Raw genomic sequence first — 143,590 nt, 5'->3', positions numbered from 1 at the left:
GTGGGATCTCACCAGAGCAGAGGGGCAGAATCACCTCCCTCGACCTTCTGGTCATGCTTCCTTTTATGTAGCCCAGGATAAAGTGGGCTTTCGGTGTCAGTTTACACATTTCCGGAAGTGCAAAAATTGCTGAATTTGTGAGGGCTGGAACGTGTAGAGCAGCCTGGAAAGACATGAAATCTCAGCAAACTTAAGCACAGGTCAACCCTCCAAACTCAGGTCTTGGACTTGCCTCTGGAGAACATCATGGGAGGGGTGGCAAGTCATTTGTTCTCTGTCATTTCCTCTGTCAACCAGGACTTCATAGCCCAGGAAAGACTGCTTGTTTTACAGACAGGAAAGGACAACACAGGGATCAGCACATGCTTGCGTCTCAGAGAGAAATTAGCTGGTGGTCTACAGGTATGCCAGGCATCTCCCTGTCCAATCCTCATCAAATTTCAACTGGAAATCAGGACAGATTTTCTCTATGTGTTGCCACAACTGGACGCTTTTCTAGTCTCCTTGTCTGCATGTGGCTAAGCTCAGACCGATAAAGTGGGCTCCCCCCGTCTCTTCTCACTGCTTTATAGGCTTTGCCTGGCCTTTGAAGCTGCTAAATCTAAGCACGAGCTGTTGTTTGCAAGCTCTCTTTCATATATTAGCTTTCTGTAGGTTTAGCTCACAGCTGCCAGACTCTCCTGAACCCTTGTTGCAGAAACAATTAACAGCCTCTGTGACTTTCATCCATGGCATGCTGCTAAGTAAAGAAAATGTATTGCACAAAACCAGACTTTTTGTCTCTGGAAACCTGAAAAGGAGAAAAATTGTCTAATTAAGAGTGAGGTGAAGCTACATTCATTCATTTTTTAAGCTAATAGAAGTCCATGGGAAAGAAGAACTACAGAAAGGCAAAGTGTTCCCATGACTAAATGGAAGACTACCAGGAAAGCAAACAAATGAGATGCAGGTTCGAGTTACTGCAGCTCCATAAGGTACAGGTCACTCACTGACAAAAAATGAAGGAATTTTTAGGTTGACACAATTCTTCTCTCACTGACAATAGACCAAAAGAAGGGCCCATGAGTGAAAATTGTGTTGCCAATGCAGGGTGACCTCACTTGGCCATGGTATCCTTCCTGATAGAGCCTCCAAGATGACCAGTTGACAAAATTATTCAAAATACTGAAACAATGAAAAGTGGTCCCATGTGACTTCCTTAAATTCACAGAAGACAGCAGCATCAGGAAGATAACCCAAGCCCACTTTCTTGCTTCTCCTAAAGACCAAGCTGGTACCCAATAGAAGGATTTTATATTAAAAGACCTGCCTAAATACTGCCTAAGTAGTACTTCAGATCCTATTGACCTAAGCTATTTTGTTTTCCTGAGAAACTCCAAATGCTTTCTGCCTTCCTCAGAGTCTTAATGCATTGCATATTTGTATTAACACAGTTTCTGTGGGGTAGGTCCCTTTGGTTTTTTGTACAGCTCAGACCAGAGATGGTTTTAGATGAATAGAGCCTGTCACTTTTAAACTAACGCTGTTACTCGCAAAATTGGACATTTTCCAGCTAACCACTGTTATGAACGGAAGAGTAAATAGAGTCCATTTAGCAGAGACAAGAAACTCAGTGCTTCCAGAAGAGCCATGACTGTCACAGGTGACAGCTGTCCTCTGAGCAGCAAGTAAGGTCAGGTAGCAGAAGTGTCCTTCCATCTGCTTCTTCTTCAAAAATAATTGTCGGCCTTATGCTTTACGTTGGTGATTGCCTCAGGTAAATCAAGCCTTGACATTTCTTGTCTGAAGCAAGCTCAATGAAATCAGAGAACAGATTTTTGCAAGCTGTTTATCCAAGCAGCCAGGAACCGGAGGAGCTCACCCGGGGAGAGGAGTAAAACCTCACTAGAAGAGCTTTCAAAAATAGGTTAAATGAACTATAAGGTGACAGCTCTGTTTGTTAACCTTCCCATGGAACAAGTAGGCAGCTTCAGTGCCCTCCTCTGTCCTGTGAACGTCAGCCGACATGCTGAACTATGTAGATATATTGAAATGGTTAATAAATCAATGGGTCAGTCTTTTCTCTAAGGAACTTATATTCAAAGGTCACATCTTAGCTGAGGTGCAGGGATTTGGTGTTGCATTAACTGTTGTAAATATAACTGTCAAATCTAAGTATCTATATTACAGATATCTGCACCTATGGTCGTCTTTCTGGGAAAGATTCATTTACCTATACTTATGCATCTTGTGCCACAAGAGACACAGTAAGTAGTCTACTGAGGCTGGCATATAGGATAAAGGACTTTGGGATGCCAGCATCGTTCTGGCAGGGTGAGTGCAGTTGGAGACTAGTCAAAATATCCTAGAGCATTTACAATCACAGGAGGTGTCCGTCATTCAGCACTGAGGATTATCCTAGAAGCAGCCCAAGCAGCACACTAAGCAGTACCAACAGACATTGAAGTGACGGACATGGACTACTACTTTAGCTTGACAAAATTGTGTTCATATTTTATCTACTAGCTAGCTCTCAATGACTGAAAAAACATCTAAGAGATATGCTTTTACATAGATGTCAAAATTTTAGAAGCCCGCATGCAGACTTATGAATGCACAACAGAGCAACACAATTTCCCTTGATCTAAACCAACACAAAGAGCCAGCAGTTCACCCTTGAAGAGATACACATTTATTTTGCTCTGGAAAGAGCCCTACACACCCTATGGTCCCCTCTCCAAGCTTGGCTGCTTCAGAGTTCTGACATTCCCTTGAGCTGTCTGCTGTGACCACTATGTAGAAGAGCTTTATCCTACATCCTATATTGCAAGATGTGATGAAGGACCCAGGAATGTCCTTCCCAAAATTTACTGTATTTATTTTCCCTGTGATTTTGTTCTTAGTGACCTTTACTAATAAATTTATGCTAAGACATAGCCAGGATGTGTGTTGAACTTAACAACTAGGAAGTTAACGAATGGAGTAAAGTGTGTGTGAGAGAGAGAAATCTTTTTTTGCCTCCTGGAGCATCTATCAGCATAGCATAGCATAGCATAGCATAGCATAGCATAGCGAAGAAAGGAGAGGAGGGGAGAGGAGGGGAGAGGAGAGGAGAAGGGAAGGGAAGGGAAGGGAAGGGAAGGGAAGGGAAGGGAAGGGGAAAAGAGAATATTTCAGTTCGAAGGGACCTACAACAATCATCTAGTCCAAGCTGGTTAATAACACTGGCTAAGCCAAAATTTTGCATCCGTTTCAGTCCAGCTGTCCCATATCCAGGATGAGAAACAAAGACTCACCAGTATGTCAAAAAGTGACATGACCAAAAACTGAAGAAGTCTCTAAGCCCTCCAGTCAATGTCTCAACTACAGAGACATCACTAAAGCAGGTCTAACAAAACTTTCTCACAACTGCCTCTTTTTTATTCTACATGGAGGTCTTACTATATCCCAAAATAGAATTGTTTACTACAGAGACCATTCTTGAGCAGAATCTTGTCCCATACTGGATTTCCAAAACTTCAAGTAACAATGTCCTGTTAAGGATTGAACATAAAAAGAAATATTCATGAGTTCCACTTTAAAAGGGTACACCCTTATCAAGTAATGTTCAGGTCCAGGTTTTGGTTTTAAAAGGACTGAATGAAGGCAATGCCACTGAGGAGGGGAGTGCTCATGCATTTCTTTGGATTTTTCTCTGTCAGTGCAGAGCCAAAAAAATCCTACTTATTCTCATACCTACCATATATACAAATCTAAGTTAATCAGATCCAGCAAATGGGTAAAATTTCATCATCTAATTGTTGGTATCTCTTCTGTTGAATAGTAACATATTACAGAAAGGTCTCAAAGATCAGATATTAACTTCAAAAATCTTGACATGGACAGAATTTTCTCACAGGCGTGCACTGAGATAGGCATCCCAGAAGGTTGCTTGTATCTGATATAAAAGGCAGTCCCTGGCAAACAACCCCTTTTTCTCCCATTGCATGGGAGTTTGTTTCACTGCTTCCCAGAAGAGGTCAGAACTGATGTGTGAAGGGTACACCCGCATCATATATCTATAGAGTGACATTCTTCAGCTCACTGTATGTGAGTGCCTGAGCACTGTTTCACTCACAGGGCAGATTCTTTTCTGCCATGAAGCAAAGCATTATTAGCTGAAACTCAGCCCTGTATGAAACACAATGAAATGGATTTTCCCAGGCCTCTTTTTCCTTCTCCTTTCTCAGCTAATTTAGAGGGAAAATGCATTGCAAAGGAAGGGAGAAAATCAAATTATTTTCCTTTCACTTCAGATCACTTCCAGTTTCTCGATTCAAACCACATCCAGGATGCTCAATAAGTTACAGTGTGAACTCACAGCCACATCTGCTGGGGAAGGCTATGAAAAGATGAACCCTCACCAACAGTCTCGCTCTATCACCATCACCTCCATAACATGGAACCACCTCATCGCTTGCTAAGAATGTGTTGGCTTTATGACTTTTCCAGTGACCCACCATACCCTTAAGAGGATTTCATATCAAGCTATAGGCAGTGTCCTATCAGGTATTATAAATGTGTGGGTGGCTGTAAGCACTCCAGAATCATAAGGAAAGCACCATAACAGATACTGCAGGTGGAAATTCCCGTTATATTACACATCCTAGTAAAGGGTTATCTCTGATGCACCATCTACAGAGCTATGAATTTTCCAAGATGACACACATTGGCCACTGCTTCTGCTGCCAGGTAAAGGAAAATGAGGCAATATCACTTTGGAAGTGGCCATGACAGCATTCTAACTGCTACAGAGCAAAGAGAGATAGCAAGGAGATTCCACCCCTCTATTCTGCTCTGGTGAGACCCCCTTGGAGTATCATGTCCAGCTCTGGAGGCCGCAGGATGGGAAAGACATGGACCTGCTGGAGAGGGGCCAGAGGAGCCACAGAAATGATCCGAGGCTGGAACAGCTCTGCTGGGAGGACAGGCTGAGAGAGTTGGCGTTGTTCAGCCTGGAGAAGAGAAGGCTCTGGAAAGATATTATTGTGGCCTTTCAGTGCTTCAAAGTGGCCTATAAGAAAGATGGGGGCAGTCTATTTACCAGGGCCTGTTGCAATAGGACAAGGGGTGATGGTTTTAAACTAAAGGAGGAGAGATTTAGACTAGATACAAGGAAGACATTTTTTACACTGAGGGTGGTAAAACACTGGTCCAGGTTGGCCAGAGAGGTGGTGGATGAACCATCCCTGGAGACATCCCAGGCCAGGCTGGACGGGGCTCTGAGCAACCTGAGCTGGTGCAGATGTCCCTGCTCATGGCAGGGGGGGCACTGGGGGAGCTTGGAAGGTCCCTCCAACCCAAACCATTCTATGATTCTGTGAAATCTGCCCTTCTTGCTGCCGTGGTCCTGCTGGTTCCTATGCTATAATGGTGAGAGACGACTTCACACTAGTGTCCACACAGTCACTCTGTTTCACTGTGTGATGATAAGCAGCTCCGTGGAAGAGTGAGAAAAGGGAGAAGTGTGAGCAGGAAATGAGGAAGGAGGATTTGGAGAGAGAATTAATGTTAATGTGCAGCTGGAGAGGGATGTGGTCAGAATAAAACAACGATGTGGAAAAAATACAAAGGATGGAAAAACCCAAAATGCATATGCTTTCATTATTTAACCAAACAAACCTGAAAACACTGATAGTAGTGTTGGTTATTCCTCGTTAGCTCAGTGTCCAGCTGGAACCTGACCTTTCATAAAGACCAACAGAAGTGTTGCCATCTGCCCTGTTTCCACTGAATGTGTCACCAGAAATATAAACCATTTAAAAATTGCAGCTTCTGGAGGGAGTTGTTATCTGCGGGCCTCACTGATGGATTGAGCACACAGGTGAGAGCTGTGAGGACAGAGAGGGCACTGGGCTTTCTCCATGCGTCCATACTTCCACACCTCCATCTTTCTGTCCCTCCTCCCTTCATTCTACCCCTTCATTCCTCCTGGCTTCCCCACGGTCACTAGAGAAGAAAGCAATAGTGACAAGGCTTGGCTGGGCATGCCCTTCTGTTGTGACTTGGTGGAGGAATACACACTTCCTTAGTCCCATCAGATTCTTCTCCCACTGTTGCGATTTATTCTCTAGTGGAGATGATGAGACAGAGAGAAAGAGTAAGAGTAGGATGTAGGCTTCATATCAACCCATGGAGCAAGTTCAAAACAAACCCAAAGAGGTTCATCATGAAACTGGGGAACTCTTCACCACAGGATGTTGTAGGTGTTGAAAAGTGGTGAGTATTCATGGGCAGATTCTTGCCAAGAGAGACACTGATTTTACAAAATATACAAAAACCTCCTTCAGGTCAGGAAATCTCTGAACACCAAGTGGTTGGATGCCAGAAGGGCAATTTAGGGAAACACATATTTACCTCATTCTTATACCTGGTATCACCCTGGACCACTGTCAGAAACAGGAGGCTAGGCTACGTAGCCAATACAGCCTTTCTTATGTCCTTCTGTTAGCCCAGGACCTGTTACATCCTTCAGGTAAGCAATGTCCCCTCCTCCCTTCACTGCACACACAAACATAAAACCCTTCACTCCAACAGGTCTTTCAGTACGTCCCACCCCTTCCCACCAACATCATCCCAACCCCCTACCTTTAACATCAGTGTCCTGCTAGTCCCTCAGACCCCTCATTCCAGTGTTGACCAAGTATTCAGCTTCCAGCATCATTTCGATCACTCAGAGGCTCCAGGGACTATGACACCAGATCCATGTTAGTCCCAATAATACCTTAGTCCCTTCTGCCTCAGGCCCCTCATCAAGAACCTCGGATTCCCAAAGTCAGGTCTAAGAGATGGCAGGAAAGTACGAAAGCAAGGAGAGATGATTTGGGAAGGGAAGAGAGGGCTAAATAAATCCGCAAAGCCAACAAGATGTCTTATCTTCTGCTACTTCAAAGTTGGGGTTGTTTTTTTTATTCCTAGCTTAGACTTCTTTCCTAGTTGCCAGTGCCCACACATACTCTCAAGAACGTGCTTTTAAAGCTTGCTTTGCTTCATAAAATGCTATTTTTGTTGTGAGGTGTAATGACTACCTAAGAAATCTCTTGTACCCCTGTCAAAGAGAGAAATCTATCGAAAAAAAAAAAAGTCTTTTCTTAGGAAACAGCATGAGCTCAGTTCAAAACAGGTCTATAATACAAAATGACTTCCAATAACTTGGACTATCTTTATCTCAGAAGCTGTTGGCCTAAGGCATCTTGTGTAACAGAGAACAAGTGCAACATTTACAGGTTAGCTTAGGGCATCTTCTTTAACAGCTTATGAACTATTCGGTCTTTGCTTGCCCACAGAATTTCTCCCCACTTCTTCCTCAAACAACCATGTCTTCCGGCAATATTTGTGCTAGGATTGACCAAATGCCATTGACACATTTCTTATGCTGTAAGGTACATGTAATACCCACTCAGCCACCCATCCGAGTACAGTGAGTTCATCATTACCACCCCAGTGTTAAAGCATGTTCCTGCAGGCTTGTAAGAAATTGTTTGCTCTGATGGCAAACATCACCACAGCAGCAAATATTCCCTTTCGTGCAGCACTGCTGGGCATGGCTCTTTTTCTTTTTTGTTTTCTAAAAATGGCCCTTTAATAAGTCTCTGAGATCCTGAAACCCAGTCAGGGATGTGCATGTTGGGAGCATGTGCGGGGCAAGCAGCCACCCTGATTAACAGGACAATGATGAATTATGTGCATGACCCAAGACGTTACTTATGCTTTTTCCAGCTCAAATCCAAGATGTGCTTCAACAGAGCAGCCATCCAGGCAGAGCACTGGCAAGTCACACAGCTCTGAAAGATGCACATTTATGTGCAGAAACAATGGTGATTTTTAATCTGCTTCACATTTCAGGGCTCTGTGCTGTTTTCTCTGCAGCAGGGGGAGGGAGGTGGGACCCCAGTGAGTATCTGCTGGCTGTAGTAACATCACGCATGCAGGTCCATGCTCAGAATGTTTATTAAAAAGGACAAGAGTGAGGAGAGACTGCACATGACACGCAGATCAAAATATCAGCCACAGGAGTTGCAGAGGTTGTCACAAGCTCGGCAACATGTTTAAAATCTTCCTGGCAAGCTCTGACTACAGATTCATTATTGTTCTGCATCCAGCTCTTTGGCCATACACTGGAAAGGCAAGAAGGACACAGGCTTGGGCACTGATTTACTGCTGGCTGGACCACTTCCATCTTAACTTGAAGCAATTGTGTCCCCTTTCAAATGTCTCTTTCCCAGACAAAGTCTAAATATCATTTGAGGAATGGCACAGGCCAAGGACTGCTCCTAAAAGGCAGAAAAAAATTGCCCATTTCAGGTAAGAGTTTTTAATCACATACGTCAACTTGCTGTGTCCTCCAGACCAAATAACGGACTTTGACCCTTAGTCACCCAAAAAACATTGCCATAGAAACTAGACTCTAGACCCAGCTGGATTTATTTTAGGATGACTATTATAGCCCAGTGGTATTTCATAGAGAAAACTGAGACAAAAAAAAAATCTTCTCCTTCCATAGACTTACACTATACCACTGAAGCCAAAGAGGAGCCAGCAGGAATGACGGATTTGGTTCCTTCCAGTGATGACTGTTGATGAAATGTCTCCAAACTCTATCAGCTTAGCTGGGTATTTCTAAGGTTTCTATGGTCCCACCAGCTTGCTATCTGCACACTTCTGTCCACACCCTCCTCTGCTGCCTCTGGAGTCGTACTCACCCAAGAAAATTGCACAGATCTGTGCTATTGGCAATAGGAGACCTAGGCAATGATTCCTAAAAAAATCACAGGTAGCATAAAACTAAAACTCCAAACACTTTGGTCCAGAGTTATACTTTTAGACTCTTTACCCTTTCTTTATCTAGATCCAGGTATTGTCCTCGCATACTGCTCTTTCAACTTTGCTCCCTGTTGGACTACTACAGCTCTTCAGTGGCCCGAATTCTTCTTTCTTCTTCTGGGCTGCTCAGATCCATTTGTAGCTCCTGCTCACAGCACCTTCAACTCATCCTGACCCTCTATGGGCCTGTGGGGCTGGCTCCTGCCTTGTCCTTCAGGCTGCTGCATCCCGTCACTTGGTCATGTCCTCACCTTGGCTTTGGTACCCCAGTCTTGCTTCTGCTGTAGCTCCAGGTGTGACTGCCCATGCCCTGATCAACAGCTCCCCCCACAGACACTCAATGTTTGCCTTCCACATACTTTGCACTATATAAGCAAGCAGACTAAAAACAATTTAAGATAAAGGCTGTTTGCAAACTACAGGCTTTGGATTTGGCTAGTTGCTAAAGCAAGATATCACTGCTTTCAAGGGAGGAACAAAATCTGATTTTTCTGTCTTTCCGTGTATATTTTCATCAAAATTTTAGTTTTCAAAATGAACTCCAGCCAGGCTGAGCTCATGGCTTCTACAGGGCTTTGAGCCCAGGAGGGAACATAGATTTCAGTACTGCCTTGCTGCACCGCAGTGGCTGGAATTAAATTATTGACTTCTTCACTTGGAAGGCTCTAGAATTTGCAAAGTATAACTTCTTCATCAAGAACAGTTGCTCAGATGAATTCGTCAGAGCTTTAGGACATGGAATTCCAACATGCAAACAAAAAAAATCCTGCTTGGGAAATGGTTAACGACTGACAAGGGCAGCCCTGAGCTCCAGACTTTGCCGAAGGACTGCAGTGTCTGAGGGTAGTACATGAAGAATACCAACCGAATGGGAATACTGACTTTGTTGACAAAAATCTTGACTCTTTATTTCATTTACCAAGGCAGAGCTTTCTTCTGAACTGATCGATATAGTCTTGCCCTGACCTTCGCTTATGTGTGAAGATGGGATTTGCACTACTGATGTAATCTTTATGAGAGAAGTTATCTCCCATAAAAGACAGAGAGACAAGTTATCTCTCATAAAAAAGAGTTATCATGAAGCCTTGTGAGTCAGGAAGAAGACCTGGCACTTGCCTTCTATCCAGCCAAGTGATTTTCAAGCCAGGAAGTAGGAGCAGTTTGCGGTAAAACAAACAAGTCCGTTGGCACTTTCTTAGCCAACTCTGTGTTTTGTTGGCTTCTTTACAAGCATTCAAACATATGCATCTGCCTATGCAGAGAATAGTGGCGCTAACTACAGTTCAGTAGGATGACTCACACACAAGTTTCTGCAAGACTAGGATGTGCATTAGTAAGAACTTTAGGGCTTTGGATGGCTATGTTCATCTAATAAATTAGACATAGTATACATTTCTCACCAGTGTTTAACTTTTGATCATGTTTCCTGAAGAGAAGCAAAATGTATATCAATAGAAGAGCCTGGAGCTCTACAAGACCTAAAGGGAAGCTTCAAAGACATGAAATCAAGTCCACAAACATGATTTCAAGAGAGAGAAGTAAATAATGAATACGTTTTCTCTCCATGACTAAGCAAACAGATGGGAAGCGATGCAGAAGCTTCAAAAGGGAAAATCACAAAACTCTCTTCCAAAGAAAAAAACTGCAAGATCCATTCAGATGTATCTCGCTGGCTCATCAAACAGAGGCTATCCAACAAGCTGGGTGAAATCCTGCCTTATTAGATGGAGCTTTGGTTTTTCTCCCTTGCTCTTTTATCCTCTAATGTTTCTTGTTTTCTTGCAGGAAGAGAAGGAGCCCAGGGTGACCTCTCCCCAGCTCTTTTCCATATCAAAAATGTAGAGCTGAACATGTTCTAAAATGAACAGGATTTGCCAAGCAGTATCCACCCTGATGCTCAGGACTCCTCTGAAGCTTGCCAGACACTGTGAGTGGCCATTGTTCCTCACACAACAGCCATAAAATGCCTATGAGCATAGCCTTCAACAGCATAAATCGCCGTTTTGCAGCATTTTGGAGCACAAGTCTTATGAATGGCAGCTGAGGTACCTGGGGGGTTCAGCCTGGAGAACAGGAGGCTGAGGGGAGACCTTCTCACTGTCTGCACCTGCCTGAAAGGAGGTTGTAGCATGGAGGGGGTTGGTCTCTTCTCCCGGGTAACAAGTGATGGGACAAGAGGAAATGGCCTCAAGTTTCACCAGAGGAGGTTCAGATTGGATATTAGAAAAAATTTCTTCCTGGAAAGGGCTGTCGGGCATTGGAACAGGCTGCCCAGGGCAGTGGTGGAGTCACCATCCCTGGAGGGGTTTAAAAGACATGTAGATGAGGTTCTTAGGGACATGGTTTAGTGACAGTGTTAGGTTAAAGGCTGGACTCGATGATCTTGAGGGTCTTTTCTAACCAAAATGATTCTATGACTCTATGATCCAAGGACCTGTCTCCTCCTTGGGCTTTCACAGCTCCTCTGCACTGGAAGACGGCACTTTAGTCCACCTCTGATGGACCGTGTCATTCTGGAAAGTGTGAGCAGCCACCTCCTTAGTGGTTCAACTGGCAGACTCTTCCATCTCCTCTGCCTGAAGTAGAAAGCAATGGGCATTCACCAGTTAAACAAATATATCAGTAATGTTGCCTTCAATGAAGGCAGTGCAAATGGGAAAGCATATGCTGTGGTAATTCTGGTTATTCACGTTGCACTTTTCTTGCTCTCTTCCATTAATTTCTTTTAGCATGTGTGTGCGCAGATACTCTTTCCCTCTGATCATGATTTAAAGGTGATCTTGCAGACTTCAATAGGTCCCTAGCCTGTGATGTGGAAACTTCAAAACAGAAACCATTCCCAAACATCTCAGACTTTCTCAGCTAAAAAGTAAATGGAGGTTATTCCAGAGCAAGCAGCATTCCAGCCCAGACATGATAATCTGAAATGCTGGTGAAATAGAAATGTGTAGCCTACCCTCTATGTGCTCAAGATCTTGCTCACACAACTCTAGTTTCAATGTTGATCAGGTACTAAACCAACGCTGCTCCATATTTCAGATTTCTTCACTCTTGGTAACTTGACTTGCACAGCAGTTGCCTGGAGAATGATGAATTTGACCTTCCAGGCATATTACATGTACAGAAAATCCCTCTTGACCCTCAGAACCATGTTCTGAGATGATCCAGTAGCAGCCAATTACTATTTCTGGTAGTTTTCGAAGCAATATTATGCACACAACTTTCACACATGCCAAAGGTTCAACATTTCTCATTTCCTTGCCCATGGTGAGATTCCTTGCAGTCTTCTCAAATTTCTAATTCTAAGAATGCATTTCTATAAAGGGCACATCTCAAAGCAAATTCTCAATAGAAAATGTCTTTTTAGGAGATGTACTCATTCCATATAATATCGAGTAGGGATAAGATTATTTCACACCTAAGAATGTTTCTGAAACATTTAAGGTACAATAACTATTGATTCTCATGCACAAACAGAAGCGTAAATATGTCAGAGATGATTTCACTGCTTTGAAAATTCCAGGAAGTAAGAAAAATAAATAAATACAAACCAACCTGTGTGGTTTGGTCAGATAAAATCAGTAAGGAACAATATTTTCTTACTGAGTATAAGAGCATATTAAATATAATGAAAAGGTTTGTTGGTTTGGTTTTTAAAAAGAAGGAAACAAAAAATGCACACTTGCACTGATAGTCACTCTCTGGGTAGATGTGAGTGGCAGCATTTTCCAGTTACAGGCAGCAGGTTGAAAGAAAATTTAGGGGAAGTATAACAGGCATTTCAAAAGAAAATAACCGGAGTAGCTTGAGAGCAGGAATGTTATCAAAATTTGTCTCTCTGAGTGGCAGATAATCATCAGAAGTTCAGTAACACCAGGAAGACAGTCACAGAAAGGGTAGTACGGCAGCCGTGCGCAACGCCTCTGCTTTTTTGCATTTCAGATTGTACTTGTCTGGTTTAAAAAAACCAAAACAAACAAACAAACAAAAAATCAAACCAAAACAACAAAAAAAACAAAAACAAAAAACCCCAAACAAACAAACAAACAAAAACGCAAACCCAAAACAGATGGCTAAAGAGGACTGGGATTTGAATGACAGAGTTCAGATTTGAATGAGATCTCCATACTAGACTATGGAAAATCTGCCTTGAGGTAGGAAACCCCAAGATACTCAACAAAAGAAAAAAGCAAAAAGGGCATGTCAGAAGAAAACTCATTAGATAACTTTAGAAAAACACCAGGTAGCTCATAAAAAAAAGAAAATATGAGCTCTGTCTCTTGTGATTTGTTCACCAACTATCCAGCCTGCTTCATCACAACCTCCAGCGAAAGCTTTGGGCCCAATGGTTGTGCCAGCCAGACACTGGGCCCATGATCCAGGCCTTCAATATATTAATACTTTCAACATTCATGCCCAAGAGGCAGATGAAAATAGGAATAATCATCACAAAAGCCTCGGCTCCAAATCTCAGGAACCAACAAGCTGCTTTCTCATTTTTGGAAAAGAAAAGCACAGAGCAAAATGAAAACTCCACTCAGTTCCTTGTCCCATGATACCCAGGGCCACAAAGTTTTGCTGTTCCTCCATCACTGCAAGCACCAATCTCTTTAGCTACATATTTAAAAATACACCTTGTGCTTCCCTAAAATTCAGAGCTCACTCAAGCATACAGCAGTAAGTGCCAGTTGTAGACGATTTTCCATGCCATAGGGTACAAAACGATTTGGCAGATTTTGTCCTGATAAATCGGAATATGCTTTGGGAAGGAAGCCAGAGAAGTCAAAATGTAGGGAGAGAGCGAGGAAGGTGAGAAGAAGCTACTAAGCAGACACTAGCAGTGCAGTCAAACAAATTGTTCGAGAAAAAACAAACGGTCCAGGCATTTTCTTCCTTGAATCATTCTTATACTAGGGTGACATCCTTCTGATTTTAGTGAGATCATAGAATCATAGAATAGTTTGGTTTGGAAGGGACCTTCAAAGCTCATCCAGTGCCACCCCTGCCATGTCCAGGGACATCTTCACCAGTTGCTCAGAGCCCCGTCCAGCCTGGCCTTGAATGTTTCTAGTGATTATATATCCACACATTTCCCATGGGCAATGCAAAAATATTAATCCACTGTGCCGCAGTCACAGTGGGGCTCAGACTTATCCTGGGCCACATTGTCTGCTGGTGTAACCTGGCATCAGAGTCAACAAACTCAACAACTCATACTCTTCAGGACGAGTTAGCTGAGAGATTGACACAGTCCTGCTTGAAAATGGGCCAAAAGTAAGCCCAGCAATGCTGATTTCGCACACATTTTCAGTACAAATGCAGTAACTACAAGTCCTGAGCCCACAGCAAAAGCTTCCTAGCCCTGAGTTTAATTATAGAGAAACTTCTTGAGTTGGACTTTGGTTTGGTGAGCAGGCGCAGCAGTCATCTTGCAGGAGATACGTTTACCTTCCAAGATGCACAATGAGTGTGAAATACCCAGTATAACTCTGCCGCAGCCACCCTCCTCCATCCGCAGCCACGAGGAGAGACAAAAGCCCTGCACATCACTGATGTACGTGTCTTTGCTGCCCAGGGTGTCCAGAAAGACCAAGCAATTGAACTGGCAAACCAATGCAAGATGTGCCCGTGCCCTATCACAGGAACACAGGCCTGGAGAAGGATGGCCACATCTAGTTGCTTTCTCCCTGGGGCAACTCTGCCGTGTACTCCCTATCACAGCCCTACCATATGCCTATTTAGGGCTGATAATCATATTCTTTCTCAGAAATACATTTCACTGCTTCCCCCCATCTGGCAGCTTCAGCAAAGCACTGAGGAAGCAGCCCGTATGAATGTAATTGCGCATCACATAAATTCTTGAAAGAAAAGGTTATGTAAATATTTCATTTCCACAGCAGCAGGCTTTGACCTCGGGGCAACCTCTGTGGCTGTGTTGTCTCCGCTAAAGGCTTTCAAGTACACTCAGATCTGGCATGTGAGATTAATCGCCATGTAAAGGGGTTAGGTGTTGTGCTGAAATATTGTTGAAAGGCATTACAGTGATTCCTCTGGCTCAACAGGAAAGGAGACTTGCTGCACAGCTCCGGTTTGCCTAGTGAGATTATTTCAGTCCAGCTCCTTTGGGATTAAAAATTCAGGCTCCTCCTGCAGTGGTCTAACGTCCAGCTCCTCAGAGGCATTGGCGTACCCCATTCCTAATACATAGATGTATAAGGGAAGCAACTATATTCATATAATCAGACACCTTTGCTCATCCTGGACGTAGCTCTTCATCTGGCAATTTCTACCAAAAATTCATTGCTTCTGCTGAACAAAAGCACTGTTGTCACCTCTCTGGGCTTTTCTGGGGAATTTTTCCAGAGTTGTGCTGGATGCAATGCGACTGCCAGAAAATTGTTTGATATGAGTAATGTCTTTCACAGCAAATCAGCTCTAGACACGTGTATTAAACCATATATTAAACACTAAGGGGAACAAAAGTGTTGAGCAAGACCTAGTATAATTTGAGAACTGTTATTTGGTTCAGGGCCAGCACACGGTGATAATTTTCTAGCATTAGGAACTTCCTCTGACAGAGACGTGATCTTTGCATTTAATGGCTTTTGATGGATTTTCTTCCCCTTTTAATTTAGCCACTGCTGTTTCACTCCATCCAGACTTCTGGCATTCTCACTGACCTGTGGTAAGAAACTCAAAATGTTCACAAAAAACCTATGTGAAGAAATAACAGAAAAATAATTTTTAATGTGCAAACTTTGAGATCTCTCCCTCTGTCCCTTTAGCTACCTGATTTACTGACTTGTCTGTTATTCAGCTTGACAAAGACTCTTTCCTTCTGTATCCCTCACTGTGGAAGATACACCCTTGTAGACCACTGTCCTCAGAGTCAGGATCTCCCAGCCCTTTGAACATATTTAGCTTTCCTCTGGTTTTGGTTTTCCTTTGGTTTATCTGTTTCCTATTCAGGTGACAGTCTTGCTATTTCTCTTAATTAAAACAAGAATTTAAAGAGGCAAATGCCTCTCTGCATTTGTTATCTCCAGCACTTGACTGACTAAATAACAACTTGTTGCCTCAGCAAAGGGCAACTTCATCTTTCACAACTGCATACATCTTCCAGTGAGAAGTGCATCTCCTACTGATCCTCATGTTTGATATATCCCTATATCTGCAGGTATCTGTACAAGCACAATAGATGCAAACAACTACATGGAAAAAGAGTATTGCTCATTATGATGTGCAAGGTTTGTGTTTAGGAATTGTTTCTGATCAACTCTGGGACAAGTATAGGTCACAGTTGACCTACAAAAGCTTTCTTCTATGAAGTAATACTTTCTGTTGTCCTTGCTGTCCTTCTCTGCACCTTCTGCAGTGCATCCTCTTTCAAGAACCATGCACACGGTTGCCAGAATCATAACAAAATCAAAGTCAGAAATGACCTCAAGAAATCCTCTTGTCCAAATCCCTGCTCAAAAAAGTGCTTTGAGATTAGATCTGATTGCTCAGGGCCTTGTTCCATCAAATTTTTTAATAACTCCAAGGATGGAAACTCTACAGCCTTTCTGGGCAATCTGTTTCAGTGTTTGGATTAGCATTGTTAGCAAAGAAATTTTGGCAACAGACATTCATCCCAGTCCTCTGTAACCACATGCTGGAACAAATTTTGGATGAGCACTTGCCAGCCTGGACAGAAGAGTGTTAGGTTAACGGCTGGACTCCATGCTCCTAAAGGTCTTTTCCAAGCAAAATGCTTCTGTGATTCTATTACTAGGATTGTATCTCTGTTATCTGTGTCTCATCATCAATATCTCAAACAAGTTCTTCTCAAAAGTTTTGGCTCCAGGGACTGTGACTCCTTTCAAACTGATCGTCCATGGTCATTCCTTCTTCAGATCCAATTTCATAACATTTACTGTGGCCTCATGGGCAACAATCTGGAAACCTCTTCCTTCAGCCCTTCTGCTCATTGATGCAAACTTTTTGTTGGTACTGTAAAAAAGAATAGTCAATGGATCAAACCAGCCATCTGAAGACACTTCCCACAGTTCTTTCTGTCTGAAATAACTGGGGAAAAGGGAGAATGTTTTGATACCTTCTGTCTTTTTTTTTTTAAATCCTTCTTTATCAAGACTTGAAAAATATCCTGTTTTCAGGTTTCCAGATGGCCCCAGCTCTGTGATTATTTATTGTGTGGACATGAGGAGGCTGGTTGGCAGTAAACAAAGGTCCACAAATTTTCAAAGGAACTCATACCACTTGTTGAAAAACTAATTAAGTATCATACAGACTAGATGCATGCTACAGTGATTGCAAATGCTTTGTGTCTCAAGTGCTATCTTAGCACAGACATCAACTTTATAATTTTAATTTCCTTACACTCACCCTCTCTTCATTTCCGCCCAAGTGGTTTATTTGGGCTTTTCAAGTGGTATAAATTAGCATAAATTGAAATGTCAATATCAGACAAGAGAAAAAAAAATCAAAAACTCAAAAACTAATGTTGCGAAAACTATATGTCTTTTTTCAGTTTCCCAAAGAGTCCTTGTTTTTAACCAAGGAAACACTACCACTTCAAAATGCTATGACCTCAAGTAGTTTAGTTAGTCTCATAAACCAGAAGGAAGTGCAGGTTATGGCTTAGAGGACTCTGACTGGTTTGTCATTCTCATTTCCCTATTCTTATAGTGTGGGAGTGGATAAATCCCATGATTTATACAACTAGGACAGATGACCACGCATGGTGCAGAGCCTCCTGGGTGATGAGTATCCTGAGTGTCAATGATGCTATGACCAACCAAGCAACCTCACATCAGCAGTTGAGGAACCACTTTGCAATATCTGTGTGACATATCTACCCATGTTTAAGACTTCGTGAATCACCGTATCAACTAAGAAACAGATATCATCCCAATTTAGTAGCACTGCAGCCTGCCTGCTATTATCCAAGTCTTATCCCAGGGGGAAGGGTGGAGAATATCTCTCTATTTGAGGCTTATGCAGAAGAAGTCCATACAGTCGTAAAGGATTGACTACTGCTTTTAATTCATACAGACGATATTCAGATGGTATCACATTGGGCAGAAGAATATAGGAAACTACCTTTCTTACGAGCAACTCACTCCTCTGAGTACAGACAAGGTGCCAGAGACTGGAGAAACCTGAGAGAAAAAGATGAACCCTGACACAGTTATCTTTCCAGTCAAGGTGGCAGGGATTAGACAAACAGACCACGATGATGTGCTAGATTACATTGTTTTACAGAGGGATTTTTAAAAGCCATGGGGCAGTAAGCCAGTGCCATTTGTACTTCATCGTGTCCCTTCTCTGATCTTTAGGAAACCCTCCATCTGTGACATGAAATCAAAGCTAGGAGCAACCATTTGAGAAGTCATAAGCACACAGCTGGCAAGCAAAGATGTTTTTTCTGTAACTGTATCTGTAATGGAGGAAGGATGACTGCCCTTCTTCACTGTTCATTAAATAGCCAAGCATCATTTATGTTAAAGAAGAGCCAAGTGTCACAATATATGGTGATGGCTATATTATATAAACACAGAAACAGAGAATCATTTTGGTTTGAAAAGACCTCTAAGATCATCTACTCCAAGCATTAACCTAACGCTGCCAAGTCTGTTATTGACCCCTCACTTTTTTGGGAGGAGAAGCCCCAGTTCCTATGTGACCATTCTCAGGTGCTTCCACAGTTTCTAACACATCAATAACCCTTGTGTCTTTGCTGCCGTGTGGAGCTCCATCCCCTGCCTCCACTGAGATGGCAGACTGAAGAACCTTGCTAGCACACTGTCCCTAGCACACTGTCCTTCAAATATTGGTGTTCCACCACCAGCTTTATCTCTAGCAAGCCTGGTTTTCTCCCTTTCCCCCTTCAAATCTAGTTTAAAGCTCTTTCAATGAGCCCTGCTAACTCCTGTGCAAAGATCCCTTCCCTCCCCTGATGAACCATGTAACTAGGAGCAGCCAGGAAACATATGAAATGCCTGAAATCAGTTTTTATTTCAAAGTGCAATCACTTCAAATCAGCTGCAGCACTTTGTACATGGCTTTTGCAGCCTGGATGCATTAGCCACGGATTCGTTACTCAACTCTAACTGCCTCACCCTGACCTCATGATCTTCCTCCCTGCCATTCATTGTGCCCAGCTCCTGTCCTTATCAAGTGCTTAGAACATGAACTCGCACGCCGTTGTACACAGGGGCTGTAAGTGCAAATCTTTTATTATATGCAGCCTAGCTTTTGTCTCTTGCTGTTACTCCATGCCAGAGGGAGGAGCAGATTTCCAGGGGTAGCAGGAATCTAACATTTCAGAGCTGGGAGCTCCATTATTTCAATACTGCAAGGTGTGTCATTGCTCCTTGAGGCTCATTACTTCCTTCGCCTTCAAGGAAATCGGAGACCTTGAAGGGATCAATAAGTACATTATTACCCTTGTTCAATTACATTCCTGCCTGATTCTGAGCAGTCTGAAGGAAGTCATTCATTGGATTTGGCTTTCACAGGCTGATTGTTACACAGCCAGGCAGCTTAGTTCTGAGGTGGTGCCAGCCATCCCCTCCTTGTACAAGGTACACTGCCTACAAGGGCAATCAGAGCACGTCACTATCTGAAAAGGCAGCAATGAATATATTAGGGATGAGGTGCCAAGGACGGTAAAACTGCTGAATATTCTTTTTGACAACCTATGAGCTCTCCAATTGCTCGACTGCAGAATTGCAGCAGCATTTAGGGAAAGAGAGATTTCACTGCTTGTTAGTTGCTTTGTTCAGTACAAAGTTCTCTCTCTCTAGGTCTTTTTAGAAAGGGAAGGATTCCCATTTCCTAAGGCACACTGTTAAACATCTTTGCATGTATGCCGTATTTTTATGCCATAACAGAGAAAATCTGGAGTTTGTTGTGTTAGATTCTTTGCCCATTTAAGTAAAACTTCTCAAAATGGGAAACCTCCTTATTTTCCAGACTTATTGCACAAAGAGGAAAGCCATCTCTCCAAACTGCTTGTCTGCATGCTGGTGACACTAAGCCCAAAGAACACATTCTCATCTCAGTTAAATTGGCATCACTCTGCTCATTTTCCATCACTGCCCAGCTAACTTCCAGTTTGCAGCTGAGATCCTGTAACCCTTTGCAATCCCTTCTGCCATTAGAGCAGCCACTTAAGCAAGACAGGTGAAAAGACTTAGTTTCATTTTTCTTTTGGAAAAAGAGACTTTATGATGACCTGCAACATCTTTCCCCACCAGAAGCTTTCTGCTGGAGGAATTTTCTTAAGAATAAACAGATCTAGGTATTATTTTCAATCTGAAAGTCCACAAAGTTTGAAACAGAAACAAGACACTTATTTCAACAGAGGACAATTAACTATTGGAGCTTATTATGATGGGGCGAAGGAAAAATCTCCATTGCTTGAGCCCCTTGATTGAAGTTTTACGTCTTTCTAAAAAGTGTGATAAATAATTAAGAAACAATCTGAATGAGATTGTAAAACCATGTGGAGCATCCACCTAAGACATCTTTCTCTGCACCTAAGCCTTTGTATCTGTTTATTTTATTCAGTAGATCTAATGTTCAGAGCACTAATCCATCACACACTGTCTGAGCTTTAAAAATAAGCAAATCCACACGAGCTTTTGCTTAAAACAAAAATCGTTATATCAGTGCCAATCTGGAGACTTTTAACACAGCTTCTACGGGCAGGTGTGTGTTTTTCCTTCAAAGAAAAATTCAGAAATGAGCAGGATATAGTCAAGATGCAGCACAGAAAGGGACGAATGCTGCCAGTGTCACGTTATCCCCTCCAAGTCATTCTTCTGTTGGTCTTTTCCCACTCTGGATTTTTTCACTGTCAGGAGACCAGTGCTTCATTTCAGCATCTCATGGAGAGACAGCCTTAGAGTCTGTTTGCTGGACAGACAAAGAGAGAAGACTCACTTCAAGCAAAGAAAGCTTTGGAGGGATTTTCTAAAGCACCCTTATGAATGGAGGTAAAACTGGTTTTGATATTCAAGGAATTACTTTCCATTTTTCTTCCTGTTCCAATATATTTACCCAAGATATGGCCTTCAGAACACCACAAGGAAATGGAATTGCTCTCCACCTCCTAGGATCAGACAGGGATTTACAGCCCAGGTACTCCAGGCTATGGCAAGGACCTCAGGCAATGGAAATGCCCTTGATCTCTCCTTCTTTCTTCCTGAAAAATGTCATCATTTCCTAGGGTTTTAGCACTAAAAGTATTAAATTTGTGAGAAGGTGTTGGGAAACATTTGGAACTGGAAGGATCTAGAATGAATACTCTTACTCCATTTCTGCACTGACTTTCTATTACATGGCCCGACCAACTGCTGGACCCAATGACTTTAGTGGACCATCCCTGGCCTATGTTGAACAAATATCTAAGATGGGCCAATGCAATGCCACAGGAGAGTCAAATATTCCAAAATGCAGACCAGTTGCAATTCATAATGAAACCTCAGTGTTTCTTTCTTCATCAGAGGAGGATGGAAACCTGGTTTTCTGGCTGCCACATTGCCCAGGCATTGGCACTGGAGCAGAGGACTCCAGAGGCTGCAAGATACGGAGAGATAGTCATGCATCCCACATGTCGCTCACAGGCTCCTGGCAAACAACCTGCAAGTAAAGCAGGTTCGTGAAAAATTTGCTGAATAGAAAAAAAAAAAAAAAAGAAAAGCACATCAAAACCTTCCTCAGGATGTTGCAAATGACACAGATCAGCAATTCCAGTAGCAGGTGTGTTTTTCTCAGCATTTTCTCCATCACTTCTCATTATGAGTTCAATATTTCCTCGGTTGTGCTGTATTTCTTGGTTCCCAGAGAGTCATTGCTGCCTGTCAGACACAGAGCAGTTCCAAGCTGTATCCTGCCCCACTGCAGCAAAAATCCTGACACTGGTCTCGGATAACTTAAATTTCCTTTGAGACATATCTTCCCCGGGTGTTCAGTTTAGTAACTGTGTGATTTTCTGGATGATCTTATGTTTTACAAATAGCAAAAAATGCCTTTTAGTAGAGGATGAACAAGGAGAAATCTACTCCTGACCATGTGAGAATTGCAGCCTTTAGCTAACGCAGTTAAAATTTACAGATGGTGCTTTGAAGGAATGACTTGGAACATAGCCTATCTTTGCTCTGCACAACAAAGACCTATGGCAGCGTAGGAGCAACACTCAATAAATGTGCTAATTAATCAATTTTCTTTGGGAAGATATCAGATAGAATGGCTCCCAGACAATTTGGCTGGACAACTGTTTCGAAGATATAAGAATCAGATGTGATCTACTGGGTTAAAGAAGCAAAGGGGCACAGACACATGTGACTACTGCAAACCACTGCCTAGATTTACCCTTCCCCTTTCAAAGCACTGCTCTAAAATGCCTCTCTGGGGCAGAATCCTTTGATAGCAAGAGATTTATGGTAGCACCTTCCCACAGCACATGCCCATTTCACTCTAAAGTAGCTCCAGTTCTGAGCAGTAATAAAAAGTAAATTACATTTATTAAATCCCTTGATCCCACCTTTAAGGACTGCCAGTAACAGCATTTTCATAAAAGGAAATGTCTCTCTCAGCTCCAAATCCTTCCATTTCTGTCGGAATTTAAAGTGGGAAACAATTTCTTAAGAAAAAATTTCTGCCAATGACTGCTGCTTGTGTTAGGTATGGTGAATATTTAATAAAATGTTGAACACACCATGCTATATTTCAAGCTCTTCAAAGACTACATACTAGATTAATATCATATGAGTGAGATTTCAGCTTACCGACTGTTCATTGCCACTACTCCAGAGACTATGAACTCTCAAATCACTTTGAGTTTTGGGGGGATTTTTAGAGAGATTCCTGTCAAAGGAGACATGATGTTGGAGGAGATATAGTCCCTCTTGGAAGAAGGAGGGGTCAAGATGCCAGTTACACACAACACAAACCTTGCACATTGGCTTCACGGTATTTCTTTGCCATTTGTTTACAGCCTTTGAAGGACTCAGGCACACCTTGCACAGGCCCAGATCAGAGCTCTTGGTGTCCTGTCCCAGGGTATCGCCACATGAACTACCAAATGCATGAAGTTCAACTAGGGCAAATGCCGGATTTTGCACCTGGAACACGGCAACCCCGGCTGTACACACAGACTGGGGGACGAGATGCTGGAAAGCAGCTCTGCGGAGAAGGATCTGGGTTTTCTGGTCAACGGCAAGTTGAACACGAGCCAACAGTGTCCCTGGCACCAAGAGGGCCCCGTGTCCTGGTGCATCCAGCCCAGCACGGCCAGCCGGGCAGGGAGGGGATTGTCCCGCTCTGCTCCGCGCTGGGGCGGCCTCACCTGGAGCGCTGTGTGCAGGGCTGGGGACACGGGATGAAAAAGATATTCAGCTGCTAGAGAGTGTCCAGAAGAGGCTACGAAGCTGGTGAAGGGTTTGGAGAGGAAGCTGTATAAGGAGCAGCTAAAGTCATTTGTTTTGTTGAGCCTGGAGATGAGGAGGCTGAGGGGAGAGCTCATGGTGGTTACAGCTTCCTCACAAGGGGAGGACGAGGGGCAGGCACCGAACTCTTCTCTTTAGTGACCAATGACAGAACCCAAGGGAATGGCAGGAAGATGTGCCAGGGGAGGTTCAGGCTGGACATGAGGAAAAGGTTCTTCACCCAGAGGGTGCTGGACACTGGAACAGGCTCCCCAGGGAGGTGTCACGGCCCCAACCTGACAGTGTTCAAGAAGAGACTGGACAACGTCCTCAGACACACGGTGTGACCTGTGGGGTTGTCCTGTGCAGGGACAGGAGTTGGACTCGATGACCTTTGTGGATCCCTTCCAACTCAGGACATCTTATGATTCTATGGTGAGTACAGAGTAATTCAAGAGGAGTATAAGGACAGCTCATAGAGAAAAATGGTGCTTTGGTGACTATGTCGATTTTAGGAACTTCCTTACTTGGATAGTACCGAAGTCACTGTTGACATGCCCCATATGCTTAGTAATAGAAAATCCAAGAAATTAATGTTCTTGCTGGGTGAGTGCCTCCAGCACACCAGTCCTATGGGAAGCAGTGGATGTCAGTTGAAGGATAAGACACAGGAAAGGTGTTTTACTCCTCATTGTTTTCTGTTCTGTGCCAAGACATCATTGGTCCCTCATTTCACTAGTTTGTCACTTTCCATGACAACTAGATCTCCTTTAGAATAGCCAGAAAATAAGCCCCAGTCAGATCACCGGTTTCCTCCTTGAGCAGCTTTAAACTGTTGCAGACCATTATTGCTCACAAGTGGGACCCTCAGCAACCACCCCACTGTAGCTTCTCTTCTCCAAGTGAAGGGAGGACTATAGGATTGCATTGTCATAGTGACATGTTCACCATCCAACAAAGGAGCTTCCAGGAGCTGTCCATGATATTAATTATAAAGTTCTAGCAGAATTTTGGCCAATTTGGAGTGATAGCATCCCACCTTCCCACTGAAAAAGTCTGATGAGACCATCTCCTACCATTGCTTTCAGCTCATTCCTGGTATCATAAACCAGGTTGTGCTTTTGGACTCTCATCATCACCTTTACAGTCCTCAGAAAAATGAGTTGGAACTCCTCAGCAAGCCCATTTTTCTACTGCAGAGCTGCACCAGCTGTAGTTAACAGAGATGTAAGGGCTGCGACTTTGCCAGGATGATGGATGGTTATTGACTCTAGAATTCCCTGAAAGTAGTTGTACGATGCAATTCACATCCAGCAATAGCAGTACATTAACCAACAGTGATGGAAAGAGACTTACACTCCAAATTTATCCAATAAAAAAGTACTGTCATCATGGATAAATTAATTCAGGATATCAAAAGAAGGCAAAGGAAGAGGAGTAGGCTGTGAACAACAGCCCTTCGTCTTCTCTGTGTTGCCACAACACAGTGATGATGAATGAAAGCATTATTGAAAACAGATATAGCAGCAGAAAACCTGTCTCCAGTTGTTAAATCTTACCTAATTTTAAATTAAATCACTCATTAAAATGCAATCACCTGCAAATAAAGAGCAGTGTTAGCTTTTTGGACATGGAATATGCATAGACACTAATATAAGAATATACATATATAGGCTTGAAGACAAGGAAGAAAGGATACCACCCAGCTGTGACATTTTTTTTGTTTATTTGCTTGTTTGGTTTTGGACAGAGAATTTGACAAGAAACCATTGTTGATATGACAGCATTTGCAAAATGACTTCAAAATCTTTTTCGAATCTCTTCTGAAATAAAGTCTGTCCTGTTAAGCAGTGCCCGGTGCTTACAGAAAGTGGTTCTGATTTAGCTGCAACTCCAATAGAAGAATGCTGCAGGGGCTGAGAGGTTGAGGCTGTCATGGATTTACTGAGGGAAAAGCCCTTAGATCATTTATCTTTGAAGATGAAGCACCTTGTTTTCACTGTACACAAGGGAATATAAGGAATATTGTTATATTACTATGGTCCTAATCCATTAAAACTCTGATTAAGGAAGAAAAAGAGAAAAAAGAAAGCTTTTAGACTTTAAGGAGTATTAGATGAAACCTTCATTTTAACAGTTTCCCTCTTCCCATTCACCTGCTTTAATCTTCAGATATAAAGAGTCTCTATTTTAAAATAATCTTGGATGTTTTTATGGGAAGATCACAGAACTGATGAGTTTGGCAGGGAAATCCCCTGCTCCAATCCCCTAATCAAAGCAGGGTCAGCTAGGGTAGCTTCTTTATCTGAGCTTTGGATATCTCCAAGGAGGGTGATATACAACCTCTCTGGGTGACCTGTTCCACTGTTTGACCACCCTCAAAATATATATATATATGTATTTTTTTAAGTATTTTCTTATGTTTAAATGGAATTTCCTGTATTGCAGTTTCTGCCTGCTGTGTCTTGTCTTGTCACTGGACATCACTGATAAGCATTTGGCTTTGTCTTCTTTACCTCCCCCATCAAGTATTTATACACATGGATAAGATCCCTCTGAGTTTTCTCTTCTCCAAGACAAACAGTCCCAGGTCTCTCAGCCTCTCCTCATGTGGCAGAAGGTCCCATCCTTTATTCTTCCCAAGTAGGACCAAAATTAGATAGTTGTGAGTTGCTACCACTGAATCCTGACCACACCTGCTTGAAGACAAGCCTAAAAGCCACCCAGGGAGAAAGAGAGGATAGAAAGGAAAGAGAATACGACTTCGATTTTTAAGTCTTTCTCCTTTGTAGCTTCACTCTTGGGAAACTGCAAGCACAACATAGGGTCTTTGAAGACTTCAAGAAAGTACACTACATACCAAAAAAAAGGGAAGGCACCTTAGATTGTAGAATCATAGAATATCTCAAGTTGGAAGGGACCAACAAGGATCATCGAGTTCAATGGCTAACCCAAGCTTGAAGAGGCTGTGGCCAGCATGGAAATGATGGAAAAGATGAGACTGAAGGAGAAGTAAGGCAGGAGTTCTGCACAGTGTCTCCAGGAATGGAGTGGCATAGCCGATAGGGTTCTGGAGAGCACCAGATGTTGAAAGCTTTGGTGAAGTACTGCTGGTGGTCAGTGTGACAGTAAGATAAATTTTAAAGTGCGTAAAGTAACACGGCTTATGCATTAAGGACTTCCTCCATAAGTAATGGCAGCAGACATGAACATAATAGCTTTACAACACAAAAGCTTGTTTCCCCCGGATGTCTGCTTTTTTCACAAAGCTAGACATGTTTTTACCTCTTGACCTGGCTCTCCTTCCTTCAGCCCTGAGAAAAAACAGTCCACAGGCCAATAAAGATCCAGCATCCCATCTGGAAAGCATGGAGATAAATTTGCAAAACAGTGTGGTGGTATCTCACACTATTGAATCATATGCCCCATCTCCAAGACTTGCAGATTAAATGGTTTCATAGCATTCAGTGGTTGAAAGCTGCTTTTTTTCCCTTTCTTTTTTTTTTTTTTAATAATAAATATCTATACTTCCCCTGGACTGCTAGATTATCAACAGATAGGTGCATATCATTGGTCTACACGTTTTCTCATCAGCAACTCAACACTCAGACTGATGTCTGGGGTCTCTGCTAAACTTCCCTCTAAATGGTCTCTGCCATTTAGATATGGAAAATTCATTGTTCTTTTTGGCATCTCTATGACTCTTTTTTCCCCACAAGTTCAAAATTCCTAAAAGAATTTGAAATAATCTGAAGTATAATATACGAAATCAGGTGGGCAAGGCACAACATCTCTTGCTGGGAATCTAAAATGAAGTTCTTGTGCCAGCGGGTTCTTGCACACAACCTATTGCTGGTGAAGAATCCTGCTCTTGGTGACTGTAGTTGCCATAGATTTGGGAAAAGCCCTGTGTTTGACATAGCTGAAAACAGGTTCTTAGAAGAAACTTGATTCTCAAGGCATCAGTGGCTGATTTTAACACCAAAATGCATTTTGCAATTTTTCTTTGTATGATAACTTTGCAGTTACTCCTTCAGAGAAATACTGAGTGAAAACCCTGGTTTTCTGTCCATTTTCTTGAAGATGAGTTGAGGGAAAAACAGAGCAAGTTTCTGGCCATTTCTTTTCTGACCATCTTCCTATTTGTACAGCCATCATCTGGTCTTTAATAATCACAAATAATTTTGAAGAGGTGGTCTGGTAGAAAAGCATCCTGCATCATTCCTATGGTTTTAATTAACAGATGGAGGTAAGATACTCCAAGATCATTTATGCTTGCTCTTCAGCTGAAGGAAAACATTGACTAACACAACAATATTTGTCTTCTTTTGGATCCCTGGTTCAAAATGATATCAAAATACATCAAAACACATTGTGAGGGTACGAGATATCTGTTACACATGGCAGCCACATTAATTAGTCATCTCAGCATAGACAGTGGAGAGGTGAGATGATAAATTTAAACTGCCTGGGTCACAACTGTAAAAAGCCAGAATATAAGCCAAAAAGACTTGTGGGAAAGAGATAATATTTTAACTATCTCTATTTTGGAAACATTCATCAATTGTGAAATGCCATAGGAGTTAAGAAAACATTTTATCTACTAAAACTGATTGAGTGTTGTTTCTCTGCAGAGAGGAAATTCTTGCCTGTTGCTATTTTTTGTTTCTTCAGAAAAATTTTGTCTCCAGGGAGTATACCAGGATTCAAGCCCTCTTGAACCATTGCTACTAGCCATAAGCTTGAATATTTTGGTTTGTTTGTTAAGGAATAAACTTGTTATTTTGTCCCAGTTAGTTAAATTAACTCTGTTTTCTGCACTGATCCCCCAAGCCCAGCAGAAAACAAAATATCAGCAATCATTTATTAGAGAAAAAAAAATCAGAATTGGAAGCTGGATTTTGCTGGTTTTTCAGCAAGACATTTTCTTGCTCTTGCAAAAATAAAAGGAAGCCAATTGACATACCTACACCCTGCCTTTTGGTTGCTTTGCAGAAACATAACTTTATGAACGGTTCAAGAACATTCACTTTCATCATTGTTCCAGTTTGATTCCATTTTCCTGTAAACATCCATCACCCCTTGACAGCTGAAAAGTTTTGAATTTTTAAAACTAAGGTTTTGGAAGATGTGAACAATTTGGTTTCATTTTCTGGGTACGCACCAAAGACATGGCTTTTGAGAGCTTATCAAACGAAAGAGTAATAGGGCTTATGGCAACTTTGTCCACCTCTGCCTCCCAAGACCCTGCTTTTCTTCTTCACCTTCTCTCCTTCACCATGGACAAATAAGGCTGCGTGTCCCCATATACAACCTGTGACATTGCCACAGCTCATGGCTCTTTTTGCTGTGGAAAATAGGGTATGTGCTACCATTGAGAGATGTCTCAGAGCTATGGCGATTCCCCAGAATAAATCCAAATCTCTCACTGCTGTGGTGGGGCAGCAGGTCCAGCTCTCCAGAGCTTTACATCACAAATCTCCATCCCACTTTGCAGTGCTCTTCCTGTTCCTCTATTTCCCACAGGAGCAGCAGCTCAGCTCCAGCTGCTGATCAGTTCTGCCTCTTGTTAAGAAGACTTGAGTAGTCTTTGATGCCAAAAATGGCAAAGAAATTAACACACTTTCAATGAACAACTCCCCATGCCCAGCCCTTATGGAAGACCACAGAGGGGATATAATTACCAGTGCTGCCACATGTTTGCAAACACTGGAGGTCACACAGGCACCCCAAAAGTCAATTTAGGCAAACAAGCTCCGAACACACTTTATTCAAACCAGAGCTGTTTAGCAGAAAACCAACTACAAATGGGGTTTATCCAAAATTATTCAGCACACCGACAACTTTATAAAACACAGGTTCAGTTACTGGTTGGGCATTCAATTACTACACAATCAATCCAAACTTGGAGCACAAGTCTTCTGAGGAGCGATTGTGGGAGCTGGGGCTGTTTAGCCTGCAGAAAAGAAGGCTGAGGGGAGACCTTATCGCTGTCTACAACTGCCTGAAAGGAGGTTGTAGCTTGGAAGGGGTTGGTCTCTTCTCCCAAGTAGCAAGTGATAGGACAAGAGGAAATGGCCTCAAGTTGCACCAGGGTAGGTTTAGATTGGATATTAGGAAAAAAGTTCTTCATGGAAAGTGTTGTCAGGCATTGGAACAGGCTGCCCAGGGCAGTGGTGGAGTCACCGTCCCTGGAGGGGTTTAAAAGGTGTATAGATGAGGTTCTTAGGGACATGGTTTAGTGCTGGAGTTAGGTTAGGTTATGGTTGGGCTTGATGATTCTGAGAGTCTCTTCCAACTGAAATACTTCTATGATTCTATGATTCTAAGGGGTTCAGATCCCAAAACTCTGGAGTGACGATTCAAAATTCACATCTTCGCACTCTGTGTCAAGGTGAGGACTCTCAAGCGTCCCCAGATCACTTGCCAGGTTGGCAAGGTGTCTCAGTCCCCAGGGAATGATCCTTAGATGGGCAGTCTAAGGAGGAGAGTCTCCCACTGCAGACCCACTTCTCCGAGGAAGACCAACTCAATGGGGGTCTCCAGTGGGCTCTATTTATACCCTAGTTGAATCTGAGTTGGGGTCACTTATGGTAATGGTTGAGAAACTTCTCTCAACGGAGGTGTCTCATTGGTCAAAGGCCCTGTCTGTCAACCAAGGGGCATGTCCATGACCATAGTGGTCCATCAGCCTAGAAGTTTCTGCTGGTTTTGCAGGCTGATGGGGAATAAGTGAATCTGCCACACTGGAAAGGAAGGAGCTGGCTGTCAAGGCACACTCAGAAAGTGAAATAAATGAAGCTAGAGGGTCATCCTTGAGCTGGGGGCAGGTCTTCAGCCTTCAAAAGCAGAAGGAGTCAGCCAAAGGGAAAGTGGATCTATGTAACACCACTTCAACAGGTGCAAACCCCATTTGCAGCAGCCAATCTCTGTGAACTCACCTCCATCTCCTGCATGTCTGGGGGCTCTGCTTGCCTTGAGCTTTAAACCTGAGATCTATTCGACCTTAACAGAGTGGAAAATAGTTAAGAATCAGCCATTTCGTTTTGCACTTCTTGCTGCTGGGGGTGCAAGGAGCTGGAAGGGAATTGGCTGGTGGTGATGTTATTTGGTGAAGATAAAACGTATTCCAAATATGAATATAGAAAAGAATTATAAAGTAACTGGTGCCTAGCTCTTCCTCCTTGCAGAGATGCTGGGACACTCTTTCTCCCTAAGTGGAGGGAAAGCTGCAGAGAGATGAATTTTCACAGGAAACACAACTTTAATGAATGCCACTAAAGACAGTCACAGACTCTCTCCTGCTGCCCATCCCTAAACATTTCACCTGTTCATCTAATGGCTTTTTGGAGCAACAGGGCTGATTTTTCCTTGTCACAGAGTGCACTGGCCCTTTACAAAGATTTATCCTGCCTTCACTCTTCAGGAGGCTCAGTTCTCCTTTCCAGATCAAGCGCTCATGTCACATAAAAAACAGACTTGCTGGGACACGAAGAGCAGAAGGCCATCAGGGAAAACTAGCAGTGTCCTCCAGGACCACAGCGGCTTGTACTTGCTTGATTTTTCTAGGAAACAGAACTCTCATTTTCTAGAGCAATGAAATCAAAATAGTACAAGTGCCAAGAAGCTTTATGGTAAGTGGACACTGGTGTGTGAAATTCCCCTGCCTCCAAAGGGCTTTATTTTAGGTCACTTCAAGTATCATGTGCAAAACCAGAAATGGGTAAGAGACAGGAATGCAATAAAGGATTTGATATAGACTTCCCAGGCACCAATGGACACAAATCTTGCTCCAGAAAGTGAATCTGTAAATTGAACCTTTCAATGCACACAGGGTCACAGCATGAGTTGAACAAGTGGGAATGTGCGAGTGGGTTTGGTTTGTTTTTGAGATGGTTTTTTTTGCAGTATATTGTGCTGCACGCACGAAACATGCCAAGACTCTGACTTTGCCACAGGCTGGATTTGCAAGCATTTAACTGATGGGACTATTCCTCACAGAAATTTCAAACAGTTCAGGCTATTCTGGGCTCATATTGGCTGTGGTTGGAGGAGAATGCACAGAAGTTATTCTGGAAAATTTTGCGCTAGGGTTAAAAAAAAAATACACTGAACACTTTGTTTGCTGTATCAATGATTTTTCATTTGCTATTCCATATAAGTAAGCAGACTTCTGTGATTCCACCTCAGAGGTATGGAGGGAATGATGTCCCAGAAATTGTCTCCTGGGACAACACCTAAACATTTCAGTAGGAAGTTCATATGAATTACATGTCTCAGTAAAAAGCTTGTTGTCTAGTTGGTTTCAGTGGTAAGGTTGGGGTGGGTTTGACAGTAACTTAAGGTAATATTCTTGAAATCCTCTGTGAAACAACAAACTCTCACAAGACAGCTGATCACCTTGGCTTGAAAGAGCCAAAATTTAATTGTCTCTTTTGGTTAGTTTTATTCATAATCATAACTAATGTAAATTGTTCCCCTTCTGTAAATTCAAAGTAATAAAAAATCCTCTCATTCTCCCTTATCTCATCTTGTTGGTCTAGATAAAGGCTACTTTACAAAACACTCTGTGCCTGTGTATTTATATATAGCTTAACATAATGAGCCACTAATCTTATTTGAGGCCTCCAAGCAGTACTGAAATATAGATTGTTATTAATAATGATAGCACTTACATATTACTGTTGCTGAAATGGCAGTCCTTCCCTGCCTGCTTGCAAATGCTGCAAAAAGAGTATGTTAGCTGAATTTCAAATGAGCATGTCAGGAAAACAATATCAACCACAGCAGAAACTCCCTAAACGTGTTCCTTCTTTAATATAATTCTGGCAGTACAGATTCCTAAACCACAAAAAAAAAAAAAAAAAGATTTTACATGTTGAAAATTTCAGACCAAAGATGCAGCTGAATTGATCTGACGTAAGTCAGGCAAGGTGAGACTCCACCAAGCCTGATAAATCAGAGAATACCTTTGGTATCTCATAATCTTTGATGCTAAGCAATGGAAAGTCTGTTCACGAAGGTCCTTGATCCCAAGAGGCAGGATATACATCATGAGCAGCTGAGCTGGGAAAGCTGCCATGACTCTCTTCCCAAAGTTTGTTGGCCACAAAGATGCCACTCTTCAGGTGTGCCATATTTAGACCAAGCTGGGAACATTCGTCACACAAAAGTTTTCCACTTGTAAATGACATTTGGTGAAAATTGAGACATTGTGCTCAAACAAGTTGGTTTCGGTGAAATATCTGATGGGAAAACTGGAGAAACGGATATTGTTTTGACTTTCTCATTTCACTCTGATGTTGAAATGTTTTGTTTCAGTAAAGCAGAGAGGTTTCATTTTGACTTTCTTACTCTCTTTTATTTCACCCCCTTCCAACCCAAACCATTCTGTGTTTCTGTGATTCTGTGTTCTTTTCAATACTGTGTTTATATATTTGCCTATTATTGCAACAGTTCCTTGAGCCACCTGAAAATAGGCTGAGATGAAAGAAAACGAGTATATTTCATATTTTCTCTGAATAGTATTGATTACTTCTCAACATAATGTTTGTACAATCACTGATGGTTTTGATGGCTTTTTTTTTTCATTTCACTAAAGTTTCATTCTGCCACAAAAGCAATTTTCAAAATGGCAGCTGTTGCGACAGGAGGGAGCATTTCTTTACCATCAAGATTAATGTACTATACTAATAATGTCTAATCACATTCAGCTGCCAGGACGATTAATTTGCCCACTACCTGGCTATGGTTGCCCTTTTTCCTGCTGATCTACGGGCCTCATTGCATTGCAATAAGTTGTCTAGCCTCTTGACTTGGAAAATCAGGTACTATTTTTCTACAGCATCCACGGAGAGCAGTTTTTGACTCCTAGTTCAATGCAATGGAAAACCATGGCAGTGATTGGGTTAATTTTCACATTAATCCTTGTGAGGATGTGAAGGCAATCTAGGAGCAATTTGATCTAGTTAAGATGTCCCTGCTCATGGCAGGAGGGGGGTTTGACTGGATGAACTTTGAAGGTTCCTTCCAACCCAAACTATTCTATGATTCTATGAATATCACCAGAAGGTTGACCAGCCTTGTTCTGAACAACCTCCTTGTGGTCCTAGTGGATGGTGGCAGTGCATTCCTCCAGTCTTAACTCCAGAGTTTTTATCTCATTTTACTTTTTAGTTCAAACAAATCCCAGTAATCAGATCTAGAGAAAATCTGTACGTTCAGTATAGTGGGAACATGGTTTTGCTGAATGTGTGCCATTGGTACCTGATTCCTGGAAGTCTGCAGAGTTTTCAGCTAAGTCTCCACCTGGGAGTCTAAAGACTAACATACTAAGCTCAAAGCCAGGTCTACGTACAACGCTGTGTCTCTTGCTATATCCCATGAGAACACAGCCCTGGGAATCAGTCTGTTAATTTTTACCACTGTCCCAGTGCAATAAATCCCCCTCCTGGCACTTTCCTGTACTCTGGGGTGTAACTTCAGGATGTTCTGGCGTCCACCTGTGTTTTCAGATTTATAACCATTTCTGCCTACTTAACTCTTAATATCCTTCATCCACACCATATATTAAAACTCCGCTGTTTTATTCAGGAGTGGTTGTCTCTGGCCATACTTCTGCCAAATAAAACACCAGCAGCATAACGATGTTGTTGCATAGCTTCAGATTTAATGCTCTGACGAGGTTTTTATTACTCCTGATTTTGATTAACATATTTGTATTTCTAAATTCTTTCCTTGTTCTTACTTTTATTTCCATCTCTGTACTACTGTTATCTATTATTACCAGGTTGCCACAGTAACTGCATTCCTCAACACTCTATATTTGTTCCACACCAATTGTTATATGGACTGTGTTTATTCCCACCGTTGCCAAGATCTTGGTCTTTTTTTTGTTGTTGAAACTTTCGCCCTTATCTCCTTTATCAGTGGTTTGGAAGCTTTTGGCTGCATGTCATGGGGTGAGAAAAAAAAGAGAGGTACCTCCTTCTCCCAGGCGCTGTATTCACATTTCTTACCAGAAATATTGCGGTTTTCTGAGGCGGTTGACTCGTAGGCATCGTTCTATACAGGTCATCATGGTTTCCACATCTCTGACCACCCTCTAAGGATCAAGGAGACTCCCACTTCAGCCCGGTACAGACCACCTCTCGTGGCAGGACTGCTCTGAGTGTGAGCTATAGCAAACTCCCCACCCCAGCGACTCTGTCCTGTCTGCAGTAACATCCCCACACACGGCACTGGACAACCCCGAATCCCATTCCACACAAGTGCACCCTTCCTGAAACAGTTAAATGAACTCCTGCAAGCTCTGCAAAAGGGATCTCCTTCTTGCTCTCTCGCAATCTCTATGTTTTGCTGCCCTCTCCTGCTCAGCTAGGAAACCTCTCAAACCTTTCAAATCAGGGACTGCAGAGCCCCCCTGGAAATTATAAGCTCCTTCGTATGTCTGACAGGTCTGAGCCTCCCTGATAGGAGCAAAACAGCAGGGGCAGCAGGCAGGTACAAGGTATTAGTGGAGACCAGGATTAACACTTCCCAAGTACCTGATCTGGGAAAAAAAATATACCTGAGGAGTGAACGCTTTGCATAAGATGCAGCAATTAAATGCTTCATCAGCTTAACTGGCTGGAACACCGATGGGGGTATTTTCCCATTCCCATGTTTACCCTCAGAGTAATGAAGATGTTTCTGTCCCCTTTTTGCCCATCTTGCTCTTTTCCCTTAATTTGCGGGAGTGTGGCGGTGGGGAGAAGGACAGAGACATGCCACCAGCATTGCAGACACCACTATGGTGATACCTTCAAGGTCACACTTTGGAGCTCCCAACTGGCCCCCCCAACGCGCTCCACTCCCTGAGCAACAGCAGCAGCGAGGTCGGTGACTGCAACCACCTAAAATGACAAAGGACAGTACTGCCACCCCTTGGCACGCACCCTGCGCCTGGGAAGCACTTTGCTGCCAATGTACTGGTCTCAGAAGTGTTATCGCCTACAAAGTGGGATTTAGTCTCCATTTCAGATGTGACTGGAGTGATTTCATGGTGCTTCTGCTGATTTGTTGATTAATGACCTTGCTGCGCTGCAGAACAAAAACCTGCTTAGGGCTGAAATAGAAACCCAGCACCAAGGGCATGAACTGCTGTGCCGCTGCCAAAGCATCAGGAATGGAGCCATTTCCTCCCATGAAAACTATCAGAGGTAAGAGGAGATTTTAAAGGAGGTTTTAGTGAATTTCTCATTTTGTCCCTCACGTGAAGGCAAACTGCTTCCTCTAACTCACTCCCTGTGATGGGGCACCAGGACTTCACATGGTAACGCAGGCAGCCAAGTTATCTTCTTCTCTTCCTTCAGTACTCTTGACTGACACTGCTGTTTTACACGTTACTGATCCCATGGCTTGTTTTAGACACCAAACTGTTTTCACCCTCTGCAAACAGATTGGCAAAAATGTACCCATTGCAATATGTGATTTATATTCACAATTTCCTTGTATGATTCGTAACTTCTCTCTCTATGGAGCCATGGTAAAAATGCCAAGCAAGATACCACTGGCAGCAAAACATGGAATCAAATTATTTTGTTAGATAATATTCTCCTTCAGCAGTATACCAAATTAGTTTAAAATTTTTGGAAAGGCTAACTTGACTAAACAGTCAATAAAAATATCTACATCTTCTCACTCTGAAAAAGGACCAACTAAACTAATAACTGGTAGTGCTGAAGGTGTATATCCAGCTTCCATTAAGAAGATTATACAAGGAGAGGTTGCTGTCCTACATGGAATATACGTCCTAGCTGTTTAACAGAGCCATCAGGTGATGCTTGTTCCACAAAAACAGAGAGGAGAGACTGAGGCTAGGGTGGTACTCTAGATGCTGCACAAACATGGACGTGGGCATGAATGTGAAGATAAAAAATGTCATTGAGAAAAAAAGCTGAAAGAAGATGACCTTGACAAGTGATCTAATGCAATACTTATTGGCTTTTGACAGAAGAGCTGATTGAGCAAGAAAGAATGACACCGCCCAATACGGGATGAAATAAAATCATGTAAGAGTAGGATGAAAGCTCTGTTAGAATCATAGAATGTCCTGAGTTGGAGGGGACCCACAAGGATCATCGAGTCCAACTCCTGTTCCTGCACAGGACAACCCCACAGTTCACACCGTGTGTCTGAGGGTGTTGTCTAATTGTTTCCTGAATACTGACAGACTTGGGGCCGTGACACCTCCCTGGGGAGCCTGTTCCAGTGTCCAGCACCCTCTGGGGGAAGAACCTTTTCCTCATGTCCAACCTGAACCTCCCCTGGCACATCTTCCTGCCATTCCCTCGGGTTCTGTCATTGGTCACCAGAGAGTAGCATAAGTGGAGAAATATGTAGCAGGAAGAGGGATATATCCAAGGCAGAGATGATGGACAAGTTACCCACATGCCCAGTGCCCAGGGATGTGCTGCAGCTGAGCTGGAGCAGTCAGTGTCCTGGAGAGGGCATTGTGGACCTTGCAACCAGGCTGCAACCAGGAAAGACTGACAGATCCGAATACCCAGATTACTCCAAATCTTTCTCAATAAATTATGACGTTAATATCTGGAGTTTCTAGTGTAAGGAAGTCCCTGGGGGAAAAAAAAAAATGAAAAAAAACCAAAAAAAACAAAACTGGCATCAGGCAGAAAGCACATAAATGGCTGGGAAAACTACTGACAAAAACCAGTATTGTTTTAAATTCAGATACTACCATTTACACTGAAATGTTGAGCCACAGGAGAATGGAATCAACTGAGCCTATAAAAGCAAAATAGGCCACCTTATTAGACAGCACTCTTAAAATAAGTTTTGATGTTCACTTAATTATATCCCCTTGGCTGAGTCAGGAAAACAGAAGCTTGTCTCATTATTATCATTTCACATTGTTATGAAGGTCTTTGGTTGAGTTGAGTAGATGGTCTTAATGGGATCTGTCAAACAATAGGATAATCCTAATTTAAATGAAAAAGCTATCTCTCCCAAAGGCACGTTTTTTGATAAATGGCTTTTTCATTTAGACACAAGCCTAGCAAGGCATTGAGTCATGTGTTCAAAATATAATGGCTTACGTGATTAACACAGAGTTAACATGGGAAAGGTATAATGTACTTAAGAAAAATCTCTGTATTCTCAAGAAGGAAAAGAAGGCTGGGATAGCAGGATTAATATTTACTGCCAGCTCTACAGCAACTGCATCCACAAGCATTATAAATTATTTAAATTCCACTGCACTTCAGCAAGGAGGGGATCCAGGGAAGTTAGAACAATAGATCATTTAGAGTTGCCTAAAAGTGTAACTATATTGGAAGAAAATTCCTTGATAAGCTTATCAAAATTATTACCAGAATGAGTAATTTCTTCCAACGCAGTTAAAACTTGAGCATAAAATCAATCAAATCAGTGAAAGCAGAAAGGCGCATTTGTCAAAGCACTATTACCAGCAAGGAGGCATATTATAGCAAAAGTGCAGAAAACTGCACTTTCTCTGCTCAGAAAAGCTATAATTTGGCAAAGAACTTCAGCATGTGCCTAAATTATAAAGCATATTACATATGATGGAAACCAAACAGTGAAGTTATTATTCTCTGGAATGATGTAACTTAATTTCCTCCATTTGGCGGTTAACAAAGCATGGGAAAAAATACCTTAGAAATCCAAGAATAGATATATCCAGAGAAGTGGTAATGTGAGTCTGATTAGTACAAGAATTTTGGCTACGATGTCCAAACCTCACGAAGCTTGTAGAACTATATCCATTACTGATTCACTTGCAATTGAACATGCTACAGATCTGCCAATATACCAGAGTGCCTCAGACCTTTTTGGAAACCCATTCTACATGAGAAACAAGAAAATCTAGACTTCTGTTATTTACTATTTAAAGCAGAGTCTCTAGAGTTTTGTCAATGCTGAGAAATGTTCATGGCTCAGAGCATGTGGTAACATTCAACTAACAGAGGCTGGAGGAACACCTCCTCACTGGCAGATTGTCCCATGACAGCAGGACTGTCTGTAGCATCTCAAAGGGTCCTTGATAGGACAACGGGTGATGGCTTTAAACTACAGGAGGGGAGATTCAGGCTGGACATGAGGGAGAAATTTTTTACCATCAGGGTGGTGAGACACCAACCCAGGTTTCCCAGAGAGGTGGTGGATGCCCCATCCCTGGAGACATCCCAGGCCAGGCTGGACGGGGCTCTGAGCAACCTGAGCTGGTGAAGATGTCCCTGCTCATGGCAGGAGGGGGATTGGACTGGATGAACTTTGAAGGTCCCTTCCAATACAAACTGTTCTATGATTCTATGATTCTAAGGTGTGTGCTAGGGGACACTGTCAAAGACAATTAGCTGACCTTGTCTGGTAATTCCTCTGTCCCTGATCACCAGGGGCATCTCCACAAGGACCTCAGAGGATACTGGTGTTGGAATATCAGCTCTTGGTAGGATCCCTGCCATGGTACTTGCTTCTTCCCCAAGCAAATGCAACCCATCCAGAGGCTTGAATGCTTCTGTGCAATGTATGTTGGTTTTCAGATTAAACCTGAAGGGTGACAGGCAATGTAGCTGTACACTGGGAGTTGCAAGTAGAACTGGAAGTGTCGGTAGAACACCATAATGGAGAGAGATACTCAATGAAAGCAATGGGCTTTCAGCCAGAAGAGAAGAAAGGAGATTTGCTTCGTATACAGTGTCTCTCTTTGTGTTTTCAAGTCAGTCCTGGAGCAACCTTATGACTGTCAAGAGTATTATGCAGAGACCTTTGGACTCAGGTCTCATGAGATATGTCTCTACCATCATATAATTTAGCTTTCCAGTCACCTCCAGGGCCTCAGTCCTTGATCTTCGACAGATGCATAAACATGAGTTCAAACTCAAGGTATTTTGCAATAAACCAGCCAGTCCTCTCCAAAACAACCCTTAGTTTGCCATGGGTAGTTTTTACTCCAAAACCTTTGCTCAGTGAGCAATGTAGATGAGATTTAGCCAGGTTCAGCTCTCCCTGCCCTACAGTGTGTTTTCAAACAAGGTCCCAGATGGCTTTGCATCCTCCGCAGCGCAGAGGCAAATGCATCGGGAAAGGAATCGCTGTGCTCTAGAGGAGACAAGTCTTGTACCATGGAAGAGTAGTGGACGTAAGCAATGAGGGGAACAGGGGAAGGGAGGAAAACGTGACAGTAAACAGTTGAGAAAACACACAAGATGATAGTATGATGAAATCCACAGACTTTGTAAGTCATTTATGTTGAGTGAATTATTCCCACTAAGAGGGTCCCCTGCAGAGCACAGTTAGCAGTTATAACCCGGCACTACAGCCCCTTTCCATACAGTGTTGCAGTCCCACCTCACCTGCAGCAGTGAGGGACAAACACAGCAAAGCTGAGACCTGCAGGGCCAAAATTTCTCCTGGAATATTTACAGCTATGTTATGCTCCAGCCTGTCCCAGTAGAGCTGTGTGGAGCTTTGGCAGGGAAAATCTGGGCCCAGTCCTCGGGAGTTTGTGAACCTTTCAGTAAAACTGTCTCCCGTTCCAAAAAATCCTGGGCTGACATCCAAGAAAAACTCCAGCTCCAAGAACATCCTGCCTTGCCATAGCTCTTCTGCACCCCTCCACCCAGCTCATGCCAAAAAATCCTAGATGCTCTTTTCATCTTTAATTGCACACACAGAAGCGGTAAGGGATCCTGCTACCAGGAAAACAAACCAAAACAGGCCAGGTGTCTGCTAAAACCAGCTAGAAAGATCCTTCCTCCCCTCTAGTAGCCTGGATAACAAGTGAATATTAATTCACGCAAAATTACAGCTGCGTTCCCATGGACTTATACACTATATCCACATCTGTTCTTGCACTGAATATCGAGGAAGAGGGAAGGAGAAGCTGTTACACTTTTCCTCCTCTCCTGCAAGCAGAACAGCATTTGACTTTTTGTATTTGTTAACCTACTCTGGGAAACTGACTTTGAAACACATGTTATGAACCCAGGGAACTGCAAATATAAAAAGAGATTTGCTGGTGTGTGCCCTTGCAGACAATAGCCATGCGCAGGCATTGTTAGAGCAGGCACAGCCAGCCCACGGCTGCCAGATTTTATTTGCTGCCCATGCGGCCCAGAAACGGCTCTGGTGTTACATCCCCGGACCTGCAGTGGTACCAAATATCCACATTTTCCAAGTGTGACGAGCAGGTCAAGGGAGGTTGTTCCTCCCCCTCTGCTCTGCCCTGGTGAGGCCACATCTGGAGTTCGGTGTCCAGTTCTGGGCTCCCCAGTTTAAGAAGGACAAGGAATTACTGGAGAGAGTCCAGCAGCTATGAACATGATGTGAGGTCTGGAGCATCGTTCTTATGAGGAGAGACAGAGAGAGCTGGGGCTGTTCAGCCTGGAGAAGAGAAGCTGAGAGGGGATCTCATCAATGTTTATAAATACCTCCAGGGTGGGTGTCAAGAGGATGGACCAGACTCCTTTCAGTGGTGCCAAACAATAGGATGAGGAGCAACGGGCACAGACTGAAGCACAGGAGGTTCCATCTGAACATGAGCAGAAACTTCTTTCCTTTGAGGTGCCAGAGCCCTGGAACAGGCTGCCCAGAGAGGTTGTGGAGTCTCCTTCTCTGGAGACATTCAAACCCACCTGGACACATTCCTGTGCGATCTGCTCTGGTGAACCTGCTTTAGCAGGTGGGTTGGACTGGATGATCTCCAGAGGTCCCTTCCAACCCCAACCATTCTGTGATTCTGTGATTCTGTAACTCACAGCCATACAGGGTGTCTGGTACGCTACTGTTAGGAGCAGGAAGGTTTCTACCCTTGAAAGACAGTGTGCGCCCAAAGTCTGGAGTCTCCTTCCAGCTGTGACTCTTTCAGACGGAGGTGAGGTGCACTCAGGGGACTTGGGCACCCACCATGCAACAGTAAATGGCAGAGTACTCTGAGCCAGGGTTTGAACCTCTTTCAACCACAGAGCACAGCAAGAAGCTCAGGGGTTTACAAAGCACCGATAGATCAAAAAAGCAACTGTATGGATTTTTTTCAGGCATAGTCAGATAGGGTTAGACAGGGCTAGACAAACATGCTGCTATCGTTTGCACTGCATTCCTGGCTATTATATGTTCAACGAACAGCAAAACTCTGCCCCGATATATGTACTAACTGGGTAGGAATGGAACAGCTTAGCACAACATCACTACATAGCCTATACCACTGACATTGATTTTCCTTTCGATCAGGAAGAAACAGGGAAAATCTCCATTTCTGCCACTGCCACCTCCAGGAATTTCCAACTGTCCATGCAGAGAAGCTTGTTATCATCGGTTTGCAAATTACAAAGGAAGGGAAAACCCTTCTGCTGGTTTGACACGCAACGCCAGCCCTCTGAGGAGCAGGTTCAGGTCTTTGTGCTGCTTCCCATTCCCTCTGCAGCTCTGAGAAAGTCACTTGATCTCTCCATGTCCTTCAGATCTGCCTCCGTAAAACAAGATTAATGCTGCTGACCCTGTAGGCTGTTGTAAGGAGAAAGGTCTTCACTTATCTCTGGTACCACACAGAAGGAACCAAGAGAGAGCTTAAGGAGAGGAGAAGGAGTTTATTTTCAGCTCTGATTCTTAATTGAATAAGCTGCTATTTGCAAGTAATTTGGGGGAAACACTCAAGTGTCTGTGAGTGGGGTGAAAGGGAATTCCTCTAATTTACATCTCATTGTCGCTGAGATAAATATGCTTTTCTTTTTCTTATCAAATTACTGTGAATGGTGGCCATACTGTGTCAGTCTGTTCTGGGTATGGATAGACAGCATATGTGCTTAGCACTGGCAAGACAAATGATTAATGAGACCTTCCTTAAAGGTGACGCATTTTAGATACAGTTATCACCTAATGCTTAAACTAATAAGTAGTTGAAGTCTGGAAGTTTCACCTGTTTGTTTCACAAAAAAAAGTTTTCTCCCTCCAGCCTCCCATCCAGTCCCACTTACAAACTCCAGTTCTGCTGCAGATTTACCCACTAACAGAACTGGGAGAGGTTTAAGCCTGTTTATAGCCCTGATACCAAGATCTAGAGGAGTCTATACAAACTGCAAGATGAAGAGCAGGTCTGATGATGAATGTGATCTGGCCAAGTCTACATTGGAGGTGGTTAAGACTGACTGTAGCCCAGACTAAAAGGAGACACATTGTGACCACAGAAAGCCAAGCTCAGATATCTTCCCATGGACTGTACTTTGCCTGTTCTTCATCTGCCCGTGCTGCATGAACAGGCACTTGGACCTTACGTACTCCTCAGTTCGTGTCAGATCATTTGTATTTCAGCATTCATGAAAGCAATGTAGACAGGGGCTGAAGTTGGACTCACAAGCATGCCGAACTGGTCATGTGAGCAGATTTTTGACGATTTCATATGGGTTTGGATCAGTCTCTATCAAAGAGAGATGTTGAGGTTCTGGGGTGAATTCAGAGAAGGGAACAGAGCTGGTGAAGGGTCTGGAGCACAAGTGTGATGGGGAGTGGCTGAAGGGGGTTCAGTCTGAAGAAAAGGAGGCTGAGGAGAGACCTTATCACTCTCTGCAGCTACCTGAAATGAGGCTGGAGCATGGAGGGGGTTGGTCTCTTCTCCCAAGTAACAAGTGACAGGATGAGAGGAAATGGCCTCAAGTTTCACCAGAGGAGGTTTAGATTGGAAATTAGGAAAAATGTCTTCCCAGAAAGGGTCGTCAGGCATTGGAACAGGCTGCCCAGGGAAGTGGTGGAGTCACCATCCCTGGAGGGGTTTAAAAGACGCATAGATGTGGTGCTCAGGGACATGGTTTAGTGCCAGAGTTAGGTTAATGGTTGGACTCGATGATCTTGAGAGTTTCTTCCAACCAAAATGATTCTATTATCCTATGATTCTATGTGCCATGTCAAATGGTATTAGGAGCCTATAACAACCAAGTCCTTCCACTGATGGACAATGTCAGCTGAGCCTGGAGAATGATTCACTCTCACACAAATGCCTTTGAGTTATTGATCCAGGAAGGGGTAGGTCACTCATAAGTCTTGTGTTATTTCTACCTGGTCCATAGAGATTTTTGCATATTGATGGGCATCTCAGATAGCACTGGGCATCTGTGTTTGGCAAATGAATCTTACCTTTGCACCATCAATTACACTAGTGAAAAAATAACATAAAATGCTCCAATAAGGAATCATACATAGTAACAATGTAAATGATCACATAAGGTATAACCCAACTGGTAAACAAAGCCATCCTTTTGGGTCAGTTATTGCTTCTTTTCTCTGAGCAAAATTCCTACCTGACATTTTAAGTTTGCAAGTCTGCATTAAATAATAGCATCTCACTTAACTCATTTTACATTTATATTGCCTCTCGCATGTGTTTGCTGCATAGGATGCTAACTGTGCTCCTTGCCAATAAGCTGTCCAGAGAAGCAGAACAACATTAATGATCAAGAAAAACAAAAGCTAGTCGATAATAACCTTAGTGGTAATTTCACGATGAGAAATTCACCCGCACCCTTATTTGTGCCTGGGAGCTCTCGTTTTTCTTATTATGAATCCTCAGGCATGAAAAGCGGATGTGATTTCTGATTTAAATAGAGTTTGTATCAACCTCCAAAAATGAATCTTCCTGAAATGATTAAGCAGGGGTTCCAACACTGCATTTCGAAGATAGCTGCATGTTCTGAATAATAATGTAGATGCAGAATTGAGTGATGGAGACAAGCACCACTGCCCTTCACGGGGCAGGAACAAGACCCCTTGATCATGCCCCATAGACTCCACATATCTATGTGCTAGCACATTGTGGATAGAGAATCCATGATTCTGGAATAAAAAGCATGGGGAGTTTTCCCTGAAGTGTCCCAAGAGGCCATTATGGCAGTGAGCTGCTGACCTACAAAGGATTGAAGGGATGCTGATGACATTGATGTTTGGTGGGAGAGGCTGTAGTGCAGATCATGCCTTGTCCTGAATGTCTAAACATCCAGAAAAGACACCCACAAACCTAGAAACTTTTGCCACACTGCTGGTATTGATGGTTAGACATGAGCCTCACTACTTCAATGAATAATGGAGTTTGCTTAACTGTTGCAAATTATCAACAGACATTTATTTCTCTGACATTACATATCAAACCCTGCTACAGAGCTCACGTGCACATGCATCTCAGTACCCTTTAGATATCAAAAAGCATTGTGGTATCTCTTTCATTTAGCAGAGAATCAATAAGGCACCAACTGTTCTGTTCAAAGGACTCACACATCTGTAGATACGGCATAAAATAGGAACTAGCTTGATCACTTGATAAGGTTAAAGCAGGAAAAAATATATTTATTTGAAGGCAGGCTTGCATCATGGGACTACAGTTACAGGAAGCTATGATGTCAGATTTTATTACAGTTTTGCAGAACAAAGGTCTTCCGTAGCTGTAGCAGTATCTCAGATCGTTTCTGTCTCTTCTTCTAAGTGAGGTGGAATCTCCATCCATGTACTCTCTGTTGCTTACACTGTCTAAAGCAATTTGAGTGTCAAATAGAAGTTTTGAAAGCGCCTTTTACGTCCCTCCTAGCCTCTGCCCTTTGGTGAGAAGAAAACAAGCATTTTATGAAGGCTTCTAGATCATTTCAAATTAGCATTGCCCACCCAGCCTTGCTCTCCTCCTCATGGTCATTTCCTTCCTGTTTCCCACCACCAGGGCTGCATTTGTACCTGACTTAGCACATGTCTGGCCTCAGGCTCCTTGTCTCTGCTACAGCTGCCTGAAGCACATTTGTAAAACTCCTCAATGTTACACGAAATATTAAACATAATTTCTCACTACACTCATAATTATCTTCTCTCCATGACAATACCACTAGGTAGTACCCATCAGGAGCAGGATGATTAGACCGTGTCACACTCCACACCTCACACACAGTGACTGGGAACTCCTCCTGCAATCGCCCCTTGAGTACAAAACAGTGATGCAGTGATGCTGTTCAAGCCAGTTTCTGCACGTCAGACACTCTGTGGCAACTCACTGATATTTCCGACAGTGAAGGTGGCATCAGCATGAAGGCAGACCTCAGTCAGCAAAATCCACCCTGATGAGCAATTCTGGAGACTGGAATCACTCAGTACTGGAGCGAGTTGAGAGAAGGGAACGGAGCTGGGGAAGGGGCTGGAGCACAAGTGTGATGGGAGCGGCTGAGGGAGCTGGGGGTTCAGCTGGAGAACAGGAGCTGAGGGGAGACCTTCTGATCTCTGACCTGCCTGAAAGGAGCCTGGAGCATGGAGGGGGTTGGTCTCTGCTCCCAGGTAACAAGTGACAGGATGGGAGGAAATGGCCTCAAGTTTCACCAGAGGAGGTTCAGATTGGATATCAGAAAAAATTTCTTCCTGGAAAGGGTTGTCGGGCATTGGAACAGGCTGCCCAGGGCAGTGGTGGAGTCACCATCCCTGGAGGGGTTTAAAAGATGCATAGATGAGGTTCTTAGGGACATGGTTTAGTGCCAGAGATACTTTAACACCTGGACTTGATGATCTTGAGTGTCTTTTCCAACCAAAATGATTCTATGATCCTATCACCATAATATTACTACAGTCCATTCTCTGCAATATTAATGCACTACACAGTCTAGGTGGAAATGTGGCACCATGGTAGAAACCACAAAAACATGCAGATAAGTAATGTCCTGTCTGCCATCTCCTACAAGCAGACTGGTGGCCCGTTTAAAAGAAGTTCAGGCTGAGGAGAGAGCTGGGAAGCTAAAAAAGTCACAATAGCCCTCACCCACTCAAATCCCTGCTCCTGTAGTGCCTGCAGTCCCTGGCGCTGTGGCTGACTGGTGACAAGCAGTGGGGTGGGGGTGATCCATCAGCCCCCTAGGGCTGACTGCCCACTGCTCCACACTTGGAGGACAGTCTGTATCTCCAGGGTCTAAGGTCCAGCTCCCACAGCTGGACATCTCCATCATTCCAGGCCAGTGCTGGGACTTGTCCAAGCTCTGTTGACTGCAACCACAAGAAAAACAACCCAACTGGAGACGTCTGCATTTTAGAGTCATATCAACCTCACACTTTGCCAGATTGATCTGGTTGTTTCCTCCTCTTCATCTCCAAAACAACATGCTAAACCTAAGCCATACCAAGTGCCTTCTTCATACTGTCTTCATTATACATTGCCTCAATAGACATGACTAGTACATTAGGCAGATGCATAAAGGAAAGATTCCTCCTTGAGTTATTCGAAGAAAAATCATTTGCCTTTCCCTTTCATATTGATTAAAGGTTTGTATATTTTATATTGAATCATAAATCAACTACTAGGGATGGAAATCTATATCAAAGATAGTCTATGTTTTCATTGCAAAGCTTTATTTGGCAAATAAAGCTAATTTGGCTAATCAAAGGAGGAAAAGGAGACCACGCTCCATTTTACTGGGTAATAAGCTGTGGGTAGTGAGTTAATAAAACAGAAAAATAGCTACCATGGGTGGAAAGAGATGCTTTTTGTCAGCTTCCCACCTTCATCTCAGAGAAAGGCAGGGCCCTGAATTGCTGAGTATCCAGAACTCACTCAGCGATGATGGATGTTTGCAAGCTTCCCATGCCACTCCTCTTGAATATGTTGCAACCACTGAGCATCCTCAGCAAGCATCTCCTGTTTACTACTCATCAAATCCATCTTGTAGCTGCTGTGCCTTTCTCCATCCCTTAAGCACTCTGAGCCATAACCAACACCCAGTAAAGGAGCAAAAGGAACCCGTTGTTTCTGGGTTAGCATTGAAACCTACTGGTTAAGAAAAGAGACTTTGGGAAGTAGGTGAAAACCAGGAATCAACCTGGCAGGCACTGATCCACATACACAGTGTTATGAAACTGGAAGGGCAGAGACCTTCCCAGGGAAGGAGAGGGATCATAGAATCATGGAATAGTTTGGGTTTGGCAGGGACGTTCCCAGCTCCCCCAGTGCCCCCCCTGCCATGACCAGGGACATCTGCACCAGCTCAGGTTGCTCAGAGCCCCGTCCAGCCTGGCCTGGGATGTCTCCAGGGATGGAGCATCCACCACCTCTCTGGCCAACCTGGGCCAGTGTTTTACCACCCTCATAGTAAAAAAATTCTTCCTTATGTCTAGCCTGAATCTCCCCTCCTTTAGTTTGAAACCATTACCCCTTATCCTATCATAAGAGGCCCTGCTAAAAAGTCTATGATGTGCAGGACCACCAAGAGAGCCCCTGCATACCAGAGAGGCAGGCATCAAAGGTTGTCCTGTAATAACAGGTCAGCCTGTACTCTGTGGAGGTCAGTGATCATGCACCCCATTAATCAGCAAGTCTTTCTTCAGGAGCAGGTTCCCAGCAGAGGATGCAAGTCCCAGGCACCCCGTGGGCAAATCTCAGCCCTTCGCTCCAGGTCTTTGGGTTCAGCCGCAAACAACAGCGAGCGCAAGGGTGGGCAGATCCAAGATGCAGTTTCACACGACCTTCCTCCCTGAACCAAAACTGCTGACGTCCACCCAGCCCCGTTTCTGGGCACAGATCCAGGACCTGCCTGTGAAAGTTTGTCCCCCTTCCAAAACATCTCAGCTGGAAATGCTGAATCCCTGAACCTGCTCCGAGAATAAGCCTGGACCGTGGTTCACCTACATGCAAACACAGCCTCGGTCTGCCTGCTGCACAGGTCTTCATCAACAACCTGAAAACACCTACAGCTACACCTCCAAAACATAAGCATGGAGACAGAAAGCAGCTTGCAAATTCACTGGGGCAATCCATAAATAAGCCTGGAAGTTCAGCACTGGCATCCTCAGTGTGTAGCCAAACCCCATCTGTCCTATACACGCTATCTGGCTTGCTACCCTGTGCCCACCACCACTTTGGTATCTCCATCCTTCTACGTCCTCCTTCACAGGTGCAGAAAATGCCAGACCTCAGTTGCACAGGTTACAATAGAAAAATTGGAGAAAGGAGCTGTTGGGGTTTTTTTCATTTATTTATTTTTTCTTATGTTAGTCTTATTCTCCACCTAAATAAATAAGGAAATTGTTCATTTGAGAGGTGTCCTTATCTTTAACAAGATGCTTGGATTTCCATATCAAGAGGCTGGCTCTTATTTCTTGAAGATAATAAAAACAATGCCCCAGGGAATTCTGATTTACATTTGGTGGCTGGTGAGAAACCTATTGATGAAAATTAGGAAATATTGGAGGAAGAATTGCACAGATTGTGTCTGAGGATTATCTCTACAGCCAAACAGGTATGAAAAAATAAACAAAGACAGTAAAGGCCATTCAGTCTAAACAAACTTATAGACTGGCTCCTTTTGCAGTGAAAAAGCAGTTACTGTAGTTCTTATTCTCCAAAAGAACAAAGAACAGCTCAAACCCATAAACTAGCAAGTCAACGTGATTAAAATAATCTATAAACATGAAGCAGTCAAAATAGGAATGTAATTAGGACAGTGAAGGAGAAAAAACATACTGAATTGCAGAATAACATCACAAAATAACATTTCAAATAGCAATTTAGACTCTTTCTACTTAGAGGCTGGAAGGAAATGAGCTTAAAGAAACTTGATAAGCACATATCTGCATTATATTGACTCATTCCTCCCTCCAACACAGCTCCTTTAATGGGAACTTTGTGCACTGGAGAGGGCTGTAGAACTGGCTGTCATGCCTTGGATAACAGTTCAAATCCTCTTCTCAATGAGAAGTTTAATCCCAGGTATGTCCAAAGGACCACAGGCCAAGAAATGGGGTGGAGTAACTCCTGAGCAGGATTGTGCCTCAACCCCACCATCACTGGTGGCCACCAACTGGCACGTGGTTGAACATCTCTGCAAGAAACAATGACACTTTCGGGTCCTGTCACTGGTAGATTCAGATGCTCTAAGTCATCTCGTGCTTCAAGCCAGGGATGTAGCAGAGTGTCCCCATCAAATCCACAGTCCTAACAGGTGGCATCAGCAACAAGCAAAAGGCATGAGTGTTCAAGAGGTGGTAGATGCAGCATTCACAATGTGTGACAAGGAGACCCAAGACAAGAGCTTCAGCTAATGGGTGGATAAGTGATTGTTCCTTAGTGTTTGGCACTGGTGAGACCACACCTTGAATACTGTGTTCAGTTTTTGGCCCCTGACTGCAAGAAATATATTGAGATATTCCAAAGAAGAGTAATGGAGCTGGTGAAGGGGCTGGAGCACAAGTCTGATGAAATGTGGCTGAGGGACCTTAGCAGTTCAGCCTGGAGAACAGGAGGCTGAGGGGAGACCTTCTCACTGTCTACAACTGCCTGAAAGAAGGTTGTAGCATGGAGGGGGTCGGTCTCTTCTCCCAAGTAGCAAGTGATAGGACAAGAGGAAACGGCCTCAAGTTGCACCAGGGGAGGTTTAGATTGGATATTAGGAAAAAAGTTCTTCATGGAAAGTGTTGTCAGGTGTTGGAAAAGGCTGCCCAGGGAAGTGGTGGAGTCACCATCCCTGGAGGGGTTGAACAGGCGTATAGATGAGGTTCTTAGGGACATGGTTAAATGGTGGCTTTGGCAGTGTTAGGTTTACAGTTGGACTTGATGATCTTAAATTTTTTTTCTAACCTAAATAACTCTGTGATTCTATAATAGGGGACAAAGAAGAGAAAAGATATCTTACATCTGCTCTGCAGCAAGTCTTGGACATATGGGAGGACACAGAGGAACGAGTGTCCAGGAAGGACTGCAGGTGGTCCAGAGAGGGAAGGCAGTGGCGTTGACTGAAGGCTGAGGATGGAGGCAGGTGGGAACTCTCACATCACAAGCACAAGCCATGACCTCTTCCCAGGAAAGCTCTGGATGTGCAGGCACCAAAGCACCTGGGATGGACAGGGAAAATGACCCCAAACTCCAGCCAGAACCTTCAACGAGGAGAGAGAGGAAAGGAGCAGAGACAGTAGGACATTTTCAAGATGGGAAAAGCACCATCACTTGAGATGCCAGGGGTGTGCCTGCTCCCCAGCAGCTGGGATCTGCATCCTCATCGTCTTCCCCCGGGGTCTCATCAGTGCTAACAGGAGCCTCCGAACCCCACCATGAGGCCAAAGCAAAGGATTCAGGACTTAGATCCTGATTTGGGCATATACCGTGAAGACCTTCAGGACTGAGGGATTTCTGCAGCACATCAAAAAGAGATGGGTTACTTGCAAAGAAAATAAAACAATCAGCTCCCCGCTTGGCCTTGATTTTTCTAGAGGAGGCAAATGTTTGATTCAAGGATTTTGGCAGACACTTATGCACCGGGGATATGAAGACCACAGAATGAGAGAGCAGGTAGACAGGTATCTATGCTGAATCCAAAGTATATTTGCCTGAGGAGGGTGCTGCATGTGAAATAAATTCAGCAAAATGCCGTAACCTGTTAATTAACTGAAAAACGAATTTTTTAGAAAATCTGTTACACTTTTGGAAATAAGCAGCAGCCCTACTTAGGGCTGCTTGTTGGTAAACAAGCTCAAGTCAGTGGAAATTTTGCAGCTGACTATATGAACCCTAGGATTTATATGTTTTATTAATGATATTATTAATGTCATATTCACCAGCCTATGGGCCGAGAGAGAAATGAACTGATGGAAACTAGAATCTCTGCTAGGCTGTGCTGCTTGCTCCCACCGTAGTGGCTGGCACTGAAAAATCCTGAGTCAGGCCTTAAAATTCACATGCCCTGCTTGACAACCCACAAGAGAATTTGACATTTATGAATAGTAATAACAGCAGCAGCGGCAACAACCTTGGCATCTTAACCTTGGCTTTCTGCTCTATTTCCAACTTGCATTTCTCAGCTAGAATTTACTTTTTGATCATGAAACCTGAGAACATTGTGTGTTAGAGGGTCCCAGGAGCTGGATGTATCAGAAAAACCTCGTATATTGCAAAACTAATAGTATAATTACACAACAGTGTTGTGCCTGGCATCTTTATGAAGCAGGCCTATATGTACTTTTTTCACTTACCTAGACACATCTACCAAACATCTCTCCTCTCAAGCAACTGAGGGTCTTCATGAGACAGTAAAATCCCAGCGAATAAACACAGAATAGGAACAATAAATGATTGGCCTCCAAAAAAAAAGAAAACAAACTTGTCATGCAAAATACTGGAGCCGCTTAAAAAAACAACAGGGAAAAATTAAGCAGCTTCACAGCTGATTTCAGTCTGCAGGTTTTGAGGGAAGAGGGGTTTGCGTCTCAATGGCCTTCTGTACATGAAGCATTTTTAGCCCCCCCCTTCTTTTGTGTGTGTGCATTTGGACTTTTTTAGTTCTATCCTTTTCTTGGTTTCTTCAGTTTTGCCTTGAAAAAGCGGAATAAGAGAGCAGCAACAGGAAAGCCAAAAATATCCTTCATTTTCATGTTCTGAAAATGGCCGGTTTGGAGGTAAAATAGAAAAAAAGAAAAAAAAAAGTTTTGTTTTGTGGGTTAAGGCAAATGCCCCATTTTGAAGAAAGAAAAAAAAAAAATAAAAGCACTTTTTCCAACCCAAACAAGCCTTCCAGTAGTAGGAAATACATGATTTGGTTGTGCAAGTTGAACGTGTTTCAATGGACTTGGGGCAAAGGGAGAAGCAGTGGACACGTCTGGGACTGCAGCCACCGCGCTGGCCTCTGTCCCATCTCCATCTCTTCTTCAACAACCTTACATCTGCTGCCTCAGTTTCCCTGTGTATAGAACACACTAAAAATAGCAACTTTCCTCCCAGAGGAAGCTCTGAGGAATAATTAACTAATTCTTGCAAAGTGCCAGCAACTGCTAATTACTGTCATTACGCAGGAGAGGAACAGTTGGGGTTTGCTTTGGTCCTAATGGTGCTTATTTTCCTGGGCTCGATAAGCCACCGCCTCAATGAGCCACTGATGGGGCTGTAAGTGGCTCCCCGAGGCGCTGCAGCAGTTTTTGAAAATATAAACACTAACAAATTAATTTAGCTCTCCAACCACCTCCGGGAAAGTGAAGGCTCCAGCCTCCACTCAGCATGGCACACCGGGGAAAATTTTTTAAAAATGTTATTCCCGTTATTCTGGGCTGATAAAGTGCCTTGGCTGAGCTGTACATCTCCATCTGTTCTTTGATTTGCCCTGCAAAGCTCATGTGGTGACACCAGCAGACGTAGGGCCATGGTGGTGGCACCTGGAGCCATGCTCTGGGACCAGGGAGCTGGGGATGGGTTCATCACTGGTCCAGGCTGGTGCAGGCAGGATGAGGGAAAACACCTGGTTTTGGAGGAAGAGAAGGAGAAGAAAGGACTTAGCCTAAGGAAAAAAAGCAGAGAGGTATCAGGTACCTTCTGGCCAAAAATCAGGCCCTGGATAGAAACCAGGAATGGTCTGGGTAAGGACCAGGGGTATGGACATCACCAGATCATCCATGGAGAAGGGACTTCTGGTGGCAGACAGGACTTTTGCTGAGCCCAGAGGTTTTACAAAATAGAGTATCCAAGATACAATGTGCGTAAGAGAGCATTTATCTACCTGGGAAAGTAGCAGTTTCACTGTCATCCTCATTTTTTCACACAAGAAAAGGCTGCCAGGTCAATAGATCTGTACGAGTTCAACCAGAAATTACAGTGGGGTCCAGGAACATGCTGTTGTTTGCCATCTGCAGAGGTCCATCCTCTGCAGGACTTTTCCTGGACGATGCGCCAGAGGCAGGCAGAAACAGCATCCTTCAGCAGCATCACATCGCCAGAGCCTGCAGGTCGATAAAAAGCTTTCTTCAGGTTTGGAAGAGAAATCACCAAGTCCAGGCTAAGTGCAGGCTGGGAATCACAGCTCAAATTTAATTGCATTCCCCAATTAGACAATTGGAGAGAAATGGTCTTGCTGATTAGTGTCTAATTGTGAAGACCTAATGAAGAAGGGAGATAGGAATAGTCCTTGGCCTGGACATCTTCCAAGGTGGTAACGGTAAAGACGAGGAGCTGATCCCACAGTCCCGGGAGGAGGCAGTGTGAAGGAGTCCTCTTTCACAGCTTTTTTCTGTCTTGCAAGAGGTTTTTTTACTTAAGTAGTTATATATTTATATTTGCATACACGTACATTCCCTCTCACAAAGCAAGGCAAAATGTCAATGCTAATGTTAGTGTTTGAAAAGTAGATCCAATCAAGCAAAATGTCTTTAACCTTGAAATTTCCCTTACAGTACTTAAAAAAAGCCTTCTTCCAAAATACAAACTGAGCTTTCCGAGTGCAAAGTCATTCATAGACCAAAATTTTAAGTAGAGCCTTTGCAGTCTCTTCTCACCTTCCCAAAATGTTTTGGAGATGAGTGAGCTGTTCAAATTCACCCTCCCTAGAAAACGAGATGGTGAGGTCTCTTCTCATCTGACCGTGAGAAATTAGCCCTGATGAGCTAATTACTGCTATGGATGTGGGGCAAGGGCTGGCTGGCATGAGGATGTGGAAGAGGTGAGAAGGAGGCGGCAGCCTCAGCATAACCATGGCGTTCAAATGCCACCAAGTCAGGGCGATGGTCCAGCAGCAGGAGAATCTGGGGCAGGTCCCACCAGAACAGCCTCAGTGCAGAGCAGGATGATGGGGTTGGAGCTCCGTGGCACAAAGCTGGGAGTGAAATGCTGTGAGTCACCTCCTGCTGCCTGGAAGCAACGGATCCTTCTTTTTTCCTGGGAAGAAGGTGGCCGTTTAGAGCCAGATGGGCCTGATCCTCCTGCTCACTCCAAAGCCCCTACAATTAATAGGATTAAGCTTGGGAAAACCAGCCTGTGTTACCCCAATATGACATTAGATGTCGCCCATGCACTGCATTTACTGTTGATCCCCCTCTCCTGGTCTCCACATGGGAATGTCATGTACAGCCCGTTCCCCTCCACACCTGGTGATTCAAATTAGGGGGAATCTCAGGAGGTCACATCGTCCGGGCACCTGGAGATCTCCCAGCACCAACAGAAATGCCTGCAGCCCGGGATCTGATACCTCAGTCTGGAAGGAGTGGAATAGGAGAACAGCATCCACAGCCCCCATTGCCTTGCAGGACAGAGATGGGTATTTGGGTATAACCCACCAGAGCCAGGACTCATGAGATGATCCAAGACCCACATGTTTAACTTTATGCACAGCCCATGACCCATGCTGGCCAGCACTGCTCATGCCTGGGAACCCTTTGGGATGGCTGAAAGGTTTGGAGATGGCTCCCCCCTGGGATGCACCCCTAGTTCAGAAAGAAGTGAGCACAGTGCTATGGATTTTAGATGTCCTGTGCCACACAACCATGGCCAAGGAAAGGGTCCTCAGAGGGGACTGCGGCCAGAGGTGACATAGAGGTGCCTGGAGCACCCCCACTATGTAAGGTGAACCCTCCCACCCATGCTCCCCTGGCTGAAAGCCTCCTTGGCACAAGCTCTCCTTGCAAAAGGAGGGGAGGAAAAGCTCTTGGAAGGTGGCCACCAGGCTGCAAAGCTGGGATGGAGCCAGTTGAGCAGCCCCATGCTGGGAATCACTCCTGGTGCCATTTGGGTGCTGTCCCAGCCCTACACCAAGTTGGGCAGGATCTCCCCAAGGCTGACCAGGGACAGCAGGAGGAATCCCAGCACCCTCCGTAACACCGTGGATGGGTGAAGGAAGACAACCCCATTAAAGCCTGTGGAAATCGCCGTCCACATTCCCAGCTGCAGTGGTGGCAGGTGGGGGGGGAGGCACTTTGGGGAATGTGTTTACAGAGCTCCTGCCAAACCACTGGAAGTCTCAGCTCCTGGGGATGAAGAACAGGAGGAGGAGGAAGAGGCAGATGCAGCCAAGGCTCTGTCAACTCCTCTTCACTGCCACCAACAAACAAAAGCCAGAGCACAGTATCGCTGTTATGCTGGGCCATGTGAGATGCAGGAGGGGCTGAAGTCATCTCCCCTGGCTGTTTCTTCTCAGAGTAGCTCAATGCATGAAGTCCACCAGCAAAGAGAGAGAAAAACACCTGGGAAATATGTTGCTCTTCTACAGATCTAGTGTTAAGGCACACCATGGTGGACACCAGAGCTTCTGGATCTGGTGGCTGGGGACAGATTCTTGCAAATATGACCTGACAGCTCACAGTCCAGAAAACTGACATCTATTTGTCTTAAAATTGTTTTGCGCTGATTTCTAAACACCATTCATTTGTTGCATTCCTATTTAACACATCTGAGGGCTGTCATCTTGTGCAGTTCTCCTAGGTGTTTGAAGGGCTGGCAGGAGAGCAGCCCAAGCATCTGAGGAATCTGCCACCATGGCCACCACTCCCAGCCCCAAGATGCCACTTGCCCAGTGAGGCCATCAAAGGCCTGGGCTACAGCTCAAAGATGCTCCTCCTCAATCAGAAAGCATTGAGTGCCCTTACAGCGTATCCTAGAATGTCAAAGAGCTCTTGAGGCCAGAAAATATGAGAGTCTCCTCTGCTGACACCACCTGAGCAGGTTTGGGCAACAAGTCCAAGGTGCAGTGAGCATTTCATATTCCTCTTCATTTCATTAGAAACAGCAGCCTTGCAGCAGCCAAGAATATTTCTTTATCTCAGGGTGCAAGGCCTCATGCTTGCAGCCCTGGGTGGCCTTGGTTGCATCCTTGGTGAAGACCATTCACTAGAGAAGTGCTCAATACAGCTGCTCCCTGTCTTCACCATTTCACTTGTTCCATGAGGACAGATACTCCACATCCTGATTTATCTGTTCACATCTGTAGGGGCACAGACAGGTAGAAAAACAACTCATCTACCAAAACATTGCCTCATGTAGGTCAAGCCATTTGGAACTGCGAATTAATTCATAACAGACTGAATGTAAGACTCAAAGAAAAATATAAGTTCATTTACTGGACAAGCTATTTGAGAATTAATAATAAAGCTCTGTTTTAATAGCCTTTAAAGAGACTGATTCAATAAAAGAGCAAAGTTCTCAAGAGGTTTCAGCTGACAATGAATATGGTATTGAACATAGACAGGAATAGAAGTTATTGTAGTCTCTATAATTAGTAGTTGTCTCCACTCCTGTTTGGCAAATACTTTACGAAATTGCAGATGTCCATAGTGAGTTAAGGGTTGCTAGAACACCTCGCAGTCAAAATCTTTGTGCAGGCTCTCATATCCCGTGGCATTCATCATTAATTAAGTGTATATGATTCCAGTTCCCAGCTCTTCTATTAACTGAGCTATGTTTAAACTCAGTGGAATTCAACATACATTTTTAACAGAAATTCAACAGACAGTATTGACATTTCCTTTTGGTTTACAGCCGCCTTTTACATCACAAAAACCATTGTGATGACCCAGGGAGATTACACTTCTCTTTAAGCTAAAAACCCCAGTTCTTTAAACTTTTCCTCCTAGGTCAGCTTTCCCAGGTTTTCCACCACACCTTTTTAGACTTAGATCCAGAACTACATTGCCTCACTTCCAAGTACTAAACTCTAAGTTTCAGGCTAGGCTATATGCTTGTTTACACCTCCCAGTACGCTCTTTACTTGCTGCAGAAAAGGGTGGATTTCCTGACTCACATTCGCTGGTAACCCATTGCCCAAACCGGTTGTTCCCCATTCTGTATTTGTGCAGCTGGATCTTCCTGCCTTATTCCACCCCACGCGTCTCCCAGCTGAATCTCATCCTACTTTTGAAAGGCTGTTCCTCTACCAAGTTGAGGCCATCCTTCATCCCAGTTTCATCCTCCAGTGCCATTCTCAGTCCTTCTGCATGTCCTGCAGATCGAATAATCCTCCTCTGTATTCATTCATCCACTCCACAGACCCGTGCTCACCATTGCCTTCCTGCCTTGGAAGCCACATTCACAAACATTTAAGTCATGCTTTAGCTGTTTTAGGAGAAGATCAGTGACAAGAGCCCTGCTGGATCCAAGGCACATGGCAGCTACTGCATCTCCCCTTTCCAGAAAGACTCTTGCAAAGAGAATTCGATTGATCTGAAAGGTTCTTCTTCTTCTAATGACTGCTACACATCTCCTTGGTATCTATCATGTGTTTGTCAAAAGGTTGTTTGATGGCCTATCCTTTGCTTGTTCTTTGTAAAACTAGATGTTTCCTATTATATTTTCCTCTGTTAATCCCATTTTACTGTACAGACACTGTGACTGTACAGCCTACCTTAATGGGACATTGCCTAATAATCCCTGATCCTCAGCATAAAATAGCCCTGTTACAGGTCAGTAGGGAAAAATAAAATCTATCCAAAACACATTTGATGAAAATTCCCACTGTCTTCTGTGAGCATGGGGAAGTCATTCCTAACCTTAGTCCATCAGACCCTAAGACAACACTTAATTTCAAGCACGCAAGTAACACATCACCAGTTTCACTACAGGTCTGCATAGCTTTGGCTCCGGTTCACAACACTGTCAAGCCTAAACGTCTCCATCCATGACTTAAAAATAGCTGGTGATGGTTATCTATTCCAGGGAGCACCTGTGAAATGGATTCACGTATGACTAAGGTCTTCCAAGTCTTGAAAACACAAGAGCCAAATCCTCCTCTCACGCTCAGACTGCGGGTGCTGCTGCCCAGGCAGGGTTGGGGCTCTCAGCTGTGATGGGTTGTTGATGTTCGACAGCAAAGCATCCTCCTGATTTGTTCCTTGCTAAGATTCTCTTGGAAACCCACCCTCCCCAACAACTAAAAAATTAAAGAAGAGTAAGGAATAAGGCCAAACTTAAGAGGATTACAGTGGACATTGTCTGCTCTCCCAGTGCCACTGGTCAGCACCTGACCAATCTGGAGGTGTGATGTACAAAAAGCAGTTCTTGAGGCGGTTAACGTAAACTGGGTGAGGACTGCCAGAAGTCTCCTTTCTAACCCAAAGAAACTTCCACCATTCCTTGTGTAGTCAGCTCCCAAGAGGAAAAAAGAAGTGGGACTAGGTTATGGTACTCTAACCATGTTTGAAACAACTTGTGTTCATCTCATTGGAGAAATGGGAACCCAGGATTTTTCCAGCGCTTCCTGGTCAAGCCCATGTCAAAGAATCACAAAATGACAGAATCATAGAGTCATAGAATCATAGAATACTTTGGGCTGGAAGGGACCTTCAAAGCTCAACTAGTCCAACTCTGCTGCCATGAGCAGGGACATCTTCACCAGCTCAGGTTGCTCAGAGCCCCGTCCAGCCTGGCCTGGGATGTCTCCAGGGATGGTTCATCCACCACCTCTCTGGGCAACCTGAGCCAGTGTTTTACCACCATCACTGCAAAAAATTTCTTCCTCGTGTCCAGCCTGAATCTCCCCTCCTTTAGTTTAAAACCGTCACCCCTTGTCCTATTGCAACAGGTCCTGCTAAAAAGTCTGTCCCCATCTTTCCTAAAGGCCACTTTTAGGTACTGAAAGGCTGCAATAAGGTCTCCCCGGAGCCTTCTCTTCTCCAGGCTGAACACCTACAACTCTCTCAGTCTTTCCCTGTCCTCCTGGGAGGGCAACCGTTCACATGAAGGGTGGGATGAGGAGCAAGGAGAAAATATGACTGCAATGAAGAATGAGCTGAGGATACTCCATCTTCCAGCAGCAACCCGCAGGGTCTATGTGTGCCAGCTGCCTTGTACCTGGGGATGTGACCAACAACTGTGCTAAGGTGGCCTCGTGGGAATGTCAAACACACTTGACTGAAGCACCTACATTAAAAGCCAGGTCCCTACGGTCTTTATACAATGGAAGAAAAGGCAGAGCATCACTCCTGGAACTTGTTTAGGGATCTGTAAGATAGCAAGCATAAATCCCAGCCCCTCCATTGTGTTTTTTTTATTTTTCTCTACCACTGTGGGCAAGTTGCTCACAGTTACAACAGGGACGAATCAGAACCCGTGTTTCTCCCACTGCTCAGCTGAGATCTGCTTCAGGCTGCTCAGCTCTCCTAAAGTGAGACATAATGAATCCCAAAACCAGTCCCTCGGTGCCAGAAAATGGAAGTGGCCCAATGCAAACAACAGGACAAACAAGCCAGCCATCACCATCCCCCTGTCAGTCTTCCTTCTGAAGCAAAAAGCAAAGCAACTCCCAGAGGTCTCTCCCACTCCAAGCATGGCTTTGTGATTATAAATTATCCCAAGATTCTCTCTGTCCCCAGCGCTGCTGTATTCACCTCCTCTGTGTTTGCCGGAGGATTAATTGCTGCTGCATTGGCTGCACTGCAGAATAAAAGCTGGGGATTCAGCGAACTCCTAATTACCACCATCATTCAGTGGCAGCAAGGGGTGATAAATTTAAAGCCAAATACATTAGGAAACACTTTTTTTTTTTTTAACAGAGTCTGCAATTAACCAGCACAGACTGCTGCTGGGAAAGGAATCGAGACAAACGAGACCAGGCATCCAGAAGACCTAAGGAAGAACAGAGATTAGGTTTGCACTAGGTGAGATAGCGATGCCCAGAACTGACCATCCTGGCATCACCAGGCACCGTCCAAGGACCAGCAGGTGCTTCTTAGTGTTTTAGTGCTAGAGGTCAGTTATGGTTGGACTTGATGATCTTGAGAGTCTCTTCCAACCAAAATGATTCTATGATTCTTGCTCTGACCACATCTCAGCATGATGTTTGACAGTGCCTGGGTGCAACATGCATCTTACCTCCTGACACCCTCCACTCCCACGAACTCAGGAGGACTCATCTGAGATGCACAGCTGATGGGGCATCAGCAAGACAGGAGAGGCTGCAGTGGTGCCAGCTTCTAGGACTCTGCTTTCAAAAAAGCTGCTCCAGGACAGTTCCCTCATCCAGCCTCTTTCCCTGATGGACCACATGTCTCACGTGGGGAAATGTGGAGATATCTGAGGTCTGGTGCCATTGCCTGTTCCAGTGCTGAGCACTGGACTTTGAGCTTGCTTTTCTGTTCAAAATCTCTGGCTGTCTCCTGTGAAGTGTGAAGGCAGTGCTGCCAGAAAGGAGGACCTTCATCTCCCTTTACAGCCAACAGGAACATCTTGGTCTTTAAGAAGTCACCCGAAGCCTCACCATCCTCATCCATGGTGAGCACATACAGCAGGAGTCACCATCCCTTGAGATGTTTAAAAGGCCAAGAGACAAGGTTCTTTAAAGGTTTAAAAGACAAGGTTCTTAGGGATATGGTTTAGTGCTAGAGTTAGGTTATGGTTGGACTCAAAGATCTTGAGGGTCTCTTCCAACTGAAATGATCCTATGACTCTCTGATTCTATTCTATGAAATCCACTGCTGCTCACTGAATCTGGGCTGGAGCAGAGTAAAGCCGAACAACATGGGTCTGCAAAAAGGTCCTGGACACCAGCATCGCTTCACTCCAGTGCTGTGGGACTTCCCGGTGCATGGAAATGTGGTGAGACCCCTGAACCCAGAGGCTCGGATGAGGCACCAGAAGCTCCATGGCCCTGAGTGGGACTGGGCTGGAAATCTGTCAGGCTTTCTCATGAGATTTCCTCTCTCCCTCCTGGTTCTGTTTGGGCTGGAAACACCATGAGAATAACTTTCCTCCTCGCATTTCAGCAGTTTTGCTTCCGGGCCTGGGCTAAACAAGGAAGTGCAGAGGCGTGGGAACCGGGGGGAGACACAAACACACGGTCTGAACTGCTCCAAATCTCTATGTGCGACTCACTGCCTCCGTCAAGGCGATTCTCCTGCCAGCTTAACTCCTCTGCCTGGGCTCACACCTTCAGGTGGAGGTGGTTTTCTCAGCCTTCCCTGTGGGCCAGATCCCGTTCTCCCTTAGCAAAGCAATCCCAGCAACGGCCACTCAAATTTTACCCGTGTGAGACAAGAACATTCGAACCAGGATCTTAATGCCTTTTAAAGACACATCACCCAGAGCAGAGCACTTGGGCACAGAGCCCAGACCTCCAGAGAGCCTTGGTCCTTTTGCTGCCCACCATGAGATGTGGTAAAAAGGCTTGACTTCTCGAACCACTCAGCGTCTCAGCACTGCCAGAACAGAGCACATTTCACGTGACTGAAGTTAAACTGAGAGTGTGGAGTACCACAAACCATCAGCACTTCAGGCGAGGTCAACCCATTCCTCCAGGATCCAAATTTCTTCACTGCTACGTGCCTTCAGCATCCACTGACAAAACAAGGTGTGCCCACACGAGCCGGTATGGCATGTATGGATGAATAATGTTCCTCTCGTCCCATATGTATTCCGGGATAAAGTTCAGGCATCACCACAGGCTAACGCACCACCAAACATATGTTTAGACCAAACATTCAGTATCTCAAAGCTACAAAGAATGAGGAAGTGGAAAGGAGTTTTCCTATCCCAACCAGCTTGCAATTTAAGGCCTTGCTCCTTCCCATAAGTCTCCACTGGACTGGCATGGAAATCTCTTTGGGATTATGAGGATCTGTTCAGTAGTTCAAAGGTTAATTCGAGCAACAACAGGGTAATGAGCAGAAAGGAGGGGACAATTTCTAGCATTAAGATTGTGGAGCTACTGAGCACATCCCTCTGGAGCGTTCATCATTATTTAATTATTGCTGTACTAATAGCTAGTATGATTTAAAGTATTCAAAGCCTCTTAGGCTTTATGACAGAAGCAAGCCTTTTCTGGTTTTTAAGGATGTCCTAATAGAAGATGGATGTAGCAGCCTCCTGGCCCAGCAGGCCTTGTCTCTCAGCGCTGAGCATATAAAGAACAAAAAGCAAATGACTGCACGTACTTGGCTCTATGACTTCTAGGGGGGAGCTGGCTTAGACCATGGGCAAAGGAGTTCAGGTGGACTTCAAGGACCACAGACAGTGATTGAACTAGCCAAGGAAGGACTCAGTGTCTTGTGAGGCCGCTTCCAATACCGTCTGAAAACTTGGTTGCCTCTGTATACTGCTCAGCACCAAGGGATTCCATCCTACCAGAGGCTTCTCACTGAGCATGTTTTATACACACTTTATATATATATATGTATATATATATAAAGACATGGACCTGCTGGAGTGGGGCCAGAGGAGGCCACAAAAATGATCCGAGAGCTGGAACAGCTCTGCTCTGAGGACAGGCAGAGAGAGTTGGGGTGTCCAGCCTGGAGAAGAGAAGGTTCTGGGGAGACCTTACTGCAGCCTTTCTCTACTTAAAATGGGCTGATAAGAAAGACGGGGTCAGACTTTTTAGCAGGACCTGTTGCGATAGGACAAGGGGTGATGGTTTTAAGCTAAAGGAGGGGAGATTCAAGCTAAACATGAAGAAGAAATGTTTTACACTGAGGGTGGTGAAACACTGGCCCAGGTTGGCCAGAGAGGTGGTGGATGCCCCATCCCTGGAGACATCCCAGGCCAGGCTGGACGGGGCTCTGAGCAACCTGAGCTGGTGACGATGTCCCTGCTCATGGCAGGGGTGGCACTGGATGAGCTTGGAAGGTCCCTTCCAACCCAAGCTATTCTATGATTTCATGATTCTATGATTCTATATCTGAATTTGGGCCTGTCAGTCAGGGTTGGTACCAGTTGCAAAGCCATCTTCCTTTCCCAGACAGTGGTACCTACCACTGCCATCACCTATCCAAATTCTATTGTCCTCTCCTTTACAGCAAGCACCATTGTGTGCCTGCTCTGTACACTGTCTGCATGGAAATAGTTGTCAGACATTGGAACAGGCTGCCCAGGGCAGTGGTAGAGTCACCATCCCTGGAGAGATTTAAAAGATGCAGAGATGAGATTTTCAGGGACACGGTTTAGAGTCAGGTCAACAGTTGGACTCGATGATCTTGAGAGTCTTTTCAATTCTATAATTCTATGATTCTAAGATGCACCCATGAGCCATCCTGTGACTCCAGTCCCTGTCAGCTCTCTCCAGTCTGCCCTGCCCAAGGCACTTTGCCCTGTCACAGTCTGGCACATCTATTTCAGATCTGAAAAGCAGAGCACTGCCACATATCACAGGGAATGAGAAACACATTCCCACTGGGGACACGGGGTCCTAGGGCAGTGTGGTGTCAATGACATGCCCTGGAGGTTCAGAGGAGGAGGACCCAAGTGCTTCTAACCCTGCTTCCCAGCTGGTGATTTCTAGGGATAACCTAGGCGGGGAAATCTAGGGAAAACTTCAGAAGAACTTCTAGTAATGCACTGTGAGAATAAAATCCTCAGCATCGCAGCTCTCAGGGAGACAACGCTGCTCATTGCACAATAAACCATGTGAACCACTGGACACAGACCAAAGCATCAGGAAACAAGCAGAAGTGTGTCTTTGCCATTCCAGCAAAATCACCCCTCTTCTTCATTGATTTGCATTAGAAATCTTGACTGTGTCCTCCTGTGCTGGGGTAGATTACATGATGCCTCCCAGCCCACTTTTCGGCCCCATTTTCCATGACTCTAGGGTTTTCTCATGTTACCTTGTGCTAGGTGTTTTCCATCTTTGAAATGACTCATTCACAGGCTCATCCCCACCATGTTCCACTCCTTGCCCTTCTCCCCGGCCCTCTTCCCCAGGTTCTCCACCTAGTATGAGTTCTCGACTTGCTCTTGACCTCTCACCATTGCAGTTGTGAGCTCTTTAGACTTTACCCATTAGCACTTTTATTAATTCTAAAATGCCTTATCTTGGAGGAGAGAAAATGCAGCAACCTGGAAACACAAGGTAAGACCACATGATGGTCTAGGCCAAGAGGAAAAGGCCTCAGGTTGTGCCAGTGGAGGTTTAGATTGGATATTAGGAAAAATTTCTTCATGGAAAGGGTTGTCAGGCATTGGAACAGGCTGCCCAGGGATGTGGTGGAGTCACTGTCCCTGAAGGTGTTTAAAATATGTATAGATGAGGTTCTTAGGGAAATGGGTTAGTGCTAGATTTAGGTTATGGTTGCACCCGATGATCTTAAGGGTCTCTTCCAGCCAGAATGATTCTATGATTCTATGGTTTAATGACAGCATCAGTTTAACAGTTGAACTCAACGACCTTTAGAGTGTCTTCTAACCAAAACAATTCTATGATTCTATTGCTCCCTCAGAAGACAAGCACATGCTCAGCGGCCAGCTAGATGCTACCTTGCATAGTCCTGCCACAGAGGGCTACAAAATGAATCAACAGGACAGTGTTGCACCTTTACACAGGCAGGAAAAAGAGGCAGGGGTGGAGGTAAGCCATGAAACCAGGGTGGTCATCTTGTTGTCGCATTTTGTGATCCACCACCTGAGTCACAGGAGTGGAATTCAACTCACTTAAATTTAGGCATCTACAACGTAGAATCTTATGCCTGGCCATGCAGCTTCAGCTTCTTTTACAGTCTATGATTCATTTGACCTCTCTCAGATACTATTGTAGATTGAATCACACTCTGGTTCTTCCTATTTCTCTGCATTGTCAATACAGGGAGCCGACAATGACTAGTTCATCTGAAGTCAGACATCTCGATTTTACATGCCAAAATAAGGGCAAAGGAATCCCACCCTGGGTATTGTAATTTCTCTCTAATTGAAGGGCTTAAAACTTTCAAAGCAGGCAGACAATGACAGTTGAATTTGTGGTGGAGCTTTTCATGCCAACATTCAGAGAGCGTTTCTCCCCTGCCAGCTTGCTCAGCTTAATTCATGGGAATGTCTAGAAACGAGAAGCCCTGGAGCACAGCAAAAATGAGCCGGGCTCTGGCATCTATGTGAGAAAGCAGTTCCTAATTATTTGACTAATGCTAGCATTGTGCAGCAACCATATATACCAAGGGGTCTGTAGAGGTTTTTTCACCACAAAGACCCACGTACAAACCTCCACATGGAAGGTGGGTCTAGTGTTTCTGCAGTGTTTCAGGTGCAAGAGCACAATGCCAAACTGCAGCTCTTTTCAGGGTGTTCGAGGGGTTTATAAGGTATAATGAATCCTCCCTTAGACGTCATTTGGGTCAGGAAGGATCGGAGAGCCAGGAAAGGTGGGCTAGTGCTGGTCAACTAGAGGTGTATCACAGGCATGGTGCAAACCCTGCCATGTTCTGGAGAGGACAGGGGCAAGCTGGCAGCAGGAGTAGCGGGGAGAACCACAGGAGCGGTGTTTTCTATAAGGAAAGGACACAATTACCCTGGGAGAAGGCTACATGGCCAGGCTGCAGAGAGGCTCTCTGAGACTTAGACGATAGAGGCAAAATTACTTCATCATCCCCTGGAGGTTGGACACCTGGAGAGATGGCGTTTGACACTTCATTAGGAGGTGGGTCAAAAATGACTAGAAATCAGAATTTTATCATTTCAGCTCCCCAATCCCAGAAATATTGCTAGCAGAGGGCTCTGAGGCAGATCCAGGAGGGAAGGAAATATCTTGGGCTGTGCCCATGGGCTGTAGTCAGACCCCATGGGCCTGCATCAGGGCTAGGAGGAGAGCGGTGGGGAAGGAAGTCTTACGGCAAGGTCGGACAGCAGCTGTCTCCAGGAACGAATCCAGGAGCAGCATCCTCCTGGGATGGGCCAGGAGGATCTTGTGTTGACTGACTGCCCTTCCTGAGTTCGGGAGGAAATTAATCTCCCACCGTGGGCTTCAGTTTATTTTTACATTGCAAGTTAGCCTGAAGGGAGGAAAAAAAAGAAAAAAAAAAATCATTAAAAAATTCTGTTCCCTAAAAGGAATCACAAATTTCACAGCGACCTAAGGAGATTAGTCAAATCTCTGTGACCGTCAGCAGTTTCACTTAGGTCATAGCCTGGCATAACTCAATCTCTGTGAGAAGAGAGGAGAGGAGATGCATGGACTGCCCAGTTCTGCAGGCAGGCCAGAGTCTCAGAAAGGACCGTTCTGCAATATCTGGAGGGAAATATCCCTTTTGCAGTCCCACAGAGCAGTCAGACTGGTCCGGAGTGCTGACAGCGAAAGGGAGCGTTATCTCTTGCAGATACCACAGTGAGACCTTCCAAGCTGGGAAGCAGGAGGAGGACCAATTTCCCAGGCTAGGAGACATCAAAGGCTGTGTGAAACCTTCCGAAAATGCTCACCCTGAGTTTCTCATGCATGGGTGGGCATATGGGATAACTCTCCATAGGGTCAGCGAAATGTAGAAAGTGGAAAAGTCCGTTTCTGATTCGCCTCTTGCTCTGGGGGATAAAATGAGGAGAATTCAACTCAAAAGTTAAAAATATGCCACACATAGGTTTGGTTTTGTACAAAAATTGGCCTCAGTTAGGTAACCTACAGCCTTTTTTGGATGAAATAATTTCCATCCCCTAGCAAAGATGTCTGTGCTAATGGGCTCATGGAGGCATCAGCCTTTCAAGCGGTGCATCAAATTTAATCTGGGGGTTTGGTAACATGGAGGAGCTGCGGTACTGCTGCTCCAATGCACTCATTGAGCGGAGAGGTGTTGGGGAAGAAAATAAAGGACTATCTTTTGGATAACTCTAAGGAGAAATAGGGCTTTCAGCTCACACTCCAGAGTTTTAAAAAGATCTGCCTCCCTCTCAGTGGGAGGAAAGAGCCTCTTGATAGAAACCCAACAGAAAGTCTCCTGCCGTGTTGTGTGAATACAGACAGTATTGCTTTGCATTGTATCATGAAGCAAATAGGAAAGTTCATGGTGTCTGCTCTCCACTGCAGAGAGGCAGGAGGATTTTGCAATTGCTTCCCTTTCCCTGATAAAGTTGCTAGTGCAGTTTCTAGAAGAAACTAACATTTTTTGCAATTCTTAGCTCTCCTCATAGGGAAGCTTGTTCTCTTTTTGGGGCTCCTCTGCTATTTGAACTCTTCCAGTAGTACCAGCTCTGAGATTTTCAAAATTATGAGGCAGGAACTGGGAAACCCTTACATTGATTTAGAAACTAAAAGATTAAAAACAAAACCGCAAAAGACAACCCAGCCCCAGGGACTAGCGAGTTGCTTCTAGTCTTTGAGCTTTTAAGGTCAAGAGTGGAACAGTCCCATTGCAGTTTTTCCGGGTACCACCACACCTGCTTTTCCATCTGCTGTTTCTTTTCTCGTGTTAAAGAGCTCTTTGGGGCAGAAATCATCTTTCTGTCCTGTGAATGTGCAGTATTTAGCATGAGGCGGTTTTCAGGAAGGATGCAGCCTCCTGGGCATGGGGAGAATTAATGCAAATAGTTGCCCGTGAAATACATAATCTGAGCAAAAACATTTGAGGCTAAAGCAAGATAGTATTTGCTCCTGACCTGGTGAGAGTTTTCCTGTAGGGGTAGAAGGAACAATAAAGATGATTCCCACATTGCTGATGCACACAGAAAAGGACATTCAGGTCCAGTTTTTAATGGCTGGCATTGTAGGAGCTCCTGAAAGCCCTGTCTTAATCAGGTTCCCACTTTGATTAGTGCCGTACCAACAAACGGGAAGATATCCCCGCTCCCAGACAGTTTACGGACTACACACCTCTGAAACACAGTCCTTGCCTCAACAGGTGGGAAACGCAGACCCAGTGGAGTGAGGTGACCTGAAGTTCCACAGCACGATACAATGGAAAGGTCAGAAACAGAGCTGGAGCTTCCAGCCCATGTGGCTGACTCAGACGCGGGCAAGCTCTGCCCAGACGGGCAGCAGGTCTTGCTCCCGGAGCCGTGCAGCCATTCTTGCGCAGAACCGCGTCCGACCACTAAAGCCAGTCAGACCTGCTCTGGGCAGCCCTCAGATGTCTCTGCTTTTGGCTTTCTGCAAGGTCAGGTCGCTCTGAGCTGGAGTTTGCAGCCCTGCTCCTCGCCCTGCACTTACACACGAAGAGGACATGAGCCCCGATCTCTTTGGCCAGTTGATCTCTTGGTCATTTCCAGGAACCCTGTGACATCGCCTTGCAAACTGCATGGCTTTGCCACTGTTTTTCTGCTGCAGATGATCTCTTCCAGCCCAAAATGTCCTTGATCCTATGATTAAAGCTTGCTTTGATCTTGCTGTGAGGAGCGGGAGCTTGGAGGAAGGAGTGAAGAAGCCTGGACGCTTCTGCCTGCTGCAACAACCTGACTTGGAGACAGAAATGCAAGAGCTACTTGGAGAAGTAAAGTCTTCAAAATATTTGATCCAGATGGAAGAGCAGGATCAAAATCACTGTAGTGCCTACTTCTCAGATGCACCCATGTCAAGGCTGAATTTGATTCTGGACCTACAGAAATAATAATTAAAAAGTATTCCTCCAACTTGAACACAAAGGAGCGTCCTCCCCTATTCCTCTAACGTCAAGATGACCAAAAAGCATGAGCTGGGCTTTGCACCAAGAGGGTTCAGGTTGGGCAGAGGTAACGTGGCCTTTTGCTCCTGATGATTTCACCAACCTGACGTTTGTTCTCATGTATCTCCCCGCCCTCCTCTCCCCAAAAAGCTGGAAACGCAGTTTCCCTAACTGGAAACACACATTTCGCAGCTAACATTTTCCAGACCACTTTGCAAGAGGTATGAATTCTTTCAGCACAGCTTTAGGAGAATCTCACTGCTCTTACCTGGCCCCTCCGTGTCCGTGTCCTGACAGATCCCTTCAGCAGCCTGCAACTCCTCCTGACTTCGCCTTTTTGTGGTGTTTGTTTCTTTGCCTTTCTTAAATAAACCATTGGCAGTTACTATGGTAACACGCCTCATTCTTTCTCTCTCCTCCCTGAAAGTCTATCTCTATTTAACGGGCTTTTAAAAAAAGACTCTATTTATATTTTCTTTTGTTATCCTGCCCCTGCTCCCTTGCAGTCAGACAAGGGCAGGCAGCAGTGCCGGCGTTACTAATAATGGCCATCCACACACACAAGAGCGAGCGGTGGGGATCAAAGCCGTGACCTTCGTCAGGAGATGCTCTGCTTCTTGGAGGAGCAAAAAAGAAATCTGAGACACGAAACACACAGTTCTCTGGTGGGAATCACTGCTGGCAGGGGCCATCCCCACCTCCCCACTCTCCAGCATTGTGCCAAGGGGCTGTGAGTCCCCAGAAACAGCCGTCATGTGAAAACCAGTCTTGCTATCACCGCAGGCAGCTTCCACCTTTCCTCCTTTCTCAGCATCAGACACTCGTCTGTGTTACTGGTAATTGGATAAAGAGAAAAATATGAGCTCTGCTGCTTTTTGCTTCCTATTCTGTGAAAAGAAAAACTCCCTCTCTATGCTTTTTCATTTTAAATCTCGGGGCTATTAGCGAGCGTCAAGGTTTATTTCCTTAAGGTTCATTATATGATTTAACATGCAGATTATAATTTATCTTAACCCTTAACTAAAGTAGTCGGTGTCTGAATTTTTACGATGGCAGCTTTTCTATTGTTTTTCAGGCATTTCTGCTAATAAAAAACAATGAGTCTGAAACAGTCCAAGCACAATTTTCTTCTTTTCTCCATTGAGAGGTTTCACTTGCACGGTCAGTCTGTTGCCAGAAACCACACGTTTTTTGGTCATCTTTAGGGTGTTCCAGGAAACATATTGTTGACAGATCTCAGTTTTTCAGTAGGAAAAGCAAGGAGAAGAAAGACTCCCCAGCCCTCCCCTTCTTCCGTCCACATAAAGACAGCTTTCAGGACTTCTTCATTGATGAAGAATGACCCCAACAGCTGCAAATCCATTTTTCTTCTCGCTTGTGATCTGTACAGGCAGAACAGCACAAGAAGATGTGATGCCCTCGGAGTGACACTCCAGAAAGGGTTAAGGTATCTAAACCTACAGCCTCAATAAGCAGCTCACAAAAGTGTCCTGTCCCCAGGGTAGGATCAGTGTATGAGAATTTGCTCAGATCATGTAATGTTTGTAACTCGATTTCCTGCCGGAAAGCTTCAGTGGGTGGAGTTTCTACTGAACCAGACAGAACTAGAACTATTTCCTTCTCCAGATTGCTTGTGCATGTCCAGTCAAGCTCAGCTGAATTAATAGCAACCGGCTTGTTTCCCCCACACACCCCTTCCCATTCACCTCTTGCAGCGGAGATACGGGAAGTATGTGATAATTTTGCTGCCAGGGTGAGTGCCTTAGCAGCTGGGATGATCCCACCACCTTGGGCAAGTCCCGTTCTTTCTCTGGTCCACCTCTTGTCATATTCTGGAGAAAGGATGTCCTAACAACCAGGCGCTTGCCCTACCAATTTCCTACATGACCCTGGGAAAGTCACTTAACCTTTGCCTGCGTCCGCTTTTCGTGAAATGGAGAGGAAACTTAGCAGAAGGTTTGCTTACCCTCCTGCCACCAGCAGTATTAAACCAGGGCCCATGAGGACAGAAAGCAAGAACCTCTCAAGTTTAAGCTTAAAGACCAGTTGCTATTATCTCCCGGAACAGTGCAGACCTGTGCTGGACCATCAGAAGTACTTCTGCAAGGGAAAAACAGCCCTGCTACCTCCCACACTCCCAACTGCAAATTGATTTATTAATTCCCTGCCTGCGAATCCCAGGAATCATGAGTTTCCTTCACACCCGTCGCTGAATGCAACCAAACCTCCTTGGAAAGGCCAGATCCTTCTCCAGGTACTTGTTTTTTGACCAAAGTTCTAGGCTTCACCAAAGTGGTCTAAGCTAAACCCCAGAAAGATGTTTTCATCTATACTAAGAGCATCCACATAGGGATGAATGTATGTCTAGCTAAGCGAGATCCTATGGATCTCATAAAGAACATCAGAGCTGGGGGCAGAGATCTACCCCACGTACGGCTTCTGGACTTTCTGGCTTTCAGTGGTGCCAGGTCAAGTTGTCTGAGGTTCAGCTGGTGATCCAGAGGCTTCATGGTCAAGGTTCAGATGAAGGTGGGCAAGCTGCCTTCCCTCAGTCGATTTTCAGCAGCACCTTTTGAAAATCCTTCCCAGGGTAAACAGCGAAGTCACTCCAGCCAAAAGAGTTGAAGAATTGGTGGGCAGTTGTTGGGTTGGTTTGTTTGTTTGTTTCTGGTTTGGTTTGGTTTGGTTGGTTTGGTTTTGGTTTTTGTTTGGTTGGTTTTCGGATGCTTGTTTGGTTGTTGCTGTTGTTGTCGTTTAGGGTTGTGTTGTTTTGTTTTGTTTTATTCTCATGGAACCATGGAGGAAACTCCTCTGAGGCACATGGACTCTTCTGGGTTTCGTGTTTCTCACCCTTTTCCAGTTGCTGTCTCCACATCAGCCTGTCAGTCGCAGTGCTTTGCTGGGTACCTGGGGCACACCCTCTCTCCCCCAACACCGATAGTATCATGTCCTCAGGATGTGTCTACGCTCCCAGGTAGAGCTGGTTAGGCAGAATAGTCCTTTCCTTAGGCCTGGCTAAGTCTGGAGGCCTGGGTGTGAGATAGAAAGTAGGCACTGCTTCTTATCATACAAGGAAGATTATGCAAGTATGTCCTTTAATGAGGCTCTTTGAACAGGTATGTGGGGTTGGCTGCAGGAAAATTCTGGCAAGGAGCAGGGTTCTTGCAGCATGTACCAGCCCAGGTTCCCAGTGCCAGATGAAATGGGGCGATGAGTTGCCCTCCACCAACCTCCTTCATCAAAAAGATCAAAACTTGAGGACCATAGCATCACCGAATGAACTATCAACAGAACATAAAACTCGAAATATATACCTATTGCTGTTACTTCACCTCCTTTCTGATTGCTGGCCTGCAGGTGTGGGAATGCACTGTGTGTAGTTTCGGGGTTTTTTCTTACAATTGCAATCATTTCGCAGACCACCTTCGGGCATGCTGGGGACCACCAGTGGTGCAGGGACTGCATGTGAAGAAGCCCTGCCCTAGGAGACCCATCCTGCCTTCCCTGATGTGGTTAAAATGCCATTCCACGTGGCGGTGCCTGCAAGGATTTAGCCACGTTCTCAGCCCAGAAGAAAGCCCAGGACTGTGCCATGTGCCTGAGAAAGCTTCAGCTGTGTAGGAGGGCAGCTGGAAGAAGTATCTACAGTATCTACAGCATTTGGTAGTGATCCTTTTATAGCCTCCCCCCTCTCTCTTATATGCAAATGCAACCTCTTAGTCTCCGGGCACAGTTCTTTCTGTTCTGAAGCCTCTTCGCTGGCTATTAATACCTGGGGAATCTGTGAAGTAGGCAAACAAGGTTTTGATGAGTGTGGGAAAAAGCAAGGCGTTACCACGTATGAGCGAACTTCAGTTTCGCTCATGTGCTGAATTAGTCAGTGCCTTCAAGTGAATTCCAAGTGCTGGTCCGGCTGCTAAATGACTCTTCTTGAAGAGGTAAGTGCTCCATTTTGAGCCTTTCCTGGAGGAAAAGCTAACTCGATACATAAAACCTGAATCAGAAGTATTGCATAGATTTTTTTTTTTTTTTTTTTTTTAAATTTTCTTATCTCTCCCAGAAAGAAAAAGTATCCACTAGTCAATGCACAGCAGCTTCTGAGGCTTTTGCAAGCTGGAGAAACCCAGGTCACTTGTAGTTCAGAAGAACACGATGCCTGTGTCAGGACTGGTGACTGGAAAACTCATCCAGCTGTTGAAGCCCCAGAGGAACATGTTGTGATGACTGCTTCACCAAAGGAAGATGCGTACAGAGTCAAGACACAAACTCCAGTGGCTGAGAATTTGGTGGAGTTGTTCAGTTTAAACAGTCAGTGGATGGGAAGGAGGCATCATTCTGCAACATTAACACTTGACGTATCAAGAATCCTTTTTTCACTTCCTACTCTGGAGGAATGATTCCTCCTGCAGCATTTCCAGCCCAGAATTATCACTTTTCTGCTGCTTTCCCCTCTAACAGAGCAGCCGTGAGAAGCGTTATCTGCAGGTGGCAAAAAAGGAGAGTAATTTTTTCCATCAGTTCGGTGTTAATGGTGTCCTGGCTTGAAGAAAGCTGCATTTGGCTGAAATAGAAATGACAGAGGGGGTAGGAAAGGATCACGAAAAAAAATTACAGAAATTCAGACAAAGCAGTTGCATGTGTTGCATTTTCATCCTTTCTGCAAACATGAAAGCTGCGTGGGCTTGATCCAGGAAAGCGTCCTAGCTGCAACACAAGCACTTTGACAAGCGCACATTAAAACACGGCAAGGCTTCCCACTAAAGCAAATACAGCCCTCTGGGATTAGTGTCTGCACAGAGGTTACCATCCTTCCACATTGCTTTTCAGTGCATTACGCTGAAAAACATGCTCGAGGATGCTAACATGCACAAGGGATTGCCAATATTTGTGCTGAAAACCCATTCAAATTTGTGAAATTACAGCTAACATGAAGCCTGTTTGAGCCTCTTAAGGCAGTGACCTGATTGTGGAAACATTCCTCTCCGCCTGTTCCTCTAAAATACAGAGAAGTGAGGTTAGGGCTTGACTTGAAGATGAATTCAGGCTTGCCAGGAGACCTGAAGGTGTTCCCCAGTTGCGTCGCGCATCATTTTTTAATGACTCCGTTTTCCCTCCCGCTTACAGCACAGAAGTTCCCCTCGCAAAGAGCAGCAGCAGAACTGGTACGAATTTACACCCTCGGCCGAGAAGCGACACCCTGAGGCACCGCAAGCCTTCGGCCTCACCCATGCGAGCAGGATCAAGCTGGGTTTCTCGGCACTTTGTCAGTGGAGCCTCACGCTGTTGCCCCTTTTTCTTTTGCCAGAGCCGTCAAGCTGAGATGGTGCTCCAGCGCTAGAATTCGCCGTGTGACATTTCGAATGGTAAGCAAAGAGCGGCTTGCCAGCCACCGCTCTCAGGTTCTCGGCTAAATAAATACAGATTACTGGCATTCGCTGCATCTGGGAGAAAGGCGGGTCTGTCATGTTCACAAACAGTGAAGGATGCAGAAAAACAAACGTCTTCCCTCAGAGCCAAATGCGGTTCCCCATCGTGCTTGGGAATCCCCGTGGAAGGAAAAGGGGTCATGCTGTTTTAACGAGAAAGGATTTGACCAAAAATACCCAACCAACTAGGGCAGCTGCAAAGTAGGTTTTTTTAATTTGTGCTGGGTTTTTTGTTTGTTTCAGTTTTCAATTTTTTTTGCTTTTAAAGACAGCATTCACAGGCGGGTTTCTCACTCGGTCCTACCATCACCAGCAATAGCAGGAGGACTTCTGCCCTTTGCCAGACTGATCCTAGCACCACCAAAAGTCACGCTCTGAGTATTTAATTAAAAACGTTGATGTGAGTAGCAGGTAATTTTCTCACTTACAAAAAGTGGCAGGGAGTCAAACGGCAAAACCTAAATGTCAATAGCAAGGGAAGTAAGAGTTTTCTTTCTGCTTTCAGCAGACATCTATTGCTAGGTGCAAATTTGCTGGTGTCTAATCAAGGTTAAACTTATGTTATGCCTCTGCCTTGAGAGGGGAAAGGGAAGGAGAAAGCTAAGTGTGCCAATGGATGTTCCTTTCGTCCTGCTGCCTGTTCTCAAACTTGCAGAAACTGAATGTCTCTAATATCCTTCAAAATTGGTCAACAGATTCAAAAGGTTTAGCAAAGGATCCACTTTATGTATTTACACATATACACTGTGGTTGCGTAATGTTCATCGCATTAAGAAATTTTGGTAGAATTGACTTATTTCCTTTACTAATTTATTTTCGCACGATGCATTAAGGAGTCCCAAACTTCTGTTTCCTTTTTTTTCCTCATCTTCTGTTTTCTCTTGGAAACACTCGCTATGCCAAATCGACCTTTCTAAACTTCTGCTGGAGGACTTGCTGTAGGTCATGACAGGTCAGCTCGTAACCAAAGAGGAGGCCCCATGGTCCTTTTAACAAAGTATGTTCTCAGAAACATAAAGCACTGTCAGATGGTTCTGGTTTAGAGGGCAATGTTTTAGTGCCTTTCAGAAAAGACGAAAAAAAATCCTTGAAATGCAAGCACATCCGAGGATTTCCCGATATTCGTCTGCCGTCCCTTCATTTCTACGTGTTTGTCCATGACTCCTGAGGAATCGCCTCATCCCTCTGTGCCTGTTTGTCACCCCCAACAGCTCTATCCTACTATTCCTTTAATGTCTGTGAAGCCCTTGGCTGCCTCCGCAGTGATTTCTGCTGAAAAAGTCCTCAATAAATCAGAAATAAATGAAAAGAGGCAGTTCGCGCTGACGTCAGGTGTTCTGTTCCTATTCCTTTGAATTTATGGCAGTTCTTTACGCCGCAGATCTAGACAGGGATTTATAGCCACAAAGGTCAACAACACACGGCGAGGCCCTTGGCCAAAAAGGCTGAGGAACAGCAGGTCCCGGATCGTGCCAACCCCTGGGGCAGTGACCTGCTGGGCGACACCGCTGCTCCTCACGCGTACCCAGCTCTGCTAACTGCAAAATGTTGTTAAATATATCCCTTATAGCGCTTCGGGAATGAGCGGCCTCTTCCCTGCACCCAGCAGGTTTGGGTTGAAGGGACCTTCCCAGCTCCCCCAGCGCCCCCCCTGCCATGAGCAGGGACATCTGCACCAGCTCAGGTTGCTCAGAGCCCCGTCCAGCCTGGCCTGGGATGTCTCCAGGGATGGTTCAGCCACCACCTCTCTGGCCAACCTGTGTCAGCGTTTCACCACCCTCAGTGTCAAAAATTTGTTCCTCATGTCCAGCCTGAATCTCCCCTCCTTTAGTTTAAAACCATCACCCTTGTCCTATCACAACAGTCCCTGCTAAAAAGTCTGTCCCCATCTTTCTTACAGGCCCCTTTTAAGCACTGCAAGGCCGCAATAAGGTCTCCCTGGAGCCTTCTCTTCTCCAGGCTGAACACCCCAGCTCTCTCAGCCTGTCCTCCCAGCAGAGCTGTTCCAGCCTCGAATCATTTCTGGGGCTCCTCTGGCCCCTCTCCAGCAGGTCCATGTGTGTCCTGTGCTGAGGACCCAGAGCTGGACCAGCACTGCAGGGGGGTCTCACCAGAGCGGAGCAGAGGGGCAGAATCACCTCCCTGACCTGCTGCCCACGCTCCCTGTGATGCAGCCCAGGACACAAAAGGCTTCTGGGCTGCAACCGCACATCACCAGCTCATGTCCAACCTTTCACCCACCAGTGTCCCCAAGTCCTTCTCCGCAGGGCTGCTCTCCAGCCCTTCGTCCCCAGCCTGGGTTGATACCGGGGGTGCCCCAACCCAAGTCGTCTTTGTCATCTTCTTATTTTTCTTTTTCCTTTTCCTTTTTCCTTTTTCTTTTTCTTTTCCTTTTTCTTTTCCTTTTTTCTTTCTCTCTTTTTCTCCTCATCTTCCTCCTCTTTCTTCCTCATCTTCTCCTTCTCCTTTTTCTTTTTCTTTTTCTTCTTTTTCTTTTTCTTTCTTTTTCTTTTTTCTTTTTCTTCTTTTTCTCCTCATCTTCATCCTCTTTCTTCTCCATCTTCTCCTTCTCCTTTATCTTTTTCTTCTTTTTCTTTTTCTTTCTTTTTCTTTTTTCTTTTTCTTCTTTTTCTTCTTCTTCTCCTCATCCTCCTCCTCTTTCTTCTTCTCCTTTCTTCTCCTACTTTTTCTTTCTTTTTCTTTTTCTTTTCTTCTTTTTCTTTTCTTCTTTTTCTTTTTTCTTCCTCTTTTTCTTTTTCTTTTCTTCTTTTTCTTTTTCTTTTTCTTTTTCTTCCTCTTTTTTCTTTTTCTTTTTCTTTTTCTTTTTCTTTTTCTTTTTTCCTTTTCCTTTTTCTCCTCTCTTTTTCTTCTCCTCCTCCTCCCACCACACCCACCTCATCCCCTACGCCCCCACCTCACACTCGCTCCTCACCGCGCCCCCTCCCCTGACCCCGCCCAATGCCCGTCTGGACACGCCCACCTCTAGCCCCGCCCACCGCACAGCTCCTCCCCTCTCTCCCTTAGCCCCGCCCCTTTCCCCGCCCCACGCGTCGCTCCGCATCGGGCAGGCTCCTCCTCATTGGCTCCCCGGCGCTACGTGCCGGAGCGCGGGGGGCGTGGCTCGGCGTGGGCGGGGCCGGGGCGGGCGGCGCGCGCGGGCGCGGACAGGCGGCGGCGGCGGCTGCATGTGCGGGGCGGGGAGCGGCGCGGAGCGGAGCGGGGCTGGGCGGGCGGCGCGGAGCGGAGCGGGGCGGCACGGCCGGAACCGGCGAGCAGGTCAGTGCACCGGACGGGCGCGGCGGGGGGAGTGAGGGGGAGGCGGCGGCACGTGGGGCCGCCCGCGCAACAATGCGGACGGGGTGGGGGAACCGTGTGCTGCTCATCCGCGGAGCGGGGTGATCCCCTTCCCCGGGATCGCGGCGGCGGGAGCCCGTGCGAGGAACGATCGCGGCGGCGTGCGGGGGAGGCCGCGCAGCTGCACGCTGCCGGCCCGGCGGGGGTGGGCGTCGTGCGCCGCCCTGCGCGGTGCGATGCCCCCGGAAACCGGGGGGGGCCGTGCGGGGAGCTGGACGGTGCGATTACCCCGGTAGCTGCATGGGGGGCCGTGCACGGGGTGCCCGGTGCAGTAACCCCCGTAGCTGCATGGGGAGGGGGCTGTGCGCGGGGTGCCCGGTGCAGGAGCCCCGGGAGCTGCAGGGGCGGCCGTGCCCGGTGCAGGAGCCCCGGGAGCTGCAGGGGCGGCTGTGCCCGGTGCAGGAGCCCCGGGAGCTGCAGGGGCGGCTGTACGCGGAGTGCACGGTGCAATAACTCCGGTAGCAGCACGGGAGGGTCATGCACAACCTTGCACGGCGCCCTTACCCCGGTAGCAGCAGTGGGGCTCAAGCAAGGCTTTGCACAGTAGCAGCGGAGGACGGGGTGGGGGTCATGCACGGTGCAATAACCCCGGTGGGGGAGCCGTGTGCGATGCTGCAGCCACCCACCCCATCACGGCCCTATGCACGCTGCTGCAGGGCAGCTCTGAGCAGCTGAGCACCCTGCCGGGCACACAACCCCTGCTCTGGGTGCGACACAGGGTGCAAATCAGCAGGTGTGAGCACTTGGAGGCTCGAAGGGGCCTCATCACCCTCCCCAGGCCGGACGTAGGGGCCCAGGGGGGAAGCACATACTCCGGTGCTGTCCGGTCTTGCCATCCCAATGGACGTTTCCCACCTCTTCGCAAGGAAATAATGTTGAATGCATGGGGCTGCGCTCACTGCATCAGCGGTTGCAGCGGTGACGGCCTGTCCTGTGCCATATTGGAGCGTGTTTCTGTTAAACTAACGAGCCTTTTGCTGGCCTGGCCGTGGCTTTGGGGTTGGGAGGCTGATGGGCACCAGTACGCAAGCAGGGGGGTCCCGTAGCAGGAGGGCACCCTATGTGATGCCTTCCTCTGCCATAGGTAAGGTGGATCTCGCACGCGACTGGAATTACTAATCCGAGCAATTAGCTGGAATCTGGCAAGTTTGCGCTGCTGCCAATTTCCAGTTAATTCACTTATGGCTTCGGCTTTCTGCTCAAAGGAGCTGAAACGTCAATGGGGTGACTGAGTGTCTGGAGCTGCTGGGTTGGTTTTAAGTGCATCCTTCTTGCTAAAGGAGGATCAGCAAGAAAACAGAGCTTTAATGAAGCCATGTATTTATTGATAGCAGTGGAAAAAGACTAACGTGGATTAATGGGGCTGGTGACTTTTTGTATACTAAGTATCATTAATCTCCCTATCTTGTTGTGAGCTGGATTTAAATTCCACTGTTATAATGATTTCTAATTTTTTGATCATTTTGTCGCTAATAGTGTATGTTGAAAATACTGCAGGTTGATTTAAAGCTGGGGGCTTGTACACGCACAAATATTCTGCACCTATATTTATATACATCCAGGAACTTAATAGCATGTTGTCACTAGGCTTCAGAGTTAACCAGGTGCCAGCTGGCCGGGGCTTTTCCAGCACAGTCCCTGACACAGCTGCTTTTTGGGGGGTGTCAGATGCTCGTAGCAGCCGCCGAATTTGACACATGGGCAAGCGGAGGAAGAGACTTTTAACCTTTGGTAAATGCTTCAACCTGAAATTCATTCCTTTGGGAAAGCGATACTTCTGGTAACTTTTCACAGGGCTGAAAATAGTCGAGTCACCGGAGCCCCACGAGTGGTTGCCCCGTTGGCTCTGCTTACAGGCTGGTTGCTTTGCAGAAGCAACAATCTTTTGTTGCAGCTATTTTCGTTTTATTTTCATGTGTGTCTTGATAGCTCAAAAAATCACTCGCCTCCTTCCAGTCAAGGCTGGTCCCTGATGAGAGGCATCCACTGGGATCGACCTCTTAAGTGCATTTCTTTGATTTGGCGGCAGAAGTGCTCACAGAAACGTCAAAAAAAAACTGGCGTTTTAGGCGCATTTCCAGCTTAATCATGCCCTGCAAGCAATGGAAATCAGCGGCTTGAAATCCAGCAGCACTTGATATTAAAATAGCAAACAGTAAACATTGGCTCCTATCAATAACTTTAATTATGGTTTGGGTTTTGTTTTAAATAGACACACGTCGTCGCCATAGGGAAATGGAAGTTTAGCATCCAGACGTGCTCAGTGGGGTGGTAGCGTCTTTGGACGTGGCGTAACATGCTTTTATAGCATAAATTAAAATAAACCAGGGTTTTAGCAGCGTAGCGTGCTGTTGTGTGAGGAAAACTGCGAATTTTTGGGGCTGAGACCGCGTGGTTTCTGGGCACCGTGTGCCGCAGCATGTTGGCGGACGCTGTTCTTCGGACAGGGAGAGCGAGTTTTACCGCTCCGGAGCTGAACCCCGCTGGGGTTTCCAACCATAAAACAAAGTGCAGAGGAGGCACTGTGTGTGCCAGTGATACCCAAACTGAAAGCAAAAATAAACACCCACGAAAGCTTTTTTTTTTTTTTTTTTGGATCGTTGACAGAAAAAGAAAGTGCTGATCTGCGGGTGTGAAGTCCCATGTTCGCTACGCACTGAACCTGGAAAATACAGATTATGGCATGTGATAAGAGCATGCACGGCTCCCCCACACATTTTGCATCTTTTCTTGTTCCCCTCTGTTTTTATTTTAAATTAAAGAGAGGGAAGCAGCACCCCTCACTCCATTAAATGTTCATTTTTTGCCTAGTTATGCCACTTTGTGAACACAAGACTGGACCAGATTCCTGTGGCCAGGAGCCCTTAAAATTTCAACAGCTCTACCTATAAATATAGTCGCTGTGAAAGGCAATCTGGCTTAAAAAAAAATAAAAAAAATAAAAAGCCACGCTCTTTTTTTAGCCCCACTGTATCTGCCTGACTTTAGTGCAATGCATCTTCGGCCAGGCAGTGAAGGCAAGGCAGCGTGGAGCATTGAGTATCTTGATTACTTTTTGTTAATTTATGCGAAGAATAGGTGCAAGCAGAGAAAAAAAAAAAAATCGTTTTTGTTTTCTCAAAGATCGTAGGGGGTGGGATGATGAGTCTGGCTCTGCACAGCTTTTTCAGAGGGACTTTTGCTTGGTCGCTCCACGGGGTGATGCGGGAATAAACCTGAAGCATCCCTTGGGTGCGAAGTGGTGTCCCGGGTGAAATATAAGCAAAAAAAAAAAAAAAAATTAAATTAAATGAAGAAAGAAAAAAAACCAGCTGCCACCTTGCCCTGGAGGTGTCTGGGCTCACCTGGCTGCTCTGATGCAACTGGGAAGCTCAGGGGCTGGTTTGGGACGTGCCCAGGGTTGCCCAGGGACAACCTGGCCCCGGGAACACGTACGGCGTGTTCTCCACGCCGATGGGAACCCCCCCACCAGCCCCACATGATAGTGGGGTGATGGCCACCGTGCACATCCCGCTGGAGAAGACACCTCTGCTCGCAGTGTCGGGATTTAGGTGGAAAACCTAAAACGAAGGGTGGTTTTGCAGCTTAGCGATGCTTCTCGGCGTGCCCCCGCGCTCGCATGGCAGAAAATCCGCCTTTGCGGCCGGAGCGGCTTTGACGTGAAGCCCTCGGTCACCTTGCAGTGCAAAAAGTAAAACCCGCTGGGGGGCTTTGGGGACGGGGCACGGGCTGGAAAACGGGCGAGGATGGGGCGGGAGGTCTTGACGCGAGGAATTGCTGCGTGTGCAGTTGGGCGAAGCGCTGAGCCGGGGCTGCAGACAGGATCCGCACGTGACCGTCTGAATTTCAGATCATTGCTGGACCACTTTGCCAACAGCCTTCTCGCGGCTCATCAGCTGCAATATCGCTTCTCTTTTTCCCCCATTTTTTTCTTTTTTTGTTGTTTTTCTCTTTCTTCCCCGCCCTGCCTGATCTCCGAGGGATGAATACGACACAGAGGGTGGCTGCAGCTGCTCAGGGTCTGTAACTAAATGAAAGGCAAGTTTTTTTGTCTTTTTTTTCTTTAATCTTAAAAACACTTTTACTGCGAGTCTCTCATATCTGAGCCGTTTGCATGTCAGGTTTATTTTCCCATGACATCGAGCGATTACAGGAGGGGGAAAAAGGAGGGGCTGGATGTTTTGTTGGTTTTTTTTTTTAAGTGCAGATCTCTGCAGAGGTATCGTAGCCGATCGATGGTAAATGTTGCTCCCTCTCATCTTTGTGATAGTTCTCGGCGATTTCCTCTTTTACGTCACTGCAGTTAATAAGATGTTTAACTGGAGAGCTGGGGGCGATGTGGCGCGCTCTCGTGTTGCAAGGAAGGGGGGGATGATGAGTTCCCGCACAGACTTGTGCTGGGGGAGATCTTATCGATGCAACCAGAACAGCTGGGTTTGGAGTTAAACGGTTGCCCTTCACCCTTAATGAACCTGACCTGGCTGCATCTGATTTTTTTTTTTTTTAAATTTTATTATTACTATGATTATTTTTCCTTATAACACCGGGAGCAGCAACTCAGTCCTCTGTATCAGCTGCATTGCCAGAGTCAAGGGTGCACCCCTTGACATTTTGAAGCAGGCTGTACATGCCTGGCTGGACTTTGACTTTGGTTTTTTCCCTTCTTTTTTTTTTTTTTTCTTTTTTTTCTTTTATCATAGAATAGTTTGGGTTGGCAGAGACCTTCCAAGCTCATCCCGTCCCACCCCTGCCACGAGGAGGGACATCTTCACCCAGATCAGGTTGCTCAGAGCCCCGTCCAACCTGGCCTGGGATGTCTCCAGGGATGGGGCATCCACCAGCTCTCTGGACAACCTGTTTTGATCACCTGAAGCGTTGCACAAGACCACTTGATGGCTTTTTTTGGTGGTGATGTTAGGGTGACAACGCAGGTGAGGTACCTGCAGAGCCAGGAGGGTCATTGGCTGCATGGTTTGAGTCCCGTGCGTGTCTCCAGTTGATTATAGAGTTAATAAAGCGTTGCCGTCGAATGTGCCTTGACCAGAAATAGCGTCCCTCCCCGCCGCGGTTTGCAAGGCCAGCTTGTTGAGAGCGGGTGAGTTGGTCAATAAATGCTCCGAGCTGGACCCTTGGGAATTTTGCACCAAAATGGAAATGCCCGTGTCCTTCAACCCTTCCCTCCTTGCCAAGTTGTTTTCTTCCCCTCTTCCTTCTCCAACCTGCCACTCAAGCTCTCTCCTTTCTGCTGTGTTTTTCCACAAGTGTCTTTCAAGCGTGACAGCAGGGAGAAGAAAGCCAAGCGCGGGGCCACAGGTGTCGCGACGTGGGGGTTGATGCCTATCAACCCAACCTTTGCTTGTGGCTTTTGGGGGCCCCCTTCGCTCCGGGTGACTTGGCTGACCGTGTGGCACAGGTGGGTTCTCATCCAGCAGCGGTTGGGCATGGGGCCACCTCTACCTGTCACCAGACCCGTTCCACCTGCCTGCACCTCTTCCAGGGCTACCAGCTCATCTCTAGGGTTTGAGTCCGCCTGGCCAGGGTGACCAAGATGTCCCCGTGTAGGTGTGGAGTGGAGAAGGGCTCCTTAACCCTTTCAGGGCAACAGGGTGGTCAGGGTGATGCGGAGGTTTTGCAAGAGAAACAACCACAAGCTCTGGTGGTGGCATCTTCCAATCTTCAAACAGGACCTATCACTCATAGTCATAGAGTCATAGAATCGTTTCGGTTGGAAGAGACCCTCAAGATCATCAGGTCCAACCATAACCTAGCTCTGGCACTAAACCATGTCCCTAAGAACCTCGTGTAAACATCTTTTAATCCCCTCCAGGGATGGTGATTCCATCACTCCCCTGGGCAGCCTGTTCGAACACCTGACAACCCTTTCCGTGAAGAATTTTTTCCTGATATCCAATCTAAACATAGTCCTGCCAGCACCGCAGGCTTCCATTGGTGATTTTGCTCTATAATCCTTTTTGTTGTTAAGAACAAAATACTTCTTAAAAAGCAACGTGCCACCACCACGTTGGGACATTGGCTTGTTTTTTTTGGAGGGTCGCAGCCTCCCAGCTCTGCTCTTGCTCCAGGGAAGAAGCAACACGTTTGGCTGCAGTTTTCAGCCCTCGTGGGAACAGGGTCTTAAATAACCCCACCGCATCCAAGCTGAGCAAGCTCATGCCCTCATTGCTGAATTATTAATTTTTCTTGCTTCCGCCATGCACAACAACCTTCTCCATGCTGCTCCTGCAACCTGGCCTGAGAGGAAATTTGGGTGCAAGGCTGGGCATTGCCAGCCCAACACATGTCCCCAAGCTGGGCGACCTCCTGGGGCCCCCTTCATGTGAACGGGGTCAGCAGCTGGGAGATCGCAAAGTGCCTCCCTGGTAATTCCCAGCTGCTGTTAAAGCGGCTTTAAAATAAATTCCCTCAAAGAGCAATTCCAAGTATTTGAGGGTTTGAACTTTTTCCGGAGAAGGGTTTTGGGAGCTGCCGGCTACCGCGCTGCACCCTGGCACGCCGGGGAAAGGCACCGAGGGAATTGCCCCGGTCATCCCAACCTCTAGAAAACACTTTTTTGATGTATACATTATATTTTTACTAGCTGCATGCGCAACACGGCGGTCAGAAATGGGGCGCTGCTGGAAGCAAAGCTCGCATTAAACTGGGAAAAGATGGGTTTGAGGAGCAGTGTCCTGGGTGCAGACAGTGCCAAGGCTCGGTGACCATCACCATGGTGTCGTACCTGGTCACCAGTGCTTAACCGGGGGTGCACCCCTTGCCAAACATTCCTCCTCCGGCTCTGCTTGGTGACACGGGCACAACAGAAAATAAACTTTGCAGCGAGCTTTGCCCTCCCAGAGCCCCTGACTTGCTTAAAAAAAAAAAACAAAAAACAACAAAACACTTTGGAGCAATGTGGTCTTTTTTTTTTTTCTCATGCTTATGAAAATTCTCATACCAAACTCACCCTCTCTGCCCCTGGTTCATTATTTTTTAAGGTGGCGTTAGGGGGCACTTAAGGGGAGGTTTGTCCGGCCCAGATTCTCAGCCTCTGCGTCCCCTCCTTTCCTGTACCCCATCAGTGCCAAATTACAGCTTATGTGGTGGGCGGAAAAACAGGAATTTTGGTCAACAAACAGGAAAATTTATGTCATCCCCACTGTTGCCCATAGAGGTGGTAGATGCCCCATCCCTGAAGACATCCCAGGCCAGGCTGGACGGGGCTCTGAGCAACCTGAGCTGGTGCAGATGTCCCTGCTCATGGCAGGGGTTGGACTGGATGACCTTTGGAAGTCCCTTCCAACCCATTCTATAATTCCCCATCCCAAAAGGCTCTGGATGTCCCTGTGCTGGTGCTCCCCAGGAGATGGGGTGATACATCCCAGGGGATGCAACCTGCTGGTTGTGGGGGTGTCCCCATGGTGCTGGGTACCCCGAGGTGGGGACAGCTATGTCTTTCCTTGCAGGGACAGTGCTGGGTTCCTGCCAAAGTCCCTTTTCCAGGACTTTGCCACCAGTGCAAGCGTAGCTGGGCTGGAGGCGGGTGGTTAAACCCATGGTCCGGGTCACCTCCTGCCCCTCTCAGTTCCCCAAATGATAGGGATGCTGATAACAGGACCATATCCAGGCGGGGAGCTTGCACCTCTGAGTGCGCATTCAACAGGTTTGGGGATGAGCTGAGCTGGTTCGGGGGTAAAACCAGCCTAGAAACCCCTTTTTGCAGCAGGGTTTCCTCCCTGTGCACCTTTTATTGCCATAGCACATCTGCTTCCAGCTTTAATTTTGTTCATGGGCCGTCCTTTACTCTGCCACCTTCTTAATTAACTTTCTGTCATAAGCGTCATTTTTTTTTTAAATATTTTTTTTTCTGTGTGGATGTGGCAGAGCTGTCTCCTGAGGTGGGAGAAAACACATCTTGCTTCTTAAGGATAAGTAGGGAAACCTGCAAACTCCAGAGGGAGGTTTGCCATGCACGGGACGCCAATGGGTGCAGTCCCAGCACAAAGTCGCATCCACTGGACCACACACTTAGTTCTCTCTCTTTTATTTATTTTTTTTTTTTCTCCAAAACTAATCCCTCCAGCCCCTCAGGCTTTTTTGTCGTGGTTGTTTTTGTTGTTGTTGCTCCTCTCTGAATTCCTTCTAATTTGCAGGCTCGCTGCCAGCATACAACACGCTATGAAAAGGGGACTTGTTCTTCAAGCTTCCCTTTGGTATAGAGCATTTGCACAAATAGCAACACGCTTGACAAGTAGGTCTGATTCCCCCTGCTATTACCAAAATGCTCGTTAGGGCGCTTGGGGAGTAGAGCTGCTGTCTTAAGACAAGCCAAGCTGCATTACACGGAGGGCCCCGAGCCCAAATCCCAGCCAGCGTTTAAGCTCCTGTCAGCTGGAAAAACAGAGCCGTGTCTTTTTATTTTTCTCCGTGTGTAGCTTCCCTGTCTCCAAGAGCAAGCTGATGCGATTTGCATCCCTCCATACCCTACCGATGCAGGTGCAGTGGGCAAGATGTAGCTATAGAAGAAGACCCACGTCTTGCTGAAGCCAACCCTGGGGTCACCACTGATTTTTTTGCTGATCTGGAGACCGGTCCCCCCACACTGTTACAGGCATCAGCGATGCAAACCCCCTGCCAGCTTCCTTCTTAAAACTAATGAGCCGTTTGACCCCGGTGAGTCCTCTGGGAAAGCCGCTGCTGGAGTCTTGCTGTTTGCACGGATACAAACTGCTCTCGTTTCCAGCTTATATTTATTTGTGGATGACTTGTACCCATTTGGCCTTGTTCTTCTTGTACCCACGCTGGCTTTTAGTTCAGATGGCTCTTTTCCCTGCTCTGGTATTTCTCCTCTGGCAGGCTGTACCGAGTGCTGTGGGTCTGCCAACCTAAATAAGCCCAGTGCTCCTGGTTGAGAAGGGATGGAGGTGGCATAAGGGCATTAATGTTTCCCCATCCTGGTGGTGGAGACAGCCCCAGGGACTTTAATTTGCAGCTCATCCTCCCATTAACAGAGGACAATCCACCGTGCCACCTCTCGACATCCTCACCGGGGATGGTCCCAACCTGCAGAAGGACACCCAGACCCTCCTCTCTCCGTGACAAAGGCTCTCGGATTCAAAGCCATCGCCTAATTAGCACGCTCCTCTTTTGCAATGCAAAAGTCATTTTGGCGGAGGATGAGGGTTTGTGTTTTTTTGGTAATACAGCCTTCAGTAACACACTTTTGGTTGGCAACCTTGGGTAGCGACACGACCGCTTGTACTCCCAGCCGTGCTAATCTCATGCTAATCTCAACCCTGCTCTTCTGAAGCAGAAGTTTCCCGTGCCAAGCGCTTTGCTCAAAGCCTGAAGTGGATTTACAACACTTAAGTTCATCAGAGCTAAATATGCAAGTGGCTCCTTACTGCTGGTCCCCTTGCAGATGCGTCGGACTGTCCGGGGTGCAATATATTTTAATTAAAACCGTACTGAGGGAGTTTGAGGCTTTGTGCATGAGACCTTGCAAAATTCTGCACTCAGGGTGATGGCTGAGAGCCTGCTCGGGTCTAGGAAGAGCTGCAAGGTGTTTACTTTCCCCACACCCCAGCTGTGATAATTTTAGAGTCACATTTCCCCCACCCGTTCTTTTCCCTGCCACATTCAACATCTTTGCTGTGGGTTTTCCTTGCATGTGGATTCTTTTTTTGCACCTTCTTTGGAATCTCTGCGCTTATTCCCGGTGATGCTGAGACTCTGGTTCGCCTGTCCCGATTTGGACCCCTGCCTTCTCCTGGTCAGGCGGAGCTTGGCTGGTACCATCATTGGAAAGAAAGATGCTCCGGATGTCTTCAGTCACCAGCTCCTTACTTCCTCCAAGTTTTCCTTTAGTTCGGAACCTATTTTTGTTTGTTTTTTTCATCCTACCTAATCTAACCTGCATGAGCGTGTGTCTGTTTGAGGCAGGATTTTATATTCCCCTGCAGAGTCCTTCCATCACGCCGCGCCCTCATTAAACCACCTGTAAACTGGCATCATCGCGGAGGAGCTGGGCTCTGTGGTTATTAGCAGGATTATTCTTGTCTCTCGCGGTTCTCAGCGAAGCTGCTCGGCTGGTATAACAAAATTCCCCCAAACATTCATCTCTGCTGTCGGGGAGGGCGATGCTAATCCGGCACTGAGCATCAGCAGCAGCTACTTAGAGGAAACCAGCCGCCCCCATCTCATCTTTCCACATGAAGTGATTTTTGAGCCTGAGCTCCTCTTCTTCAAGCCGTGGTTGTTTAGTACATCAGGCTGGGCATTAACTTTCCACCCTGAGTCTTTTCCGAGCAGCCCATGGGCTCCTTCGCATCCACAGCTCCCGCACGGGCGGGCATCGCATCCCACGCTCGTCTGCGCTACAGCTGGTTTTGTTTTCTCCATCGTGTTTTTCACCGCCTAAACCAGCATCCACAGCTTCCAGCACTCATGGTGGGTGCAGCTGGGCGTTTTCTCCCTGCAGCCGATCTTCCACGTCCCCCTGTCCCCGTTTATTTGATTTCTTGCTGTATTTAAAGCCGGTGGTGGTCAGTGTGTGTTTTGCACCCACCCGCTCCTGTTATTTATTTCTTAGAAATGAAGGGGAGGGAGCCACGAGCAATAAAGAGCCTGAGGTTTGTGGAGTGCCTGTTTATTTGCCAAAGTTAGAAATGCAGTGGCTGAAGAGGACGAGAGGAAATCCTCAGCGCAAATGTACCTCAATTAAATTCAGGCTTGCATAAGTCAAAACCCTGGCGGGGCCGTAGCCACAGCAGCTGAAGGGGGCATTTCCTCCTGCTGCAGTTTGAGATGGAAGTGTTACCACTGCCATTAATACAAGTAACATCTTAATTTCACCTTCTGCATCTCATTTTTGCACCCCCTGGGCTGGCACTGGGTCCATAGTGGTGCCCATCTCATTTTTCACACTGAGGGTGGTGAGAGCCTGGCCCAGGTTGCCCAGAGAGGTGGTGGATGAACCATCCCTGAGACATCCCAGGCCAGGCTGGACGGGGCTCTGAGCAACCTGAGCTGGTGCAGATGTCCCTGCTCATAGCACGGGTGGCACTGGATGAGCTTGGAAGGTCCCTTCCAGCCCAAACTGTTCTATGGTGAGGTGGCTCAGGTGCCAAAGCCAAAGATGTTTTGAAGCTCAGAAAGGACAAAAATAGGTGTCTGGATCATTCAAAAGGGTTTGAAAACCCCTTGAGATTTTCTCCCTTGTAAGGAGCAATTACCAGATGAAAGGGAATGTCTTCAACCAGGAGTTTTGGAACATCTGTTTCGAATTTCGCGCCTGCATTTGGGGAAGCGGGGAAGGCTGCTCGCGGGGTTGATGGTTGGGCAAGGCTGAGAGTGCCCCTCAGGGGATACGGCTGGTTGCTTACGAAATGCTTTTTGACACCAGGAGCAATTTCCACATCTCCTTTTCAGACTGCATTTTCAATAAGTTTTCTGAAGCCCCATCACTGGGCACGAGCTGGATTTCTGCTCACGAGAGAGCACAGGGCTGTCTCTGCACAAACCAGCAAGCTGGGGGATGCACATGCGGTTTTCTTTTTCCGTTTTGCCCTTCCTCGCTACAGAGGAGGCATTGGCATGTAATTACTGCCAGTTTTAACCCAGCCAGACCAAATGTCTTTCTGGCAAAGGCACATACAATAGGAGCCAAAGGTTATTGCATGCCCCAAATAAAACTATTGCAGCCCTGGGGCCTCACCCAAGCCCAGTCTGCAAAGCATCCAGGACCAGCTCAATTCAGTTTTCCTGAGCCAGGAAGACTTGGTTTGATGGCAGTGACCCATAACTTTATTTTTTTTTTTTTCATATCTTCCCCCTGCAAAGCCACCTGCACGCTTGTGGCCACTCTGGCACCTGCCAGCAGCAGCACATCTGGCCGGCGTTAGCAAGCCCGCCGTGGGATGCGCTTGGTTCAGGGTTTTCTTGCTAAAATTATTAGCAGCTTTAGTTGAAAGCAGAGGCGGGCGAAGGCACGTCACACGGACGCACGCCGCTGGCGGGCATGCAGGGCTTGGTCTGACGCGTGGCTGTCACCGGCGTCATCGCGAACGGCTGCCAGATGCAGCCGGGTGTCCTGCCCATCGGTGGGATGGGTGGAGATGTCAGGCACCACGCAAGGTCCCACTTGGCTCGGAGGAGCCACCTGGTAGCCAGTGCATCCCACCGGGCTTTTCTTCCAGCTACTGAACTGGGATTTACTCCGAAACACGGAGGATTTCACTTTCCGTCCGTGAGCAAATACAACCCAAAGTGATGCAAATGTATGACTTCACCCAAATCTCAAGAAGAGGTAAATATTGCATCACTGAGCTGGCTGTATCCTTTGCCCCAGTCCGAGAAGCTCTGCCCAAGTCCATCCTGCTGCAGGGACAGGCCAGGGAGGTGGTACATGATGGGGAAGGCTTTCTCCTTGCCACCCAATTTAATTATCGGTGTCTCGGCGTTTGCAATGTGACAGACTCTTGTCCATCCCGCATGCAAGGCTGCTCTGGCCGTTGGCGTCCCCGCAGAGCTGCCAGCAGGGAGGAACTGGGTTTCACAACCCATCTTTCCACACTCCCACAAGAGGGAGAGGAATGTGCCGGAGAAAATATCCCAACTGCTGTTAAAAGGCACAGCTTTCTCCATTCCTTTCTGGGACAGCCATTCCTAGCAGCGCCCGCTGGAGCCAGCCCCGTGTCACCTCCCCATGTCACCCTGGGGTGCCTTTGCCCTCCTGGCCCCCCCCTTCATGTGCAAATAATTACAATTGTGATAAGCAGGGGTTTTTTTACGAAGAAACTCTTTGCTTTTCCCTCCTGGTGTTCCCGAGACAGAGCTCAGTCACTTTATATCTGGACAATAAATCTCCAGGCTCTCCAGAACACACCCTCCACAGAAGGCAGTAATGTCTCTGAAATAATGGGCCTGCCAGATGCTTGTTCTGTCTGGGTGAAGAACACGCCAGCCAGTTGCAGCATCTGTAAATCATTTTCCAGGAGAGCCCAGGCAGTGCAGGAGTCTGGGTCAAATCGCTTTTTTTTCCCCAGCCCTTTTGAATCCCGGTGAAGGTTTCTGGGCTGCCCGGAGCAGAAACTTCTGTGAGCTGTGTCAGCCCGTGGTGAAAGATGCATCGTCTTGGGAGGAAGGTGGAGAAATCTCCTCCACAGTCTTTCGACTTCTGTAAGGCCTGGAATCCTCGCCAGCAAAGGTTAAGATAGTCCGTTTTTACTTGGCCTCACTCTGCGTCTGCTCTTGCTTCAAAATGCTGGGAGCGTCAGATGATGAGACGTGGTCCTGGTTGGTGGAGCTTGGACTGATTTGGTGTTGGGTCATCTCTTCTTGGGTGATCGGACAACAAAGCTGGTGAGGGGTCTGGAGCACAAGTTTTATGAGGAGCAGCTGAGGAAACTGGTGGTTTTTAGTTTGGAGAACAGGAGGCTGAGGAGAGACCTTATCGCTCTCTACAACTACCTGAAAGGAGGTTGGAGCATGGAGGGTGTTGGTCTCCTCTCCCAAGTAACAAGTTATAGGGTGAGATGAAATGACCTCAAGTTGCACCAGGGGAGGTTCAGATTAGATATTAGGAAAAATTTGTTCCAGGAGAGGGTCGTCAGGCATTGGAACAGGCTGCTCAGGGAAGTGGTGGAGTCACCATCCCTGGAGGGCTTTAAAAGACATTTAGATGTGGCGCTTAGGGACATGGTTTAGTGGTAGACTTGGCAGTGTTAGGTTAATGGTTGGACTGGATGATCTTAGAGGTCTTTTCCAGCCAAAACATTTCTGTGACATAGAAAGGGCAGAAAGTGGGGATGACTTTCTCCAATATGCCTTCTCTGTTGGGTCTTCTTCTGAGGCTTCACAACCCCAGTCCACATGTTTTGCTTCTAGCGAGAACACCTACAAGTTCTCTGGAGCAGATCTTGTTGCATCTGGGGGTGATGGCTGGACCATTGCACTCACCCTGGTTTCTCTCCCAGGCTAATTACAAACCTCTTGGATTCTCTTAGGCGGCTTTGGCAGGTGCTCTGCTTTTCCAATTCCGGTGCTGGGGAGCCCCAGCCACAGCCATAAAGTTTTCCCGGGCTATTAGAAAGCGGTTATGCTCCTTGCATGTCTTTTCATTACCGGAAGCTGGTAAGTGGACGCGTCCTACACAAATAAACTTCTCAAGGGCAGGGAGTAAAAATATCCCTGGGCTTGTTCGGTGGAAAAAGATTAACTAGCGTGAGGTCTATGAATTGCTGCTGACCCGACTTTGTTGACAAAATACGGTGTTATTAATTGGAGTTGCAGGCAAACTGCCTGGGGATGTTTAGAAGGAGCTCATCCATCACAAGGGCTGAGATCTCCCTGGGAGAAGATGTGGCCGGGATCTTTGGAGATACACCTGGGGTCTCAGCCATGGCTCGGGGTTGAGGTTTTGTTGGTGAGAACAAGGTGTGGAGGGGTCTCAGTCTCCTACAGTGGCCACAGGAGCGTGGGGATTCACCGATGGTGGAGCTGCGGCAGTCAGAGAAGGACAGGAGAAGCCCACTGAGAAACCAGGCCCTAGGTCACTGCTTTAGGGCAAGGTGAAATGGTCTCTGTTGACTATAATGAAAGTCCTGAGCCCCTAAATCCAGGTTTCTGCCCTTAAGCATCACTGCCTGGGCTTTGTGGTGAAGGTAAAGTTCAGGAGTGTGACCTGCGCTGCTCCCAGCGTGGTCCTAAACCTCAGCAGCTGCTGGGTGCCGCGTTGGTGTTGGAGATGCTTGGTGTCACCACAGCGTTTCTCTGGCCCAGTGGTTTATTTTGGACCACAACGGTTGGTACCTGGCCCTGGGTGCCATGGCAGCAGGAAACCATAGAATCATAGAATGTCCTGAGTTGGAAGGGACCCACAAGGATCATCGAGTCCAACTCCTGTCCCTGCACAGGACAACCCCACAGTTCATTCCATGTGTCTGAGGACGTATCTCCCTTATGAGGAAAGGCTGAGGGAGCTGGGGCTCTTGAGCTTGGAGGAGACTGAGGGGTGACCTCATTAATGGTTATAAATATGGAAAGGGTGAGTGTCAGGAGGATGGAGCCAGGCTCTTCTCCGTGACAACCAGTGATAGGACAAGGGGCAATGGGTACAAACTGGAACACAAGAGGTTCCTCTTAAATATGAGAAGAAACTTCTTCCCGGTGAGGGTGGCAGAGCCTGGCCCAGGCTGCCCAGGGAGGTTGTGGAGTCTCCTTCTCTGCAGACATTCCAACCCGCCTGGACACCTTCCTGTGTAACCTCATCTGGGTGTTCCTGCTCCGGCGGGGGGATTGGACTAAATGAGCTTTCGAGGTCCCTTCCAGTCCCCGACATTCTGTGTGTCATTCTGTGTGTGTGACGTTGTCCAGTCTCTTCTTGAACACTGTCAGGTTGGGGCCGTGACACCTCCCTGGGGAGCCTGTTCCAGTGTCCAGCACCCTCTGGGGGAAGAACCTTTTCCTCATGTCCAGCCTGAACCTCCCCTGGCACATCTTCCTGCCATTCCCTCGGGTCTTATCGTTGGCCACCAGAGAGAAGAGCTCAGCGCCTGCCCCTCCTGCTCCCCTTGTGAGGAAGCTGTAGCCGCCATGAGCTCTCCCCTCATCCACCATGGCGGCAGCCTCGCCTCACAAACTCCGGAGCCAGCCGCTCCTATCGCGGCCGGCGAGTCTGCTCGCAGCATCTGGCGGCAGCGCGTGACGAACAGCTTGCTTCCCTCGGCCTGGAAGCGAGCAGAAAACCCGTGCTGGCGCCGGCCCAAGACAGAAGCGATGGGAATCCTCCTCGACAGCGTGACAGCAAGCGCTCGTCTCGAGCGGGGCCGGCGCTGGGAGGCTCTCGCCCGACGATCCCGTGGCAAAGCTCGTTCTTGTTGCGGGAAGAACTCGCCTTGGGCTGCGAGGTTTCCTGCGTCTGCGTGACTAAGCGTGCTGGAAAGCACCTCTGGTGCGTGCCAGGGTGGTGGAAACGGGGCTGCCAGCAATAATAAACGTGTCAGCGCGTGTCCCGCCGTGCTCTGAGGTGGGTGGCACCTAGCGGAGGTGGGCAAAGGGGCTGTGCCCTCTCCTCAGTTTCCTTAGAGGGCTGAAGGTGAACCTGCTTTAGCAGGTGGGTTGGACTGGATGATCTCCAGAGGTCCCTTCCAACCCCAGCCGTTCTGTGATTCTGTGACAAACGCGTCCAAGGTATGATTGGACACGTTCAGGTGGAGCCTCATACAGGTGGAAAGTGCTCCTCAAGGGATGCCAGGTCCCTGTACCCCCTCTCCTGGGATGCTCAGCCTTGCCAAATTCAAGTTGTGCCAAGTGAACATGAGCTAGTAGAGCCAACAAGAGCAAAATCCATACAGCCGTTCTTCTTGCGCAGCCTCTCGGCTCGGTCTTGCCAGGGGTGAAGTGGCCGCAGGGGTGGAGAAGTCCATGGGGCAGGAATTCGGATCAGCTTGACCGTTCTCAGTAGAGGAACCGTGTGGCAAGCGGCCTGCATTTTGCAAGTGGGGTTTTCCCATCAGGCTCTCCAGCAGCTATAAATAACAGGAAACGTTTTGTCATTTTCTGCTCTGGAGAAGGTCAGGAGCTGGATTCTGTGGTCTTTGGAGCTTTAATGAGGTTGGAGATTTATGTGGTGTGCCCAGAAGTCCCCCAGGGCAGCCTGCCTGGGGCTGTCTGGTTCCTTGGGTGGAGAAGTCTTGAATGCCGGCCTTTGACAAAGTTACTTTAGCCACCCTTCATGAGATGTCAGGTCCTGCTAAATCTTTCATGTGCTCTTCATCTCCAAGGCCAGATGTTAACTCTTGGATTGCTGCAGAGCCTGAGCACGAGAGGTTTGAATCATCCTCCGTCCGCAGTAAGAAAAGCTTCTACCATGGATCCCAGGATGGACACAGGGACACCAGCCACTGGTCTTGTGGGCTCGCTGGGAGCTCATCTTGCAGCTTCCCTGGCTCGTCAGCACTTGGTATTTTACTCATTGTGGGCGAATTCCCAAAATTTTCACTTTGCCTCCTCCATCAAGGAAGCTGGTCCTTCCTGAATCTGCCCTGGGATTGATGGACCAGCTGTTTGACTCCTGGGTGGTTGGTCTCTGATGGCCAGACCATTGCATTTACCAGTATGTTCCTGCCACAGGGAAACGAAGAGTCCCCAACAAATGGCAGAAGACTCTTAAGCAGCCCTCAGTGCAAACTGATTTTCTAGCTTTTGTTCAAATTCGAGTATTTGCCTTACAGTATCCTCCCAAACCAGTACTCAGTCAAGCTCTACTCTAGGTGTACCCGCTTTAGCAAGTGGGTTGGACTGGATCATCTCCAGAGGTCCCTTCCAACCCCAGCCAGTTTGTGATTCTGTGAAACTATCCATGTAGTGCTCAACCATTATCGGGGTGTGCTCCTTGTTGTGCCTGTCTCCTTCAGCCTATAGGATCCTACAAAAGCTCTGGTTCTTCAAGGTTGCCGTCCTCCATCCTTGTAGCTAGGACTTTGGTTGGCACCATGGTGGAAAAGGATGGTTGGAAAGGTTCTAAGGTGTAAGAATGGTCTCATGAGAAACAGATCAAAATAACCGATTTCCAGTGCAATGGATGTATGCACACCAATGCTGGGGGTTATCCTACCACACCTCTTAAATTAGGGAGGTGACTGCACCATGAGGAATGGGGAGATACCTCCAGAAGTTGGTTTGCTCCACAGACATAGCAACTGCCCTTTCTCTATCTGTTAATTAAAGAGGGAATGAAGTGCAAAGCCTGAAGGGTACTTGTCTGGGTCTACCTGGCACGGAGGAAAGTCACACACGTCTTCTCTAGCTGGTGGCAGTGTTGGGTCTCCATTGGGGTCATATTTCCCATTGTGCATCCCTACCTCCTCTCCTCATGGTTTACCTGGCTTGTGTTCGTGGCAGGATGGAAACCCAAAAAGCAAGCAGGACAATCCAGCCCCAGGAGTTTGCTCAGGTATCTCAACAGCTTCCCTGGGTCATGGAGAGCCACAAGCATCAGGTCTACTTCTGCCTGTCGCCCCACGAGCCGGGCAGGGAGGAGGCGAAGCCACTTTCTGCCGTCTCTCCCATTTCCCCAGCAGATGCAGGAATGCTTTGATGTCCTCTCCCTCAGCCCCGAGCGCCCAGCACCGGGATTAACCACCAGTCAGACCCCTCCGCCACCTCCAAATAAATCTCCTAAACTCAGGCGAGCCCCGTGCAGCGGGATGCCGGCATCCCCCTCTTGCAGAATGAGAGTTAAAAATAGTTTCTCCCCGTGCACCTGCTCCGTCCAAAGCCAAGACTGTGTTTTATTTTTACAGCCTAGATTTCCTGATGGTCGGCTCCTCTCCTGGAGTGTAGAGGACAGGGACAAAAAGAAAAATTACCTGTCTCAGCAGTGCAAAGAAGGTGGGCAGCGTGGAAAGTGCTCGCGTACACATGGGTTGGAAGGAACCCTTCCCACCCTAACTTCTCCATCTGTAATCTCATGCTTTGAAACCAAGGCAAAAACGCAGCTCCAGAGATGGTCTTTAGGAAAAATACGATATTTTGATCCTTTTTGCATTTTTTTAGACACCCCTTCAAAGGACGGGAGGGCTGGGAAAATTGAAAACGGATTTGCCTGTTTGTGAGAGTGTTATATCTGTCTCTAAGGGTTTTTTTGGGACTAAGTTATCATCCTCTGCGCAGATCTCTGTCACAGCCCTGATTAAATGGTTTCAGCGAGGCTGAATTATTTTTTATGAAAGCCTGTGTGCTTACATTTCATAAGCTTATTTTAAAACACGTATATACAAGAGCAGGCTTATTTATAAGGCAGAATAGCCTGCTGTGTCCTTACCTGACTTAAGTGTCAAGGAAGCAGCTCTTTTTTACTTTTTACCGGCATAGTTTAAAATAAAATACCGTTTTGACAGTGAATCTGCCCAGGAGGAGGTCAGGGCAAGGTCTTGTTTTCTGACTGTAAAAAGCTATTTTGCTTGTTTATGGAGCTTCCTCTTGCCAGCCATCATTTTAGGTTAATCTGTTAATGACAGCTATAGGTAAAAAAAACCCCTTAATTTCTATTCCCCAGAGTCCTGGCAAGCCTGCATTGCCAAAATCCCAAAGTAGCCAGGCTTCCCAGTAAACAGCGTTTGGGAACTTTCCATCAGTAAAGCAGGATTTGTTGGGTGACCCTTTCAGCCCGCGTTTCTGGTTTCAAATCCCCCAGGGAAATACATAAGAAAGCCTCTTGGGGGGGTTCTTGGCATTTTCTGCTACTACCAAGAGAAGGATTTTTATTCTTTATTCCTGGTTTTAACCATATGAACTGACAACGCACCAGCCCGGTGTCGGGAAGGTGAGGAGCACCTTGTAGTGGTGAAGAAAGGCTGCAGATGGGTGTTGTTAAATATAGAATCATAGAATAGTCTGGGTTGGAAGGGACCTTCCAAGCTCATCTGGTGCCACCCCTGCCATGAGCAGGGACATCTGCACCAGCTCAGGTTGCTCAGAGCCCCGTCCAGCCTGGCCTGGGATGTCTCCAGGGATGGTTCATCCACCACCTCTCTGGCCAACCTGGGCCAGTGTTTCACCACCCTCAGTGCAAAAAATTTCTTCCTTAATGGACCTCAATGGCAGGACAGGGAGGACGAGCAGAACCTCAAGGAGCTGCTAATTTACACCAAAGCAAAGTGAAGCTTTGACTATGGGACATACAATTCATCTTGCAGAAGGGAGGAAAAGCCCAAATATGTTTTTATGCTTATGCTTGGAGGTATTTTTCTGCTGCTAGCAAGCTTCCATGAAGCACGTGGGACTGGCGGGTATGAAGATGAAGACCTAGGAGGTAGAGAGGTGAGCAGATGCCATTTCTACTCAGGAAAGAGCAGAAGAAGACATGGTGTGAGGGATGGTTTTCCATCCAGCAGAGCTGTAAACCAAAACTCTGACCAGTGGTGGTTATTTAAAGACTCCCTCCTGCGATGAGAAGGTGCTTGGCCCACGTTCAGGCTGGGCGACTGCTCTCTGCAAAGCCAAATAAACAGCAGCCACTTGAACTTTCCACCTTGTGGGCTCGGCCGGATGCCTCATCCCTGGGCTACGACCAGGTGTCTCGCCTCAGACAGGCTTTGCGGACAAGCCTCTGTGGAGGATTTGGGGTGATGACCACGTTTTGGGGTTGAGGACTGCTTTTCCCATCATGTGAGGGGCCCCAAGGGAGCATTTTGGTGCTGCTTGGAGCTGAGAGGAAACATCTGGGAAGGGAGGTCTGTGTCTCCAGGATGGGCTGGGATGCCCTACGTGTGGGTTCGTGTCCTTTGGTGACCTTGGGCAGGGCCGAGAGAGAGGAAATTATATCCTTCAGTGCTAGATGTGTACTTTAGATGCTAAATTTCCAGAGAGGAGTACAATCCAAGTAGCCGGGACCAGGAATCTCGTCTGTCCATCAAGACATGTCAGTGACATGTGAGTGTGGTGACCATCTGATCTGCAGGGTGTCCGTGAAGGCATCAATGGTGAGATGCCCATGGTGATGCTTCCATCACTTTGGGAGGTTAGAGGTTGTCTCGCCTGTATGTATTTTGATGCTTTTACTGAGTTGTATTTAAGTGGTGCTCGTCTCTCCCCACTTTTGACCTTTCCCTGGCAACCTGAGATGTTTCAGCAACTCACATGAACCCTGTGATGGATCCTCCTTCCTCCCATCCAGCGACAGCCCCTCAAGCCTGGGAACTTTTGCAAGACTTGGCAGCAGGGCTTTTGCAGGAGTATTTCACACAGGACCCAAAAATATTGCTGTCGGTGCAGTGTCGGTCAGCCTGAATGCAGGGTCAGGTCCCTAAGAAATCAAGACTGTTGGCGAACAAGCTTGAGCTCATTCAAATGTTTCGTCTGATTTTCTTGGACCGCAAAGCTTCCAAGAGAGCCAAAGAGTTGGCTTCTCTTCTTATTGACTTTGCAGAGCAGAAATACAGCCAGGTTCAGTGAAATAAAGAAGCTCAAATTTTTGTATTGGTGTAGCAGAGGAGAAAAAGCTCAATTTGGAAAAACTCAAATGTCCGTTTTAAAGATAAAAGTAAAAAGTCCAAGGTGGTGTGTCCTGGCTCTGCTGCCTGTGCTCAGCATCAAGGATGATTGCTCAGGCGTGGAGCAGCCCACAAGGACCAAAATCCTTGCTTGACATCCCTCTGAATTTCTAGCAAAGAAGCAAATCCAGCATTTCTCCCGATCAAGGTCAACAAGTGGGGTCCACGCAGGCGTTGGGGAGTGCAGATACAAGCCGTGCCAGTATGCACCAGCGCTGAGCTGCGACGAGAGCGCAGGAGACGTCGGACAGGAGCGGAACATCGCTTTAAACTGCAAATGAACTCTGAAATGACAGCGAACTTGAAGCAAACCCACGTTTCAGGCCAGACTGGCCATGAATCAGCCCTGGAAAATGAAAGATGAAACTTTCCAACTTCAGTTCAAGTTATGAACTTATAAACTCCCAATTATCTGATTTAATGGAGGCAAGCCAGAGACAAACATTTTTTGAGGCGAGTGTGTAGGACAGCTTCCTGAAAATGAACTCATTGAAAAAGGCATGGTTTGGAGACTAAAAGTTTCACTTAAAGTCTCGTATTATAAAGCTGGATTAATCCCACATGAACATATCTTGTTGTGGATCCCTGAGCTGCTCTTGAGCATCCTCCATCTCGTTGACCTTTGCTAAAATGTAGGGGCTCGATAAATCACTTCCAAAAACCAAAGTTGAAAAAAATAACACATTTTAAGCCCATCTGAATGATCTCAAACGTGCAATGCATTTTGCACAGGACAGCCACGTAAGCTTACTCCTTTCCCGACTTAACAAGGTCCCAGCTGGAGTGTCCCACATGTGGGTGCAGATTTTGCCAGCCAGTCTTATACTGCAGGATTCCGGGCGGATGCTGTTGCAGAATGAGGCTTTTTTCCCTATATCCCATTAAAATACTGATTTCTTTCCTCTATTACTGTAAAAATCGCTGTATATTCCCTAACGCTGTCTTCAAGCATTAAAAAAATCAGAATATATGCCTGAAGCGCTGCTAGGGATAAAATGCAGAAGAGATATCGTACCACGCAACTGGGCGGCAGTTCCTCCAGTGAGCTGCTAAAATTGTCATCTGCTAAAGTTAGCGGAGATTTCACCGAGCTCTTGTTTGTTTTATTGAAATGGACGGGTCAAGGACCGGGGTTTTATCGGTGCCCTGGCATCAAAGGGGTTGCACCTGTAGTTCCAGCTGCTGGGAATTCTCCTGGTCCTTGGGGCTGTGGCCACAATCGACGAGGATGTTCAGGACGAGCTGTTGGTGAGGAGCTGGTGATGCTGGTACCCATGATGATGCTCCTGTCCAGCTCCTGCCTGCAGTTGTGCTGGCAAAGTGGGCGAGCTCAGAGTTAATCCTCGGCATTAACCAAAATCTCGTATTCTTACCCCAGCGCAAGATTCATGTGCTGTACTGGTCACCTGGGAGTAGATTTGGGGCAGGTGCTCCTCTGCGGTTGAGTTAGACGAAGGCTTCGTGGGTTCATCCATCCAAATCCAGCTCACCATGGTTCTGTAGGCTCGTGGAGGTTCAGCTGGAGAGTCTGGGGGTCCAGCTTCACAGGAGAGGTCGGTCTTTCCAGTTCCCAAAGTCCTTCAGGTACCACCATCAGCTGGAGCACACGGCTGGAGCTCGGGGAAAGTCCTGCTGTGTTTCTAGTAAATGCCAGCCCAGGGCCTGCTAATGACGGCGGAGAGGATGTTCTCCTTCTATTTGACAAACGACGCTTATGGTAGATGTGGAAACGAGGTGGGAAGTGTTTTATCGACCAGCTGATAAAAGAAAATTGACGGGGGAAATTCCCTCCTGGGAACATGCAGCGGAGGAGTTTTGCACCATAGCTCGGCATTTAATTGCAGCATTCATTTAGCAGCCTTTGCCTGCCCGTCCCCATCCCTGTGCTGTGCCAGTACAGCTGCCTGTTTGCAGGGAGATGGGGTGGGCATGGATCTAGATGAAAATCAACCTTTTTTTAAGTGATATGTAATTCCCCACAAGACGGGATCAGTTCCTGGGTGCCTTCTCCAAAGTAGCCATTGACATCTCGATGTCCTCGGGCTGCAAGGGCTGAGCCCAAGCCAGGGACTGTGGCTGGAGGGGACACCCTTGGGGACATCCTCGTCCCTCTGCTCCCTCAGGCTGAACAGTGGTGGGACTGCCCGTCTCTGGGCTGGTTTTGCTGTCGGTTGTCGTGTGCAATGCCAAATTTAAATTATTTGTAAAATGGCAAAGCATCCTTTGTGCTGGCCGCTGTGAGTACTCTGTGCGCCGCTCCTGTAGGGTACTGTAGTGTGGGTTTTTTTCTGTAGTTAAAATAGTACAAATTTCAGCGTGGAGCCAGGTATATTAATAGGAATGCCCTCATTTAGCTGCTTCTCCATACAGCAGGAGCTTATAATAGGGGAATTGATCCAGCACTGAGTCAGCGCTGGGTGTTTCTGCAGTTCTGCAAGGTCTCTGCTGGTTTTCCTCGATGCCGCATTTTCTGTTTGCTGCGGCCTGGCTCTTTAGGGAGCAGCATGAAAAAGGAGATGGAGAAAATCCCTCCCCAGGGTGCAGCTGTGTCAGGCAGGGTTGAGAATGGCTGTCCGCCTCCCTCCCAGGCTGAAACCAGCCCGTGTGCCCCTGGGAGCGGAGAGGCTGGGACCACCCTGGCCTCCTCTGGCCGCATCTCAAAGCAAGAATTTAACCCGGTCAGCCGAGTCATTCCTGACAACCTCTGTTTCCAGCAGACCAGGAACACCCAAGATAGGTCCCACGGCTCTCCTGTAGAGCCCTTATGCATCCCCTGTTTGTGGGGACAGACTTTTTAGCAGGGCCTGTTGCGATAGGACGAGGGGTGATGGTTTTAAACTAAAGGAGGGGAGATTCAGTTTAGACATGAGGAAGACATTTTTTACACTGAAGGTGGTGAAACACTGGCCCAGGTTGGCCAGAGAGGTGGTGGATGCCCCATCCCTGGAGACATCCCAGGCCAGGCTGGACGGGGCTCTGAGCAACCTGAGCTGGTGCAGATGTCCCTGCTCATGGCAGGGGTGGCACTGGATGAGTTCGGAAGGTCCCTTCCAACCAAAACTATCCTATGATTCTGTGATTAGCACCCAGTGCCACTGAGCAAGGAGTCCAGGGAAGGGATCGGTGCTACCTGGTGAGCGCAGTGGGGCCGGAGGGGACAAAGGATGGTGGGGGCACAGCCTGGATTCTAGGCACGGTCCCATTTTGCTTGTGGCCCATGCAGCTGGTGATGTTGAGAGAATGCTGCCCTGTGCTCTTGCTGCCGGCAGCGATGCCCCATGGCGAGGCAGGGCTGGTCCCACCGGCTTTGCAGAGCTCGGGCTCCAGGAGCTTCCAGTGGGACGGGTGCCAGAGCCCTGGACCAGGCTGCCCAGAGAGCTTGTGGAGTCTCCTTCTCTGGAGACATTCAAACCCACCTGGACACATTCCTGTGCGATCTGCTCTGGTGACCCTGCTTTAGCAGGTGGGTTGGACTGGATGATCTCCAGAGGTCCCTTCCAACCCCAGCCATTCTGGGATTCTGTGGTTGGACCATCACCAGGATGAGGCTCCCTGGGTTTACTTCTCCCTCAGGTCTTGTATGAAGGGCCTTTCCCCCGCAGAGCAGCTTTGGCTTTTTGTTTGTTATTGGGGTTACTTTTTCATTCACCTCCTCTGCCTTTCCTCCCGCTGAGAGGCAGAGCCATGTGCACCTACAAAAACATTTACTATCATCAGTAGCTGCCTGTTGGCTTCATCATAAATGCTGAACATGGCGTTGCAGCTTAATTTATCCAGGGAAACTCATTTGCTTGCAGCTTGGTTAGAGCCTGCTCCAGCACAGCAAGGGTGGCCAGGAAATGCCACCCACGCCGGGGTGTCAAAACGCCTCTGAAACCATCCGGGAGCCGAGCAGAGCGGAGCAGCTTGCGTGTCTCCAGGCCATTAAAGCTTACCCCTGGGGCTGGGGAGGATGTGCAAAGCAGGGATGAAACCCTTGCGTCCTGCCGGTCCCATCCCTGCTGGATCCGGCCGTAGGAGCTGGGGAAGTTTTCCTGCTGAGCAGGCTGGGGAGGCTTCACATCTCAGCCTTTATTTAATTTTCAGGTGATAAAAGCGTCGCTTCCCTGCCCTCCCTGCCCGGCACGTCTGAGCAGCCAGCGCATTCAAACGCTTCCCTTTCTGTAGGGAATTTGCATCTCTCTAAAGGCAGCGCCGGTTTTATGCAAATACCCTGATGAAAGAAAGTCAAAGCCATAGTGTGCTCGTGAGTAAGCGTCGAGCAGTCAGACACTCTCTTGCAAACCTGTCGGCGTTTTGGGGAGAAGCAGCACGGCGTTGCTGTCTGCGGGTTCCTCTGGCCCAAAACCACCGTGCAATGACTATTTCACCTCCACATTGTCCAGAAAGTTGCTTTGGGGTTGCAATGTCCTGCTGTTTGGTTTGTTTTTCCTGGCTGCACCATTCCAGTGGGACGTGGCATCCCCACTTGTTGCGATGTTCACATGGTGCTTGGCAGTGGCATGTGATAGGATTCCTGCGTGTAAACCTTTAATCTCTTTTTTTTCTTCTCTTTCTGCCATTCCCCTGAGGACATGCTCCTTCTCCTTCAGTAGTCTCCAAATCACCTGGGCTCAGTGCATCGTGGCCAGTTGGATTTTGCTGCACAACCTCGTCCTTGTTTCCCTTGCCGGGATGGGGAGAGGAGCATGTAGCAGCATCTCTGACATCTCCTATTTGGAGCAGTTTTTTGCTCATGCAAATCGTTGCAATTTCTCTTTCTGAGGCATTTAGAGTGTTTGCTGGCTTCTAGAAAGCTGCTGCTGGAAATCTCTTCATGTGAATAACAGGCATATGATTAGATGTCTCTTCATCTCATGTATCCAAAAACCAGTTCATTTAAGTGACAAGAAGCACCAGGATGTCTATAGTTTGCCATCAGTTCCTTTTTTAGCCAGTTTTGCCTCAAACGGTGGCCTGGAGCAGCCTTGGCATGCCAGAGCATCACTGCGTTGCAAGTGAGGATGTGGTTTAAAACATGCTCATCTGTAGTGCTGGTAGCCTGTTTTCTGCTTATGGTTCATAGCCTGGAGGGAAAACAGCCTGATTTTAACAAAGGAACCCATTTTTGCAGCCTGAGACCATGTCCCAAGCTGCAGCATTATACGACTCTGGTCTAAGGAGTTTTCACCCCATTTCCCTAATGCTCAGAGAGTTCTGTTCCAGCAAGGTTTTTAAATCCCTTGGTTAATCTCGAATCCAGTTTGGACCCCACTCAATGAAGAGCCAAACTGGGAGCTGGTGGAAGCCAACATGGAGAACCCTAGGGAAGGTCCATGGTGCCACCTGGCCACCCCGGCCATCAGGCAGTCATAGAATCAGAGAATGGTTTGGAATGGAAAGGACCTTTAAAGACCATCTAGTCCATCTACTTTGCCGTGAGGAGAAACATCTTTCACTAGATCAGGTTGCTCAGAGCCCTGTCCTACCTGAGCTGGAACAGGGATGGGGCTTTCACAGCTTCTCTGGGCAACCTTGTTCCAGTGTCTCACCACTCTCATCATAACGAATTTCTTCCTTATGTCTAAACCTACTCTCTTTCGATTTAAAACCATTGCCTCTTGTCCTATCACTACAGGCCCTGGTAAAAAGTCTTTCCTACAGGCTCCCTTTATATACTGAAAGGCCACAATAAGGTCTTCTCAGAGCCTTCTCCATGCTGAACAACCCCAACTCTCTCAGCCCGTCTGATCAGCCCTCTGATCATTTTTGTGGCCCCTCTAACAGGTCCATGGGTTTTTATTGTACTGGGAACCCCACAGTACTCCGGGTGGGGTCTCATGAGAGCAGAGTAGATGACCTGCTCCTTTTGATGCAGCCCAGGATACGGTTGGCTTTCTGGGCTACAAGCACACATTGCTGGGTCAGGTCCCATTTTTCATCCCCCACTACCCCCACGTCTTTCTCTGCAGGGCTGCTCTCAGTCCATTCGTGATACCGGGGGTTGCCCCAACCCGGGTGCAGAGCCTTGCGCTTGGCCTTGTTGAACTTCATGAGGTTCGCACAGCCCCGGTCCTCAATCCTGTCCAGGTCCCTTCCTTCAAGCTTATCAGCTGCCCCACTGAGTTTGTTGTCGTCTGCAAACTTCCTGAGGGTGCACTTGATCCCACTATCTGTGTCATTAATAGAGACATTGAAGGCCATATTGAAGTACCAGTCCCAGTCTGAACCCCCGATCGACACTACTTGTTACTGATCTTCGTTTAGACGTTGAGCTATTGACTGTTTGTCTTCTGATGCGATTGCCATCCAGCCAATTCCTTATCCATCAAATAGCCCATCCATCAAACCCATTTCTCCAAGTCCCTGATGGCCACTGATTACCGAGCCAGAGGAAGAGCCACAGACACATTCTCTCCTTTTTATTTCCCTGCAAGATGCACTTCCAGAGGACTTGGAGTTTCAGGAGCTCTGCACTTTGCAGACCCTGAGCAGCCCAAGCTCTGCACTGGTTTAACGTCCTTCCTCCAAAGCAATGCCCGTTCCTCCATTCTCCTCCTCCCACTTTGGTCTCCCATCTCCCATGTTGACAGAGTGTGAATTGGGCTGAGGACAAGAGGCAACGCTTTACACACCAGGTGGGCTCTGCACAGCGAGCGGAGGCGCCGACATCCCACCAGCAAGAACAGCTGCGACTTTCGGCATTTCATTCCCTTTGATCTTTTATTTGAAAGAAAACCACCTTTATTTGCTCTGCAAGCTCTCGCGGGCGGGGGACACCTCGGCGCCTGGGGACACGGTGTCCCTTGATACAGCTTTTGCGCAAGAGCAGCAGCGGCTCAGACCAAAGGATTTTGTCCCTGTTGCTGGTGGTGGCCGGGTGCAGGGAGGTAGGAGAGGGTACAGGATCAAGCCGTTCCCATAGTTGTGCATCCAAAACTGGCAGCTCGGAGCTGCCCGCCTTTGTCCTTGGAGCTTTGTCGATGTGTCGTTTTGCAGAGCAGTGGTCCCACAGCAACCAGGGAGCTGTGCCGTGGCTTTTTGCTGGAGGTAAGGAGGTTTCTGGAAGAGGTTTGCAGGGAAAACCTTCTCAGCAGGACCTGGGCTGGGTGGGATGAGCCAGGAGCTTGGCGTGCGGGGGTCTCTACAGGATGCCTGGGCACCACTGGACCTTGCAGCATCCCATGCAGGAGCAGGGTATTTTTCTATCTGCTTTTGCTTGTTCCACGGCTTTTAATTGTCCTGGCTGACACACATCATGTTTCCTGCAGCTTCTCTCCATATTATGAGTAGCCCTGGCTGGGGTGGCATGTATTATCTGCGTGCAGCATCTCTGTCCCATCCTGCTGGAAAGGGGACAGCCCTGGAAGGGCTGTTTCAAGGTGGGGTTTCTGTTGGGAGGTGACCGCGGTCAGGGCTGGTGAGGACGAGGAGGCGCCATCCCAAGGTTTTCCATGCATCACTGTCCCCATGGGCTGGTGGCTGCCCTCAAAAGTGCTTCAGTGCTCACCACGAGGGAGAGGGCCAGTGGTGTTTCCACCCCCCAGCGGCCTGTCACGATAGATACGACTGTGTCTCCATGGGGTGAAATGTGTATATGCAATACTGGGGAGTGAGGGTGAAGTGGTTTGGGAGGACAACCCCTGAGAGCCAAGGGTCTGGATGGTAGAGGAAGCTCAAGGACCCACCAACCCAGTCTCAGCCTGGTGCCATTGACTTGGAAGAGCTGCCTTCCTTTGGAGCTTGGCTTCTCTGGTCAATGCTGGCTGTATCTTGATGCCACCAGAGAAGACCTTTCCATGAGAGCAGTGGGACAGGCTGTCTGGGGAAGTGGTGGAGTCACCATCCCTAGAGGCGTTTAAAAGGTACATAGACGAGGTTCTTAGGGACATGGTTCAGTGCTGGAGTTAGGTTATGGTTGGACTTGATGATCTTGACGGTCTCTTCCAACCAAAATGATTCTATGAGGCTCATCATAGCCAGAGCATTTTCTCTTGTCTTCCCTGTTGCCATCCCTAGCATGTCATGGAGAACTATTTCAACACTATCTGCAGGTCAATATCCACCTGTTGGGTAGATTGAGTCCCCTGGAGCCCCCTTCTTCGTCAACAAATGTCCCCTCAAAGCCACCGCGGCCACTTGGCGTTGGGGGTTGTGCAAGATGCGCTGATGACACAGAAAGGGCTGCCGGTGGCCTTTGGTCAGGGCTGCCGTTGGCTTGACGAGGAGGTAGGACCAGGTGACATAGGGACATCTTTGCATCAGGTTGCCACCACTGAGCAGGGGCATGCCAAATAGCAAAGTTCAGGTCCGGCAGAAAATGGGACGGTTGAAGACCAGGGGCCAAAACACCGGTGGCTGGGGCAGTGGAAAAACTAAGCGCAGGCTGCACCTCTCCCAAAAATATCTCCAGCACAGGCTCAAGCTCTGCTTTGAAGGAGAGGTCATGACAGCCCCCCTGTACCCTTCCCAGAGGGGTCCTGGTGGTTACCCCATAAGAGGCATCGCTCTCCCTCCTATGTTTTGCCATTCAGGCACTTGCCACAAGTATTAAATTCACTCAAAATGCTTTGAGAAACCACAAGAAAAGACAAACAGATGTTCAGCCACACTGGAGATTTGGGGTGGGAGCAGCATGTGGTGGTGGCAGTTCTCTTGTGGGGGGACCACTGGGTTCAACTTGCCCCCCTACATGTGTTTTGGGACAAGAATGCTACTTGGGGATTTATTTCTTTCCAAGGATGCTCTTGGGCAGAGCAGGAAGCTTGGAAATGCCCCATCAGAGGCAGAATTGCTTTTTTTCTTTTTTCCTTATTCCTCTCAAAAAAACAAATCCCTGAAAGATGTGGGGGAAGCTGTCCCCCCCGTATTTGGGGTGCCTGACTTCCCTCTGCATTGGGTGCTGGAGCATGGGGACCCGCTGTCCCCAAATGCCTGAGCCTTTCACCTCCCCAAAAGCAGCCCCTCAAAGGCACACCCTCTGCAGATTTGCGAGGCAGCCATCCCAAAGCATCCTATTACTTTTCCCTGTGGAGTTTGCCTCTTTTCCACCCCCCTCCTTTGTTTTTTTTTTTTTTCCTCCTTTCCCTTGAAATCCCAGCCAGGAAAAGCCTCTGATGTTGGCACGGATGCTGCGACCTCCCCACGGCTGCTGGGGGAAGGCAGCGGAGGGGATATCCCGGGTCATATAACCAAGATCTGACTGCGAGCGGGGCTGCCGCCCGCTGCCCGTGATCATCCGCTGCTGGGGACGGGGTGGGAAGGATGGGCAGGGGGCTGCGTTTGGCTGGGGAGGGTCTTTTTTCCCCCAAAGTGCTGAACGTTTGTGGTTTTGTTTTTCAATGAGCTTTTCCTAGCAGCTAAATCGCCTACAGTGCAAAGAAGTTAAAAAAAAAAAAAAGCAATCTATGCACACCCCAAATTCAGGCTGCTTGGGGGGGTTGCGTGTGGGGATAAAAGCCAAAATCGCAGCTAAAGGGTCCCTCAAGGGATGGCTGGAGCGTCTTGTGTTACCTCTGGAGTGTTGCCCCACACGCATGGGATGGGAGAGGCAGCCCCAGCGCCCGTGGCCATCACCGACGTGGGGTCCACATTGCGTCAGGATTGAGGACCAGCTCCAAAGCCAGAAAAACAACTCCCAAAGGGCTGGCTTAGGCACTTTCCACACTGTGCCTCAGCCTTTCTTCAAAGAAAAAAGGTGCAAATAAAAGATAAGAAGAGTTTGATCACGTTTACGGAGGTCTCTGGTGCATTCCCAGCTTGCACAGCACTTGGAAGACTCTGCTCTTCTTTGTTACCTGTCTGGCTCACTGCCTCATCATCCCCACTTCTTCTTTCCCAGTCTCCCAAGTGCCTCCTGCTTGTGAATCTACAAGCCAACGTCATGCCAGCATGTTCCTTCACTGCCTAACCACCAAACTCCTTAAATCTGACCAGGGCTATAAAATCAGGGGTCATATAGCTCTTTTCTGTGAATTTACATGTGAGCCAGTGTTTACCACACAGCAAAAAAGATGTGGAGGAAGTTGCTTGAACTAGTTTTCTCTTGCAGGTGTGTTTCGGTGGGCTGTCGAGAGCTCCCCATGGCTCTCCCTTTGCACCCGTGCGATTTTAACCCTTCTCGCTGTTTCGTCCCAAAAACATCCCCTGTGGCAAAAGAAACAGAACAGAAAAATAACCCCACGGAGGAAAAACCCCGCAACGCATCCTTGTAGGTGGTGCTGGGTGCTGCTCTGTCCCTGGTGGCAGATGCCCCTCAGCCTCCCCACGGTGCTTTCCCAGGACATCCTCATCTGCTCCTTCCACCCTGCACCTGGAGCAGAATGTGCCAGTGGCCGCTTAGACCTCTGTCCCCAGACACCAGCTCCTGCGGGGTGTTTTGTTTCTGTCGCTCTCCTCCCGGATCTTTCCTGTTTCCTTCCGCGCGGATGCGGCCGGAGGAAATCTTGGTGTGTTGGCTTTCCTCTGGGTGGACCCTGGCTGCGGTCACGGGCTGGGGATGGCGCCGTGGCTCTGCGCCTCCAGGGACCTCTGCTCCCTGGCAGAGGTGCTGGTGGCAGTGGTGGTGCTGGTGGCAATGGTTTTACTGCTAGTGGTGGCAGTGGTGGTGTTGCTCATGCTGGTGTTGCTGGTGGTGGTGTTGATGGTGTTGATGGTGATGCTGGTGGCAGTGGTGTGCTGCTTGTGCTGGTGGTGGTGGTGTTGCTGGTGGTGGTGACGGTGTTGATGGTGATGCTGGTGGCAGTGGTGTGCTGGTGGTGGTGGTGGTGGTGGTGGTGGCAATGGTTGTGCTGCTTGTCATGGTTGCAGTGGTGGTGCTGCTTGTGCTGGTGGTGGTGGTGTTGCTGGTGGTGGTGACGGTGTTGATGGTGATGCTGGTTGCAGTGGTGGTGCTGCTTGTGCTGGTGGTGGTGGTGGCAGTGGTGCTGCTGGTTCTGGTGAATCGTAGAATCAGTTCGGTTGGAAGACACCCTCAGGATAATCGAGTCCAACCATAACCTAACTGGCACTAACCCATGTCCCTAAGAACGTCCTCTAAATGCCTTTTAAACCCCTTCAGGGATGGTGACTCCACCACTTCCCTGGGCAGCCTGTTCCAACACCTGACAACACTTTCCGTGAAGAATTTTTTCCTAATATCTAATCTAAATCTCCCCTGGTGCAGCTTGAGGCCATTTCCTCTCATCCTGTCACTTGTTACCTGGGAGCAGAGACCAACCCCCTCCATGCTCCAAGCTCCTTTCAGGCAGTTCAGAGATCAGAAGGTCTCCCCTCAGCTCCTGTTCTCCAGCTGAACCCCCAGCTCCCTCAGCTGCTCCTCATAAGACTTGTGCTCCAGATCCCTCACCAGCTTCGTCTCCCTAAGTGAAGGTGGTGGCAGTGCTGGTGGTGGCGGCGATGGTGGCAGTGGTGGTGCTGTTCGTGCTGGCGGTGGTAGGTGTCCTCGTGTGTGACCAGGCTCTGTAGACCTGCTTGCTGTGGTCACACACGGCACTGGTAGATGTGCACGAAACTCCTACACGGAAATAACTGGGACTACTCCGAAACTTGTGGCTTTCATCAAGGTGATGGAAATGCTCGTTGTGGAGGTGGGATTGGGGGCAGGATGAGAACTTTTTCAGCCACGAGGGGAAAGGGTCAGTCGGTGTCTTGCTATGTGAGCTGAAACCAGGAGAGAGGTCGAGCAAATGTAACACAGATGGGTGTGTTTTTAGATTTTTCTGAAGGTGAACTTTGAACGGGAGATGTGCTCACTCGGGAGATAGCTATATTTATATACGGGTGAGATACATATTGTTTGGGTGAGTAAGAGCCTTTGTTCTGAGTCCCGCTGCTAAAGCCCCCATGGAGCGACAATTTGGCTCTGCAGAGCTTCCTTTTCCTTTGCTGTGTGCAGGAAAAGCTGAATTTACCAGCTGCATCCTACTACCCTGAGTACCAGCAGTGTAGCTGTCAGGTCTGGCGGCTGCTCATGGGTTCAGCCAAGACCTGTCATCGGCCCCAGCAAGGAAGACCTGGCCTTTATTTTGCCTGGAGGTGCTGGGAGGAAGAGCAGCTCCATCCCTGATGTTGCAAGGTCCATCCTTGGGTGGCTGAGAGGCCAAAGTGTGCGTTAATTCTACAGGGGCAAGTGTAGGGTCCTGCACCTGGGGAGGAACAACCCCAGGAACCAGTACAGGTTGGGGTGGACCTGCTGGAAAGCAGCTCTGCAGAGAAGGACCTGGGAGTTCTGGTGGACAGCATGGTGACCATGAGCCAACAATGTGGCCAAGAGGCCAATGGTACCTGGGGTGCATTAGGAGGAGTGTGACCAGCAGGTCGAGGGAGGTTGTTCCTCCCCCTCTGCTCTGCCCTGGTGAGGCCACATCTGGAGTTGTGTCCAGTTCTGGGCTCTCCAGTTTACGAAGGACAAGGAATTACTGGAGAGAGTCCAGTGGCTACAAAGATGATGAGGGGTCTGGAGCATCTTTATGAGGAGAGACGGAGAGAGCTGGGGCTGTTCAACTGGACAAGAGAAGCGGAGAGGGGATCTCATCGATATTTGTAAATATCTCCAGGGTGGGTGTCAAGAGGATGGACCAGACTCTGTTCAGTGGTGCCCAACGATAGGATGAGGGGCAACGGGCACAGACTGAAGCACAGGAGGTTCCATCTGAACATGAGGAGAAAGTTCTTTCCTTTGAGGTGCCAGAGCCCTGGAACAGGCTGCCCAGAGAGGCTGTGGAGTCTCCTTCTCTGGAGACATTCTAACTCACCTGGATGCATTCCTGCGCAATCTACTCTGGGTAGACCTGCTTTAGCAGGTGGGTCGGATCTCTAGAGGTCCCTTCCAACCCCAACCATTCTGTGATTCTGTAATGGAGGTGCTACATTGCAAAGGAATAATTAGGAGAATCCCATGATCCCCTGTGCTTTGGGGTGCAGTCAGGGAGATGATGGCTCAGTGGTCCCCATCCCCCTGAGCAGGATCCTCTGTTGCACTGTTTCCACACCAGAGTGCATTCACCCTGGATTCTCACCAGGCTCTTGACTGCAAAACTTGTGGAAGAACCAGGAACTTCCACAATCATGGTGAAAAACCTCACTGTGGCTCACATGGTATGTGTGTCATTTGGGGGCTTCTCAAGGAAGCAGCCTGCCGTGTCGTATTAACCTTGTGGAAATTCAAAGGCAAATCATAGAATAGTTTGGGTTGGAAGGGATCTTCAAAGCTCATCTAGTCCAACCTCTGCCATGGCCAGGGACATCTTCACCCAGCTCAGGTTGCTCAGAGCCCCGTCCAGCCTGGCCTGGGATGTCTCCAGGGATGGTTCATCCACCACCTCTCTGGGCAACCTGGGCCAGTGTTTCACCACCCTCAGTATAAAAAATGTCTTCCTCATGTCTAAACTGAATCTCCCCTCCTTTAGTTTAAAACCATCACCCCTTGTCCTGTGGTAACAGGCCCTGGTAAAAGGTCTGTCCCCATCTTTCTTATAGGCCCTTTTTAAGCACTGCAAGGCCACAATAAGGTCTCCCCGGAGCCTTCTCTTCTCCAGCTGAACACCCCAACTCTCTCAGCCTGTCCTCCCAGCAGAGCTGCTCCAGCCTCTGATCATAATCTGATCATAATAATGATCTGTGGCTCCTCTGGCCCCTCTCCAGCAGGTCCATGTCTGTCCTGTACTGAGGACCCAGAGCTGGACACAAGACTCCAGGTGGGGTCTCACCAGAGCGGAGCAGAGGGGCAGAATCACCTCCCTCGATGTTGGTGGCGAAGCTTTGAGATGCGCTTCCAGATGCTGGGGTAGCAGTGATGGGCACTCTGGGGAGGTGATCCCCATTCCTCCCCGGCCGTGGGTATTACAGGGGGACAGTGACAGCAGGATACCCAGCTCCGCCAGTCATCCGTGCTGGATTTCCTTCCTTGGGCTTCATCCCGATGGGTTTGAGCCTGAAAGGCCAGTGCTGAGCATCCTCATCCGGGGCTTGCTTGTTGCATCCACACGTGCTTCATCCAGATCCCCTGTAGTACTCCAGTCAGAAGGATGTTTATTCACTTGACAGGTTCTTAATATTAGCTGAAATAACCTTTTCTACATTTTTCCGCTGTGCTTAATATGGTGATCGGCATCGCAGCCTGTAGAGCTGGGGATGATTTGCAATTGAATATCCATTAGGGATTTATGGGCTTCAGGGCTGAATTGCTGGGATGTGCAATTGCCAAAATATTTGTAATGCTTCCACTGGAGAGGAGACCCTGTGGAAAGGGAGCACTCGCTGTTCTCATACACAGGCTATTCCCACTGAACCTCCATTACTGGCAGCAAGAATACCCAAAGGAATAAAAAATTATATGGGATGCAGAGCACCGATGGAGCATGAACCATGTCTCGGATAATGATGGGGAGCAAGCAGATGAGGTAGATGAGGTTCTTAGGGACATGGCTTAGTGCCAGTGTTAGGTTAACAGTTGGATTCCGTGACCTTGAGAATCTTTTCCTACCAAAATGATTCTATCAGTCTAAGTTACCACTCCCAGTGTGCGATGCTGGGGTTGGTGCTCGCAGCAGCTCCCGGTCCCATGGAGTTGCTCAGTGGGTGGGTTTAATCCAGGGCACAATTAAATGTAGGCATGGTTTTTATTAACACAACCCTGCAGTCCATTAAAATAGGGTCTGAGGTTGTTTGGGGTGGGGAAAATGTTATTTTTTGCTGCTTTTCCTTGTGCACTGCAAACATCTTTCACAGTAGTGCATCAAGGCCGAAGGGGCAGAAGGCAGGACGTTGTTAAACACTGTGAAAGCTGAAAGAGCCAAGAACCAAAGATGTTAAAAGGAAAAGTGGAAGGTCCTTGGATCCTTTGCTTCAGAGAAATTGGTTTTGCAAGGGGATGATTTGGGGCAATATCAGCTTTCCAGCTCAATGCTGTTTGACCACGAGTCACCGTCACAAACCACAGAGCTGGTTCTGTCCCATCTCCTCCTGGCTCTGGGGTAGCATTACCTGATATTTTACAGGAAAAAAAAAAATGAATCAGGAGTGATGGGATGTGATTGACAAGGGGGCTTGGGGCAACTCAGGGAGACAGGGACATAAGAGGGTCTGTAGAGGGGCTCAGTGCCGAAATCTCTTTGAGTTTTGTCCCTTTCCCAGCTCGTAGCCCCCCTCTGAGCTCCTTTCCAAAATCCCAGCTGGAAACCCATGAGTACAGGGATGCACAGTGCGCCAAGGCAGTACCAGGGCTTGCACATGCTGCCAATAATAAATAATTAGCGCCCTGCCAGCGGGGAGATTCACGATTTTAGCAGCCAAGCTGGGCACATTGAGGAGAGCAGCCCTGTGTCCCCCTGGCATTTTTTCTCCTTTGCTGTTTGACTTTTTGCTATTTGATTTTTTCATTCCCGGGGACCGCTAGAGAAGCAGGAGCCAGCGAGTGGGTTGTAAATGATGCTCAGGCACGGGGGAGCCCAGTGTGAGCACCCGGGTGGTGTGACGAGCTGGTCAGTGCTCAGCGCACCTCCCTGCTCCCACTTTGTCTCGTTGCGTCGGAGTAAAACAACCCAGAGGGAAAGGTCTCTGGGTTCTGGAGCATCGGGAGGAGAGGCGAGGGGGTGCATGCTGGCCCGGCTCGGGTTACTTAATGTGCTTATGGTCTATTTTGAGGCTCTGACCACATGGCGCTAAGCAGCCGCTGACCCAGGGAAGGCACCAATTTCAAAACAAGAGTCTGGCAGGTTACGACCCGGGGATGCGCCCGGTTCCCTCAGCCCTGAGCAGGGCTGGCAGCACCCTCACCTCCCCACCCAGGCCCATCTTCAGCTGGGTTTTGGCATTTCCACAGTGGGAATTGATTTCTAATTCTTCCCATCGCCATCCTTGAAGGCAAAGATGCTGTGAGGTTGGGATGCTTCATACAGAGTGATGCGCTGGCAGCGATAGGGATGCGGCTGAGCGATCGGAGGGACACATCTATCACCAGCATTAGCGAAATCGTGTGCCCCTGGCCCTCTCCTCTGCTTCCCCCCACGCCACAAGAAAGCTCATTTGTGGGTGGCTTAGTTGGCCTAAGAGCATTAGAGGTGCATTTGGTGGACATGAGCTGCTCGAGCAGCGCCGGGAGCATGTGGCTGATTAGGGGCAGCAGCGGCTGTTTTCGGGCAGAACGCGGCATTCGGGCTGGAAATATTCGCCGTGCCGCCCCGTGCGTTTTGGGAACACAAAGGTGAGGTCTGGGGGGATGGGATGGGTGCAGGGGGAATCAGCTTGTGGTGCTTAAATACACCAGCCGGGTACTGGTGTTGGGTGGCGTGAGAGCAAAGCTCCTTCCCTGTTCTTGTGCTTTTCCCTTTCACTGGCGGGGAGTGTGTGTTGCCCCCACTATTTCCCAGTGCCATTGCAGCTTTTCAGACAGTATTTCAAATTTTTCAATTCTTTTTTTTTTAAACACTGGCCCAGGTTGCCCAGAGAGGTGGTGGATGCCCAGTCCCTGGAGACATCCCAGGCCAGGCTGGACGGGGCTCTGAGCAACCTGAGCTGGTGCAGATGTCCCTGCTCATGGCAGGGGGGGCACTGGGGGAGCTTGGAAGGTCCCTTCCAACCCAAACTATTCTGTGATTCTTTAAATACTGCCTTGCTTTCTAATCTGCTGTCTCCTGCAAAGATGAGCATGGTCAAGGATGCTCATGTGGGATGCTTAAGGTCATGGGGACCTTATTTATACTTGTAAACACCTCAAAGACGGGTGTCAAGAGGATGGACCAGACTCCTTTCAGTGATGCCGAATGACAGGATGAGGGGCAACGGGCACAGACTGAAGCACAGGAGGTTCCATCTGAACATGAGCAGAAACTTCTTTCCTTTGAGGTGCCAGAGCCCTGGAGCAGGCTGCCCAGAGAGGCTGTGGAGTCTCCTTCTCTGGAGACATTCAAACCTGCCTGGACACATTGCTGTGTGATCTGCTCTGGTGACCCTGCTTTAGCAGGTGGGTTGGACTGGATGATCTCCAGAGGTCCCTTCCAACCCCAACCACTCTCTGATTCTGTGATGCTGCTGGTGCATTTGTGGGCACCATGTCCTCCCTACCCCGCACCGGCCAGGGGCTTCCTCGGAGCCAGCCTGGGGAGGGAGAACACCCTCACCACCGCATTTTCCTTTCTCTCCCTGACAGCCTCGCTCTCCGACGGGATTTATGGAGGTGCTGAGGAGCAGCTCTGAGCCCCACAGCCCCCGGCAGCCCGTGCCCTAAAGCAGCGCCCGCCCGCCTCGCCTCGTCTCGCCCGGCACCCCGACCCTCCGACTCAACCATTCAAGGCTTCCGTGCATGGATCGCCCAAGCGAGGGACCGCTGCCCAACGCCGCCGACGCCGCCCCGTAGCCTCCCGGCCCCCCGTGCCACCCCCAAGTACTCCACATACCCCGATGGGGTAACGTGACGGGGGTCACCCTCCCGCCACCGCCACCCCCCATATGCAGAGGCCTTTCTAGAGTGCCAGGGAGCGCGCGGCACCGGAGGCGGCAGCCGCTCGCCGTCGCACACACGCCGAGGACGCCAACACTACAGCAAAGGGATTTTTTTTTTTTTTAATTATTATTATTATCATCATTAATATTATTTTTTTTCCCTTCTGGCTTTTTCCCTTGGGGGAGCTTGCGGTGTGTCAAGGAAGCCAGCGCGCACCCAGGAGCTGGGATTATTTGCACAACGTCTGTATATTGAGTTCTCAATCTTGTTTTATTTTTTAAGTACAGAGGGGTTGTTGCTTTTTTTTTTTTTTTTCCCCTCCACGCCACACTTTTCTTGGATTTTTTCCCCCCGTCGCCGTCAGCACCACCTCACTCTCCTCCCATCCCACCATGGCCCGGATGAACCGCCCTGCGCCGGTGGAGGTCTGCTACAAAAACATGAGGTTCCTCATCACGCACAACCCCACCAACGCCACGCTCAACACCTTCTTGGAGGTAAGGAGGGGAGGCCAGGGCCCAGCTGCTCATTTGGGGGCTAAAAGCTGGTGTCGTGATGCAACAGAGATCGGTCCTGTGTAGGATGAGGCAGCAGAACGTCCCCTTTGGTACCACGGCCCCCAGTGGCATCCTGGGGTGATGGGTCCAATCACCGCTGGCTTTTTTGGGGTAGGATGTTTTGAAGGACCCCAAGTGTGGTGGAGATGGAGCCGAATTTCCTAATTTCTGTTGCATCCCTTGCCAGCTCCACCAGCACATCACATCAAGGGGCTTTGCAGCGATGCACAGGGATGCACACGCAACCTCCGCTGCATCTCCCAGCACCTCAACAAGGACTTTTCATCCCAAATATCCCAGAGTCTTTCCAATGCCTGCAGAGTGTTGGGTGGCACACAAGGAGCCGGAGGACTTGGTGTTGCGTGAACCAGCAACGGTGCCTTGCCTGGGTGTTAGGAGGGGATTTAATGGATGCATGTCCATGGTACGGGGTGAAAGGCTTCGACTTGCTCTTTTTATCAGTGCTTCGGGGAAAGGCATCATCCTGCAGGTTCAGTCGAGCCGGCACAAGCAGGTTCTGCTTTAAAGGAGAGATTTTGGAATGTTGCTGCATTTGTGGGGGGACCTGGGGCTGCACGTGAGCCTGGCAAAGAGTTTTTTGCCTTAGACCTAAACCTCGTTGAGGTCTGATGTGCTGGCACCAGAGGTGTCTTCTGAGCTCAAGGAAACCCTCCCAATGCATACCTGAAAAAAAAAAGGGTGTGAGCCACAGGAGGGTGGTTGGGATTTGGGAGCGGCCACCCCATAGTCTGCATGCTGCACACAAGGCAATGGGGACGGCACAGTGGAAAGAGGGAAAATTCCCCTTTTCTCCGGCTTCTTGGATTTTTGGCTGAGCTGTCGCGTGTGCAGGGGTTTTGCCGTGGTCTGACGAGCGCACACGAGGAAGGAAGGAGATGGATCATGGAAGGAGACGAGATGACCTCACACAGTGCCCAGCGGGGCCATAACGCTGGCACGTAATCCGGGGGCAATCTGTGCGGCGGACGATAAGCCGCGCTGGAAACAGCCCAAATCCCACACCCAAGCCTGCCGTGCATTGGAGTGATGATGGGATACGGCAACGAGGTCAAGAAGGAGCCTCTGAGCAATCTGCAGGATGCTGAGTGTGGTCGGCACGGTCTGCTATGAACCCCTCAGCCACCTCAATGCATTTCTGCAGCAGGAGCTACAACCTCACTGGGCACAAATAGTTTCTCTTTTGGGGGATTAGCACCTGTGTCAGGGATGTTTCTGTGCCTGGAGTGTAAAATCTCTGCTGGTGCAGCCGTCAGGGCTTAAAATTAAAGGGCCACACTGGGGACGGACTTTTTAGCAGGGCCTGTTGCGATAGGACAAGGGGTGATGGTTTAAACTAAAAGGGCAGATTCAGGCTAAACACGAGGAAGAAATTTTTACAATGAGAGTGGTGAAGCGCTGGCCCAGGTTGCCCAGAGAGGTGGTGGATGAACCATCCCTGGAGACATCCCAGGCCAGGCTGGACGGGGCTCTGAGCAACCTGAGCTGGTGCAGATGTCCCTGCTCATGGCAGGGGGGGCACTGGGGGAGCTCGGAAGGTCCCTCCCAACCCAAACTATTCTATGATTCTGTGATTCTATGGTGCTTGCAGCTCCAAGGAGTCATGAAGAAGCTGGGTAAAAATCCTACCGTGGCCACGCAGCTTTGGTGCCCTTGGATTTGACGTTTCCTCATGCTTCCCAGTCTGTATGGACCACAGAGGGGTTTGCTCAAGGGTCCAGAGGGTGGGACACAGCTCTGTTTGAGAGTCCGTAGGGGTCAGTGTGATTGTAGACAGGGTTTGGACATGTTTGGGTTAACTAGGCTGCCACTGGCAGGGCTTTTTCAGCCCACTCCTTCTCCTTCCCTCGCCAGGACCTGAAGAAGTACGGTGCCACCACGGTTGTGCGAGTGTGCGAAGTGACCTACGACAAGACCCCCCTGGAGAAGGACGGCATCACCGTCATGGTAGGTGGGCAGCAGGATGGGCACAGGCTGGGGCTTAAATACCCGCATCCCTGGGGTCTGCTAAACACCTTCATTTCGGATAGACCAAAGCGACATCGCTTTTGCCTGGGAGCAGGATTTGAAGCCCAGCTTCATCCCGGGGGCGAGGCAGGAGAGCTCCCCATGCTGAGATGGGGCTGTGCTTTAAAAAAGGAAAGCACTGCCTACACACCCGAAACTGTGACTCACACAGTTGAGCCGGCAGCTGCCTCCCCTGCCTGTCACTCGGGCTTTAAAGCATCCAGGGGATGAGAGCGCCTCATGCCACGTGAAAGATGCTCGTGGTTCCAGTTACCCCTGACGTTATCTTCGGGGGATAAGTGGTATTTTTGCTCTTCCAGCAGCTGGCTGGTGCAGCTCTGGGGGATGAAAGGGAGCAGGCAGTGAGCAGGAAAAGGCAAGAGGGCAGAGCAGGCAGCTGCCTGTGCTGCGTCTTGGCTGATAAGTAATTGGAGATGATGTCAGGCGTGATTGCCCTGCCAGGGAGCTCGGCTCCAGCTGGAAAGTGAGGCTCTGCTCATTATTTAGAAAAGGGTTTGGAAGTGCCTCATGTCTCCTGGGTGGTCCTCTGCGTGTGGGTCCTCTCTGTATAGCTCTCTCTGCATAATGTATATCCTAGAGAGAGAGCGCGCTATATCCTAGATACAGGGATATAGGTAGATAATAGATTCTATGTCTCTCTAGGTACAGATCCTCCAGATGCAGCTCTCTCTAGGTATAGATGCTATGTGTCTGTAGGCTGTATCTTTTAAGGAAAGATAGCTGTGTCCTACACATAGAATATGTATGTAGGATATTGTATCTGTATGTGTCATATCATATTGCCATCCAGAGGGACCTGGACAAGCCAAGAAGTGGGCCCATGCCAACCTCATGAGGTTCAACAAGGGCAAGTGTAAGGTCCTACACCTGGGTTGGGGCAGCCCCCGGTATCAACCCAGGCTGGGGATGAAGGGCTGGAGAGCAGCCCTGCGGAGAAGGACTTGGGGACACTGGTGGGTGAAAGGCTGGACATGAACTGGTGATGTGCGGTTGCAGCCCAGAAGCCTTTTGTGTCCTGGGCTGCATCACAGGGAGCGTGGGCAACAGGTCAGGGAGGGGATTCTGCCCGTCTGCTCCGCTCTGGTGAGACCCCCCTGCAGTGCTGGGCCAGCTCTGGGTCCTCAGCACAGGACACACATGGACCTGCTGGAGAGGGGCCAGAGGAGCCCCAGAAATGATCTGAGGCTGGAGCAGCTCTGCTGGGAGGACAGGCTGAGAGAGCTGGGGTGTTCAGCTGGAGAAGAGAAGGCTCCAGGGAGACCTTATTGCAGCCTTGCAGTGCTTAAAAGGGGCCGATAAGAAAGATGGGGACAGACTTTTTACCAGGGCCTGTTACCACAGGACAAGGGGAAACAGTTCTAAACCGAAAGAGGGCAGGTTGTGGATGCCCCATCATCGCATTACCTGTTCAAACACTGGAGTGACGCTCGGCCGCTTCTTTGACCATCTTACACCAAGGATGAGTCCAGCAGAGCAGCTCAGTGACTCACTCCTCAAACACGAGGATTATGGCCCATGTTTCCCACCCACCGCAGCTCACCATGCCACGTCCCCTCCAGGTGATGCTCCCCTGCCCGTCCCTCTCTCCCACTGCTGCCCTGCTAGTGGCCACCCTCCTCCTGCCAAATATATTTTTGGGAGAGAAATCCCCCTTTTGGGAGAGACATGCAGCTTCAATGGGCTGCGAGTGCCTATGGGGAGAGACCATCCTTCCCCCAAAATTCTGCAGCAGTCACAAGCAAGGGACGGGTGTCACTTTTCCCCCTTAGCAGGTCCCAGGGCTGGGGGATGCTTGATGCAGCACTCGTTTTACCCACTTCATCACCGAGCTCTGATGTTGAGTCCCTACAGCTTGAGGATGAAGCTCAGAAGATGGGCCTTGTTTCTTTGTCCCTTAAGAGCCTTTCCTAAAGGATGCTGTTTAAATGGCCCATTTGGAGGGGTCTCCATCCCTTCAGCTCTCTCTAGGGCGGTGTTAGGGCTTTACCAGAGCATCCTTTCAAGACTCGTTTGTTCACCTTCCCCTCCATGTGTTGCAGAAAGCTAGAAAGCTTGAAAGCAGCATTGCGGAGAAGGACCTGGGAGTTCTGGCTGAAAACAGGGTGACCATGAGCCAGCAATGGGCCCTTGTGGCCAAGAGGCCAATGGTCCCTGGGGTGCATTAGGAGGAGTGTGACCAGCAGGTCGAGGGAGGTTGTTCCTCCCCCTCTGCTCTGCCCTGGTGAGGCCACATCTGGAGTTCTGTGTCCAGTTCTGGGCTCCCCAGTTTAAGAAGGACAAGGAATTACTGGAGGGAGTGCAGTGGCTACAAAGATGATGAGGGGTCTGGAGCATCTTTCTTATGAGGAGAGACTGAGAGAGCTGGGGCTGTTCAGTCTGGAGAAGAGAAGCTGAGAGGGGATCTCATCAGTGTTTATAAATATCTCCAGGGTGGGTGTCAAGAGGATGGACCAGACTCTGTTCAGTGGTGCCCAACGACAGCATGAGGGGCAACGGGCACAGACTGAAGCACAGGAGGTTCCATCTGAACATGAGGAGAAACTTCTTTCCTTTGAGTTGCCAGAGCCCTGGAACAGGCTGCCCAGAGAGGCTGTGGAGTCTCCTTCTCTGCAATCATTCAAAACCTGCCTGGACACATTCCTGTGTGATCTGCTCTAGTGACCCTGCTTTAGCAGGTGGGTTGGACTGGATGATCTCCAGAGGTCCCTTCCAACCCCAACCACTCTGGGATTCTGTGAGTTTTGGCACCACCTCAGGCCCTGAGCTTTCAGCCATCTCTCCAAGCCACTTTTGCTCAAACTTCTTATGAAGTGGCTTTGTGCTCCCAAACTCTGGATTTAGACAGGAGCTGCTGCAGGGGAGGATGGGGCTTTGCCATCCAAATGAGGAGAAGACAGGCGATGGCCACCCTGGTCCCAAATGCCATCACCCTGAGTGACAAACAATACCCATGAGTTTTTCCCCAGGGTCTGACAGTGTTTTCTCTCTTCCCCCGACCTTGCCCCCCCACCTTGCAGGATTGGCCGTTCGATGATGGAGCGCCTCCTCCCAGCAAGATAGTGGAAGATTGGCTCAACTTGCTGAAGACCAAGTTCTGTGAAGACCCTGGTTGCTGCGTGGCCGTGCACTGCGTGGCTGGGCTGGGGCGGTAAGTCAGAGCCTGGCACCCCAGCTGCCACCCCACCTGGAAAGGGAGAAGAGGGGAGACCATGTAAAACCACCCCTGCTGTCCTCCTTCCACCTTAGAGCAGGGGTTTACATGCAGTAGAGACATTAGCAGGAATAGGCGTTGATGGGGTGGGGAGCTGTTGCCTCTCAAATTTTCCTGAACATTTTTTAGGAAAAATTTCTTCCTGGAAAGGGTTGTGGGGCATTGGAACAGGCTGCCCAGGGAACTGGTGGAGTCACCATCCCTGGAGGGGTTTAAAAAATGCATAGACAAAGTTCTTAGGGACATAGTTTAGTGCCAGTGTTAGCTTAACAGTTGGACTTGATGATCTTGGGGGCCTTTTCCAACCAAAATAATTCTGTGATTTTTTGAGCTCCTCCTTGCACTTCTCATGGCCAAATCCTGGGCATCGGGGGAGGACCCGGGTTGCTCGGTGCTGTCCTACCTGTGTCCCATGAGGATTTTGCTAAGAGCTCATTGTAGAAATACTGCAAAATGCCTCCTGCTACAACTGGGAGCCAATGCTTTTTGAGAGCTGCTGCATTTGACTGCTCCCCCCGCTGCAGGTCAGGTTTTGCACGTGGATTTACATCCACTTTTGCCATAGATTTGCCTCCAAAGTCCTCATGCTCATTAGAAGAGCAGCAAACAGCTCAGGAGTTGGACTCGATGATCCAGGAGTTGGACTCGATGATCCTTGTGGGTCCCTTCCAACTCAGGACATTCTGCTTAACAAACAGCTTCCAGTCCCATCCTGGGGGTTTCTCCCCCCACAATCAGCTGCTCCTTGGGACCCCCCGTCCCACGATGGAGTGTCAGCCCCTGGGCCACATGGCTGGGGAGTGACCGCCGCTGCCGTTGCCTTTCAGTGCTCCTGTCCTCGTCGCGCTGGCCTTGATCGAGAGCGGGATGAAGTACGAAGACGCCATCCAGTTCATCCGACAGTAAGTCGAGCGGTGTATCGGTGTTGGGGGATCTGGAACGGAGGGATCCGGTGTGCCTCTGGCTGTGTTTTGGGGCACCAGGGTTGCTTTTCTCTCCTTTTAGCACTGAAAAGGGGAGGCCAGCACCAAGCACCCTGTGCCTTTGCATCAGGGCTGTGGGATGCTGGGGAGGCATCTGGGAGCATCCTTGGGGAGGTTTTGGCAGGCACCCCGCTTTGGGCAACCTCCCCATGTGTTTCTTCCCTTTCTCTCCATGTTGTAAGACTTGTGGGGTGGATAAGCAAGAAAAGTTGCTGGGGTTGGTGCTTCTCTCCATCCCTGGAGGATGCACACAGCTGCAGCATCCAAAATCCCTTCTTGCTCTAGGCAGGGGTGTTCAGCACCCCAACAAGGGTAGGTTTGGGGTGGGGATGTTTTCTGCCACACCACTGACTGTACTGGCCCTTCTCTGTTCCCACAGAAAGCGCAGAGGAGCCATCAACAGCAAGCAGCTGACGTACTTGGAAAAATACCGACCAAAGCAGAGACTCCGATTTAAGGACCCTCATAACCACAAGAACAAATGCTGCATCATGTAACCTCAATGACCTCTTGCCAAAATCCGTGCACACAGACACCCCGGGCACTCGCGCGCATCCCACCCCCTCCACCTCCTTGCCCAGCCCCGTGCACCCCACACGTCACCCCACTGACAGGGCTGGGGTGGGGGGACATGGAGCACCACCAGGGTGTTCCAGCACCCACAGCACGGTCTTACCGGACCCCCCAAAAAAACGCTGCTCTCTCCAGCTACATCCACGAGGTGTTAGCAGGCAATGAGCTCACGTGATGGTTCTTCAATGCCTTCTTCCTCCCTTTCCCGTCTTGTTGCACTGAGAGAGATGGTGCTTGGTTTGGGGTGATGCAGGCAGGGCTGTGCCAGCTGAGGAGGGATGGGGAGCAGGAGGGCTGGAGCACCCCCAGAAAAACCCTTTCCCACCTCTTCCCTATAAATAAGGGCTGCAGCAATGGGAACAGAGGTGGGGATGGCACAGTGGCCTCCAGGGGGAGGATGGTGATTGTAGGGAGAGGTGAAGGAGGCTTGTAGCTTGGTGCTGGCCCTGTGGCCACGGGAAGGGCTGAGCTAATTCCCTCCCCAGCACCATTCCCTTTCTCCTGGCTCCTCCCCGCTTCCCCATCTCCCCGTTGCCTTGATGCCAGCTGGGCTGCTACAGGTGGGGCTCGTTGTGGGCTCCCTGCAGCAAAGGCAGAGGCGCTGGGAAATTTGGGGACCATGGTGGGGCTTTGAGGCACCCAGCTTTGCCAAGGTGCAGGGGCAGCACTGGGTCCCCCAAAGTGTGGGGTTCTCTTTATTTATAGCTTCCAAATTCAATGCACAGGCTGGTGGGTTCTCTCCTGTCATGTCCCCGTCACCAAGCCATGGCACAAACCCCAGTTCTGGCTGCAACGCCCTGGGAATGCAATGTGCATCTCAGGGCATGTCCATGTCCTCCACCGCTGCTTTTGCTGGCCAAGGGGCTGGGCTGCAGCTTTCCTGGGGGATTTTGGATGCTCATGGCAAGAGCACGTCACCAAATTTTGCACCTGCCTTTCCCAAATCTGTAACGTGGCACCTGGCACCCCAAAACCCCCCCAGCGCGTGCCCTGGTGGGGTGGACTCAGAGCTGCCCCCTGAGCCAGGACATTAAACATCTCTCAACTTTCTGCCTTTGAACGCTTGCAGCAGCTGGAGCAGTGGGCACATAGGGGGTGTGGGGGTGTTTTTTCTTTTGATGAGGATAAGAAGAACTTTGCTAATTAAAGAAAAAAAAAAAACTTAAAACCCAAACCTGTTTGTCTTCCGCACGTCCTCTGACCTTTCTTTCTCCCATTGCTGCCCAGTGGAGCCGGGTAGGTGACCCATGGACCCCAGACCGATCCCCAGCACTGGGTCATAGCTGGTTGCCATCCATTGTCACCAGGGCAAACGTGTGGCCCAAGGGATGCTCCAGGTATCCTTTGGGCTCGCTGCTGCTCACCTCCTCAGCTGCAGAGGATCACAGATGGTGTCGCAAGGAGAGATAGTCATCCAGCATCTCATGGTCTTAGGCTACCCCACTTGAGATGCCTTCAGAGCCCTGTGCTGGGTATCTCCAAAGGTTTGTGTGCCTTCTGAAACATAGTGTCCAGAGACATTTGCTTCAGAGGGTTCATCTCTTAGGATAAGTGGTGAGGAAGGCTGGTTAGACACCTTCAGTACCTGCAGAAGGGTAGGGGATGGCTTCATGCCACCGCACACAGGCAGAGGAGGAGCTCGGAGCCGTTTCCAGCACCATTCCTCCCCTCCTGATGGGAGCCAGCCCCACTGCACAGCAGGGATGGCCATCCCATGGAATGGGCTGTGGTTCCAAGCAAAGTGGAGACCCTCCACGCATGGCCCTGGAGCTGTCATACTGCATACCTTGTGCCTGTCCAAGCCCCCACATGATGGCACAGCCTTCGATTCCTTGAGATTCCAGGCTGTTGGTTCCTATGTTTCATGGGGAGGTGGTGGTGGTTGAAGGTTCTGCGTTGGTTGGGAACGGTGAGAAACTGGGTTGATAAAAAGGCCTGATCCTGTATTGCAGCAGTTCTCTTGGGTGGGTTCACCATCCCCGTCCTGTCCCGTTGTGTCCTCCTGCTGCTAAAACAGGTGCTGCTTCATCCCCAGGGGCGATAGGAGGTGGCTCAGCATTGCGACGGGGACAACTCCAATCCCACTTAGCCAGGAGACCTCATCCCATGTGCTCTCCGGTCACAACAGGCTGTGCCACGACTTGCGAAGAGTATAGGATAAAGTGGTGGGAATTGTTGCTTTGTAGGCCTGGAGATGTTTCTGCCCTGGCAAGAGGTTTTCCTCGCCCATGCTCGTGGGAGCATCCCATGGCAGATGGCCCAGGGCAAGGGGTCCAGGGCTTCAGCCACGATGTTTTGGAGTTGGGGTCAGGATGGGGACATTAGGGCTTGGATTCAAGCCTCCTTTGGCCACAGGAACTCGTCACCTCCTCCATGTAGGGTTTGATGGTGGAAGGTGCTCATGGAAGTGCTCATTGCTGCGCTCTGCTGAGAGTACACTCAAATCTCAGCTGGGTGGGCTTGTTTGGGGGGAACACGAGGAGTTTGCAGTGCTCCTTCACTTTATGTAGCATCAACCCAACCACCTTAAAAATAGAACTTCTAGTGTAAGAGAACTCCTTGACCTGGTACAATCCACGTGGCCAAATCCTGAGCGCCTCGGGCTGGCAGAGCGGCATCTTGATACTCTTCAGTTTTGTGAGTCACTGCAAAAAAAAAAAAAAAGGCAAAATCATGCTGCTTGTCCTCATTTTTTTCTTTTTTCTTTTTTTCATCTATGTCTCCCTACTCTCTGGAATTTGCTGTCATCTCCCATGTGCTGCTCCATGGACAGGACAGCTCGGCAGCCCAGGAGCTCCTGTCCTTGCATTGAGGGTTTGAACCCACTCCAAAGTTTATCTGGGTTGGACTGCCGAATATTTGGGATTTTTTTGATATACACTTGGACTCCTGTGTCTGAGGTACCAGCTCCTTGATGTTTCAGCCTAGAGAAGGTTATGGAAACATAATGGGCTGGGGTCATCCAACTGGGTTTGGGGCTGGAAATTTCAAAAAAGAGCCCAGTTCCTTCACAAAAACCTTGGGACAGTTGGGGAGGAGGGAAGGTTGGAACCCAGTAGGCACATAGCACCGGAGCAAGGCCTAAGCAGCCAAGGGCTCATGGTTTGGGCTGGTTTTGGGGTCTCTCCTTGTACACTAATCCTCATTTCACCTTGGATGCCAAGATGTTGAAAGGCGAGCCTTAAAAATCGGATGTATTTGCTGACTCTTAATGCTCCAGTTGTCTCCATTGGGTCTTGGCAGATGTCATAGGGAACAGACACCCCCATGGCTTTGGCTACAAACCAACCACACTATCCTGCCCTTTTCTGCAGAAGCAAAGGTACAAACTGGGTTTTATACCTTCTCACCCCTATCCGTCTCCCTCACCCCCTCTATGGAAACCATCTCTCCACAGTTTGCAGGGACAGTGCTCCAAACTGGTAGCAAGAGCTTTGGAGACCCAAAAGATGGCAAAGCAGAGATGCCCTAACCATCCAACCAAGAGCCTGTAGGCTTTGCCCAGGAGTCGGTCATGGCTGAACCTCGTGTCGGGGAATAAATCTGAGCAGGAACTCGTAGTTGTGTCCTCCCACCCTTAGGAGGCTTTTGTGTCCCTTCTGTTCTCCATGTTTGCCAGTCAGATGGAGCACATGGTGGGGACAGCGGCGGGAAGGAAGGCAATGCCGCTATTACAAATGGCCAGCTTTTTATTGAAGGTCTGGTGATGCGTATTTAAAGCCTTTGCATTTTTAAATTCACGTGATGAGTCTTGCAATAAGGCTGACACTGGTGCTTGGGCTGAGAGCTGCAGATGAGGAAGATTATGAGTAACAGATTTCCCGAGGATGCTGAGAGTCTTGCTCTATCTACAATAGAACAAGTTGCTTGCTTCTTTTTTTTTTTCTTTTTGTTTCATTGGTTTTGTTAGTTTTTTTATTAGTCCCAGTGGGAAAGCACACAGGGAGATTCGTGACTTCCATGTGGTTTCCAGGATCTTATATCTCATTTGCTTCCCGCGGGCTGGGTCAGTGCAGTTCGGTGGGTGGATTTGGATGGAATTCTGTCTGGTGGAATCAAAACGTAGCTGGTTTCTCTGCTCGAGGGGGGTCACGGGCTGGCTGGCTGCGGTCCCTCTCTCAGACTCTAGCAGACATTTCCCGGGGAGGCGGGTTGTTTTGGGTTGTTTTGCTGTGCTGGGCTTCCCTTTAGACGACAATCTCCCAATGAACTCTTGACTTCCCTGCTGTTTCTTTCTGTGCAACAAAGCATTGCATATTTTCCTTTTTAACTCATTGTAGTATGTAGATTAAGCCCAGATGACTTTTTTTTGTTGTTGTTCTGAGCCATAGCTAAGTTATTATACCCAATGCTTTTTGTATCAGATGGCATCACTTTGAATATGCAGATGAGGTATAGGATCTTGACACTTTATAACCTTTTTAAAAAAGAAACTTGTCTGTTTACTTACATCTTGTGTAAAAAGGAAAAAAAAATGTATGCCTTTGAGTAATCACTTTTTTTTTTTTGAGTTTTATGAAATTACGGCAGTTTCACTCCAGCAGCCAAATAAAAAGCGTTCACTGTTTTGTACATCCCTGTGTGCTTCGGTGCTGCTAATGGGGGAGTTAATGAGATGAAGGAGACAATGGCAGAGCCAAATTCTGGCCAAGGGACGGTGGAGGGTGCATGGGGGGGGTGGTCAGGGTCCTGCTGCCTCCCCTTGGCTGGAGACCTCAGCCCACTCTCGTCCCATCCCAAATGTGTCCTGGCCACATTCCCCACCCGTTCCTTGGGAGTTCTGTGTCCAGTTCTGGGCTCCCCAGTTTAAGAAGGACAAGGAATTACTGGAGGGAGTCCAGTGGCTACAAAGATGCTGAGGGGTCTGGAGCATCTTTCTTATGAGGAGAGACTGAGAGAGCTGGGGCTGTTCAGCCTGGAGAAGAGAAGCTGAGAGGGGATCTCATCAGTGTTTATAAATATCTCAAGGGCGTGTGTCAAGAGGATGGACCAGACTCCTTTCAGTGGTGCCCAATGGTAAGATGAGGGACAATGGGCACAGACTGAAGCACAGGAGGTTCCATCTGAATATGAGGAGAAACTTCTTTCCTTTGAGGTGCCAGAGCCCTGGAACAGGCTGCCCAGAGAGGTTGTGGAGTCTCCTTCTCTGGAGACATTCAAACCCACCTGGACACATTCCTGTGTGATCTGCTCAGGTGAACCTGCTTTAGCAGGTGGGTTGGACTGGATGATCTCCAGAGGTCCCTTCCAACCCCAACCATTCTGTGATTGTATGATTCTGTTTTCCTCCTCTCATTGCATTCCTCTTTCTTGGGAACTCCCAGGACAGACAACAGAAGTGGCTGGGAAAGGGCTGGACCTACTGCATTTAGATAGAACCACAGAATCGTTTTTGCTGGAAGAGACCCTCAAGATCATTGAGTCCAACTATTAACCCAACACTGGCACTAAACCATGTCCCTAAGAACCTCATCTATGCATCTTTTAAACCCCTCCAGGGATGGTGACTCCACCACTGCCCTGGGCAGCCTGTTCCAATGCCTGACAACTCTTTCCGTGAATAAATTTTTCCTGATATCCAGTCTATGATGATGGGCTACAGCCAAGTTAGATAAACTAGAGCCCAAGGCAGAGACAATTGATTTGCCCAGTGCCAAGGCAGGTGCTAGGGGTGCACCCAGGGCTCCAGGCATTCACATAAAGCCCTTTTCCCCAGGGGCTGCTCTTTGCCCCATCCAGCGTAGTCACTTTACGATCCATCTCCAGCCCTTCCTTAGCAAAACATTGTGCAGATCTTCAGTAGAGATTGCCAGGCTGGGCACCCCTCACTTCTAGCATCCCCCCAGCATAGTCATCATAATTACAGCAGGGTCAGGAGCCAGCACGTTGCCAGAGAAAGTCCAACCAACAACAGTCCAAGCAAGGTCATCTCCAGAGGAGTGTCTGGCAGCAAAGAGACCCCAGAGCTGTTCTGCAGCAGCAAACTTTCCTTGGCTGAGCGAGCTAATTGCATTGCTCACTTACCAAAGTGCGTCATGGTTTTTAAGTACCCACTTCATCATGAAATCGTTGGTGCAAGCAGAGCCCACACACACCCTGATCCTGTGTCTAGCATGTCTCAACTGATGCAGTTCGATAAAAGGTGTTGTAAGGCTCAGAGACGCCTTTTATCCCACGTGGAAAGAGCTGACCCCATAGCAAGGCTGAAGGGTGCTGTTGGACAACTTGCTCAACTGAGGGCCCCAATTGGGTCCCCAAGGGCCCATGGCTAATAAATCACAGCACCTGTACAGTGGGCAGCCCTTGCTCCACAAACACCAAATACCTGGATTGACTGTGACCAGCACGTCTGGGCTCTGGCATGAAGCAGCAGTGTGAGGAATCAGCTCCTAAATATTCATCATCCACCACCATGAACACACCTGCCAGGGTCACCTGGGTTAGGAAGATCTTGCAGCTGAGGATCTGATGGCTGGTTCTTCCTCCCTTGCTGCTTCTCCTATTATAGACCAGTTTAATAGCTAAATCTACTGGGTGGAGAGCAGCTGCTCAGTGATGGAGGTCTTGGGGTAGCATCTCCCAGTTGAGCAACACAAGACATGTTGACCTCAGTCCACCCAGGAAGGTAGACCGTGTGAACTGGTCAGCATACCAGCAAGGAGGAGCCAGCTTCAATATTAGGATACACTTTCTGCTGGCAAAGTGGCCTTTTAGAGGAAGGACATGGTGTTCAAGCCCTTGAAGGACTCTAAGAACAGGACAGATGTTTTGTTCCATCCAAAGTCAGGATGGATGGCTTCTGTAATGTATTTTTTATCCCAAACCCCACTAATGCCTTGTGGTCAGCTGTGGTCCAGCCCAGCTCTTCTCTAGGCTCAGGACCAACTGAGCAAGTTAAAACAGTGGAGACAACTGAGCTAGGCTGTACATGGGACACTCGGAAACATGGCAGATATCACAGTATTTCTGCAGGAAGTGGCGTATGTTATCTACGGGAAAATATTTCTTTTGCCTGGAGGAGGGTGAAGGCTGAAATGACCTGGACTCAATATTTTCTGCAGGAAGGGCCTGCTAGGAAAATAAGTCTGATCTGAAAGACGTGAGATGGGTTAATTACCCACTCTCACCACCTAGTTCCAACTTCAGACCCCTCAGTCCTAGCCTGTAGCTGAGACTCCTGGAGGAACCAGGCACTATAAGGTACCAGCCAGGCTGCTGAAGAGGTGGGCCCTTGGGAACCACCACAACTCAACAGAGCCAGCAGACCTTGGGGGAGCTTGTGACCCTCTTCCAGTGAGTGTTGTCTATAGCAAAGCTCTTCCATGGGAAAACATTCAACCAGCTCAGCTCCGGGTTAGGGCAGGGGGGCACAGGCCAGCGGGTTGCTGCATGGGAAGCTGCTGCAAGGATGCTGCAAGGTGGGCATTGACATTTCAGCTTCAAATTCAAGACTGTGGTCAAGTTTCCTTATGCTTCCACTGCCAGAGTAATGGTTCAGTATTAGTCTTGATGATGAAAAAATTTGTAACAGATCCTGTAAGGCCCATTTGTCCATCTCTCTATCCCAATAATTTAAATTCAAGGACTGATTTAATTCCACAGGGCATGAGAGCTCCCAAAGACACCTACAAAGTTTCCTACAAGACCAATGAAAACAGAAGATAAAGACTTGAGTGGTATGTCCAGCAGAGCATGGCTCAACTTTGGTTAGACACCCAAGAGTCCACCCAGAGGAGACATTACACACACCTCACCAATTGAAGATCTGCACAGTGCTTCACCACTGGCAAAGACCACCCATAGGGCACGAAAACAGGCTTTGTTCATGAAACCGATTGGGTTTTTAACTCTGGCCCCCATGACCAAGGCAGGAAGGCAAAGACCAGAGGCTCCACGGAGGCTGAGGAGCAGGAGCCTGCATGAATGGGCTGGTTAGCAAGGAAAGCTGACACTAATTGTGTGAGCTCCCGAGTAATTACAAGGGGCTGGGTGGAGACAGGGAGAGGAAACTCCCCTTGTGCTGCTGTAGGCTCAGGAAGGCTTTTTGTCGAGATGCTGGCTTGGAAGAGGAGATGGCTTCAGGTCAGATCACAGTGGGGTGGCACAGCCAGAGCCGTCCTTGGATTGTCCCAGCACTTCTTGAGCGCTCTGCAAGGCAGATCTTTGTCTCCTGGAAGGCTTTGAACCACACGTCTGCAAGGGTCACTGCCTGCAGGGTTGTGCAACAAGCAACTGGGCCTTCAATCAGCCTAATTACTGCCTCGCCTCCCAACCAGGAGGGCCAGGGGGACTTCTGAACACGGTCGCGTGTGCTGAAGAAACATCTGCCCGCACTCCTGCCCGTACATGCTGTCTCCTACCTGCCTGCATTCCTCCTCACCCTCCATCACCTAAAAACGTGCACCCCGTTGCAGACCAGGCCCCAAGTCTCTGTGTGAGGCTGTTAACACTCCATGCACAGGTTCCTGCCCTGCCCAAGAGGAGCAGTATGAAAGCCGATCTGATTGGGGTTGTCTGGAAAGGTCTGAATTGGTCACTCACAGGTCCTAGGATCTTAGAATCACAGAATAGTTTGGGTTGGAAGGGACCTTCAAATCTCACCCAGTGCCCCCCCTGCCATGGGCAGGGACATCTGCACCAGCTCAGGTTGCTCAGAGCCCCGTCCAGCCTGGCCTGGGATGTCTCCAGGGATGGTTCATCCACCACCTCTCTGGCCAACCTGGGACAGTGTTTTACCACCCTTAGTGTAAAAAATTTCTTCCTTGCACCTAGCCTGAATCTCCTCTCCTTTAGTTTAAAACCATCACCCCTTGTTCTGTCGCTACAGACCCTTCTAAAAAGTCTGTCGCCATCTTTCTTACCAGCCTCTTTTAAGTACTGAAAGGCCACAATAATGTTTCTGTGGATAATTACATAATAAGGTTTGCAGTGCCTTAGCCCCCTTCTCAGCAGAGGATGTAGGTACCTACAGCCCCATCACAGCCACGTATTTCAGTGCCTTCAGTCTTGCCAACACCAAAATTAGTGAGATCCACTCGGCTCAAGGTGGGTGTCCATAGTGTGGTCTCATCCCTGGCTGACTTTCCAGTCGACAGAGATCAAGGCAAGGGTCAATACTGGAGATTCAGGAGGGATCGATCTCATGCTGGCATGGACAATTCTTTCAGAGCTCCACCAACGCAAAGAGTCCTCAGATGCCCAGCTTACATAGAGACATCCACGTTGGAGACACCCAAAGCCTTGGGAGATGACCCATGGCTCAGATGTTAACATGATGTCAGTGCTACTAAATCACCTCAGAAAGTCAGCTCTATGCAGAGCTATGGAGGCAAAGGTTGCAGAGTGTTTAGTGAAGTCTAGACCAGGCATGGTCCAGGCTTATGAGACTGGATAAAAAATGTTCTGTGAGGGCCGCCATTCTCCCTGTTTGCTACATGCTGAGCCATGATGAAATGTCTCCTTGCTTGTTTTGGACTCCTGCTGGCTGTCAGAGCCAACACTGGCTCTTCTTGGGCACAGCGTGGCTCTCATCACTGCTCCTGTCATCCTGCTTGGAATCAACCCTTTTGCAACATCTCCAGCTGAGGACATTGTGTAGTCAAAAGGGGTCTACCAGCTTCCCTCTATGCCCAGGGAGATACCCATGGTAGATGCTCCATCCCTGAAGACACTCAAGGCCAGGCTGGACAGGGCTCTGAGCAACCTGATCTGGGTGAAGATGTCCCTGCTTATGGCAGGGGTGGTTGGACTAGATGAGCTTTGAAGGTCCCTTCCAACCCAAACCATTCTATCATTCTATGCACCATCAGGTAGAGCCTGTACAGTGATGGGAGGCTGCAGGGGTGAAGGTCTCACCTCTTCCCAGGATCTGGGGGACCCTGTGGGTCTGGGCATGAGGCACAGGAGGCTGGGAGGTGCTGCCGTGCTTGCCTTGCGGTATCTGGGAACTCCCATGCTCGTAGGTATGAAAATGTAGGGCAGAGCTTGGGAAGAAAATTAAGCTGTTCACAGCAATTGTAGCTGAAAAGTCAAGTGGGGAATTAGGCACTGCTTGGCACAGGTACAGCAATGTGGATCGCCAAGGGTGCGTTTTGCCCTGGGAGCTTTCCCTGTGAACAGGGCAAGGAGGGGAAGGAGAAAGTCTCTGCCCAGACTTACACAACCGCCCACATGGCTCAGAAAGGGGGTTCTGCAAATCACTGCTCCGTGCCCTGACGGCAGCAGGGAGCTGTGCTGCTCTGCCTGAGCAGCTCACCAGGCAGGACCTCGGGGCAGAATTGGTTTTAACTGTCAGAGAGAGCAAACGTTTGAGTGGCAGGAGAGGAAGAGGCTTGCACAGAGCCTGGAAAGGGCTGAGTCACCCGCTGTTGGCGTCAGCAGCCAAGGAGAAATCGCGGCTGCCAAACAGACACCTGGAGCTTCAACAGCGCATCCTTAATTAAAAAAAAAAAAAAATTTGAAAAAGGAATAAAGCTCAATTGACAGTCTGTCCTGCATCCCAACGGAGAGCTACATGTGCTGCATGCAGCCAGGGAGTTCCCTGCAAAAGCAGTGGCTGTGCAAAATGCTCTTCCCCGGCTGCAGGTGCTGGTTTCTGTTGCGACATCTCCCTTGGGGCTCACGGAGCTGCGTGGCCCTTCCACAGCAACGGGGCAGCCTCCAGGGATGTGTCATGGCCAAGACGGGGCTGGGTCCGAGGACTGGGGGCGGGAGATGATTAGAGACCTGATGGCTCAGCGCTGGGAGAAGCACGACAGACGCAAGAGCTGCCTCTGCCTCGCAGAGATAACTGCGAGGATGACAGCGCTGCTGACTTCAGCCAGGGGCTGACTCACCTGCACCAGGGCATCTCGTCTGGATATCAGGTGGAGACAGAGGGAAGCAATGCATTTAAATGAGCTCTGAGCTTCAAGGCAAACAGCACCGGCTTGTTTTGCAGCGCTCAGGCAGCCGTGGGTGACAGAGAAGGATGGGCAGGTTTCAGGGTGCCCAGTTCAAGGCATTTGTTTTCAATGGGTGGATGCTCAGCACTCAAAACAAGGGCTGTGGTAAAGGGCTATCATGAAAATTCACCTGGTGCTGCCAAATACCAGGGCCAAATATCTTGGGGCTCTTCCTGTGTTGCAGATCTGCTAGGCTAAGGGAGACAACACAGCTTGTAGTGCAGAGACACCTGTCTGTAACTACCCCAGCTGTAGCCAAGTGACACACCTGGGAAGCAAATTTCATAGAATCATAGAATAATTTGGGTTGGAAGGAACCTTGAAAGCTCATCAAGTGCACCCCCCTGCAATGAGCAGGGGACATCTTCAACCAGATCAAGTTGCTCAGGGCCCCATCCAGCCTGGCCTTGGAAACAGCTGCTTACCAAGAGGGGCTGACCAGGGCTGTCCCTATGGCTGTCTGTCCTTGTCCACTTCATTCCACTAATTTTTCTTCCCTCTCGTCTTCCTCGGGAGTAATTTTGCCTCTATTTCCAGCTCACTGGTGGAGAAGGCTGCATGGCTTTGGGCCTGGGATTTTCCTCCAAAGAAATGGATCCACTTGGTGGTGATTCGCCACTGATCACTGCTTTTTCAGATCTGTCAGTTAGCCAATGCTTAGGTCATTTAACACGTGCTCTACTGATGTGTGGTGGAATGCCACACTGTGCAAATCCAGTATTTTACAAGGATCTTGCATATACAGTTATGTTTATGAATCAACCTTACGGTCTAAAAGAATGAAATCGAATTTATACAAGACCCCTTTTCCATAAAACCACATTGACTGGCATTTATTATGTTTCTATTCTTTCTGTTTTCATGAATCAAATTCTAGATCAGACATTTATTATTAATAATCAACCTGTTATGAGCCTGACATCATTCCTGGATATGTCTGGCCCATAAAGGCAGTTGAGCTGCTCAGCAGGCTCCTGAGGCTCAGCACCACCTTAGTACGGGTACTGGAGACAGGGAGAAGATATTGGCCCATGCACCAAAGCCTTTGCGTCTTCCAAGGAGCCAAGCTCTAGTCTTGCTTGAGTTGAGCTTGAAACAGCTGCTCTTCATCCAAGAACTGGTTTCCTTATTGCAACCTGAAGATTTTAGGAAAGCTCAGTTAGAAGATAGGTATAATGGCATCATCTAAGCTTATAGGGTGTCTCGCTGTGGCCTTGTAAAGTGTCCACGAAGAGTTACGTGGTTGTGTGGAGCCTGGTAGGATACCCCTGGTGAGAGCTTAACTCACCCTTCTGAGCTGTTGAAGATGTGGAGCCAGGGTGATCTGCAAAGCCCCCTCTGTGTGTGGTGGTCTCTGATGCTCAGGATGGCAGGGATCAGGCTGGATGTGATACACAGCTGTAGGAAACTGTCTCTGCCCTGAGAAGTCTAGGGAGCAACAGCACCATTTCTAAAACCTCAAATCCTACCCAAAATCAAGGGGTGAAACAGCTGACCCACTGAGACTACAGTGGAGAACCCCACTTAACCATTTCCAGAAGGACCTTCCTGTTGTTTCATCTCGGGCTCTGCTTTGGGCTGTTTGGCAAGTACCTGCCCTCATTTTATTCCCCATGTGCAGCTTCCTCCACAATATGCGTCTTCTTCCACAAATTCCTGCTCCACCAGGTTCCCTGGTTGCCCCCAAAACCTCGGTGCAAAAGAGAAGATGCTTCATATTTTGGACCAGGGGTCAAGCCAGACCCAATGCCCAGTTCCACCGTCTCACCCTGAGCTCACACCCACCCCAGCCTTCTGTTGCAGCCTGTGCTTGAGCGAAATCCTTTGCATGCTAAAAAAATGACCAACACAAGCAGCCAGCCGCCCACCCATGCTCTCAGCCTGCCACCGGGGTAGAGAATCCCCATCCTTAAGGACGCAGCCTTGAACAAAAGCCAGAGAAATTAAAAAAAAAAAAAAACAAAACACCAACACAAAACCAAAAAACCAAGCTTCTCCGCAGCCTGACCTTTTATTGTCTGTAAAAGGCTGCCAAACCAAACCACGCCACGGGTGCATCCCACTCCTTGCATCTCATCCGAGATTCCTCCCCGCCCTGCCAAAGCTCACACGGTCACAGCCCCAGCTGTGTCATCGGGTCTCCCCAGGAGAGAGGAAGACAATGGGGGTCTCCTCGGGGTGGGGTGGGTGGTTTACTCTGCCTGCATCCAGCAGGGGTGGTCCTGGGGAGGATAGATCGGTGGAGGGTGGGTTCTGTATTTCCTGACAAGTGGGACAGCGAGCAAAGGTGGAAGAACATCTGCAGCCTTTCGGGGTTGACCACATTGGAAGGACCGAAGGGAACATGTCAGGTTTAAATAATCTCCCCTCCGGGACCATTTGGGCCACTTTGCGAAGGAAAAAGAAGAAAAAGAAAGAATAACCCCGCTGCAAATGTCTGGTGCCAGCTGCCAGAAGAAAAGCTTAACTCTGGGCTGCACTTGCCCCAGCAGAGCCCGCCTCGCTTTTGCTGCCCTTCACATTCCCCCACCACCCCACCCCGAGCTCCTGAGGACACGAGCTGAGCTCAAGCGTCTGAGAGCCCTTCTCCTGGATGTGGTAAGCCATGCCCTCCCTGCCTGCGAGCACCCAGCCAGGGCTTGTCCACATTAGACAGAGCCGGCTGCCTCTAATTAGCAGTGGGTGATAAATCCAGGGGGGAGACGACAACGTGTCGGGATGAATCCAAGCATCCTGCCCTTTCAGTTCTCTTCCTCCCATCACATACAGCTGGGCTTGCCTGGTCCTATCGTCTCCTGTGGCAATAAACCATCCCCCCGAGGTGGAGAATGAACTCAGTACTTGTGTGTGCAGCCCCACCTGATGGACTAACCGAATGGGGCATTTGCCTTGTGCCCGTCTATTGGGAAGCAGAGGCCATCCCAGCCTCCTTGTCCCACTGGTGGTGGAAGGAGATGCCATGAGGTCTCCTCTGTGAGACCACAGAGAGGCTCAGCTACATCCAGCATGGACGGACAGTGCCAAGCTGGCCTGGAACCCTACACCAAACACCCCCAAGAGGTAGGGGACAAAAGCTGGGAGCAGGGCAATGGCAACATGGGGTTGTATGGGGTTTCTACGAGCCCTGTCCTCCACGACAGGAGGGGATGGTCCATGCCAACAGATTGATGCATTGGCTGAGTGGCACCTCACCCCAAAGCCACAGCCCCACGTTGTCACCTGCCCCGCTCCCAACCCACCCCAATGTCTCCTGCTCAGCACACAACCGTGCCTCCCCACCAGCCTCCACTCTCCCCAGCCAGGGCAGGATCCTGCTCTCGTGAAAAGCCACCTCAGTGTGTTTCCAGCTGGGAGATCATCTGGTGTAGGACAAGCTTCCAACATTACCTTTCACACCTGAGGCTGCTGCAGTGGCCAGGCAGAGGTGGGTGTCAGGGTGGAGGGGCTCTTGTGGATGGAGGGGCACAGCTCACCCCATTTTTTAGCCTGCGGTTTCAGTGAGGTTCTTCCAAGCACAGGGAGGGCCCCCTTGGTGCCAGGCTCCTCGGGGGCAGTGGCTGCTTTTCCCCCGCAAATCTGGAAGGAGAAAAAAATCTCCTCGAGGGCTCTTCAGCTCAGTGTCATTTGGGTTGAAACTGCCTGGGATGATTCACATAAATCTTGTTTCTTTAGGAAAACAAGGGAAAAAATGCTGGAGTGTGGTATAAAAGAAGCTTAGTGTGCCAAGAGCATCCCTGCTGGGTTTGGAAAGCTTTCCCTGGTGGCTTTCAGTCCTGCTCTGTGATCAGAGCTTTTGGGAGACCATAAACCATTGCTGGGACTGGCATGGTTTTGGGGACTGCCAGCCCCGGGGGTGATGGAGACCAGTGTCTGCTCTGCAGACCTACACGAACTGCTCTGAGCCCAGCCCTGCTGTTGGCTGGGATGTACAAGATGTGAATTCAACCTCCTCCAAGAAAAAAATGGACTCAGGACCGTTTCTCAGCTCTGCCCGCCATGAGGAAAGCATGCACCTAACTGTGGAGTTTTCTTCACAGTGTTGTACAGCCATGCTTTGGTTTATGATGCATTTCCCATTGCACCAGGCTTCCTTGGGGGGGAAATAAAAAGAAGTGAATGTAGGAAGATGCAAGCCTTGAGTATGGGCTCAGGCTGGGGTGGGATGCATGCTGGAGAGGGGAGGAAAGGAGGAGCCACAGGACATGGTTTCAAAGTGAGGCCAAGTTACAGTAGGGACATCTCATTCAGGGCTGAAGGTTTGTGGAGGCATCTCAGATCCTTTCAGCAACCTGAGGAGGCAAAAGTCACTTTTAGTTGGAGGAGGAGTGGGCAGGTGAGGGTATGGATGCAGAGTCGGTGAAGCCTGGAGGTTTGAGGTGTAACCTCAACTCAGCCACTGATCTGCTGGCAAATCAGTTCTCCTCTTTTGGAGCAGCCTGAGTCGGTTTTTTTGGGGGGCACAATTTTCATTTGGCTGTGGTGGAACAGCACATGGAACAGTGGGGATGGCTGGGACGTAGGGCTGGGATGGGAAAACTGCAGGTCTAGCTGTAGTTAGCTCAACCGAACTGTGCATGGTGCATCAATGCCCTCTCCAGGAGCTGTGCAGGCACCATCACAACCTGCACAGAAGGGACTGTGGACCACCGGGCTTCCCCATGCAAGACAGCCAGGGCATCGTCTAAGGCAAAGCTCCCTGAACTGGAAGAGGCTGAGTTAAGAGAAGGAGGCAGAATGGATGTAATTCATGACAAGGCAGACTCATTTCCCTTTCTTTCCTCCCCACGGACCTCCCTGCCAGGAAACAGTGGGGAAAATAAAAGGATAAATGGAATTAAAAACACTGAGAGCACCTGGGAGCAGGTGTTTGCAGCTGCAGTTGGAGTGGACTGTCCCTGAGCAGACCCTACAACACTTGGACAAGGACAACTTGACCACCACCCAAGTGGGCCAAGTGAATGGCGAGTACATCGGCAAAGTTGGAAGCTCTCTTTCATGAGTTTCTTTAAAAAGAAAAATGATAGCAGAAATTGCAGGTCGATTGAATACACCAAATAATCCATCATCCATACACCGAACTTCCATCATCTTGTGCTGTCATGAAATGTGAGAACGGTAAAACAGATCCAACCCTCAGAGTGGGAATAACAAGTGCGGTTTATCCAGCCCCAGCATCACAGATCCAGCTGGGTTTTCATGGGTGCCTGGACATTGAAAAAATGGTCCCACCACATGGTGAGTGAGATAGATGTGAGTAAAGACCTTTGAGGTTTTGGCCTTTATCTTAATTACATAATACAAATGCTTGTGGGGTTTTTCTCTGCTTTTTCCATTGCAAATTGAATGGGTAATAATGCCTCATATTTATAGGTAGCCATATGACATGCTTGCTTATTGGGCTAGTAATTACTGGGAAAAGATTAACAAAGAACAGACAGTTGAATAATTGTTTGAAGTCAAGTTTTTTTGGTTAAACAAAAGAAAGGGTCAAGTGCCTTGACTGGTGCACTAGCCATTCATTGGATCCATAAGATTTGTGTTCCCTACACTATTGGACTAAGTAAACAAATATTTACAGACTGAGGCACTGATTCAGCAAAGTGCTCAGCTGTGTTGTTAAATCTCCTTGGCCTCTGTGGCACTTAAATTCAACCTTGTGCAACTTGCTAAATGTGAGGACCCTGGGTTTTTTTGAAAACAGAGACAACATGTGTCATTGCCAAATGAACGGTCATCAAGTCACGTTGCTGGCTAGCACAAGGCCCTTCATCCCTTTTGTTCTCTCTTAAATGGTGAAACAATAGCTGACTGGAGATTTTCACATGTTTTTACTTTTTTGTCATAATGTTTTCAATTTCTAAATAACCTGTATGAAAATCTTTAACCTTGATTCTGAGTTTGGAGAGTTTTTTAATTTGCTTTTATTTTTTTTTTTTTGGGTGATGCTAGTACTGCTGCAAGGCAATCAGGAGATTTTCTCGCATCCACCAGATGAAAGAAAGATTGCTCAGAAACTCTGATGTCCCTTTTGTAAGTGAAAATGCAGAAAGAGTCACTCAGAAGGTGGCCGGGAGGGTCACTTCTCTGCAAAGCTAGCTCATCTCTGAGGCTTATAGAGCAGCTCAGATCAAACCTCCCTTATATTCAGTGTGTGCATTTTTTTCCTTGCTCTTGCACTCCCTCTGCTGATCGAAAAGATCTATTAGAACACAGAAATAGTGGTGCCAGAAATAAGCCAAGTGCAGGGTGAAAACAGCCCTATAGCAAAAAATAAACCAGCTCATTCTAGTTGGAGTTTACCTGAAGTTCAGGGGGTGGAATGGAAAAATACATAGTGAGAAATGGAGATGTGGTAAATATAGTCCCAAACCAGGGGGCTCCCAGGAGTCCCAGCCTGAGAATGAACTTCTTCAGCTCTAGGTGAACCTGCTTTAGCAGGTGGGTTGGATTAGATGATCTCCAGAGGTCCCTTCCAACCACAACGATTCTGTCATTCTTCAAAACCCCAAATTCCTCCCCACTGAAGCCTCCATCTCTGGACAAGCTCAAAAATGGTGGCAGCTTCTGCAATGGGGGTAAGACCCCATCTACAGAGTTGTCTGAGGTAGAGCTGAGCGCTCTCTTCTTTCCAGCGGTGACCATAGCAGAAGTCATATGATTCATGGGATAATTCAGGCTGCGAGGGACCTCAGAAGGTTTCTAGTCCAACCTCTTGCTCAAAGCAGAGTCACCTTTAGCAATCGGCTTAGGTTGCTCAGGGCTTTCTTCCATTTGGTCCTGAAAACCTCCAAGGATGCAGACCACAAAACCTGTCCCAGAGTTTGACATCTCCACAATCCAGCTAGACCTGCTTCAGTCGCTCTCTAAGACAGCACCGAGGTCTTCAGCTGGCACAGCCAAAGTTGTATCAGGCTGTGGACACTCCTGCACATGTGCCATCGTCATCACTAAAACTAAGTCCTTCTGGATACAGAAGAGAAGCTCAGCTGAACCTTTTGGTGCACGCACTCACCAAAGCAGTAGTCTCCAGAGCTGGATAACCAGACCTCCAGTGGTTAAAGACAAGACATTCTTTGGCCATGGCTGGTACAGCTTCACCTTAGCAGGTCAGGCCCATGGGACCCATTTCCCACCGCTCACAGATTTACCATCAGCAGGGAAAGGAGGAGAGGGCTTATAGCAGTGCCAGCAGCTTTCTCATTCAGCTTACACCTTGAGGGACATCAGCATTTGGGAACCCTTTACATGGCAACATCCCCCAGATCCCCTCCTGCTGTGATACCAAACAGAGGTAGGGTTGCTCCCAGTAGCCAGATAGGGTGAGACGTGGTGACCAGGGTTGGAAAGGCAGAAGGCAGCTCTCCACTCTTCCATCTCTCTCTTCACAGACCAAAGCTGCTGTCCCCTGCTCCCTTTTCCTTCCCCAGTCTTGTGGTGACAGCTCAGGTCATGGTGGCTCTATGCTGCCCAAAATAACCGTGAGGAGACGAGGTAGCAAGGGGGCAGGTGGGATTCAACTTCCTACACCCTCTCCAAACCATGGCCAAGGCCATGTGTCTGTCTGTCTGTCACCCACCGCTCTCTCTGGATGCCTCTTGGTCCTTTGGGGTGAATTTCAGCACTACTAGGATGTTGGGTGCCTACCCCTCAAAAACTCAAACCCAAAATAAGAAGCTTCGTTGTTCATCTTTAGAGGCAAGCTCTGTATGCCAGAAGAAACATAACCCACAGGGGCCCGGTTAACCTTTCCCCAAACCTCTTTGCCTTTCATAATCCAAAAAGATGAGAACTAATGGGGCTGCTGGGAAGCGGGGGAGAAGCAGAGAGTTGCTCTGTGTGTCCTTTAGAAGGTCCCAAAAGGAAAAGGTCTCTCACAAGGAGTTTACTTTCATCAAAAATGACAGGCCCAGCTCAACCAGTCAAATAAACAAAGCAAGTCTGTAGAACAGCAAGTGCAAAAGGTCCTGGGTTATTTATAAAGGGCTTTTAAGTATATTAGGCCTAACACCAAGATAAATCAGCCCTGCTAGGATTCCAGAGGCATATCAAATGTGGCTCTAGCTGTTGTCAGCTTTGTGCGGGAATATATTTAGCAGCCTGTTATCTTCCAAACCCTCCCTGCTTTTTCCCTAGGGATTCCCCTTTGAAAATTCATACATTGAGACCAGGCACAAGTTCCTATCTTCGGTCACATATTGACCAGCTCAGGCCCTTCGGAAGCAATCAAATCCTTGCCATTGCATTCAACAGATATTTTGCTGCCCAGCGTCTTATAGAATAGTGAAGGACCCTGTTCAAGACCAGGTTTGCTTGAGCCAACACGTTGGGGTTTTTTTGAGACAGATTTAGTGCAGAGGTCACCAACTTCTACCACTGTGAACTTCAGTTCAAATAAATCTGCAGGATTACTCCTCAGCTGGTCAGAAGGAAGACGATGATATTTGGGATCTTGTGGGGCTTGTTCATACGACTGGTTGAAGACTCTGCAATCCAACTAAATAAAATGTGAGTAATCTGTGAAAAGGACAGTAGTAGATGACTGCTGCCTCTGGTCTCTGGGATGTTGGACTCTGGGAACCAAGGCAAGCCACAGGAGCAATGGAGGTGAGAGGAAGGCTTAATCTAAAAGCCAGCTCCTCCACTTTGAGAGCTGGGCCAACAGCTTGTAGAGCAGCTAGAAGAAAATTAAGGGTCCGGTCCACCTAAGACACATAAATATCTCATTTTCTGGCAACCCGTTCTTCACATTCAGACCCTAGACAAAGCCAGTTCTGGGAAACAGCCACATCTTGGTCTGCTGCTGCCAGCTCAACCTCTCTGCACTTCAGATCACTCCTTACAGTGGCATGGGCACAGAAGAACTTCTTGAATGCCTTCTGCTCCCGTGCCACCAGCACGACTTTGTACCTTCCCAGAGCCAGGGTCCAGCCCAAGTCCAGTACGACATGGCATATCCAGGACTGCACAAAAGAGGATTTCAGTTGGAGATTTGCTGTAGAGTTGTCCACGTGTAGGTGTTTACTGCATGCTAGGGGTGCAATCTAGTGTCCTAACAGAGGTATTTCATACCTTATGTGGTATTTCTGCTGACCTCCAACTTCCATAACAGCATGGATGTCCTATGGGTCTATCTGGCCCTCCCTATATGTATTTCAGGCATTCTGATGGATCTCAAACAGTACCAGATGTTTAGGCAACTGCATTATTCTGTACGTCCTAGAAACTTGGGGACAACTTGGAGGAAACTTGTCCCATAAGTGCCTTGCACTGCAAAGCTAGGGATAGTCCCATTTCTAAGTCTGATTTCTGGCTTTAATTGCTCCAGCTCTTGTTTGGAAAGGATGCTACGTCAGGGGAGGGGGCTTTTGAGGTAAAAGACAAATGTTCTTAGAGCAATGGTCACATGGGTGACCATTCTTGGGTTCTCAGTTCACCCACAAAATAACTTGGCTGTTTGTGCATCCCTGCTGGAACAATCTGGACAGCTGGATTCGCTCTTGCAGAGGGGATTCAGGACAGGCTTTTCATCTTCATTTTATGATACCATCAAACACTTCTATGTGCCACTGCCTAGGAGGGTCACGAGGTTCTTTCATCATCACAAGGCCAAGGCCAACATCATACACAGGGTTTCTGAAAAGGAGTGCAGAGAGGGAAGCACCTGATTTGGGGAATCCTTTTGATTTGCTTTTTGATGCCAAATGCCTCAGCTG

At 47.9% G+C, this 143,590-nt stretch overlaps 1 protein-coding gene across 1 annotated transcript; it reads left to right on the top strand.

Annotated features, from left to right (window-relative positions):
- Positions 1–76,928: 76,928 nt before the first annotated feature.
- PTP4A3 (protein tyrosine phosphatase 4A3) lies at positions 76,929–127,450 on the top strand. Its single transcript, XM_065629401.1, has 6 exons — positions 76,929–77,011; positions 115,271–116,061; positions 117,994–118,086; positions 121,185–121,315; positions 122,206–122,280; positions 122,741–127,450. The coding sequence occupies exons 2-6, from the start codon at positions 115,957–115,959 to the stop codon at positions 122,856–122,858; spliced, it is 522 nt and encodes a 173-aa protein (XP_065485473.1). The 5' UTR covers positions 76,929–77,011; positions 115,271–115,956; the 3' UTR covers positions 122,859–127,450.
- The last annotated feature ends 16,140 nt before the right edge of the window (positions 127,451–143,590 follow it).

This window comes from Caloenas nicobarica, chromosome 2, assembly GCF_036013445.1.
Source record: "Caloenas nicobarica isolate bCalNic1 chromosome 2, bCalNic1.hap1, whole genome shotgun sequence".
NCBI classification, from domain to species: domain Eukaryota; kingdom Metazoa; phylum Chordata; class Aves; order Columbiformes; family Columbidae; genus Caloenas; species Caloenas nicobarica.
Note: the sequence above shows the minus strand (reverse complement) of the source record. Positions and strands in the feature narration are given on the sequence as shown.

Bases quoted from the DNA above. Each gene is read 5' to 3' on its own strand.
- PTP4A3 (XM_065629401.1), top strand. From the start codon at position 115,957: ATGGCCCGGATGAACCGCCCTGCGCCGGTGGAGGTCTGCTACAAAAAC. The intron at 116,062-117,993 runs GTAAGGAGGGGA...TTCCCTCGCCAG, and splicing joins CGCTCAACACCTTCTTGGAG to GACCTGAAGAAGTACGGTGC. The intron at 118,087-121,184 runs GTAGGTGGGCAG...CCCACCTTGCAG, and splicing joins AGGACGGCATCACCGTCATG to GATTGGCCGTTCGATGATGG.